At 39.9% G+C, this 144,179-nt stretch overlaps 2 protein-coding genes across 6 annotated transcripts; both read left to right on the forward strand.

The window, feature by feature from the left end:
* Positions 1-19,821: 19,821 nt before the first annotated feature.
* Positions 19,822-53,783, forward strand: TIMD4 (T cell immunoglobulin and mucin domain containing 4). 5 transcript variants are annotated; one of them, XM_081280400.1, is made up of 10 exons: positions 19,865-19,921; positions 22,990-23,427; positions 25,204-25,545; positions 28,770-29,024; positions 30,427-30,510; positions 31,029-31,124; positions 49,379-49,419; positions 50,964-51,048; positions 52,512-52,551; positions 53,456-53,781. In XM_081280400.1, exons 3-10 carry the CDS (start codon positions 25,299-25,301, stop codon positions 53,538-53,540), a joined length of 933 nt encoding a protein of 310 aa, XP_081136526.1. In that variant the 5' UTR covers positions 19,865-19,921; positions 22,990-23,427; positions 25,204-25,298; the 3' UTR covers positions 53,541-53,781. The 5 variants fall into 5 exon arrangements, with proteins under 5 accessions (XP_081136524.1, XP_081136525.1, XP_081136528.1 ...); XM_081280401.1 differs by lacking the exon at positions 19,865-19,921 and adding an exon at positions 22,813-22,900; XM_081280398.1 differs by lacking the exon at positions 22,990-23,427 and having other exon boundaries at positions 19,822-19,921; positions 53,456-53,782.
* A 39,126-nt stretch (positions 53,784-92,909) lies between these two features.
* Positions 92,910-93,485, forward strand: LOC308650750 (double homeobox protein A-like; the record flags this gene model as incomplete). The annotated part of the gene is made up of 1 exon (XM_081297045.1): positions 92,910-93,485. The coding sequence occupies one exon, from the start codon at positions 92,910-92,912 to the stop codon at positions 93,483-93,485; it is 576 nt and encodes a 191-aa protein (XP_081153171.1).
* Between the last annotated feature and the right edge of the window lie 50,694 nt (positions 93,486-144,179).

Here is a 144,179-nt window from a genome sequence, read left to right on the forward strand (position 1 = left end):
CCATTTCAACCCAGAGATGCAGGGAGCCCCCATCACGGGCATTCCCTGTCCCATGACTGAGGCACACTGGGCAGTCACCCTAGACACAGTCCAGATCGTGTCACGTGGTCACTCCTTCCCGGTGCCATGAAAAGGGGCACCAGAGGCCAGCCAGGCCACAGCTGTGGAAGGAGGACCTAACTTCTGGCATCTTGCCACTTAGGGTTCCTTCCTGTGTGCCCGCCCTACCTTGACCACTTCTTATTTCCAAGGGACTTCCTTTTTTTCTGGATGGCTTACCATTCCGTCATTGATTCTCAGAGGACACTTGGTTGGCCGGGGGGTTCTATTTGAGGCAGGTTAGGGTGGTGACAAGATGTTCAGGCTCCACTGGACTCAGGGTCTGACTCTACCCCTTGTTATCAAGCATCCTCAGGTGAGGAATCAACAATTCTCAGATGCAGTGTTTGTAAAGTGTCATTGGAAACACAAGATGTGAACTTGAGGCCGGGTGTGGTGGTGCACGCCTGTAATCCCAGTGGCTCAGGAGGCTGAGGCAGGAGGATCATGAGTTCCAAGGCAGCCTCAGCAAAAGCAAGGTGCTAAACAACTTAGTGAGACCCTGTCTCTAAATAAAATACAAAATAGGGCTGGGGATGTGATGCAGTGATTGAGTGCCCCTGAGTTCAATCCCCAGTAGCCCCCTTGTCCCCCCACCCTCCAAAATGATGTGAACTTGAAGATTTTCCAAATATTGGCCATATAATGGAAATTTTGCAAAGTTTCCAATGGTGAGATTTGGGGCTTAAGCAAAATAAGTTTTTTCTCCTCTAGTTTCCAACTAAGTATTTAACAGAAAACAGTATTAAAATAACTTGGGATACTAAACATCAAATTTAATGCAGCTGAAAGAAATAGAGGGAACAGATAACAATTATTCCTTTTTCTCCTTGCTTACACCCACTCACCCTTTTATTAGAGGAAAAAAATGTCTTTAGCTGAATATATTCTAAAGCTGTTTCTTTGTACTTTATTCTGTTTTATAAGAAATGCACTGGAGAAAAAAATCTTGTATTTCTATTGAGCTTTACATTTTACAATATATTTTCACACACTTTGATAGTTTTTTTGTTAATTTTCTTAGGTTTTGCTGTATGTTTTCAAAAATAGTCACATGGTATATAATTTGCAGACAATAGAATTCATCCATTTTAAGTGTACATCATATTGGCTAATGCATACAATTGTGTAACCTCTACCACATTCAAGTTACAGAACATTTCCATCACTCCAACAAGTTTCTATGTACCTCATGCAGCAGTTACATAGGATGACTATGCAAAGAAAAAGGGTAACTTCATCATCTCTTTCCCTCTCCCCAGACTTAGGCAAACACTAATCTACTTTCTGTCACTCTGGTTTTGCTTTCTTTTAGAATAACATATAAATGGAATAATATACTATATAGTGTTTCTTGTCTAGATTTTTCATTTGGCATGATGGTTGTTCAAATTAGAACATTCTAGTTATACATAGTAACTGAGCTCATCCCTACAAAATCATGGATGGAATCTGGCCCACTCCACTTCAGTCCCTGTTTCTCCTCCTTCCCTCCTCCCCAACCCCTCCCTCCATTCCCCTGAACCTCCCCTGGCTCACCCATTTGTCCACCCTTGATCCTTACTTTCCACACACACATAAAGGTAAAATTCCCTGTTATATATTTGTATATGCACATAAAGTGATTTCATTACATTTTTTTTCCTGCTTTCCTTCTCCTTCCCTCTTGATTTCCTTTTTCTGCTCCGCTGGTCTTCCCTACATCTTTATGTTACCCAACCCCCTCTCTTCTTCCCCTTATTTTGATTTAGTTCGCACATACGAATGAAAACTTTTAAACCTTGATTTTCTAAGTCTGGCTTATTTTTCTTAGCATGATGTTCTCCATTTCCATCTATTTACTGGCAAATGCCAAAAATTTCTTTATGGCTGAGCAAAAACTCCATTATTTATAAATACCATAATTTCTTAGTCCACTCAGAGAAAATATTATTTTTGATTGGTATGTATAAATATTTGTTCACATTTGTGAGGTACTTTGCTGTTATTGCATGGATCAGTAGTTGTTTTTGTTTGTTTGTTTTGTTTTGTTTTGCTAAGTAGGACATCGTGTGGACATTTTCAGTGTTGGGCTAGTTAAATAATGCTGCAATGAACATGTATGTACAAGTCTTTGTGTGGACATGTGTTCATTTCTGTGGGTAAATACTGGAGAGTGAAATTGCTGGGCCTCATGGTGAGCACCTAACTTATTATTCAGCTATTTGTGGAAGGGTATTTTGACTCATCACAAAAACTCTATGCCATAGAAAGACAACTATTTCTATTTTCCAGGTCAACTGAGGCATAAGGAAAATTTAGTGATTTGGTCAGATTTTTTTTATTATTATTTTTTAATTTTTATTATTTTTTAGTTCTCGGCGGACACAACATCTTTGTTAGTATGTGGTGCTGAGGATCGAACCCGGGCCGCACGCATGCCAGGCGAGCACGCTACCGCTTGAGCCACATCCCCAGCCTCCATATTTTTTTTTTTTAACTATTAAACGTTGGACAACTAGGGATGTGACTCTCCAGTGCTCGCTTGGCTTTTAGTTTGTTCTCTGTTTTCTCTCCTTTTGGTTTAACACAAGAAACTAAGTTAATTGTTACACAAAATCAGAAATATAGGTTTACAAAGGAAGAAGAAGTGAAAAATCCTGTTTTCTCTACCCAGAAGATACCATTGCTAACATTTTTAAAACTAACATTTCGGGCTTGTGTCTGCATGCTACTTCTAACAAGAATGAACTGGGATTGTTTATCATTTCTCGCATCTGATTGTCACACTCTATCACGATGACCAATTTCCTCACTTCTATCCTAAAGATATTTTTACATTAGCAAATGTGTACCTACAACATGCTTTTTTTTTTTTTTTGGTGTGTGTGTGTTGGGGTGGGGGGGGCATAGGGATTGAATCCAGAGATTTGTGCATGCTAGGCAAGACTCTACCACTGAGCTATATCCCCAGTCCTATAACATTCTTTCAAATGGTTGCTGAATCTTTCTTTGATGACTCAGTATGAATCTTCATATTGATGCACATGACTTTTATGTTATTTTCAATTTTATGGTATTATTAGTGTTGGTCATATTTGTTTTTAAGAATTTATTTATACTTCCACCTAATTTTAGATTATAGTTTTGCATTTTGAGGCAATAATTTGATCTTAATATCTACCAGTCATCAAAAGAATAACCCTGGTTTCTTACCCAGGTACCCAAGTATGGTGTGGGGATTGGACTTGGTGTGAAGATGGAAAAATGAAATTTATCCAAATGAGAAAATGTGTGTGCTATATTAAACACCTGGGTAAATGATTTGAATTTCAACCCAAATATAATTCTTTAAAATTTGACTATGGAACAAAACTCTTCTACTTACAAAAGAGCAACTTTGAATAACAATTTGGACATGAAGTGTCTGAAAGGACCAGCTTCCTTTAGCAATGCAACTCTGGAAGTTTCACTTCTCTCACTTCCTCTTCTCTTCCCCAACTAGACAACATTTGAAAAACATGGACTTATTTGAAAGAGGCTTTTGTATGAGAGTAGAGGTTAGTGCTGATGTCAAGGAAAGAATCAGTTCAGCATCCTGCCAAAATGACAATGGTAAACACATTTGTTCTCCCAACGTGTGCATTCCCAAATTGTCTCTGTGTCTTGGTATGAACTTAACTTACTGCCCTCGGGATGGTCAATTTTCTGGCACAATGATAAAATACCTAGAAAAAAATTTTCACCCCCTTGTCTTCCTTTTCTAAAAGAGTATATTTTCAGAGATTGAAGGAGAAGGAAAGTTAGCTATCATTTAGCACAGCCTCTTCGTTTTATAGATGAGGAAGTAGGTGGAGAACATATTGTTTAGATTCCATTCTACATTTTCTTTTTGCTGTGAAGGTTTAGTTCCTCAATTCTTGGCTTATGTAAGTGTTTTTGAAAGGGTTGTTCCCTTAGCAACTCCTGGATTCATTTTCTGGATTTTATAACAGAAAAAAAGTCTTGGATGAGGTTTAATCCACTCAGTACTATTTCAATTTGAGGAGTGAACTATTCAACTTCCTTCACTTAATCTGCTGTATTTTCTGTATTTTTAGCCTTTCTTACTTCACTCCTTCCTGTTTTAGAGGAAGAAATAGGCTGGTTCCTTTGCAAAGGCAAACTTGTCATCTGCATTCTCCTTTTTCTTTTATTTCACAATATTTTTTTTTGAAAAGTAATTCATGTTCATTGAACACAAAGTGGAAGAATCATGAAGAAGTCACCAGCATTTCTCCATGTCAGCGATCATAAGGTATAAATCAATTGGCAATGAAAAACACAAACTAAGCAGTATCCTGATCGAGAATGCACAAAACCTTTATGATGAAAAAATCTAAAACTTTATTAAGGACAGCAAGAAAACCTGAAGGAACAAGTTCATGCCTAAACTAACTTAAAATCTGTAAAGATATCAATTCTTTCGGAGCTGATCAGGTCATTCAAGGAAATTCCAATAAGATAATCTAGTGTGATCTTTTTAGGCATGCAACAACTGAATGTACGATTTTCATGGAAGCATGGAGTATAAAATAGGTTAAAATTTAAAAATAACAAAAGCAGTCAGAGTGGTTGGACTCCGTGTAATGTCAAAATCAGTTATGAAACCTCATAATGAATAATGTGATACTGGCACAAGAACAAAAAACCCATTCCAACAAAAAGCATAGAACATACACCTTTACATACAATTACCTACCCATTTAATACCTACATGTGGGAGAGAGGGCATTACCTATGAATGAAGAAAGGAGGTATATTCAGCAGATTCTAGTGGGAAAGATTATGATAGGAAAAAAAATGAGTTGGATTCCCTAACTTCATACCACATATAAAACTGAGCTTCAGAGGAATTAAAGACCAACTGTGAAAGCAAAACTAGAATATTTACAGGAAAAAATGGGCAAATATTATGGCATTTTTTTCTTTCTTTTTTATTATTATTATTTTTATTTGTTCTACTTAGTTGTACATGACAGCAGAATGCATTTCCATTTATTGTACACAAATTGAGTGCAACATTTCAATTCTGTGGTTGAACACAATGTAGAGATGTGCCATTTGTACAATCAAGCATGTACCTAGGGTAATGATGTCCATTGCATTCCACCATCTTTCTTTATTGTGGCAATTTTGAATGGAAAGAACCTTTAAACAAGAGCCCCAAAGCAAAAGCCATAGAATAATTTTTTTTTTCTTTTGGTAGCAGGGATTGAACCCAGGGGCTCTTAACCACTGAGCCACATACCCAGACCTTTTAATTTTTTTATTTAGAGACAGGGTCTTGCTAAGTTGTTTAGGATCTCACTAGTTGCTGAGGCTGGCTTTGAACTCATAATCCTCCTATTTTAGCCACCCAAGTTGCTGAGATTACAGGTGTGTGTTACCACACCTGGCCCATAGGATAAATCTTGATGAATTTTCTTTTTCTTTCTTTCTTTGTTCTACTTAGTTTTTCTTTCTTTTTATTTTATTTATATATATATTTTTGGAAGTGATGGGGATTGAACTCAGGGCCTCATGTATGCTAGGGAGGTGCTCTGCCACTGATCTACATCCTCAGTACTTGATGGATTTTAATGTCAGAATTTTAAGAATTTTAGCTCAATGAAGTATCCAGTGGACAGAATTGGGATAGAAATAAATGATGCATCATAAGAAATTACTTTTATGTTCAGAGAAGACATGCAGAGAGAAAGAGAAAGAGAAAGGAGGAGGAAGGAGGAGGAGGAGGAGGAGGGGAGGAGGAGGAGGAGGAGGAGGAGGAGGGGAGGAAGAGGAGGAGGAGGAGGGAGGACTCACAGAAAACGGGCAGAGAAGTGAGAAGTCAATTCACTGAAGGGGAATCAGTTACCAAGTATGTGAAGACATGATGAAACTGACAGGTGATCAAAGAAATCCAAAAGAACGAGCAGAAAGTCGCACATCACATCCTTCTTCTTGGCAAGAATTATGAGATAAGGAAATACTGTTAGCAAGAATGTGGGTGGGTACACAGAGCTCTCATGCATGAATGGCAGGAGTAAAACTGGTCAATTGGTTTTGGAGAGAGATTTGGCAGTACTCAGTGACAGTAAGTGTGCAACTTGCCTATGATTGAATAATTATTCCCTTTTTGGACTCTTATTCCTAATAAGGTCTGCCTTAGGCCCGTGTAGGGAAATGTATGAGGTTGTTCAATGAAAGGCTACTTTAACCATTTCTCTTAGTGGGGAGTTGGAGGCAACCTAGCTAGTCATCATTAATGAAATGGGTGAATATAACAGGCCATATGCCCACAGTGGTATATTATGCAGCAATTAAAAGCTGTAAGGAAAATATACATATGGTAACAGACCTTAAGGTCATCGGGTGCAGTGAAAAAGGAAGAAGAATGAGATCTATAATAAAATATTTTGCAATTTAAAACATAGTATACAAGCAATATTATGTGTCTTTCAAGGATTCTTACTTATTCAATGACATATATTCAATACATTAAAGAAAAACTGGTGTAGACATTGAGATATCAGAGAAAAATATGAGGAAGCTTAACAGACCCATCCTGATGCTGTGCCATAAACCGTATGATGAACTCAAGTCTGTACCTGTGAACACACACACACACATTCCCTCACACAAAGAAAATATATTCATTCAATAAATCATTACCAAGCACCTGCTGGGGTGAAAGCCACACGTCACCCAAACCCAACTGCCTAGAAACAACCACATTTGACATTTTGTACACCTGTGTTCTTTTCCCCCCTTTCTCTCATTCCTAAATGGTTGACTAACAAACATCATACTTCTCGGCTGAAACACATTTCCCCTTTTGAATGATGTCTTTCCTAATGCTACAAAACCTGTTTTCCTATTCTAAAAATAACCCCAAACATTTTATGACCATCCTCATCTGCCTTCTCTTTCTCATCTCAAGACCAGGTCTTCAAATTGTTGAGCAAACCAACTTTCTTACCCACTTCTGAATCTAGAATAACATCATTTGTTTCACTCTTTACTTAAAACTGCTTTCTCACAGGTAGAGGTTTCTTAATCAAGATTTCTTAATTTTAATTTGATCTCTTCTCCCTGTTTAGACCAGTAAGTATTTATGGGTATCGACCTCGATGGACTGCAGAATGATCGTCGTACAGTCCCTGTATTCAGGAGGTCACACTGTGGTGACAAAATAGATATGGAAATGGATCAGATTTTTAAATGCTTTTTATGATTATATTGGAACTACTCTATTGTTCCCACACTGCTACATTTGCTGTGTTCTATGTGGTTTTTTTTAAATTTACACATAAAATTGTACATATTATTAGAGAGCTTAATATGTATCAAGTAGTTTACAACAGAACTTCTTTTAAAACTGTAAAAAAAAAAAAGAGGAAATGCTGAAGGGAGTCCTTCAAACTGAAATAAAGAAACAATCAGTAGGAAGAGAACATTGGAAGGTGTAAAGCTCACTGGTAAGAGGGTGCAGACAAATTCAGAATGCTCTAATCTTGTAAACATGATACGTAAACCATTGATAGCTGTAGAATGAAGACTGAAAACTATTAAAAGTAATAATAATGACTACACTGGCAATGTGGAAAGATATAAAATAGGATATTGAAAAATTTAACATGTGGGAAGGAATGTAGTGCAAGCCTAGAATTTTTATTAGTATATTTTCTGTGTTTCTTTTTTTTCTTATTTTTACAATCATGTTAAGTTACTATAATTTCAAAATAGCTTATTATAATCAAAAGATGCCTGAATTCAGCCGTACAAAAGAATGAAATCCTGTCATTGCAACAACCCAAAATCAAACTGGAGATCATTATGTTAAGTGAAGTTAGGCACAAAAAGAAAAGTACTGTATCATCTTCCTCATATGTAGGAGGTAAAAAAGTTGGAATCTCCTAATCTTACTTAGTTCATTTATCCTTCAACATCAGACTGAATATTCTCCAAATAACTTCCTGGATCCTGGAAATTTTCCTAGAAAGGCTGTTACAAGAGGCTGGAGGGAGGGAGAAAGTCTGAGAAATGGATACTAAATTGCAATTAGAGGGAAATAAGAAAATCTAATGTAATATTTTACAGTTGGGTGACTACAGATAACAAATGTGTCTTATCTAAATATGTTGCATTTATATTTATATAAATGCTTTTGAATATTTTCATCATAAAGAAGTAATAAATGTTCAAAGTGGCAGACATGTTTAACCCAATTAAGCAACGTACATATATGAAAACATCACACTATACCCCATTAATATGTAGAATTTTTGTGTTTTTATGTATCACTTAAAATTTTAAAAATTGTACATATTATTATGGTGCCATGTGACATTTTAACATGTACACATGTGCAATGTTCAAATCAGGGTGAGTATATCTGGAAACATTTATCATTTTTTGTGGCAAAAAAATTCAAAATTCTTTCTTCTGCCTGTTTTGAAATATACAATATAATTCATTTATTGTTAGAAATAGATAATCTTAATGTGATGTTCTAATTATAAGGATAAAGTTATGCTCAAGTTGCTTCTGGAGCTCAAGAGGGAACTTTGGATCCAGGAAGTTTTTTGGAGAACATTCAGTCTGATGTTGAAGGACAAATGCCTAGGAGATTCTAGGCGATAACTCACACCTGAAATCCTAGCAGCTCGGGAGGCTGAGACAGGAGGATCTTGAGTTAAAAGCCAGCTTTCTGAAAAAGCAAGTGGTAAGCAACTCAGTGAGACCCTGTGTCTAAATAAAATTCAAAATAGGTCTGGGGATGTGGCTCAGTGGTGGAGTGCCTGAGTTCAATCCCTGGTATCTCCCTGCAAAAAAAAAAAAGACCTTCTAGACAAGTGGGTAGATGTACATGTGAGCTTTAAATAGTGTAATACTTAGGCCCTACAACAGACTGATAAAATCACAATGTCTTGAAGTTCTTTTTGTGATTTTTAAGGTGCAGACATATCTGAGAACTAGAGCTCCATACTGAGAGAGGAATAGGAATAGGCATTGAATGTCTAATAAGGACAGAATGTCTAATCTTAGACTGTCTCACTCCGAAAATATTCTTAACTCCTTATTGCTGTTTCCACATAACTGAGATGGTTATTAGTCAGGATAAGTTAGGTTATGCTGCAGTTAAGCGCACACAATTTAGTGGATTCAGACAACAAAATTTTGTTTTCTTCTATTGGGGTCATGGGGGTGGGAGATATGGTTCTAACTGATGTCTTTCCCACCCAGATTGGAGCTAATTGTTCTTCTAGGGAAAGGGAAAATAAAGAATTATACACAATTCTCTTATAGGCTTCCATCTGTGAGTAACTAATGGCACTTCTGTACACATGTAGTAGCCAAATCAATTCATGTGATCAGCTCTAATATCATGGAGACAGGCCTAATATCCCTCAAGTGCTTCAAAGATAACTTTTATGTTGTAAAAAATGACTATCTTTGGTATTCAGCTTTCTGTTGCTGTGACTAAAATACCTGACAAAAACAACTTAGAGGAGGATATGCTTACTTGAAGCTCAAGGTTTCAGAGATTCAGTCCATGGTTGACCCACTCCATGCTCTGGGCCTGAGGTAAAATAGAATATCATGGTGGAAGGGCATGGTGAAGGAAAGTGGCTGAGCTATGGCAGCCAGGAATAGGGAGAAACAGGGACGATCCAGGGATAAAATATAAAATCCCCAAGGGCACATCCAAGTGACCTACTTCCTCCAGCCTGGCCCCACCTGCCTATAGTTACCTCCCAGTGATCCATTAAAATTATTAATCCACCAAATAGAGTAATCCACCAATTGGCTCAGTCTAGAATCTAATCACTTCACCTCTGAACAATCCTGATTTAACTAACATGAGTTTTTTGGAAGATACCACATTAATATGTGTCATTGAATAACATTAGCACTAAGCTATATGAAATCAAATTAAACTCAATGACCATAGGGAACTAGTTACATTCCTCTGAGTTTTCACACCATCATGTAACCTGGAAGTAGTGATTTCACTGGATTTATGCCAGCTAGGACCCTCCCAGGAGAACTGAATGTTATACTTTTTCATTTTTATATCTATTCTCCCACTTTCAATTACTTTTTCCCCCATTCATTAATACTTTTATTTCACACACCGATCATGATGCTACATTTATCATTCACACATTCATTTTATTATTATTTTTTATTTATATATGACAGCAGAATACATTACAATTCTTATTACACAAATAGAGTACAATTTTTCATATCTCTGGTTGTATACAAAGTATATTCACACCATTTGTGTCTTCATACATGTACTTAGGGTAATAATGTCCATCACATTCCAACATCATTTCTAACCCCATAACCCCATGCCCCCTCCCTTCCCCTCCAACCCCTCTGTCCTATCTAGAGTTCTTCTATTCCTCTCACACTCCCCCTCCCTATCCCACTATGAATCAGCCTCCTTATATCAGAGAAAACATTAGGCATTTTTTTTTGGTGGGGGATTGGCTAACTTCACTTAGCATTATCTTCTCCAACACCCTATGTTTACCTGCAAATGCCATGATTTTATTCTCTTTTATTGCTGAATAACATTCTATTGTGTATATATGCCACATTTTTTTATCCATTCATCTATTGAAGGGCATCTAGGTTGGTTCTACAGTTTTTGGCTATTGTGAATTGCGCTGCTATAAACATTGATGTGGCTATGTCCCTGTAGTATGCTGTTCTTAAGTAGGTAGTATGTTTGTAAGTACATAGTATGTTTTAAAGTATGTTTTTAAGTATGTAGTATGCTGTTTAAAAATAGGCCCTAATTTCCATCATGTGGGATTAGGCCCCAACTTCCTTAATTAGACTCCTTTGGTGCAAGAATTAAAATCAAGAATCAATAAATAGGATGGACTCATACTAAAAAGTTTCTTCTCAGCAAAAGAAACAATCTATGAGGTGATTAGAGAGCCTACATCTTGGGAGCAAATCTTTACCCCTTACACATCAGATAGAGCACTAATCTCTAGGGTATTTAAAGAACTCAAAAAGCTAATCACCAAAAAACCAAATAACCCAATCAATAAATGGGTCAAGGAACTGAACAGACACTTCTCAGAAGATGATATACAATCAATCAATAAATATATGAAAAAATATTTATTATCGCTAGCAATTAGAGAAATGCAAATCAAAGATTTCATCTCACTCCAGTCAGAATGTCAGCTACTATGAAGACAAACAACAATAAGTGTTGGCGAGGATGTGGGGGAAAATGTACACTCATACTCTGCTGGTGGGACTGCAAATTGGTGCAGCCAATACGGAAAGCAGTATGGAGATTGCTTGGAAAACTGGGAATGGAACCACCATTTGACCCAGCTATCCCACTCCTTGGTCCATACCCAAATTCAATTTCTTAACCCAATCTGGCCTTATCAGGAGAATTGGAAGTTGAATTTTTAAGATTTCAACACTTTATGAGTTTCTTCAAATGGAAACTCTTTCACATTTAGAATATTAAGGGAAAAAAAGTAACTAAGACTTCTTGAACTAACAAGAGCATGTATACACCCAGGTTCCATTTCTCCTTTTTGACTTGTGGCTCCTCCCTTTGGAAGAGTGATTTCTAAAACCAAGTGACTCATCTCGACTTCCTCCAATCTTTGTTTCCTTTGCTTATAAATCAAAACGTTTCCCTAATACTTTATGATGTCAAAGAGCTTACCCATAATTAGTTTCCTTTGATTCCCAGATGAACTCTGTGGTGAAAGGATCATCCAGTCCAATTTTATGAATGCAGAGATTCAAAGTTCAGAGAGGACCTCACAGAGATTTCTAAAGTATTTACATCTCCTAATAGCCACCCTTGTCTTCTTTCTGGTTTGTATCATTTTCTCCATTTAGTAAGTCAAAATATTCATTCATTCATTCATTCATTCAACAAGACTCTGTCATTCTTGGAAGCTTAGCATTGGGCCAGCTGCATGGGGTGTATGCAACATGGTCTCTTAACATTTCTCTGTTAATGAAAATACTGCTCATTGCTTAACCAACAGCCTTTACTTCATCTAATAGGACTCTAGTAGTTTTTAGGAAACCAGCATGTTCCATTCCTTGATCTGAGGAATCCTAGATTCCTACCCCAGGCTTAGAGGGTGGCCCTGATTGGTCTGAACCAGGCACAGCCACCTCACAGGATAGATTTGAGGATAGGCTACGGATAAAGTCATCTGATAAAAAGGTTTCTTAGATAAAGATTAAAAAAAATCAAGGACTAATCATATCAAAGCCTCTCTGCCTAACCTTTCCTCTTTCCAAATATGAACTTGATGACCAGAAATAGACCAGCCCTCCTGTGACCATGCAAGGATACACCAACAGGGAGGAGCAGAAGGAGAAGAATCCAAGTCCTTGATATTTTCTAATTCCTGGGCTTCTTGTTATGAGAGAAAAAACAAACCCCTTATATAGTCAGGCTTCTATGAACTGTATTTTCTGTTGTTTCTGGGTAAATAGACTCCAAAATGACTTAATTGACTGTTTTGGTAACAGATTCATAAAAGTCTTCCAATTTGGGATTGTATTAAGGTTGTTAGTCACTGCCTGTCAATCCCTGCCACTTTCGAGAGACCATACCCCATTCCCAATCCCCATTGTTAAGGTTTCAAATGTACTGGTCAGACCCTGCACAGTGGGGTTTTCCCCTGATGAGTAGGGCTGATCTGAGGATAGCCAAGCACAGAATGACCTGGAACCCCAACCTGAGGACTTCCATGGAAAATGAGAAGCAGAAGGACTCAAGTTCTCTTGGAGAAATATGGACTTTCAAGTCAATAGACTAGGTCAATGAGCTGAGACAGCTATCAGAGCTGTGGTCACTGGGAGGATTTGGGGCTGGAATATATAACATAAGCCATAAGAAAGATGACATGCCAATCAGGGAAGTGTTTCAGAGAGACCCAAAGAGGTACCCCAGAGAGGTACAGAGCAAATGATGCCTTGAGTTTCCTAATGAAGGGCCAGCTCCAGATCATGTGTACCTGGGTCATGAATCACCTCCTCCAAAGGGCAATACAAATGAACCTCTGTCCCTGTCCTTAAATAAACTGTTATTAATATAGTAATCACTATTAACTATATTTTGAATTATGAAAAAATAATGTCTTCCAATCCCTTTCCCTGTATATTTAGTACAGATGATCCTTTACATGTTTTTTTTTGGGGGGGGTGGGATTACATATGAATAAGACTAGAACTGTGCTTAGCACATAGCCACAGTTCACTGAATATGAATTCCCTTCCCATTTCCCTAACAGCTGAGTTGGAATAGACAACCTTGGAAGAAAGTATAGAAGCAGAGGTTTGATCCCATGTATCAAGCTTTGGATGCATGCTTAAATTAATGATCCTATAGCAGCTTTTATTTTTCAAGACTCATAATAATCCATGCTGCTGAAGGAATCAGCTTCTCCAAGTGAACAGGTATACTTCCTTTTCCTTGTACCAATCCCCACAAGGAAGGAGGTTACAATGATCAATTATGCCTAGGTATGCTCACCCTACTTATATGACAGGGTGGATCCATATACAGAACCAGGAGAGGATGCTGAGTAGGCCATGACAAGAAAGTTGCACTATGATGGGCCATTTGGTCCTCTGGGCATCTCTAACACTACCTGGATAACAACCACTAGAGTAATAACTAACATGTGTTGGGTGTTCATTATTGGCTGGGTAATCTGCTAAACGCTCTTCATGGACCATCTCATTTAGTGTTCATCCAAGATACTGGTATTACTATCCCCATGGAGGGGAAAGTAGAGCACAAGAAGGTTGAGTGATTTGCTCACACCATGTAGCTGGTTCTTGTAGCTGGAACCCAGGCTGTCTGATCTCCCACCCCACAGGAAATCATAGGAAATAAAGAAGCCTATGTAGAAGTCATAGAGTGAAAAGTAGCTTGCTGAGTAGACCCAGGTAAAGATTGAGATATGAGGTGCCCTCTAATAGCTCATGTGTAGGATGATGCAAGGAAGTTTAGAGAGAAATGATTGGGTTATAAGAGATTTAACCAAGTCTGTATCAGTTTATTAATCCACTGATGTAGATTAACTGGGTAATAACTGTAGGCAGGTATGGTGTGGCTGGAGGAGGTAGGTCATGGCGGTACTCCTTTGGGGCTTGTATTTTGTTCCTGGTGAGCTGAGCTCTCTCTCTCCTTCCTGGTTGCCCTTTGCCATGATTTTCTGCCTCATCTTGGGCTAAGAGCAATGCACTAAGTCATCTAAGGACTGGAACCAGGAGCACCAAATGAACTTTCCTCTCCTGTTATCCTTGTCAGGTCTTTTGGTCTTAGTGATGAATCAGCTGACTAAAACAGCATCCCTGGTTGATAATAAGCAGAAGAGGCAACTCTCCTTCCCCCTCCCTGAAATAACATATAGTAGGGTCCCTTTTCCAGGAATAAGTAATGTCTTTTCCTCAGGAGACTATACAGTCACACCCTGCCCAAGCTGGAGGAGATATAGAGATTTTACCAACTTGTTAGTTCTGGACACCATTTTAATAAAAATAGTCCCAACTGTTGGAATGTATCAGTCCTATGTTTACTCTCTCAGGCTCAATAATCCCCCACAAAAGGTGGGCTGCTTTTGTCCTGAGGACAGTGCCCATATTCCTTCCTGAGGTTTACCAGGCTCTTTGTGATCTGCTTGCTGTTCCAGCCCCCATCTCTCTGCACTTGCCCTTCTTCCTTGCCTTTGAGGGTTTGCAAACATTTTCTGTTAGAACCAGAGAGTAATTATTTTTGGTTTTGTGGCACATATGATATCTGTTACAATTACTCAACTCTGCCATCATTGCTGGAAAGCCGTCACAGACATTGTGTTAAAAGTGGACATGGCTCTGTGGCAATAAAACTTTATTTACAAAAATGGGTGTGGGGCTGAATTTTGTTCATGGGTTACAGTTTGCCTCCCATTGCTATAGCTGATGAAGAAATGAATGAATAAAAATGAATGCATGGGATTTCATGTAATGCTATTTATCAGAAAGGGAGTACTAGCTGCTACCAGGATCTCTCCATGATAAAGACCTGCATTCTATTTTCATGCCATTATGTAACAGCCTTTTATCCTTTCTGGTCTCCAGATGTTTTATCTGGAAAATGGGGATTGAAAATTCTTCTGCTTGAAAATATCAAGTCCTTAAAAATAGTATCTATGGTTTATTGGTTTTTATTCACAGAGCCTAATGACTTTCTCACATGCCTGGAGCATAATACTTTAAAAAGCCCTTGCTGAAAGATTGAAAAGTTGAGGTAAATCAGGCATTTGGTGAAGTGGGTGATTGGACCAGATAATAGGGCTGCTACCTCTTAAGGTTAGAAGAACTTTAAAATCATCCACTCAAGTTACCACTGTGCAAAAGTCTTTCTAGGTTTAAAATTCCAAATGACTGAAAACCTGACACAAATTAGCTTAAGCCCAGAAGAGAATGCTGGTCACGGATGAGCCTTGCTTCAGGAGTTCACACCGTGTCATGGGCTTGGGTGAACCTTTCTCTGTTTCTCCACTGGCCTTCTGCTTGATTGGTTTCTTCATCAGGCAGGGTTCACTCATTGGTATTGGTGATACAGTGGCTAACACCAGCTTCAGGTCACATTCTCACACCTCAAAGATCAGTTAGAAATAAAGAGGGTCCCTATCTCTCAAAGACCCAGTACACATCTCCAGTGTGTAATCTTGACTTTCTTTGGGTCACCTGCCAATCATTATGGTCATGAATGAAATCAACGCTGTGTTGATTTGATTCTCCCAAGGCTTGTCTCCACATGTAGAGAAGGTGGCAAAGACACAAAATACCCAGGAATGCAATGGACTGTCCATTTAGTAACACATTTAATATAAACCAAGCATCCAATTTTGGTTATTTGTACATTCCTGAAAGTCTGTCCATGGATCCCTCTGGATACCAAATTGTTATTAGCATTTCTCTATCTAAAATAAAGGAATATGTGCAATAAACACGTATTAAATAAACTTACTTGATAACAGCTTCAGATTTACAGAAAGATCACAGATAGTTCAAGAGAGTTCTCATATGACTCCAAAGATGCTTCCCCAACAAACACCACTGAACCACCCTTCCTATTGTTCAGAACATTTGTCTACCTCCACCTTGAATCTGTGATGCCTTCTAATTTGATCTTTGACTAGTAGAGTATCATAGAAAATATACTGAACAACATCTGAGACTAGGTCGTAGGAAGGAAATCTTTGTGGATTATTCCTGAGCCTGCTGGAATGCTGATTTTTGAGAAAGCCAGATAGTATGTAAAAAAATCCATACTGTCATACTGTAAGGAAGCTTAGGATGCCAAGTAAAAAGACCATGTGGATAGTGAAAGGTGCCAGTCCAGCCCCTAGCTCAGTTCACTAGACCTCTGAGGAACAGTCAAACAGCCCAGTTAGTCTTGAGATGACTCCAACTCCAGCCATCGAACTTGAATGAGAACTGCCCAACTGAGCACAGTCAACCCAGGGAGGTGAAAAGTAAATTGTTTAGGCACTCAGTTTTGGGGTGGTTTGTGATTCAGTGACAGAGAACTGAAACAGATGTTCTCTAGATTTGCCCTGCAGCTGTCTTTCTGGAATTTTCCATCCCTTGAATTGATATCCTATTTTTTTGGATCCTGTGATTTTGTTTCCTGGTTAATTCTAGGGTTTTGCTACAGATTTCTCTCCCAAAGCTCCCTAAGAAATGGGCATGAGAGGTAAATTTTGTATTAATCTATGTCCAAAAAAGGTCTTTATTATATTTTTACATTTGAGTAATAAGTTGGTAGGAAATAAGATTCTAGGTTGAAAATCATTTTCCCTTCAGAATTTTGAAAAAAACATTTCTCCTGCATTCTTCTCTAGCTTTGTTCTTTAGAAGATCAACACCATCTGTTTCCAAATCCTTTCAATGCAATATGTTTTTATGTTCTCTCTGAACTTTTATAATGTCTATACTCATGTCTGATGTTCTCACATTGCATGGTAGTGCAGTATTCATTTTTTGTGGACATCTTTTCATTCATGGATTAGCATTTAGTTGTCCTCCCAATCTGAAGACTCAGATCTCTTATATAATGCAAGTTTGGGAATCTTTTTTTTATTTTTAAATATTGCTTTAATAATTCCTTTCCTTCTGTTTTCCATTTTTGAAAATGTACTAGAACAACCTTAGTCATATGGCATTTTAGTTATTATACTTTCTAGCAAATTTCCTTCACTTTATATTTCAAATATTACCTCTATCCCAAAACTTTTCATGAAATATTAGCATAGAGACATATTCTTAATTTCCAACAGGGCTTTCTCAATGTCTGATTTTTTTTCCTTTTTATACTTTCTCTGTTCTTCTTCATTGATGTAAAATATTTTTTTGGGGGGATACCATCTTCTAAAAATATTTTTAAAATTTCCCCCCTGCTCTCCTCATTGCCTTTGTTTCTAGTTCAAGTTGTAGGCTTTCCTCACTCTTGGCTGAGCTTCATGTGTCTATTCACATTTAGGAGTGACACACTGAAAGCTAGTACACGTTCTGTATCCATGGCAGAGGTCAGGCACTGCTGGCTGTATTGAGGGGGCATTGGGTGTCATTGTTGGGGTACACCTGAATATCAACATCTGTAAATGTTTTATAGGTCAATTCAGTTTATCCAGAGATTAACTCTTCCAGTTTCCTGGGGATAGGGTGGGAAAGGATCCCACAGTCCACACACTATCAGTGGTAAGAATTTATGTTTATATTTTCTCTGTGTAAGCAATATTGAATGTTTGCAGCTCACTTAGCTTGACATAATTAAATGAATCTTTTTAAAAATCTAGAACATTGGTGCATCTTTAAATTTCCTCTCTAGTGCTAGATAGGATAGGTTTGGTCTTATGGAAGCACTATCCTAGGGTCACAGGTCAAAAGGGAATGTGATTAGAGATCAAAGGTGTGGACTTTGAGATCAGGAAGTCTGAGTTTGAGTCCTATTTCTACAACTTTTTAGCTGTGGATAATGACTACTGTTTTTAAATACTCTTAAGCCTCATTTCCCTTGCCTGTTAAACAGGAAAAATGATACTTATTTTCTAAGGTTGGGAATATTAAATAATATACTGTATGACTGAGATGAATACCTAGCATATAATTAAGTCCTCAATAAGCGATGAAAAAAATCCTGATTTATAGAACACGTCTGGTTGCTAAGCATCGAATTGATTCTTCATCTACCTTGTTCTTAGAGATATGATTGTACTGCTTCATCTATAAAATCCAAAGAAGTCACCAAAATCACCTGTGTCAACCCCTGTAGTCTGGTTCATGGGTTGTCTTTTGTGCTTTGCCCTATTAAGTGGCTTCTTTAACAAGTGGTGGGTGGGCCTAGATCTCTGTCTGTTGTACAACAGTATGCTCCTCTATTGAACCTCTTTTCTTTTTTTTTCTTTTTTTTTGTACCAGGGATTGAACTCAGGGGTACTTGACCACTGAGCAACATCCCCAGCCCTATTTTGTATTTTATTTAGAGACAGGGTCTCACTGAGTTGCTCAGGGCCTCGCTTTTGCTGAGGCTGGTTTTGATCTCCCGATCCTCCTGCCTCAGCCTCCTGAGCTGCTGGGATTACAGGTGTGCACCATACCTGGCTCTCTTTTCTTTCTTTTTTTTTTAAAAAAAATTATTTTTAATTATTTTATTTGTTCTTTTTAGATAAACATGATAGTAGAAGGTATTTTGGCATATTAATATACATGGATTATAACTTATTCTAATTAGGATCCCAATCTTGTGGTTGAACATGATGTGGAGTTCTACTGGTCGTATATTCACATATGGACATAGGAAAGTTATGTCGGATTTATTCTACTGTCTTTCTTATTCCCATACCTGCTCCCTTCCCTTCATTTCCCTTTGTGTAATCCAGTGAACTTCTGTTCTTCTCTCCCTTTTCCTTGTTGTGTGTTAGTATCCACACATCAGAGAACATTCAACCTTTGTTGGTCTTTTGGGACTGGCTTATTTCACTTATCATGATAGTCTCCAGTTCTATCTATTTACCAGCAAATTCTATAATTTCATTCTTCTTTATGACTAATATTCCATTGTATAGATGTACCATATTTTCTTTATCTGTTCTTCTGTTGAAGGGCACCTAGGTTGGGAACCTCTTCTCTTTTCCAGTAAATTGTAATGGTGTTTTTGATGATTGGTTGCAGCTCTGCTTTTCCTGCATTATCAGAGGAAGGTGACCAGGGTAGAGGGTGAAGGAGAACCCAGAATAGAAGTGGAGCCAAATCCATCTAACTTATCCTTGGCTACACTGGGGAACCCACAGGAAAACAATTGCTAGTGGGAAGATTAAACTGCACTTTGTCACAAAAACTACAGGAGTCGGGGTGACCATGGCCATGCCCAAGTAACACATGCACATAGCAGGTGAGCAAACACATGGATGTTCATGCACACATTGGAGATTCCCTGACGAGCATGAACAGAGGCACATGTACACCCCCACCGTCACTCCACACATTTGTGCACACACACTTATCACCAGGACAAAAGTGCTCAGCACATTTTATCGCAGATCCCAAATTGAGGGAGGCTATTCAGGATGGGGGAAAGGGAAGATAATGAGACAAAGAGAGAACTGAAACTGAAATGTCCCACCCTGTCAGCAGTAAGCATGGTATAAGAAATGGGTCTTGAACAGACAGACAGACAGACAGACTCCTGTCAAAATGTCCCAAGGGCCTCTCCTTCTCTGGCTGGTGATGCAGTTCGGGTGGATTTATCTGGGTAAGTGTTCTGGAACCTTCCCCTATAAGGGCTCGTGTTACCCAGGTGTTCACCATGAGATTGATCTGGGAGCTTTTGGGTTAGGGTAACTTGTGCTTATGTTGAAAATAACAATTTAAGAGAAGACAGAGGTAAATGGGGATAAGAACTGTCACCTGCAGGAGCTATGTATCACAGTTAGAGTCAGAGCAATTTGTTCTAGTAAGAACCCTTGCTATAATTCTTATTATTCTCTTTATTATGGGAGTGTTGTTTGCTTTTTGTTTTGTTTTGATTTGCTGGGGAAGGGCTTCAAGGTTTCTTTCCTGCACATTGTTTCCAGGTTTTGAATGATGTAATGCACCACTAAGCTTTGGCCAGTGACACCCTTTGCACCCAGGGGTTTTCTGCAGACACTTGCCTGAGCTAAGGTTGCTTCCCAGTCACTAGCATTGACACTGAATTTGCTCTGCCTCTTCCATGTGTGAAGTGAGGAACCCAAGTGAGACCTCTGACTATCTATGATTCCAGGATTAGACAATATCTAATGGCCCTGCTGTTTTGAAAGTCTGTGTTTATTCGAGTATAAATTTTAAATACGTCCTGTAGGAGAGAACACCTTTGTTCCAAGGAAAATCATTGTGTTCCCTCTCTCCCTCAAGACCACATTGTGCTATTCTTTCTGTCTCTTTCTTTCCTCTCCAAGCAACCTCTGGTCTCCACTAATCAGCCTTTTCCTGTCCACCCTGTAGACTGAGTTCTGGTCTAGGTGCTTCTGCTGAGTTCTCCTCCACCTGCAGGAGTTCCTGCATCAGAGAACTTGTCACCCAAAGTAACTGCTCTCTTCACTGCCTCTGGTGCAGATGCTTTGTAGGCTCAGAGAGGGCAGGACAAGTTGATTTATTTCTTGTATCCCAGGACCTGGTTCCATGCTTGATGCATAACAGACTGTCAAAGAATAGTCTAATGAAGTCTCTGTCACTTTGACATGTCATTTTGGGTTCGGTGTGAGCATTCCCTTTTTTAATGTAAGAAAATGATGGTCTGACTATCACTATTTTTTACTTGTCTTTATGTTGCCCTGGTAGCTTGAAGTTTGGAGAGTTTTGTTATGTTGAAATTTGCTGGAGTGATATCCACGTGTCCTGCTTCAGATAGGTCAAGAATGGGCTTCTCCCATCTTGTTTGAAGGAAATAGCACCTGATAAACTGCATTTTTTTTAACATGCCTTTTCTAAAATGGTCAGCTTAGAGGAGAGTAACTCCACAGAATTACCAAGGATCAAAACTGGATGTGCACCTAAGGGGTACCTAATGAAACCCTGCACTCTGTAAACGGTGAAACCAAGCCCTGGATTGGGAAAGGGACATCAGCTGGAGAAGAAACCTAGCTGGCCCCAGAAACTTGGTTATACCCAACCTGGTAATTCCACAGAGGGGAAACTGATTCGATTCCAGTATTTCCTTATCAGGATACTTTTACAGCTGAAGGAAAAATTCTTGTCCCATTTCCAAATCCCAATGTGCTTGGTTACTTCTACTTGTACTTAATTAATTTCACATGGCATTTGATACTTCATGTCATGTGAACCTTAGACATCTTCCTGAGGTGAGTGCCTCCTCTTTGTCCTTTTTTTTTTTTTTTTTTAGTTGTAGTTGGACACAGTACCTTTATTTTACTTATTTATTTTTATGTGGAGCTGAGGCTCGAACCCTGCGCCTCGCACGTGCTAAGTGAGTGCTCTACCACTGAGCCCCAGCCCCAGCCCCTCCTCTTTGTCTTATGATGATGACCACTGTGGCTTTTCTGCAAGAAGGCAAAAGCAGTAAGTGGCAGATGAGGTTACAGTGTGACGCTGAAGGGTGTTTTCTACCACACCTCGCAGAATGCTTCCTTTTTTCAAATATTGATTTTTAATCAGATGAGTAATATAGAAACTCCCTTACTGGAAAACTAAAAATATTGTAGAGCTAAAATCCCTTCTGATCAGTACACCCGGTTCCAGTCCCTTCCCTGTCACTGTGGAGGTAATTGATGTCATGAATTTGGTCTGTCCCACCACAGACTTCTCTATATCTCAGCCCATAAGAAATGCAAACTGTTCCATTTATTTATTGAAAATGTTTTATATTTTATGTCTTCTTTTGAAATTGGCCCTCTCCATACATTAAAATAGCTTGAAATTTTCATGCAATTCATATAGGACTTTCTAACACTATTAATCTACTTAGACTTCCTGCAACCTAAGAATTCTGCCATTCAGCCATTCCACACACAGACACTTTCCATCGCATTCACAGACTGCAAAAAAAAAAAAAAATGATTTGTCAATAAGCATCTTTATGCATACATGTTTCTGTAGGGTGGATAACAAATATGAAACTGTCTAGCATAGTTAGGACTTGTGTGTATTGAATGTTAATAGAAACTACCAGTGTGTCCCACCGTATAGCTCCACAGGTTCACACCCTCATTTTATTCCAGTTTGCTGCAGAAGGCTGAGTCCTTCCCTTCATTCCCCCAGTGTCTGGGAGCCCCGTTTACTCAAATGCTGGCCAAGAGTTGATTTTATATGTTCTAAATTTTTGCAAGTATAATGGGTAAAATTAATTGGTTGCTCCAATTTTCTCCCATCTTTGCCAGTTTTTCTATTGGGTCTTTTGTTATTATGTAATAGGATGCCTCCTTTAATATCATAATGTTTAAGAAAATAAAAGAATCGCCAGTAGACTATATATATATATATATATATATATATATACATATATATATATATGTATATATATATATATATATATATATATATATATATATATATATATGGTACTGAGGATTGAACCTAGGGGTGCTTAACCACTGAGCCACATTCCTTTCTCTTTTTTATATTTTATTTAGAGACAGGGTCTCCCTGAGTTGCTAAGTACCTCGCTAAGTTGCTGATGTTGGCTTTGAATTTGTGATCCTCCTGCCTCAGCCTCCCAAGCTGCTGGGATTTACAGGTGTGCACCAGGGTGCCCAGCGTATTTTTTAATTCATTTACCAAATAGTCATAGGAACAAATTCATAATTCAGTGGTTATTCATTTCAGGTGTGTGTGTTCTACATTGCTAACACTGTGGGGAGTGAAGACAATGTACTTCTTAGTTTTTTCCTGGCTTTATGGGGATAAATGGACTTCCCAGTATATCTCCATAATCTGCAAAGCCTTTCCACTGTGGAAAAGTGAAGAGACTGAATCAAGGAAGATTGAAAGCTGGTCCAAACTTGGAATGCGCTTCCATTGTTAAGAGCCAACTGTGGAAAGTTCAGGAACACATAGTTTTACTTACCACCTGGGGGACTCTTGGGCTTCAGGATCACCATCTCCTAAGGAGGAAGACCTGGATGTTCCTGAGACGGGAGGAACATGACTCTATTTACCATATTACACAACTCAGCCAATCAGCTCCTTGAGTTAGTGAATAGAGAGTCCCATGGGAGGGTACCTTGGAGAAAATAATTAGCAGAAATCCAGATACTGGAAAAGGTACAAGATGTTATTTTATGGTTTTGAGAGATATATCCTCCTGAGCTATCACTTCAACAGCATCTAGCAAGGGTGTGAGTTTTAGAAAAATTGATCATGGTCAATTGAACCAATGGGTTTGACATGTGCAGTAGTGAAAATGTTTCATGGATTCCCAGAGATGGAGGTAATCATAGAAGAATTTGCCTGGTGGTTCTCAAACACTGGCTGAACAGCCAACTGCGGCAGAACAACCCGCAGAACCTGATTAATATACCCATCCATAGGCCTTGGCCTCAGGGAGGCTGACTCTGATTTCAGCAATAAATTTATGTATTTTTAACAAGGTCCCCAGGTCATGCCCATGAGAATCAAGGTTAGGAAATACTGATGCTTCATTTTAGAAACAGTGTACCATTCCATCTTACATAGCTTCCACGGTAAACGCAAACCTCCAGAATTTTTATATGTCACAGCTGCCATTTTATTTTCTTTTCACATTTTTATTGGTGCATTTATTGTACACAATGATGGGATTTGTTGTTACAGACTCCTACATGCACACAATATAACAATATAATTTGGCCAATATCACTTCCCAGCAGACAGCTGCCCTTTTAGATAATTCTGTGGCCCTTTCTAGCTCTAATATTTAAAAAGCACTAAGTGAGATAAGTTTGGCATGAGAAGCCAAATACTCTATGATCTCACTTACAGGTGAAATCTAGCAACAGAATAGAAGGGAAGATGGGGAAAGGAGAGATGTTGATTAAAAGGTCTAAAATTTAGTTAGACTGGGACAATAAGTTTTAGTGATTTATATCACTGCATGTTTTTCCCAGTTAAAAATAATAATGTATATTTCAAACTTGCTGAAGGACTTAATGTTCTCACCACAAAAAAAGATACATTGGCGAAGTGATGAACATGTTAATTAGCTTGAAACTTTCTACAGTATATACATAGATCAAAACATCATATATACCCCCTAAATGAACACACTTATTATTTATCTATTAAAAATGAGTAAGTAAATATCTATGAATTCCTCTTAACTTCATATTCTGTAACATTAAAGAAATGGTCTAGAGAAGCAATTTCCATTTCCAATACTGAGAGGCGAGAAGGATAATGGAATACAGTTTAACAGCTCATCTTCCTGTCATGGTGCAGTCTGGGTTGGGAGACTCATTTGAGGCATTTGAATCAGTAGTACATGATATTGGCTTATTGAGGTTTTTGGATTAGTTTTCATAAGACAGTGGAATTGGATTATATAGGGTCTGAGCTTTGATTTGAGAATTTATTGGTTTACTGAATGGTAGTCAAGATCAGAGTGTTTAAATGGGTAGAAAGCTCTCACTGCCAAGATTAGTTTATAGACTCAGGTGGTCGACCATCTCTACTGGGGGTGAACTTGTGTGGAGTTAGGAGCTCCCGGGTGCTGAAGGGCACATCAAAATTTTATGCTAAAGAAACCTGCTGGGCACACTAGTGCAGGCCTGTAATTACAGCTGCTTGCAAGGTCGGGGTAGGAAGATGGCAAGTTCAAGGCCAACCTTAGTGATTTAGCAAGACCCTCTCTCGAAATAAAAAATAAAAATAAAAATGGCTGGCAGTGGTAGAGTACACTGTGTTGAATCCCCAGAACTGCAAAAACAAAACAAAACAATAAACAAAAACACAGACTATAATTCTTTGCATCTTCCTGGAAGCATCTATTTGCAGGAAAGCTGTGTTGCATGTCTGAGAGATTTGAGTCATGTGCAGCTTAATGTTTTCATTTTTCCCTTGCAGTACCAACTGCATCAGAGGATACCGTGACATCGTTTTTGGGTCAGTCAGTGACTTTGCCCTGTTTATATTTGTCCTGGTCTCAGGACAGAAACAGCATGTGCTGGGGCAAAGGCCACTGTCCCAATTCTAAATGCAGCCAGGCGCTTCTCCTCACGGACGGATCTAGAGTGCTCTCTAGTGCATCTGAAAAATATAGGCTTCTGGGGAACATCCAGAGAGGTCATGTTTCCTTGACCATCTCCAACACCAATGAAGAGGACAGCGGGGTGTACTGCTGCCGCATAGAGGTGCCAGGCTGGTTCAATGACGTGAAGAAGCACATTCGCTTGGTGCTGAGTAGAGGTGAGCACATGCAGACGGGCTTGTTTCTGGGGAAGGGGAAATTCAGTGACTAATGGGTGTATGGTCAGATTGGTATACCTGTGACCAATATATCCACAAGAACAACTTAGAGGAGGAAAAGTTAATTTGGGTTCATGGTTTCAGAGGTTCAGTCCATGTTCAGCTGACTCGTTGCTCTGGGCCTGAGGTTAGCAGAACATCGTGGCAGAAAGGCCTGGTGGAGGGAAGCAGTCAGGACATGGCACCAGGAAGCAGAGAGAAAAGGGTAGAGGGGAGAGTGCTCAGCTCAGCAGGGACAAAACACCAACCCTAAAGGAACACCCTCAGTGACCTAGTTCCTCCATCCATATCCTACCTGACCACCATTACCATCCAGTTAATCCGAATCAATGGAGAAATCCACATAATATAATAATTTCACCTCTGAACATTCTTGCATCCTACACATGAGCTTTTGGGGACACCTCATATCTAAGACATAACCATGGGTGATAGATTCACTGGTGGTAGTGAAGAGGCTGTATTTGCCTAGATGATAATTGGAAAGATTAGACTTGAAGTGCTAAGCCATGATATGAAGCAGGAAAGGAAACTCAAACACCTGGGGCCAAGACAGCCTCAGAAATGAATGAGGTTGAAGGTGGGGAAATGGAAGAGAAAGAATTAATTGCGGAGTCGAACTGAAGAGGGCAGCTGCTGCTTACTTAGGGGGTTGTCTGTTAACAGAAATTTGGGCACAGTGTTTTCAGATCTCCCAATTTTTATATGGACTGTATTGATTTTTGCATATTGGCTGATCTCCAAATAATAATTAAATACATACCATGTGAACTAAATAAAATGTGTTCACGAGTAAGCTTTAGCCTATTAGCAAGTGGTTTGTGACTTCGGACAGAGAGAAAAGGGCTGGGGTTCTGGAGACAGAGTAGTTTTTAGGCATATATTTTTTCTGTTGCCATCAGTGGCTTCTGATAAAATTTGGAAAGCAGGGGACTTCTAAAGATCTGAGCTGTGTAGAACAGGCTGTTTAGAGCCTCTGGTTAAATTATGCTATCAATAACCCACTTCAGTGCTTGTCCACCATGTAGACTCTCAAAATGAGATGTGTATTATGCCTGCATCCACATCAACTGGAAGATTCTTGGGCTCTATTCGTAACAGATCTGTGCCTTGGAAGGCAGGATCTGGATATCTATATTATTTTCCCCCCACATTTTTAACTGGTACATTATAGCTATACACAATGATGGTATTTGTTGTTGCATATTCCTACATGCACACAATATAACAATGCAGTTTGGCCAATACCACTCCCCAGCACTTTCCCCTTCTTTCCCCTTTTCCCACTCACTGGTCCTTTTTGTCTACTGATCTTCCTTTTATTTTAATGAGACCTCCCCCCCACACTTTTTCCCCCCTTTTTCCTCTCTAGCCTCCACATTTGAGAGAAAATATATGACTCTCTAACCTTCTTTGACTCATTTGACTTAACATAATGGTCTCAAGTTCCATTCATTTTCTTGCAAATAACATAATTTCATTCATCTTTATGGCTGAATAAAATTCCATTGTGTATATATGCTATGTTTTCTTTATCCAGTCATCCATTAATAGATACTTAGGCTGGTTCCACAGTTTGGCCATTGTAAATTATGCTGCTATAAACATGAGTACGCATGGATCACCATAGTATGATGGCTATAATTCTTTAGGTTAGATACAGAGGAGTGGTATGGCTGAATCATATGGTGGTTCCATGCCTAGACTTTTGAGGAACCTTCACACTGTGGATATCTCTATTCTTGAATATCTCCATTAACTATGAAACACTCTAAAATTTGAGAACAACTAAAAAGAATGCTTTAAATTAGAAAATTATATTTTTGTTTTATGAGATTGAGGGTATTCTAATTTTGCAGAAGAAAATGACTTTTGTTGAAGTTAAATGACTCTGACCCAAGTCTTCTCTTGTCTTGTCTGGTATAACTAGCTATTATTTTATAAAATAGTAATTGACTTTCATACTCTCCAGGGTCACTTCCAAGTTCATTTGGAACAAATAGTGTCTTTTTGCCTCATTAAAGTCTAGGGAAATTTGACATATTCTAGAGAAGATGAGATGCATAGAATAAACTATAGATAATGAATTTAGATGCTTATGGAATGCATAATGTAGGCATGAACCAATCTTTAATATCGGAAGTAAACTACATTCTCATCAAAAATTGCACACTTTGGGTGCATTTTGGATGCATTAGTTCATTTATGCATTCATGGAATGCTATTGGAGTACCTATGATGTGCCAGGCACTGTGAGGGGTATTAAATTCACAGAGAACAAGACAAATGCTGGGATTTCCTCCGATGCTTACAGTCTAGTAGAAGTAGACCTTGAACAATAATAATCAAACAAACAATAATAATCAAGTAATTAAATTTATAGCATTTCTGAAATGCCACAAATGCTGTGGAGGTGAAGTAGGAGAGCACAATACAGAGAGTCCTAGAGTAGTTATTGCAGAATCTGGATATCATATCCACAGAAGGGACCTTTTAGTTGAGCCCTCCTTTTATTTGGGTTGGGGGGCTGGGGATTGAACTCAGGGGCACTTGACCACTGAGCCACATCCCCTGCCCTATTTTGTATTTTAGTTGGAGACAGGGTCTCACTGAGTTGCTTAGGACATTGCTAAGTTGCTGACGCTGGCTTTGAACTCACAATCCTCCTGCCTCAGCCTCCCCTGAGCCCTCCTTTGAAGGAGGAGTCAGCCTAGTGCATAGATAGTGACAAGGAGAGAACAGGATGCAGCACACACAAAAGTTCCTATGGCTTGAAGGTCAGTGATGTGTTCAAAGAACTGAAGAAAGTCCCGTTGGCTGAAAAAAGTGAGAAGAGGAGGCTGGAGCCATGCAATTGGAGCCTGGGCAGACCAAAGCGTGGGGCTGGGTTTTTGGTCCCGAAGGACCCTACCTGCGTTCTAAGCAGGGAAAGGCATGATCAGATCTGTCATTTAAAAAGATGACTGTAGACAGTATGTGAAGAACAGATTGGAAGGGAAAGGAATGAAGAAACCCAACATTAGTGAGCATTCCAGTGGCCCAGGCCCGGTGGACCTGGTGAGGGTGATAGAAGTGGAGAGAAATGGACAGGCCCCCAGTACATTTGTGTCATTTCCTTTCCTCCATCTCTGCTTGGTGCCAGACACGTCTTGTATTGGTTACAGCCCCAACAACCACCAGGAAAATGACCACCTTGCCCCCAAACACCACCCCTCACATGACGACAACCACAGTGGTGCCTCTAACAACAGCCGTGACGACCCCTGACCTCACAACCAGAACACCGCTTCAGACAAGGGCCACCTCGGGCTTCACAACATCCACCACGTGCCCCCTGACAGCAATGACCTCCCTCCCGGAGGTGGCCACGAGTCTTCTGACCACCGGGCCTTCTACGGAAGGGCCTGTCCTCACCACAGGTAGATGGCAGAACTGGGCCCCTGTTCCCTTCCGCTGGTGAGAGGTGCCCTGATTTCCTTAGAATTAGGTGATCACTGAGGCAGCCCAAGAACCTTCTCTTGGGTCTTTGTGGGGGTGTGTATGCACGTGTTTGTATTCGTGTTCAGGGCCTGTCATCACAGATACCGCGTGCCAGTGGCTTAAACAGGAGAACACATTTACTCACAGCTCTGTGATCTCGGAATCCAAGGCTCAGGTGTCAGCCAGGCTGGTTTCCTGTCAGTCCTCTTTGGTTTGTAGATGCTTGTCTTTTCCCTGGGTCCTCACATGGTCTTTCCTCTGTCTGTTCTTCTGTGAGACCAATCATAGTGGATCAGGTTCCATCCATATGATCTCCTTTGGCCTTAATTACCACTTCAAGGGCTTAACTCAAAATGCAGTCATAATCTGCAGTACTGAGGGTTGTCATGTCAACATGAATATGAATGGAGGGGGGGCGAGATGCAGCCATCAAGCATAGAGCACTTGTGTGTGTGGATATTGTTTCACTAAACTGTTCCTTTATTGTTTCATGTTTTCTTTTTCTGTTTCTTTTCCTTTGTGTTTTTTGACAAGTCAGCTTCCTGGGTTCTCCCTTTGACCTACCAGGAGTCTTGCTTCCTAAAGAACTAGGAAAGTTTATTTGGGGTCAGACTCCAGTGCTATCCTTTTAGGGCGAAGTCTCTGCCTGGTCTTTAGAGATTGGTTGAGGAAATGTTTTTGAAATAGGTCAACTAGTTCTATCCTGGTTTCTCTATATTTCCCCTGAATTTTTCTTGACCCTGCCCCTTGTACCTCTCAAAGTGACTAGCTCCATTGCTTGGTGGGGTTTGTTTAAGCTTCCTCCACATTTCAACCCTGATTCTGAGGTGAGTGTACCGGAAAACAACCACGAGGCAGCATTTAGCAGCCTCAGTCAGGCTCAGATAATTCCAGTGGCTTTCCAATATTGAATTGGCTGATTCTATGATTCTCTGGGTCATCATCAAAATCCATAAACTCTAAATTATTAATCAATTTTGCATTTTTTTTCAAATTCCTTTAAGCTTTAAAATAATCATCTTAAAACATCTTAGTTTCTTTTCCTTGAGTCTCAAAATTACCTTCCATCTTTCAGGAAAGCTGGACATATAGAGAAACCACAAAGCTGACTGTTTTTAAAAAAAAAAAGGGAGGGCTTGTAGGTCTTGGCCCCTCCTAACCCCCCTCCCAGGCCCCTCCCTTACCCCACCAGGGCCCTCCCAGACCCCTCCCACCTCTCCCCAACTCCCTCTCCAGGCACTTCCCTGGCCCCTCCCCATCTCTGAATACTACCACCTACCACAAGAACCGTTCACACTGTTATTTTTTAACTGCGTTTTATCAAACTTTTTTCTCTCCCAGAATCAGCAACTTTTCGTGGTTCCAGCGCGTCTTGGAGAAGCATCAAGGCAACTTCTGCAGACACTGCGTCGTCTATGGCCAAAGGTGAGCGGACCCTTACTGTATCTTTCCTCACCTCTTGGATTAGGGAGAAACACTGAGTAAAGGTGATGCGGAGGTGGGGCATGGTGGCCTAGGCCTGTAATCCCAGCAACTCTGAAGGTTGAGGCAGGAGGATCGCAAGTTCGAGGCCAGTCTCAGCATCTTGTGAGGTCCTAAGCAACTTAGTGAGACCCTGTTGCAAAACAAAAAAATAAAAAGGCCTGGGAATGTGAATCAGTGATTAAGCAGCCCTGGGTTAATCCCTGGTACTAAAAAAAAAAAAAAAAAAAAGTGTTGAAACAGAAGACTACAGATGACCTTGAGGCCCTGAGGCATTTGTGCCCTGAAGTCCACCTGGGACAAGTTGGCATCAGAGCAGCCTTTGTGGTTCGCTAAAGGTAGCAGGTGGCCTCTCTAGCATGTGGTACTCTTCTTTCTCATCCTCATTCCAAGGACTTTAGTTTTCTTTGTTGAAACTCAGTGGGATGCTTGTTTAGTCTTCTCCCTTTGTTCTTCCAAAGGGTCTGAAACTCAGGTTCTTAGGACTATATCCCAGGGGACACAGAAAGAGAGTGACTCAGGGGAAACTGGTGATTCCGTGACTCCTCTTCAACCAGGTGAGGGAGCAGTGTGCTTGTGATTGGTTTGTCTTTGGCCATGGGAACAATCTGCCACATGACTGCATGTCTTAGGATTCTGCTGATTCTGATCCACTGGGGCCTATTCCATATCCTCCTGTGAACTGGGATCAAAGTGAAACCCTTCACAAGCCTCACGGCGGGTGGGGTGGCTTCTGCCCTCCCCTGCTCATTTCCAAAGCCCCTCTGTTGAACTCCACATCTTCTTTAGCAACTTCAGACTTGAAGCCAGGAATAGTGGTAGGAAAATCACAGCTCATTTGTCAAACCGTTACTTATTTATTTTAAATCACACAAACGTTACACTAATGCACATAAAGACAGAAATGAAATTCTCCTTGATTCATTGTCCTCAATCCCAGCCTCTCCACCCCCCAAGATAATCACTGTTAATTGAAGATGGTCATTCCAGATGTTTTTTTTCATTCCCTTATATGTGTGTGATATGTGTGTGTGTGTGTGTGTGTGTGTGTGTGTGTGTGTTTTAAGCCATCATATCATATACAATAAGGTACTGCATGTTATATGATGCATATGATATTTGAGTAAATATCATTATTTACTTAATGATGTATATTGGACCACTTGTTTTTTTCAGTTCATGTAGAGACCAGTATCATTATGTTGAATTGTACTAAAATAGGTCATACCATGGGTACTCATAATATCTATTGCCTATTGAATGGTATTTCAGTTGCTCCAAAGTTTTTCTATTATAAATGATGCTGCTGTGAACATCCTTGAATATGCATGCTTCCTTCAGCAATTATGCAAGCATTTCTCTAGGTAGGTTTGGTGACCAAGCAGTAAAAAGGCTAGATTGAAAAAAAAAATGTGCCCTTTTCAATTTAACAGCTATTACAAAATTGTCCTTGAGAAAGGCTGTGCTGATTTATTTTCCCACCCACAGAATATCTGCTTTCCCATTTCCTCCTTATGCTTGATATGACCATTTTATTTTTTTCAATCTCCTGAGAACATGTCATCTTGTTCTTTTCCTGTTTTGATTAACAGAGAGTTTGAGCATCTATGTCAATCAGAAAACAGCCATCCCTTACCTCAAAGGAGGCAATGTAATAGCACTCACAGGGCTCAGAAGATGGGAGTGGGGGAAGGGGTAGACAGGAGTGCGTGGAAGCAGGGGGAAGTTTTGCAATTAGACTACAAATTAAGATGCAGTGTGAGTGTGATCTGATGTTGAGAAGTTTTGGCTTACATCAACTCATACAGTGTGAAGATCTGGAATGGAAGTTGATAGCTAGAGGGAAACTGGGAGACAAGATCCAAACCCTCTTTGTTTAGGGTTGAAGTAAAGTTAGGGAACTACTATTAGCAAAGGTAGTGGAGGGTCAGGATAGTGTCCCCAAACTACTATTCTCTATTCCATTTTAAACATTAGACTATTTTACACAGAATTACAAGGGAATAATCTCTTTTCTTATTTTCTATACTATCCTGATAATATTAATTTCACTCCTTATGGACCAAATCCTAGGACAGAGGGAGCCCTTGCTGCAATGTCCATAGGTTAAAGCTGAAGAGGAGCTTGCCACAAGGCCGGTAGGGGCTGTTTCATTTAATAGCTCTTAGCAGATGCCCAGAGAGCTGTTTTATCTAAATTTCCCAAGGTCAATAGTTTTCAGGTACAGAACCAGGAAGTCTAGCTCTGATTGCTTTTTTTTGGGGGGGAGGGTGAGGAAGAGTACTAGGGATTGAACTCAGGGGCACTCAACCACTGAGCCACATCCTCAGCCCTATTTTGTGTTTTATTTAGAGACAGGGTCTCACTGAGTTGCTTAGTGTCTCGCTTTTGCTGAGACTGGCTTTGAACTCATGATCCTCCTGCCTCAGCCTCACAAACCTCTGGGATTACAGGCGTGTGCCACTGAGCCCAGCTGATTACATGTTCTTAAATATGACTTGACTTACCTGGGCTTCCAGTCTGAAATAAAAGGTCATGATTTTTTTTTCATTTATCACCCTATTCTTCCCATTTTTTTATTACAATGAAACACAGTATATCTGCAGTCACCACCTATTGAGGACTTAACTGTATATTAGGCGATGATTGAAAAGTTTTTATGTCCATGTTTGTACTTAAATTTCACAGTGATCATCCAGCAGGTACAGCTATGATCCTCATTTTACAGGTAAAGAAATGAAAGATAATAGAATTTATTAAAGAAGCCAATACTTTCTTTTATTAAAGAAGCCAATACTTTTTTCCCCACTGTACATTTTATTTGTATTATCTCTTATTTTTCATGAATTCCTATGAGGTAAGTAGAGTTATCCCCTCTGTTTTAGAGTCCACGAAGATGAATAACTTGTCCAGTTGATGGCAAGCCTCGATTTAACCCATGTCTTTCCGACTCTAAGGCTACTCTGACAATCCCATGCTGCTTCCTTCTGATCTCCCCTTTGGAGCCTCTTATAGAATAAGGGTTCTTCTTTGTTTTATCGAAAATGCTTTAACCCAATTTAGAGGGCCTGCACGTCTCTGGGTCCTCCCCAACTCCGATTCTGGCTAATTGTCTCTAATTCCCTCCCCATTTCTTCACATTTTTTTTTTTTTTTTTTTTTTTGGATAGTAAGGCTTCTGTGGTTGAGGGCTAGTTTAAATCCTTAGCATTCCTCAGAGTAGCAATTCTTCCCTCCACTCTATGGATGCTTAGAAATGGAGCTCGAAATGTGGAGCCACTTGCCCCAGATCACACAGCTGGAGAGAGAGAGAGAGAGAGAGAGAGAGAGAGAGAGAGAGTCAGTCACACCCCAGATTCAGGGATTTTTTAACTATGTCCATTTTTTAAAAATAACTTTATTTATTTATTTATTTTTTTAATGTGGTGCTGAGGATCTATCCCAGTGCCTCACACATGCTAGGCAAGCACTCTACCACTGAGCCCCAGCCCCAGCCCACTATGTCCAATTTTAAACTATGTCCTTAAATGAGGATTGTCTATGGATAAACTTTGGGTGGAGATGGGGAGCATAAATCCCTTGAAATTATATGTAGACTTTTCTGTGTTTGTGTGTACACAGTTTTCTGTGGAAAAGCTCAGAACTTTCATGGGATTCTCCAAAATTTCTGCAATTTCCCAAATGGTTAGGAACCATAATTCAATTACAAACACAAAACACCCACGAATGAAAACTCTGATGAAGATCTTACGAAGATTGTTTTTCTCCCTCTTAGAAGTCTAACAGGAGCATGCAAACTCTTAACCCTCTAAGAGGATTCATTTCATTTATTTCTGGGAAGCAAAAGTACGTGCAGTGATCCCAAATTGTTCCCTAAAGCCTCGATCACCATTATTTATGGACTCCTAAAGCCAGAGCAAATAGAGTGGTCTGGGATTAAGTCCCCTGCTGATTGTATCTCAGGCTCACTTTAATGGCTTCAATATCTCCAGTTCTTTCTTTCTAGTCCTCCTCCTGGTCTCTGGGTGGCCTTGGCTGGGGTTTAAGAGGACCCGAATGCTCATGAGTACATCACCATTTTGTGGTGATTTTTGTTTGTTCCCCTTCTTGCTCTGTCCTTTCTGAAATCTCAGTTTCCTCAAACTGTACAATGAGGATAATAATAAAGGACTTTTAAGAGACAGTTAGGTGGGGAAATGCATGCGTGTATAACCATTAGCTGGTAAATGACTGTCCTCATGAAGGATTCCTGTGTCCTTTCTTTACATTTCTGCTGCTAGTCCCCCTCACACGCCTTCCTTGTTAGGTTGATCCAGAAGGATAATAAGAGGCCATTAGTATCCGATGTCCACTGACTTGCTATTCCTGATACATTCATAGACACTTTGTCATTTTTATTATTTTTTAAATTACTAATTACACTGGGGAAATAGCCCCTGAGTGACAAAATTATGAACTTGAGGAAGTTATAAAATCTTTAAAAATCTTATAGTAGTGATTCTCCAAGAACAGAGTAAATGTGAGATTCTGAACGCTTTCCACTGACTCCTTTTTAGGATGCTCTGCGGAACTGGCAATTACTGGCTTTATTACTACAGATAGACGTCTTCATTCTCCCTTCATTGTTTTGTCTTTCTTAATCTATGCTCAGTTTTGTTCCACTTTGTAATTTAGACTTGAAAAATCAAGTTCTATCTGAAAAGGAGCCGTGATCTAGCTTGCCATTCAAGGCTTCCAGATTCATGTTTTTCATGTTATAAGGCCACTCTGTGTCCACATCTTCTAGCTTAATGGCCCCCTCCTCCAGTTATAGAGTCTTTGGTCTGCATCAAGAGAAACTCTACCCAGGATTGACATCCTCACCTCCACTCTTTAACTGTATAGAAATGGAGCTCAGAGATGCAGTGACTTATCCAAGATCACACAGCTAGACAGAAGCAAAGCTAGGACTCATAGCCAGGATCCAGGTATACTGATCATGAGTCTATGAACTCCTAGAGTGAAAGGTGGGTGTAGAGGGAAGTGTTGTGTGGAATACTGGGGAAACTGAGGCACTGAGAAGACCAGTGATTTGAGAGAGGCCTTTCAATGAGTTGGGAAGAGATCTGCCACCAGAGCCAACTCTCCTGATCTTGTGCATGGACGGCCTCTGTCCCAGGACTGGCAGGCATTATCTCTCAACAGAGCTCCGTTGAGGCAGGGTTTCATATTCACTCCTAAAGTATTAGGATTCACTTTTTTCTCAGCTCCTCAATGGATCATTATACCAATCACCAACATGAAGTCAAAATAGTAGACTAATTCAAATTTAATGCACCTGAAAAATGCAAGTCAAATCTACAACAAGATTCCATCTTGCTCTAGTCAGAGCGGCAAGGAACAAGAAAACAAACAACAATAAGTGCTGGCGAGGTTATGGGGAGAAAGGAACACTTGTACATTGTTGGTGGGATGTACACTAGTACAGTCACTCTGGAATTCGGTTTGGAGATTCCTTAAAAAACTAGGGATGGAACCCCCATATGACCCAGCTATCTCACTCCTGGGTACTTTCCCCAAAGATATAAAATAAGCCAACTACAGTGACACAGCCATATCAATGTTTTTTTAAAAATATTTTTTAAGTTATCAATGGACCTTTTTTGTTGTTGTTGTTTATTTATATGCAGTGCTGAGAATCAAAGCCAGTACCTCACACATGCTAGGCAAGCGCTCTACCACTGAGCCACTACCCCAGTCCCCACATCAAGTTTACAGCAGCACAATTCACAATAGCTAAATTATGGAATCAGTCCAGATGCCCATTGAAAGATGAATGGATTAAGAAATTGTGATACACACACACACACGCACACACACACACACACAGACACCATGGAGTTCTACTCAGCCATTAAAAAGAATGAATTTATGGCATTTTCTGGTAAATGGATGGAAATGGAGAATATTATTCTAAGTGAAATTAGCCAGACTCAGAAACTCAAAGGTCAAATTTTTTTTTCTCATATGCAGAAGCTAAGAGTACAGGAAAAGAAAAGGTGAAGGAAGGATAAGATTACATAAAGAACCGATTAAACACTAATTAATAGATGAATGAAAGAAAGTCTAGTTGAGTAGAGGAAGGAGAAGCGGGAGGAGGAAGGGAAAAGGGGAAGGGAAAGGCGGGGTCATGAACTTAAATCTATTTCCGTGCATGTATGAATTTGTCAGGATGAACCCAGCTACTCTGTATAATAACCATTAAGGTCTTAAAAAAACATTAATGCACCCAAATGTACATGAGAACTTTAGTGTAAATCTAGTAAAATTGGAAGCAATAGTGTAGCTCTGATAATGTAACATTTTTCTTTTTCTTTGCTTGTGATTTTTGGCAGTAGCTTCTTGTGGTTGTTTGTTTATTTATCATTTTTAGTTCCAGGGACAGGAATGATTGCAGAGTGGGGTAAGGATGCTTTGGGGAACATTTTTTCCTACTACTGTGTGTTCTTTGAAAGCCAGCACAAGCTTCACTGTGCTGCTGGCCTCTCCATGGAGTCAAAGGATCGTCAGAGGAAAACCGTAGCTGGAGATGGAACTTTCTTATCTTTCTCTTGTAGTCTGGCGTTTGGTTTAGACACATGGAAAAAGGTAACATGATCTTTACTTGCTACTCTGTATGTGGCACAGAACATAAAAACCAGGAGCTTCTGGACTGTGGGAAGGGGTGGGAAAGGGCTCCACATTTTACTGGCACAGACAGGTGTGTGGGTGGCAAGCCGTCATGGGGCTTCATGTTTTTAGATAGAGACGTGAAAAGTTCACTGGGGCCTGAAGAAGTGAGAGATGGATTCTATCTTGGAAAAGAGAGCCAAGGTCAGGGATGGTTTTACTCAATGTTCTTCGCATTGGTTCTTCCAAGATGAGATCATTTCATTGATGGGGGATGAGGGAAGCTCCTGCAGGGTCACCTAAGGGCAGGGAGACCAGCTTGAGCAAACACAGGGAAGACTGACAAGAGCGTGAACTCTCTAGAGATGGTTTCACAGTCCAATTTGAGCTAATGGAGACAGGAAGCTGTGGCTAGATTCTTAGAGACTTGAATGGCGGATTGAAGAATTTAGATTTCATTCATTCCAGATTCCTTCGGAGGAACCGTTCATGACTTCTGAGTAGGGAATGCCATTTCCAGCTCTGTCTTGGGGACAAATGCTCTGGCAGGAGTGTGGCAGATGTGTTAGAGGAGCAAGCCTGGAGGCAGGCAGGCTACCCAGTGGGCTCCTAGAGTATTTCAAGTAAGAGAGGAATGTCTGGACCCGAATGCTGGTAGCAGCAATGGTAGAGAAGGATGCGCCAATCACTTAGGACTCTGGAGTCAGAGGACTTGGTCACAAAAGAAAGAAGGAAGCCACTTGGGAGACTGGGTTGGTGGGATGGGTTAACTGGTAAGGGAAGTGCAGAGGAAGAGCAGACTTTGTGTGGAAGATCTTGCGATTGATTGACATGCCTCTGAGAAATGGCTAGCAGGCAGTTAGAAGTGTGGGTCTGGGATGACTCCTGATGCCAGGGTGGAGGGGGGTGCCTTTCATCATTGGCACTTACCTTATCAAAATACTTACTGTGATGATGCACAGAGTAAATGCTAAGAACTCGCCAGTCTTCCCTGATTTCTTGTGTGTGACCTCAAGAGGGATGGTTCAAAGATATAATTATTGCTAATTGCACTTAATTGAGTGCTTATTATGTTCCAGGGCTGGGCTCAGTGCTCTGGATACAGTGTGTCCTTCTGAGGCATTGTCTAGATCTGTGAGGAAGAGTCTAGTATTCTGTCCAAGAAGAAGAAACAGGTTTGGAGAAACTAAGGAATGTACCAGAGTTTGAGCTACGGGTCTCTTGGGCTCTTGAACCTGGCCCCTTAAACACTTCATTGTGTCATCAGCAAAGGGGGAATGAGGGAAGCTCCTGCAGGGTCACCTAAAGATATTGGGAGGTGAAGGGAGAGATGAAGAGGTGCAGAGGAGGGTCCCCTCTCCCCCTGCCCTGTTGAAGGAACATTAGGGAGAAAGTGGTGGGATAAGAAAAGCCAGTAAGGAGGTAGAAAGGAAGATATCAAAAGCAGGATGGGATCCAGAGGGCACAGGGTCAGAGGAAGCTGTCAAGGGTTAGGAAGGATGTAGCTGTCTGTGAGGAAATCCTCAATGCTGTGCACTGTGGCAGGGGGGCCTCAAAGAAGAAGTGCAAGAGAAGTTAGAGTTAAGAGGAGGCTGAGGAGCTTGCGCTTAGAGTCCATGCAATCTATAAATATCAGACCAGGCCTTGGGTGGGGTCATGGGAGCTTTGTGAAAAATATAGATCACTCTGCTGAAGCCAAGACTTGCCACATAAGAACCCCATTCGATTGGCCAAGAAACTGTATGTGTAGAAATTTCCTCATGAGATTCTTTCTTAGCCATCCCAGCTGCAGTTCTGAGAAGGAAGTACAGTACAGTCTGCTTATTTTACAGAGGAGGAAACTGAGGCATCAATGTATTTGAAAAGCTCAAAGAGGAGGAGCGACCAGCCCCTTGGTGAGACTCTTTGGGTTCCCAAATGAGAGCTGATTCCCCCATTCTGCATTGTTTCATTAGATAAAAGGGAGCCCTGTTGGAACTGGATACTTTTCTTGGTCCTTAGTTGATCAAGGGCATAAAGAAGTTATAAGAGGAATTGTCATTTCTCAGTCCAAGCTCAGCATAAGGAACAGAGGGGAGCAGAGAACAAGGTAGAGCTCAGGTTTGCTCACGAATGCCATCGTTAGAAGCGAGAAATTGGATGCTGTTGATTTCAAAGTCCACATCTTCTGCGAGGCATTAGCAGATCTGTTTTATCTCTTATTCCTGGTGCTGCTCACAGACTTGAATCGGTTGGTAGGCTGACATTCCGGGGGATAAAGCAGAAGGACAGACAGTGGATGCTCACGATTCTTCTCACAGTCGCATTATATCCTATCTGCCGCACAAATGGTATTTTTTATTAATAAAGTTGGAATTGAATCCATGTAATTCTAGCATCTAGCAGCTCACCTTCAGAAAGGTCAGCCAAATAAGATCAAAGACAGTTGTCAAGCTTCAAGAGTTATGTCTGGCAAGTCAAACACAGAGGGGAAAAGAAGTTAAGTGTGAGGCATTGAAATAGAACACAGAGCCGGACCAATGCTAGAGTGTGACCTCTCTGCAGGGACAAATGTCCTCCTATTATTGATCCAGGGAGGGGCTTCCAGGCTCTTAGAGAAAGTTCTGATTTCACAGGGGTGCAGGGTCCATGGGTCCTCAGTGATAAGATCTCTGTTCTCCTCACTGGGAATAATTCTATTAATAAAGACAAAAATGCCCTTGGCAAGAGCATGCTACATGCAGTTGGTAGGTGTGATGAGCCCTGCATGCTCAGAAAGAAGGGAAGTGGAATCTGTAATCAGATGTCATTGCTATATCACTTACTAGCAATCATTATTAGCTGTGCAACCTTGGGCATGGCCTGGGACCTCTCAGAATTTCAGTTTCTTCCTCTTTCAATCATTCTTTCCAAGTTTACTTAACTCATAGAATCATTTTGAAGCTCAGTGGAAACAACATACGCTTCATGTCCTTCTGATGCTTCCGTTGTGCTCATAATAATCATTGATGTCAATGTGCATTAGGATCTCCTTCCCTAAAACTGTACCCATATAGGTGGCAGCTGACTGGGGTTTCATTCTAAATGGATTGCTTATTATTGCATTCAGTTTCCAGAGCAAATCTTTGCAGAGCAAGAGTTCTGTGAGCTCTTCCCACATTTTACAAAGTCCATCAAACCCAGAGGATAAGAGCTTGAGCTCTGCAGGTAGATAATCTTGGCTCTGAGATTTGCTCTGCCCCTTCCTAGCCACGTGACCTTAGCAAGTTGCCTAACCTCTCAGTGCTGCAAAAGTTTCCCACTGAAAGACAAGGACAATAACCATGCCCACTGCACAGCATTTTCTGAGGATTAACTAATGTCAAACATGGAAAATACCTTGAGCTGTTATTTGGCTTGTAGTCAATTCTTAGCTGCATTATTGTTGTTGGTACTATCAATAATTCCAAGGCTGCTTGGTAGAACACGAGCCTTCCCACAGCCCTGAGTCTGGAGTTACTGATCAGCTGGTCTGGTTATAACAGAATGCCAGATATTGCCCTCAGAGGGGCGTCAGAGGGAACAGGTGAGAGTGGGAGGTCTTATGTTTGCTTCGCTGACACCCTTAGATTGGCACCCAAGAGAGGAGCCTGAGCCGGGACCTCTAGTGATTAGATTTTGCTGCTGAGCTATCTCAGGAGCTTGGAGGGTGGAAGCAGTTTTCCAACCTGGGTGCCCCTTTTTCTAGGGTTTCTGTTTCTCTCCTGTTTACCTCTCTTGTGTGAAATGTGACAGCATCTCAGCATTCCTTCCTCTCTATGATCCTCTTCAAGTATCAACACAATTTGCTCTCTGTTCCCTTTCAAAAAAAAAAGAGGCGCACACCCACATTTGCTCTGGTAGCTAAGGAACCCCCGACTCCTGAATATTCTTCTCTTTGGTTTATTAATTAAAGTGTATATGTATTGTGTTCTTTTGGCTCATTCCTTATAGAGGCTTCCAGATTTGAAAAAATATATATGTGAGTTCAGTAAATGGGTGTTTCCACTTTTTTCAGGGGAGTTCTGAAATCCCATGTCTGTTAATGCTGACAGGCAAGGTCAGCAAATAAGAATAGTGTGTAGAAGTCAGCAAACACAGGTTCTTGTCACTTTCCTTGGAATTCACTACTGTGAAGACTTGAGCCAATAAACTTCTCTTTCTCGATTTCAATTTCTCCCTTGACTAAATAAGTAAATAAATAGATAGATACATAGATTGATAGATAGGAAGCCAAGGAGGTAATTTTGAATTCCTCCCAATTCTAAAATATTCAAATTGCCATTTTTTTGGGATACCTTTGCTTTCTCTGGATTTCTTAAAACCATACCACCAGTGATCCAGAGAGGGCAGCATAAGCCAGGGGTTCCTCACGAAAGAAAAGAAACTTCTCAGAAGGCCTGCAGTTGTCACTTTCAGAATCCTAGGACTGCGTTAAGATTGTATCATTGAATTGACTTATTTCAGAACTAATTTTGTTTGGGAAGTGGATCCACATGAGTCCTGGGGTCTATCAAGACTGTTGAAATGTACCCACTGAGAAGACGAAGTGCAGTTATTTCTCATTGATTTCTGGCTAGAATTCCTCTCATTGGAGAGTTTTTGTTTTCAAACTGGATTTTAATGCACTCTTTCTTTTCTCCCAGAGTGGCTGTAATCCAGTCTTTTTTTTTTTTTTTGAGTCATTCAGATTTGGGTTCAAATTTCCTGTTATTGTCCCTTTATTGTCTGAGTTATCTTGGGCAAGTGATTCAACAAAATAAATAAATAAATAAATAAATAGGAAGTAAAGGAGGTAATTTCTTTCAACTTTAGTTTGCATGTCTATAAAATGTTTTTTGTAAGCATTAAATGTGATGATTTACATAAAGGGATTGCCACTGTGCCAGGCACCTAGTAAGTCTTCAATAAACTGATTCTGGCAGGAGTCTAGTAATTTAAAGCAAATTGTTACTAATGAAATGGGAGCAGGGATGATATTTAAAGTGAATTCTTAAAGGACTTTTGAATGTAAAATGTCGATGGCAGCTCAGAATGGCACATAGCACTTGGTCTTTGCTGAGTGAGATTGTGGGTTCTACCACCTGAGGCAGAATCATGTGGAAGGAGAAGTCTGTTGTCACCTGAGAGTCTCATTGGAAGGCTCTTCAGATTAAAACTGTGCTCAGATAGGATGCATTTAATTTCCTGACTCCACTGGGTTGTTTCTGCACCAGTAGGCTCAGCATGCCAGGGCCAAAAGGTACATTGAGGCCTGTGGGTCACACTCTCGTCTGGGTTGCAGCCACTCAGCTCTGCCACCACAGCACAGAAGCAGTCGTAGCCAATAAGGAAACAAATGGGTGCCACTGTGCTTCCATAGAACTTAGGAGTACAGAAATCTGAATTTTGTACAGTTGTACAGTCTTTGCTTTCCTCTCAACCCTTTAACAATATGGAAACAATCCTTGGTTTGTGGACTGTACAGAAACACTCAATGAACTGGCCTTGACCCTCAGGTAGTACTTTGCAAACCCTTGGTCTACACCATGCAGACTCAGGAGGGTTCCTTGGAAGGGACAGGTGGGTGCTCAGCTCTTGCAGAACAGCCTCTGAATGAGGCTTCCTACCCTATTAAGTTTTAAGTCCTTAGATGGTAAAAGTGCAGTTCTTAGTGCCATAGTTTTCTTGCTTAAAATTTATTGACTTTGCATGTTACAGAATAAATATATTCTCTTGTGAAAAAAAAAGGTCAAAACATCATCAAATGAAAGTTCATATGTATTCCCCTCTCTATGAGCAAGAGATAATTTCTGCAACAGTTTGGGCTATATCCTTTCATATCTTTCTTTGAAAAACATAATAATATGTTTTATTATTTTTTTTAAATTTTTTCTTTCCTCTTTCTCTTCTTTCTTTTCCTCCTTTTACAAAATTATCCTATGTTCTCTTTTAAAAATTTTTTTTTGTAGTTGTAGATGGACAGTCAGCCTTCATTTTATTTGTTTATTTTTATGTGGTGGTTGAGGATCGAATCCAGTGCCTCACACATGCTAGGCAAGCCCTGGGCTGCTGAGCTACAGCCCCAGCCCACATTCTGTGCTCTTTTAAACTCACTTTAAATTTTATCCAACAGCTACTATATCCTGCATGGATTAGATTAAATGATATGAAATATTTCTTAAAACAATTAAAACTTTTGTCTTTTTTATTACCATGTATTAATTGTAAAAACGAATGGGTTTGACTGCAATGTTTCCATACATGCATATATCCTGCTTTGATCATGTCCCGCTTCCTTAAAAACTCTTTATTTTGAAATAATGTTAGATTCACAAGTAATTGCAAAAACAGCCCGGAAAGATGCCCTAGGCATATCTGCAGCATCCCCCAGTGGTAGTGTCTTATATACATAGTACAAACTAGGAAACTGACATGGGCACAGTTCAATTGACTAGTTATTAAACCTACTCAGATTCTATCAGTTTTTATAGATACTTATTTAAATTTTTTTTATCTATAAAAACAACATCAATCAATCAAATTCTATTGGGCATCATTCTTTATTGGTGCTATTAGATCCAGGGGTGTGTACTTTTCTATTGGCATCTCTCCAACCCTTGATTGGCTGTGGGCTGCTGTGTTTCAAACAGCTCTCTTCAAAATCTCACTAAGAAGGTCACCGTGGTGCTGCTTCAGAGAAATAACACACAGCCTCCGAGTTTGCTCTTGACTCAGACATCTTGGAGAATTTCCAATGATTCACACATGATATGAAGAGTGTTTTACTGCTAAATTTTTCTAACTATTTGAGAATATTTAGAAGTTATGCAAAAGTACTGAGAACAGATTTAAATTTTTTTTAGTTATAAGTGGACATAATATCTTTATTTTATTTTTATGTGGGGCTGAGGATTGAACCCAGCGCCTCACGCATGTGAGGCGAGTGCTCTCCCTCTGAGCCATAATCCCCGATAACAGATTTTTAATTGTCTATAATCTTACCATTCAAAGTCAGATGTGTTTGTTTTAGTGTTTCTTTTTAGTTTTCTTTGGGGAGCAAGAGGTATGCATGTGTTTCTGTATATACTTTTAAGTATCCACACATTCATTCCTTATGCTAACTTAGTACTATATCCTTTTAAAAGATTAGTATGCAAAGATAACTTCCTCAGGTCATTCAGATTTCATTGTAATAAGACATCCAGAATTATAAAGGTGAAAAAGACATAGGAGATCAGATGGTAAAATGTCAGCATTTTCAGATGAAGGCTGTATAGCTCAGAGAGGGGAAGTGTCCTGGCCATGGTCACACAGCTAGCAAGCATGGGATAAGCACTTACTGATGGTGGAGAGGGTCCCTGGATGCCAAAGTAAGAGAGGTTACATGGAAGGACTTGGAAGTCCTCTAAAATCGGGGTTGTTACAGGAATTCCATTTTGTCAAGTACCCTTGCCTACCAAGAAATCAAGAGACCACTTCACTAGTTTATAGCAAGAATTCTAACTACCAAGAAATCCCTAATTCAGTGTTTTTCATTTAAATAAATGCTTGCCCTAAAGGGAAATCTAATATTAATCAGAGGTTTTGGTGAATCTGTAAGCTCAGAAAAAGTTTTTCTTTAAAAGATTTTCAAAAATTTTAAATAACACCTAATAATGCTACCTATCTGTGGGGTACCTTGTGATATTTCAATACATGTATACAGTGTGTGCTGGTCAGATCAGGGTAACTGGTATGTTCATCACCTCAAACATTTATTTGGAACATCAAAAATCCTAATGGCTATTATGAAATATACAATTACTTGTTATCAACAACAGTTACCCTATTCTACTGGAGAACATCAGAAGTTATCTGTTCTACCCACTTTTCTCTGTAACCATTAACCAACTTTTCATTCTCCCTTCCCCCTGAGCTTTCCCAGTCTCGCTGGTAACCACTATTCTATGCTCAACTTCTCCAAGACCAACATATTGAGCTTCCATATATGAGTGACAGCATGCAGTGTTTTCTTGCTGTGGTTGACTCATTTCACTTAATATAATGTCATCCAGTTCTACATTGCTGCAAATGACAGGATTTTATTCTTTTTATGACTATATAATATTCCTTTGTATATTGTATACACATCCCATTTTCTTTATCTGTTCATCTGTTTGTTGATAACTTGTTGATTCCATATCTTGTATATTATGAAAGGTGCTGCATTAAACATGGGAGTGCAACTATCTCTTTGACATACTGATTTCATTTCCTTTGGATATATACTCAATAGTGAGATTTCTGGATCATATGGTTGTTCTATACTTAGTTTTTTGAGGAAACCCCATACTGTTTTCCATAATGGTTGTACTGTTACCCTTTATCCAAATCCTTACCCACCAACATTTTTTTTTTTTTTGGTCTCTCTAATTATAGCTATTCTAGCTAGAATAAGGTGATTTTGGCTTTGTGGTTTTGGTCTGTGTTTCCTTGATGATTAGTAGTAAGCATTTTTCTTATACCTGATTATCATATGTATATCTTCTTGAAGAAATGTCTCTTTAGTTCACTTGCTCGTTTTTAAATCAGTTATTTTTTTTTTTGGCATTGAGATGCTTGAGTTCAAGTTCCACATTTATTCTGAATATTAATCCCTTGTCAACTGAACAGTTGACAAATCTTTTCTCCATTCTCAAGGTTGTCTCCTAACTGTTGATCTTCTCCTGTGCTGTACAGAAGCATTTTAGTTTGCTATGACTCCAATTTTCAAGTTTTGCTTTTGTTGCCTGTGCTTTGAGGACCGTATTAAAAAAAAAATCTTTGCCTATTCCAATATCCTGGAACATTTCCTCTATTTTCTTCCGGTAGTTTCATAATTTCAGTCTTACATTTAGGTCTGTGGTTCACTTTGTGGTGATTTTGCAATAGTGAGAGAGGTAGGAGGGCAAAGGCTATTCCCCAAGAAGGTCACAGTCCGAGGTTTTAGGTGGACATGGTTTGGGGATATTGTTCAACCCACTACAATGCCCCGCTCAGAACTGCTTTCTAGAAACTTCCGGGAGTTTTCTGTCTCTGTCTGATTGTTCTGTATGAGATCCCAGAGCCTGGAGAATCTGAGGATGAGGAGACACAGCCATCAGGGAAGACAGGGTCTCAATTTGCTTAGTCCCCATCCCTGCCCACCAGCACGGCTTCTTTTCTCACTGACTGGGGTTTCGTTGCTGTTCTGCATACAATGCTGTAGCCCCTGGCGAGAGCTTTCCTTCTAGGCTTTTAGCCTGCTCCAAAGAAGAAGTGGGGAAAAAAATGTGCTCCTTGATATCCTGCAGCAGTGTCAGTGTTTGCAAAATGTCTCTCCCATTAGGCAATTGCAATTTAAAACACAGATTAGATTTGATAAAACTGACCCAGGCTGGCTTTTCCCTTTGATGGTTTCAATTTCAGGTTTATCCATTACAAGTGATTACAATGCAACAGGCTTTTGACAGAACAGGAGTAGGAGTTTTGAATTCTTACCTGCAATTTCCAGCTCCAGGGGATAATAGCAGAGAGAAAAACAACAATAACTTAGTTGTAGGATATGAAAACACTGCTGAATTTCCTCCTTGGGTTTTGATGCTCCTAGGCATTCGACAAGTCGCTTTCCCTGAACAACAAATAAGCTCTCTGGTACCAATTATGAGCCCTACACAAGCCAGCACATTTCTTCTTTAGCCTTAACTGCAAGTAAGCTTGGAACGGGGTGGTGGATTTAATGATCCATCTCAGCAACTATTAGCCTAGAGTCTACTCTATCTAGTCTCTCTCTCTCTCTGTGGTTTTTACATTCGGCTTCTGTTTCATGGTTTATTGTAGATGTGATTTTGTGTCTTCCTGGAGGTCTTTCCCCCTGCTCTGCTTTCCAACACATCTCTTTCTGATCTCTCTGACTGTTTTCTCTGTTTGTTTGTTTTCCCTCCTCCACCCGCCTCTGCCCACATTTTAATGCTGATGATTCCCACAATTCCTGCTCTTCTCTCTGGACAGGCTGCTCTTAGATTTCTTATTCACTCTGAGGATTTTAACGGCTCCTTGGATACTGATGACTCCCAGATCAGTATCTCCAAATGCACTTTTCCAAAATTTCATTCAAACATATCAATTGCTTGTTAGGCAGGTAGTGCTTGTGTGTGTGTGTCCCGGGGGTACCTTAAGCTCCGTGGCCTCTCTGAGCTCCACCCCTCTCTCTCCTAGATTTGCACTTCTGCTTTCTTGTCCCTGTTCCCCGTCTTGGCTGACCTTTATGTAGTGCCTTCGTGACTCAAGTAGGAATTGGGAGTAAATGAAGACTCTAACCTTTTTCTTACCCCACATTCGGTCTCCATATCCTGTCATCTCCCTACTGAACAGTTCTGATATCTGTCTGTTGCCCTTCATTTCTACGAGTTCTGAACTTCAAACCTGGAAAAAAAATTCTTGGCTGGATTGGTCCCTTATCCCCGCCTTGGACACTATCCTACCAAAACATTTCTGTGGTTTCTCCCTACCTTAGACTCAGGGAGACTTCCCAGCAGCACCCTTCTGGACTGGTTCCTATCCACCCTTCTTCTCCGCTGCCACTCCGGCCCCTGGTATTGCCCACAGCCACTCACCACAGACAGGGCACCATGTTGCTTCTTGCTTCTGTAACTTCCCTGTCACCATTGCGACCAGGGAGTGCCTGGGTCACTATTCCTTGCCTGGTTAATTCTTACACAGCCTTAACTGTGCTTATTCATTCAATAAGCATCTAGTGAGCACCAAAGTATGTGACAGGCAGCATTAGGGTCCCAGCATGAACAGGCAGAAGGGACTCGCGGAGCTCCATCCAAACAAGACCTTCACTGAATGCCACGTTGAGCCATGTGCCACATTACCACCTTGGTCTGGGAGGCTGAAATAATCTTTTGACCCCTCAGTATTCTTAGTGCCTGGAATGGTTCTTGGCACTAGGTAGGTTCTCAGTAAAGTTCCCTTGTCACTCAGCTATTAGTTGTTAGTTATGAGTGATTAACTCCGCGTTTCAGGAGAAGCGTGCCCTTCACATGAACGCTTTCTTGGCCCTTCAGAACAAGCCTGCCATCCTAGACACACCCTGATAGCCCATGCAGTTTCTTCACAGAATTTCACAGTTGCAATTGATTATCTTTTCAATTACTTACATAACAGCCTTGTGTCATGTGATGATGGGGACCCTTCTAAGAAATGCATCATTAGGGGGTTTTGTTGAGTGTAGCCTACATAAAACTGCAGGGTACAGCCTGGGCTAAGCGGCCCTGATGTGTGTGGCACAGCCTATTGCTTCTGACCTGTCACAAAGGAAAAACATCAAGTGGAGCACAAGAGAAAATCATGCAGTGGAGAGACATGGGGAACACGAGCTGTCACGAGGGGTCACAGGGCATGCATGCTGTTTTATAGTAGACTTTTTTTTTTTAAGCAGAAGGAATACACTCTAAAATAACAATAAAGCTCTATTATAGCAAATACACAAGCCAATAACAGGCACGGGTTGGCAGGTATCATATCCATACATAATTAAATGTCTACCCTTTCATATGATTGGCAGTGTGGAAGGTTTGTTCATACCAGTGTCACTGCAGGTATGTAACACATTGCATTGTGACATTATGACACCTAGGACATCACTAGGTTATGGAGATGTTTTGGCTCTGTTATCATCTCACGGGACCATTGTTGTATATGTGGTTTGTTGTTCTCCAAAATGTTGCTATCTGGGGCCTGGCTCCATTTTTATATAAATTTGGTTTTCTGCAGTGAGTTGTACCTATGAGTTGTAAGGTGTGGCCAGCACCGTGTGCAGCCTGTGTGTGATACATGGCCCATAAATACGGGTTAACTGAAAGACTGACAGATTTTCATGCTGGAAAAGATCCTGAAGGCACTGCAGGGGTCTATCGAAAACTTAAGAGCCGAGAGTCTCATTCCTACCTCTGCAATGGGGATGTTCCTTGGGGATGATGTTGGAGAGCAGATGAATTTCCAATTAGAACCATGTCCAAACAGATATGCCTAAGTCAATTATAGAAAAAAGGAAAGATGGTATCAAAGCATGAAACAGATCAACTGAAATTCCAGACGGCCTTGAAAGAACTATTTCAGGAGGTAGTTTGTTATTCTCCCATAGGAAACATATAACCATTTCTCTCTCCTTTCCTTCCCAGCATCCGAGGTGACAAGTCCCACGCAAAGTAAATCAAAAGAGGTAAAAGACCTGTGAAGTATGTGAAGTATCTGACTTAGATTTTAAAAACCCACAGTAGAGGTTTGCGTAGATGAACTAGGGAGAGCAGAAAATTGCTCAGGGGGAAAAAAATGCATTGCAACTATTACAGAATACTCAAATAATTTGTAGATTTGTACTCGGGGCAGATATAATATTGATTGCCACTTCTACAAGTGCAGATGTTCTGAAAGAGAAACAAAAACAATATATAAAAACACACAAAATCATTTCGAGCTCCTTCTGTGTGGCCCAGGATTATTGACATACCGCAGAGTCTACACCTGCCACCAGCGTTCCTCTTCATTTCTGAGGGTTCCCTTCATTTATTTTTATTATTATAAAAATGACTGAATTCACTCTGAGTGAAAAGTCCGGTCAGAACAGATGTCTGCGAAGGAAAGGGACGTCTCCTCAGAGACAATCTGCTGTCTTTATCGTCACTGTCCCCACAGCCTAGGGCATTCTGTGTGTTGGAGAATGGGACAGGAAGGGAGGAAGGACATAGAGAGTGTGGCTGGTCAGTGGGTGATAAATAGTGTATGTTTGCCAGGCCTCGTGGCCCACGCCTGAAATCCCCGTGACTTGGGAGGCTGAGGCAGAAGGACCACAGGATCAAGGCCAGCCTCTGCTAATTAGTGAGACCCTGTCTCAAAGTTAAAAAAGGGTTGGGAACATAGCCCATTAGTAAAGTGCTCCTGGGTTAAATCCCCAGTACTACAAAAAAACAAAACAAAACAAAACAAAAAACAAACAAACAAACAAAGAAACAGGAAAAGAAAGAAGAAAAAAGTATGTTTTATGATAACTAGCAATATTGTTACCAAGTAAAAAAATAGTGAAAAAATAGCATAATTTTTACATTTTTACAATTCCATACCTAATGGGAGACTGGAGGGAGCCTCACACCTGCATTCCACATCCTGTGTGAGGGAGAGCCTTGAATGATGTCATTGCCAGTCACATGACCTCTGGGAAACTCAGGACAGAAAGACAGTGAAAATGGCAAATAATGTCCCCAAGAATCATTCTGATCTCATGGGCTCCCTGACTCCACTTTGAGAATCACTGCAGTAGAAAATTTGAAATTGAGCTTCATTTTCTCTTAAATCCTGATTTCTCTAGAAGCCCAAGTCAGCCATGATAAGAACTGCACAGGCCCCCGGGGGCCCACAGGGTTAGGCAGTGGCTGGGAAAGAGATTTGACACGGCACCCAGCATGGCTACTTTTCATCCTCCGACCCCTGAGCCTCACGGCCCCATATGCCTCATGTCCAAGACTTAGGAAAATTCAGAGATATAAGTAAGATCTTTCAGGTTTTCACCAAAAAAAAAATTTTTTTTTTTTTTTAAAAACCTAACTTGTAAGACTGACTTTATTTGGACATCGAGACACTTTGGGTAGCTCAGGGTGGAAAGTGGTCAAATAGCTGGAGATTGGAAGGCATTATGGGGACGGATGTGACCTCTGGTGTGGACATTCTGAATGAGTGGGCCAATCGACTGCCTTGCCTGTGTCTCCCTAGAACCACGAGACCAACCTGGTGGTGATGGTCGCCTCCTGCGTGGGGTTTGTGCTGTTGGTGTTGGTGGCTACGTTTCTCCTGCGAGGTAAGCTGGGCAGGACCGGCAAGGAGGAGCCCTTCAGAGCAGGGTGACCATCTGGGGACCCCACCATGGACACTTTCTGCATCCTGTCGCTATCTTCCATCATCAAACAGGCTCATCTCTTATCACAGTCCCCATCCCAGCCAGGGAGGTTACAGGTAAACCCATCTCCATAAGGTGCTAATGGCTTTGTGGACTGTCCTGGTAGAGTTTACATTACCAAAATAAATAAATAAATAAATAAAATTTAAAAATTAAATAAATAAATAAATAAATGCACCTTCCCTGATTGGACACTTACTCTGTGTGCTTCCTGACCCAGGATTCTTTTTTTGGGGGGTGGGGGTACTGGGGATTGATCTCAGTGGCACTTGATCACTGAGCCATCCCCCAGCCCTATTTTGTATTTTATTTAGAGACAGGGTCTCACTGAGTTGCTTAGCACCTCCTTATTGCCTAGGCTGACTTAGAACTCGAGATCCTCCTACCTCAGCCTCCCAAGCTGCTGGGATGACAGGTGTTTACCTGGCTGACCCAGGACTCTTGACATGCTAGGGGTTCCATCTACCTTACTCCCTTAAGTGGTAGGTACTATTGTTGCTGTCTTAGGGCTGAAGAAACCCTTTGCTAGGGTTGCCCCAGGAAGAAAACCATAAATGATCTTGGGCTGCTGAGTTCCCTAAAAGCAGGCTTTCTTAACCTAGGAGCTACAAATGTCCTTCACAGGGAGATGCAAATACCTGGAAATCATTTGCAAAAGTGTTCATATGCCCGAACCTGCATTTTTCAGGGGACAGGGTCCATTTTTGTAATAAATCTTCAAGCTGGTCCATGACCTTGAACACAGACCCCACCCCACCAAAGAAAGACAGACACTGAAACACTGCAAAAAGCCAAGAAACAAGAGTTTGTGGTTTTCTTGAAAACTACAGACACATGGCTGTAACTGATACCCCTTATAAAATGGAGAGAAATTATTGTTTCAGGGCAGCCGGTCACCAGATGAGACTAGCAGCCATCACAGCTGGTTTGGGCAGTAGTGAAATTTGTGTATTTCAACACCTGTCCCAGGTGAGCACCACAAAAGGAAATTTAGAACTTCATGGAAGCCTATCAGCCATATTAGCTGTCACACAAAGTCATAGTTATAGTTTTGGGGAAATTCTCGGTAGATCTCATACAGAAGTGTTTGAAAACCTAAATGAATACTTTACTTCTGGGCCCGCTGATGACTCATCAATGAAGCCGCTCCCTGGGGTTGCCCTCACGTGGGAAAAGCTGAGTGACTCAGGGCTCCTCCTTAGGCTCAGGAAAAAGCAAGCCTCCACCTGGGGAAAGGTGGCTTTCTGGCCCTCCATCTGGGAGGCCTCCCTTTGGGCTCTCTGGAAGGGAGCACTGGGCTTTCTCCAACATCCCACTCCTTCTAGCACAGCCCCGCTCCTCACATAGCCGCCTTGTCTTTTCAGGGAGAGTCACGAAAACCAGTTGTTTGCAGAAACACAAGAGGTAATTCATCTTGCATGACTGATTGTTGTGATGATTATACGAGCTGTTACAAATGATTAGATACTACCCAGCGGTTTAATGACTCGTGCTTGTGTTCTGATTAAACACAGGGTTGGAGAGATGTGGCTTTAGAGGTGGAAAGGTTGTGGGGATTTAGCTCACATTAACCTCTGTCTCAGTTAATACTGTATATGTTTAAAAAAATGGAAATACAAAGGCAGGTGGCATTAATAGAAGTATAGCACGCAAAAGAAAGAAGGCAATGTGTCACTGTACTCTGCTTGGACTTTGTTCAACCCTGGGTGATTGGTTTTAAAAATATCTTGTTAAATTGGAATTCATTGAGAGGAGAGTTGGGAGGATGGACAATGAAAAAAACCACTCAGAATATTATTCTTGGGATTTCATTCCTCTGCCCAATGAATTTTATATATATCTGACTTGTTCTATAGCTTTTTGGGAAATAAAGAAAAAGGTTTGGTGTAGGTTGCTGATGAAGGTCTTGCTTTCATTAACTCATTGCATTGAGAACTCAGAGTTTATTAACTAATAAGCATCAACAAGCTGGGAAACAGAGGCTCCCCAGTGAGACTTTCCAACATCATACTTGATGATCCTTTTGGTAAATAAATGCATAGACCATGATCGTATATTTTATTTTGCTAAGAAAGTTTCAATTTTCTTGAAACAGTTAGGCAAACACCCTTCATGTCCTGCAGTCTCGGTTTTCTCATCTTTAGACCTAGAAGCTTGGACAGGAGGGACTCCAAGCACAATTTTCTCTAATGGTCAGTTGCAGGGTAATTTAGCAGCATCTGTAGTGTGTGTGTGTGTGTGTGTGTGTGTGTGTGTGTGTGTCCCTGTTCTTGGTGTTTTCCCTTACCAGATTTTCTTCTCTTCACAGATTAGACAAACTTGGAGAGAGCAAATATGCTCTCAATAACATGCACCATGGACAGGACGATGAAGATGGGCTTTTCACTCTCTAACTTGCTACTTTTTCTTAGGATTGAGCAAGGCCCTGATGCTTGAAATTTCCATTTAAGTCTTGTGGTGTTATAAATTTCGTTTTTTCACATCCACAATTTTACATAATGCCCACGTGATTCTGCAATCTGCATTTGGGGTAAAATTGGGGGTTCATAACCCACTTCATTCTAATGTATGAAATACAATATGTCAAGAGCTTTGTAATGTTGTGAACAACCAATAAAAAAATAAAATTAAAAAAAAATAAATTTCATTTTTTTAAAAATGTTTCGACTATTGTGTTGATGTTGTGGATTCGGTTTAGTTTTAATTTCACACGTGAGAGGTCTTTGGGAGACCACATCTTCTCTGCCTCGTGCTTTAACCATCTCTGTAGTGTCACTGATCAGTGATCTTCCATATGATACCTGGGTAACCTCATCACCACGCATGGCAGGAATTCAGCCAACCTGAGGGCTGCTCTGAGATTAAGAAATATTTGAAACAAAGTCCGTCTCCGATGGCATCTGCTTCTGGGTCCCTGATGAATTCCTTGCGCTGATATAGAACGTGTCCAATCTCTCCTACCTGGAACCTCTCCAGAGGGTGGCAGGAGAACTTCGAATCTCTATCCTGCCTTGCTTCTGGGACGCGATTTCTGGCCCGTCCACCACCGTCGTTGGTTTCCTGTTCTAAGTGTTTGTAATTCTCCTTTTTCTGCTCAGCTTTCTGAGTTTCGGGCCCTACTGCAGGTGTCGTCTGAGCAGCCTGGGATCTGTGCCTTATTAATAATGCAGGAAAGATGTGGAATCATACCATCATTTTGATTCAATCCTCAAACTCCCCAGTTTTCTGCACCTTTTTTCTTTTTTTTTTTTTTTTTTCATATTCTAGTATCTTTAAAGGTGACTGTAGTGTCACCTCTTAACTCTTGATTGGGAAATTTAATTTGGGAATCAGCCAGAGTCCCTCAGAGCCAAACATGGTGAATGACAGGGACGGTGCCTGGACGTGACAGCAGGGCCATCCAAGCACATAGCTCTCAGTAAATTCATGACGATTTTCTCCTCAATAAGAACACACTCATTTTAAAATGCTAATGATACCAACATGAGAAACCCTAGGATCAAACTCAACAGTCACCGAATGAGTAGATGTAAAAGTGTGTATCAGAGAGGCTCCTGGCTAGCCAGTGGGGACAGGAAACCTGATCTGAGAGTGTTTGTTCTCAGACATGCTTCCCAGCACGGGTGGGGTAACAGCTGATGGCAGGAGCACACCACCCTCCAGGTCACATTTTTTGGATTTCTACTCTACTGACATTACCTTTAGGAAAGAAAAAAATATCAGTCTTATGATTTGACTGGTGCAGCCTATAGGTTCCTTGTCCTCTTAGTTCATAGGATACTGATCCATTCAGCAATTAATAAAAATCCCTTGCTTGCCAGGCACGGTGGCACACGCCTGTGATCCCAGTGGTTCAGGAGGCTGAGGCAGGAGGATCCAAGTTCAAAGCCAGCCTCAGCAAGTTAGTGAGGCCCTAGCAACCTAGTCTCTAAATAAAATATAAAAAAGTGCCCGGACATGGCTCAGTGGTTAAGTAACCCTGAGTTCAATCTCTGGTACTGAAAAAAAAAAAATCCCCCTCTCACATATACATTAGAAGAACAATGGGCCCAGAGCAGCCTGGCCCATTTGGTTGGTATTTTAAAAAATGACGGATGTGGCCTAAGGAATAGAAGCAACTAGCAGAGGATCCATGGTTCCTTTTGTTCTGTTGTCTCCGTTAGTTTTGACATTAGCTTGAGATTCTAATGATCACTGACTAGTTTGCTGAACTCAAACATTTATTTAGAAACAGAGTGGGGTCGAGTCTAAAGTCAGGTTCAGGGTCTCAATTTCCCCATCTAGAAAATTGAGAGGGGGCTAGATGACTTGATCAAGGTAGCCAGGTTGCAATATTGTGTGAGCCAACAATATGCCCACCCTAATTTAGCTCCTGCCCCCATCCATCTTCCTGAATAACCATCAGTGTCATTACCAACTTGGGTCTGATTAGAAGAAGAAGATAGCAGACACCTCTGAAACACAATGCTTAAACTCAACGACTATTTTTCTTCTTTGCAAGAAGCCATCTTCAATCATTTCCCAAATATTTTTCTGAAACTCCTGGTTCAAAATAAGAAATTTTTCTATGTGCAATTGTAGTATTGAACTATTAACTAATATTGAACTACTAGCCTATAGTTTTCAGTCTTAGTGGAACTTTATAATCTACTGGGGAGGTTTCTCCTCCTTCTCCTCCCTCCTCTCCCTCCCCCCTCCTCTTTCTTTTTTAATTCCAATTCCGGACTTTTACCCTTTAAAACATTATTTTAGTCTGTGGCGTGACCTAGGCATTTTTTTTTAAATGTCCCAAAGCAGTTCTACTATGTAACTAGGGCTAAGAACTGCTGCTCTAGCCTGGTGATTCTCAAACCACCACGAACTCAAACCAGCACCCTTAGCATCATCAGAACTTGTTAGAAATACAAATTCTTACCCTCCCCTCTAGCAACTGAGTCAAGGCTCTGGGAGTGGATCCCAGAGGTCTGGGTTTTAACAAGCTCTCCTGGTGATTCTGATGCACGTTGGAGTTTGCAAACTCTTATACCATAATCATCCCTAACAGGTGGATTGAGATTTCAAGGAAAAATTCTGCCTCTACCATGAGCCCAGCCAGACAAAGGGTTTGGAGTTTCCAGCACCAGCAGGTAGAAGTCCTGCTGCTTCCCCTCATCGAAGCTGTCACTTTACTGCTGCTTGGACCCTTGCAGTAGCTTTCTCACTGTCACCACCACCAAACTCCTTTTGCTGTCTGTTCTGCACACTAGGACAGAACTGCCTTCCTCAATGCAGATCTGAGATCCCTGTCTCCTGGCTTCCAGCCCTTTCCATCTGCAGCCCTCAGCCCTAGATAGAATAAGCATTACCTTAGGGTAATGATGTCCATCTCATTCCACCATCTTTTTTACCCCCTGACCCCTCCCTTCGCCTGCCACCCCTTTGCCCTATCTAGAGTTCGTCTAATCCTCCCATGCTCATCATTACCCTAAGTACATCTATGAAGACACAAATGGTGTCTAATACTTTGTATACAACCAGAGATATGAAAAATTGTGCTCTATATGTGCAATATGAATTGTAATGCATTCTGCTGTCATATACGACAAATTAGAATTAAAAAGAAAAGAATAAGCAGGCTTAGGGTATGCCTTGAGACACAGTGACAAACTGGTCACAGGCCAGGTAGCTGATAACAGTTGATTAAGGCAAGGGGAGGTCTTGTGGCCTATGGCAATTGGAGTGTTTGTGTGTCCAGTTAAGGGCATGAAAATTCCAAGTTAGTTAAAACAGTGTCCTGGGCAAACACTACATGGCTGAGGGTTATAAAGGTAATCAGTTTGGGAGTAGGTGTAAGAGTTGGATTTTTGTTTTTGTTTTTCTAATTAGAACAAATTTTTTTTTAAAAAGGTGGGTTTTTAAAATTAATTTAAAAATATATCATGCTTAGACTCCTTGATCAGAGGAAGCTGTTGGTGTAGTTGCTCCTCTTGTTCTCTTCATGTACTTGGGATGAATTGGTAGCTGTCTCCAAACAAGTTCCTAGTATCTATTGTGTGCTGGGGAGGGGGAATCCAGGAGGGACAATTGCCTCCCACAAGGAGCTTAAAGTCTAAATGAGATCAAACACAAGGGAAGTGCCTTACAATGGAATCACGCTGTATCTTAGTTTCCATGAGGCAGGACTTTGAGGCAACATGTGGCTCTTATTGCTGATGGTTATGGGTAAGTCCAGAAGCAAACCTTGCAGATTCAAAGCAACCTAACTCTTCAGCCTTGACCTTGGCCTTTCTAGGCTAAACGAAACAGGTAACACACAAATTTTAATGAGAATTTTCTGTATTCTGGGTATTCTATTAAGTTTTTCAAAACCATTATCTTACTGGATCCCAGAAGAAGGTCCAATGAAGCAGATATATTCCTCCTGCTTTGGAGCTAAGAAAACAGATGCACAGGCAGGTGAAGGAGCTTGCCCAAGGTCACAAGGTCCAACTTCTGGAATTGGAACAGGCCTGAAGGACCTTGCACTCTGGACCACTACCCTGATCTTCTCAGAGAGGGCTGTAATTTATGACATCTTGCATAAGGCCCTGCGGCACTGACCTGCACTGGACCCAAGTAGATTTAGTTTGCTCAGATCTGCGGCAACCTGAGTGTAATATCAATGGTTCAATGGTTCTCCAATCCCAGCCTCTTTGTAGCGCCGTCTTCCCTTTTTCCCATATTATTGACTCAGAATCTGATTTGCATTTGCAGAGGAAACAGCAAGTGGAGAACCTGGCAGAAACCTTAATGATGCCAAGAGGGACACATTGAATGGAAATGTGTTGAACTAACTCATGAAGAGCTGAAGCCAGCTGTCAGCAGGCTTAATGAAAGGTTAACAGGAATTCAGCAACGGGCGGCTGGGGAGACTCTTCGTCTCTCTAAAGAAAACAGAAAGTTGAGAAGTGGGCTCCCTGGATGGAGACAGGAGCAGAAGGAGGAAGCCACTGGAAACCACAAGTCTGACTCTAGAAATAGAGTTTCATTTAGATTTGTAAACATGTTACAGTCTAAAAAAAAAAAAAGAAAAAAAAAGAGGTACTATGAGTTCTCAGTGTCTGAGTATCGAAGGACAGTGGAGGGAAGTGTTCGGGAATAAGATGAATGCTACTGCTCTTTTGAAAAAGGCGGGGGGGGGGTGCCTAAATGGTTGCTCACGGAAAAGGAGGTGGCTTCACTATGCCTGACCTGAAAAGGTGGTGTCCTGCAGTCATGTGCATGACCCAGGCTGCACATGGAGCAGCAGGGGTGGGGAACAGGGAAGATCCTCATGCATCCTTCAATTCAACCCCTATTTTTCTGCTGAAGAAACTGAGGCCAGGCTTCAGGCCACACAGCAAACCAGAGCTCCAATAGGGACCTACACTGTGTTCTCCAGGCTTACCTCAGTGGCTGTCATCAACTTGATACTTGGATTTTTCAAAGTTCAACTGCATCTGCCTGGTTATTGCCCTCCTGAGAGTGACAGCCGCTAATCCATGAGGTTCTCATGGAATCTCAGCATTCCACAACCACAACTGCCAAGCCATCTTTCCCAGCTTACTGCTGACCTGTGGTGCATTGCTGTTCCCCCAAAAGAGGAAATGGAATGCAGAAGAGGGGAGCTTGGCTGCTCTCTTGCTCCTGACTACCATGACACATTTGTCCTAGTTTGCCTGGGACTTTGCCACTTTTAAAACTCAAAGTTCCACATGTTGGAAACACAATCCCTCACCCCTACTCCCAGGCAAACTGTGATGGTTGATCAATCTAAGCCCATAGCTAGAGATCAAAGGCAACCACTTTCTCAGTTCTTTTACCGACAGGCCCTGCACTTGACATTGCGGTAGTAATTTTCCTGTGACTCTGTAGTTGATCCCAAGTAGAATTTAGCTTGCTCAAAACTGGTGTTAGAATAGAATACTACCAGATCTAGATTCTAGACCGTTGGCATTCAAAATATGGGGCTCAAATCAGTGGTATTTTCATCTAGGAGTTTATTAGAAATCAGAATCCCAGACCTCAGTCTAAACCCCTTGGATGGGAAAATCTACAGTATAACTTGTAAGATCTGCAAGTGACTCACATGCACATTTAATTTTTAGAAGTTCTGGTCTAAAGCATTGATTTTCAAACCTGGTGACATGTTGGAATCACCCAGAGCCTAAAAACATACTGATTCCTGGCTTTCCCCTGAGGTCCTGATTTGATTGGCTTGTGAGAAACCTGGGCATTAGGAGTTTGTAAAGCATCTCAGATGACTGTAAGCAGCAGTGTTCACAAACCACTGTTCTAAGGGCAGGATAGCTCTGTGCCAGAAAGCAATGCTGCTAATTAATCAGGATAGAGCTTGGCTTAAAGTTACAAGCTTATGTGGTTTTAGGGCTCTCACCTTATTTCACTCAAAGAAATGATCAATAAAATCGGTGAAAAAAATCTGAGAAGCCAAGATAATGACCAATTATTATGAAAGAGGCTTATCGAAGTAACTAAAAGCCAAGACGCAATGTTTGGTCTTTGGATGTGATAATGAGAAAACAGAAAAAATAAACAGGGAAGGAATGTCTGAGGGTCAGGATGGTGGTATCCATCTGTTTAGAGGACAGCCCAGGGATAATGAAGTGATGCACCATGATTATAAGAGAGACACAGGAGATTGGTTAAGTGGAAATCTTGGTTACAGAACAAGGAACATGATAAAGAGGCAACTGACAATCCTCTTGTACCTGAATACAGTGGGAGACCCCTGCCAGAAACCAGACAGGCATTCATTGCCTCATTAAAATTGTATTCAGCTGTAAGAGAAACTAAAAATAGTGACTTAATCACTAAAGACTCTATTTCATATTATTGGAGGTCTGACTTGGAGCTGTTTCCGGGCTGGTTCGGCAGCTTCCAGAATGAATTATTAGTAAGGTTTTTGCTACTTTCTTGGTTCTTCCCTCAGGATTCCAAGATGGGCTTCTACAGTCTGATATGCTTCCACACAAAAACATTTATTGCAGGAAAAAAGGAAGTGACAAGTGGGACTTTTCCTCTAATATGACTTTTTACCAAAAAGAGAAATTGCTCATAAAAGTTATTAAGTATTTTTTCATCTGTTTCATTGTCCAGAACCTGGTCACATACCCAGCCTCGGGCAAAGGGATTGAGATTGCCAGGGCTAATTTACACCAATCACAGTTCATCTGCCAGGCCGGACACATCATCACTCAAACAAATATTAGGATCAGTTAGCTCGGGGAAATAGGAGGCTGTTGGGCACACAAGCTCAATTTCTGCCATATTCACTCATCCAACAAGAGCTTGCTAGTTTCTCCTAGATGCCAAAGGGTCTTGCAGGGTGCTGGAGGCTAGTAATGGATATGACAACCCACACCTTGTTCCCAGGCAGTTTACAAAGCCATTTTTATCTTTATTGTGAATTTTATGATTCCAAATGGTCGGAGCATTTCTCATGTACCTGAAACCAAAAGAGGAACAGGAAAGAAATATCTTGTTGTTCTGTGTACACACCTTGAAACTCCGGAACTGTACCTTTGATGAAAGTATCACAATTCAACAGAGGAATAGAGCTGATATTTCCAGACCTAGGAGGGAAGGCAAATTATGGTAAGAATTTGTAGCTACAGTGAAATGTTACAAGCTTGACAGAGAGTAGTTGGCTTTAGCAAAGTTCAATACTGCGGAATTGAAAATAATCCTACCTTTTATTTCTACACCCCTTCATATTTTCTAAACATTTCAAATGCAGAGTGCTCTGTGTTTGAGGAAGGGCAAATTTTTATTTTATAGGGGGGGATAAATGGAAGCACAGAAAAGCAAAGCCATGTTCAGGTTCCCACCATTGTTAATGAGAACCAAGTGTCCTGAATCCTCCTTAATCCAATAGATTAATATCATCATTATAGGATGCTCAGGTACCTAGCTTTTTGCTCAGATCTCATAACAGGACTAATGAGCATCACTAATATTACGTGCGTACTTGGAGTAGGCCAGATATTTCCCTAAGCACTTTCAATGCATTATTCTATTTAATGGTAACAGTATCCCCCTGAAGTGGTTGCTAGTTTAATTCCTGTTTGATGAGGAAATGGAAGCTGAGGGAGAGAAATTGGCTGGTCCAAAGTTGAGGTGGCGTGTTAATCAGCTTTCCATCACTATGACCAAAATATCTCAGAGAACAACTAAGATGAGGAAAAACTTATTTGGGCTCATGATTCTAGAGGATTCAATTCAAGGTCTGCTTACTCCATTGCTCTGGGTGAGGCAGAACATCATGGAAGAAGGGCCTGACCAAGAAGATGTGCTCAGGTCATAGCAACTGGAAGTGGGTGTGGAGAGAGAGACAGACCATGGACAGATATAGACTCACCTGTGCCCCTAGTAACCTACTTCCTCCAGCCATACCCATCTTAGTGTCCACCTAGTAGTCCCTTCAAATTATTAATCCATCAAGTGGATTAATCTAACAATGAGGTTTCCTTTCATAATCTAATCATTTCACTTCTGAACAATTCTGCATTGCCTAATACAAAAAATTTGGTGTGTCGGGGGACCCTCACATCCAAGCCACATGGATATGCAATTTCAAAGCATGGAAATTTACCTGGTGCTCTGGCCCCTCCAGGTGTCTAAAACCACCCCAGTGATCTCTAAATGGGGCATGTAGAAAGGACTACTCACCTGTGAGGTTTAGGTTTCCTCCGTCTGCTGTAAAAAGATGGCTTGCTCTTCTTCATCCTTAGACTGCAGGAATATGACCAGTCTGGAGATGGGCCGGCAGCAGCAAAGGGCATGAATGTAGACAGGGATCATTTAGACTTATCTCCAAATTGATTCATATATTCAGGTAAAGCATTTGAATGATCAGGATTGAATATTTAAGCTGTACCACAGATTTGCCCTTCTCCATCTTTTTAAAGTGTACCAGGAGAACCTTAAAAAGAAGAATGAAGCAGAGGAGAGAGCAGGAGGAGGGGGAAGAGAAGGAGGAGGAGGAAGGAAAAGAAGGAAAGTAAAAGGAAATGGCTTGGGCCCCAGGCTCCTTCAGTCAGCCCTGGGCTTGCTGCCCTCCTCTCTGGCCTTGTCCTCCTCCTGCCCTTATCTCTCTGCCACCCTGTTTACCATGGCTCCTCTGTTCCATTTCTCCCCTTCTCCTCTCCTCCCCTTGGAGAGGGAGCTGGTGTCTTATCTCCCTTCAGCAGCTCCATCATCAAAATCCTATCATTTTTTCCCCTCCTGACTCAGGATGCCTCTGCATCATTATAATCGGTTCCTCTGAGCTTTGTTTTTTAATCTCTTCCCAGACTCGATCTCAGACCCTTCTTCACTGAGATGAAAAAGGCCTGGAGGAGATAACAGGAGCCCACAGCACCTTCTGGGCCGGGGATAAGACGATCAGGAAAGACAGCAAGATTGTTCTTGACCCTAATGCCCTGGGTTTGCCCTGGTGAATCGAGTTTCTTAATTAACCCAAGACTGTCCATCAACTAATGCGGCAAACTCCACCATCCTCTCTACAATTATTGTTGAAAAACTTTGTTATATGTCAGCTGATGGACAGAGCACAGGTCTTGGAGATGAACCAGCCTAAACACGAAGTTGTCATTGTCCAGCTGGGTGGACTGGGAAAAGTTGCTTGTGTTAGCTTAGTCTCAGTTTTATGATCTGTATACTGGGAGTAAGGATATCATCCTCCTCATCAGTGAACATGAAATGGACTAATGTGGGTAAAGCAGTTAGCAAGGTGGTACAGAGTAGGTGCTCTGTGATGAGCAGGGACTGCTGCTGGCCACTCTCCAGGCCCAGCAGGTTTGGAGACATGCATGCATATTTATTGATTTTGCATGATTTCCTAGTGAGGATGCACCCAATGCACTTGGAGAACTGGAAAGTCCAAACGGGGAGGCAGGATCTCTGATTCATTTTAGGAGTTGAGCATGTATGTCCTTCTCTGTGGTTCTCATACTTTGAGAGCCTAAGAATCATCTGGAAACATGTTAAAATGCATACTGAGCCTGAACCCACAAGATGCTGATTCAGTGAAACAGGACGGTCTCCCTGCAGCCCATGTTTTTATACCTTGCTCAGGGGAAGAGTGCTGAAACAGAGATCAGAAGATCAGAGTCTGAGAACACAGAGCACTCATATTAACCATGTGGATTCCTAACCATTTCCGCCTTGCCACTGTTTCCTGAATTCTCAACAGGCTTTACCCTCCAAGGACACTGCCCCCTCCAGCCCTGACTCTTACTCTTGGCTTCTGCTCCTGGTTCAGAGTTAAACATCTTTTTTTTTTGGATACCAGAGATTGAACTCAGGGGCACTTAACCACTGAGTCACATCCCCAGCCCTATTTCATATTTTATTTAGAGACAGGGTCTCACTGAGTTGCTTAGAGCCTTGCTTTTGCTGAGGCTGGCTTCGAACTTGTGATCCTCCTGCCTCAGCCTCTCAGAATACAGGCATATGTTACTGCGCCCAGCCACAGCTAAACTTTTTGAATGCTCCTAAGTGACTACGGTTGAATCTGGCTGTCTTCTGCAATATGTCCTAAATTCTCTCAAAATGACACTGAAGCTCTCATGACCTCTGTACACCTGGCATAGGAGAAGTGGTTGTTCTTTTTATGGGGTTGTTACTTTGCTGTCTTCATCAGTCAGCTGTTACTGTAACCAATAATTGAGATAATCAGCTTGTAAGAGGAAAGTTTTTTGTTTTTTTGTTTTTTTGTTTTTTGTTTTTTGTTTTTTTGTAGTGCACGATTTTGGAGGTTTTGGTCCATGACCCATTGGTAACGTAGTTTTGGACTTGTGATGGCACAGGACATCATGGTGGAAGTGTGTGGTAGAGAAGGCCTGTTCACCTCATGGTCAGATGCAAAAGAGGAAGAGATCAGGGTTTCACACCCTCTTGAGGAGTATTCCTCAGGGACTCAGGACCTCCCACTAGGCCTACCTCTTAAAGCTGCTACCAACTCCCAACAGAGCCAAGCTGGGGAAATAGCTTTTGACACATGGGCCTTGGGTGACTTTCCACATCCAAAATATAGGATCATTCTCTCTTGTCTTTCCTTTATCCTGCTGGAACCAGACATCCCACTGGGCTTCCGATGTCATGGAGGATCTTGGAAGACGGTAAATGCATCATTTTGAACTTGAGTCTTGATTGAAAACACCAGATGTATGGAATGTAGACAATGCTCATTGCTCCTAAGGTATATGCTGGAACTTATTTTTTTAAATTTTTATTTTAAAGTCATCTCCTGTATCTCGGCTCACTTTGGAATTTTCTACCTCCACTAAATGATGGGGAAAGGAATAGAAAAAATATATTCCAGTTTCCATCTGGATTTTGGTTATTTGAGGATTTGTGGCATGTTGATTTAGATATCATGCAATTATTTAAGCTTACACTTTCATGGAGACCTAAACAGCAGGAAATGGCATGTAGAATAAAGGAAATGACAAGGGTATAACCACTTCACACCCACTAGGTGGCTGCTATCAGAAAGGAAAAAGGATGTGGAGCAATCGGAACCCTCATACCTTGTTGGTGAGAATGTAAAGTGACACAGCTGCTTTGGGTAATAGTTTGGTGGTTTATAAAATGTTAGACATAGTTACTATTTGACTCAGCAGTCCAACTCCTGGGTATAAATTTAAGAAAATTGAAGATATATGATCACATAAAGGCTTGTGCTTGAATGCTCCTAGTAGCATTATTTACAATAGCCCCAAAGCAGAAATGACCCAAACGTCCATTAACCTATAAACAAATGTGGTATATCTGTACAAGAGAATTCTATTCAGCAATAAAAAAAGACATAAGGCTCTTATTCATCATATGATATGAATGGACCTCAAAACATTATGCTAAGTGAAGAAACCAGAAACAAAAGACCACAGTGTATGATTTCATTTAAATGAAAGGTCTAGCATAGGCAAATCTAGGGGGACACAAAGATTAGTGGTTATGTAGGGTTGGGAGTTCAGGAAGCGAGGAATATACTAATAGGCACTAGGTTTCTTTGGGAGGTCTTGAAAATGTACTAAAATTACATTGTAGTGATGGTTGCATAACTTTATAAATATACTGAAAACCATTAAACTCTACACTTTAAACAGGTAAATTAACAGTATGCAACTTATAATGCAATGGAGCTCTTAAAAATGGTATTACTTGAAAAGAAGGTGGGGGTCTGACCCCCTTGGGGAAAAAAAGACAGGCATCACAATTTTCTGAGACCAGAGTAATTTTTAAATTGCAAAATTTCATGCAGTTGTGGTTGATTAAAGTTTCCCTGACTTACATTTTTGACATACTGTGTGAATGTGAATGCTGTCCAAGAGGCTTCTGTCATTGCCTGGAGGAAGAGAACTTTTGTGAATGAGAAGGCGAATCTCTGTGTGTGTGTGTGTGTGTGTGAGAGAGAGAGAGAGAGAGAGAGAGAGAGAGAGAGGGGCAAAAAGGGAAAGTGGGTAGGCCAAGGGAATGCTTCAGCCATACAGGAGGTAGTTTTCAATTGCAAAACTTGTTTAGATGAGGTAGCCTGCGCCTCTGCTGCCGCTGCTGCCATTGTGCCAGCCCCTCAGGTCTCAGTGATGGTTGGGTGACGCTCCAGGATGGGAAACAGGCCAGTTTGGGAACAGATTGGATCCAGCTTCATTCAACATTACTACCAGCTATAATGACAGAACCGAACTAGGTGCAATTTATATTGACACATCATACCTATAGTGGGAAGGACAGCAGTTCCAGGGGACAGCTGCCATTGTGGAGAAGTTGTCTAGCCTTCCGTTCCAGAAACTCCAGCCCAGAATCACTGCACAGGACCATCAGCCCACACCAGATAGCTGCATCATCAGCTACTGAAATCATTTTTGTTAGTTGTTTTATTATACAAAAAGTGCACACAATTTCAATATTTACGGTCTTTCCCTTCCTCCTGACATCTCCAATTCTCTTTCCCAAGGAAAGCTACCTTTGCCTGTTTGGATTATGTATCTATTTATTCTTTTGTAAATGTTTAATTCATAAACAAGCAAAATGCATGTATTAATTTTTCTATTATTCAAAAAGGATTACACTGTACAAATTGCTTGGTACCTTATTTTTTTCCTACTTTATAGTTTATTTTGAAGATCTGTCACTACCAACACATCCAGATCTACTTAATTCATTTTTTTATTGTTGAATAATGTACCAGTATATAAGACTGAGCCTCCTAACTATCGGTAGTTTGGCTGAGACCATTCCTTTGCTATTACCAACAACACTGCAATGGCAATTCATATATATATATATCTTTGTACATTAAAAAAAGCAAAACTGAATGATATATTCCTATAAGGAAGGCATATGTTTGGAGAAATTATGGTAGATTGGTTAGTGCAACATTCTGCTCCAAAGTGTTTTCCCAGTGTGTACTTCAATTAATTATACTCCAAAATTCTGAAATGCCTATTTTTGTTTCTTTTGTGTGTGTGAACCACAATTCGTTTTCTTCTCCAGACTGGTGACCTTTACCTTTTAATTGGAGCAATTTATTTATACTTAAGTGAATTACTGAGGTAATTTAGGTTGAACTCTATGATCTTATTTTGTGACATTTTGTGCTGCCTATTTTTGTTCTGTTCTTTTTTGACTTCCTTTTAGACTTTTAAAAATTCTGTTTCTAAGTTTTCTCTATTCAGTTGAAAATGGTATAACATCTTTCTGCTCTTTGAATGTTTTCTATACAAGGCATAACTATCTTTACCTCATCATAGTCTAATGTTGATCAATACTATTATTCTTCTCTTAGACTATCCAAGACCTTAAACACTCTAGCCAGTAATGGTGGTGCCTGCCTGTAATCCCAGCAGCTTGGGAGGCTGAGGCAGGAGGACTGCAAGTTCAAAGTCAGCCTCAGCAACTTAGTAAGGCCCTAAGCAACTTAGGGAGACCCTGTCTCAAAAAAAGAGTTAAAAAGAATGGGCTGGGGATGTGGCTCAGTGGTGAAGAGCCCTTGGGTTCAGTCCCTGGTACAAATCAAAAAACAAGAAACGTTATAATTCCATTTTATCTTCCTTTGATATATTGCTATGTATTCTAAGTATATGCAAATTGATTAATCTAACATAATATTATTGTTATTTTAGACAATCACCGTTTACTTAGTTTTGCCACTTTTTGTGCTCTTTATTTCTTTCTGAATATCTGACTTTCCATCTGGTATTATTTTTCTTTTGCCTAAAATACAGTTTTTTTTTTTAGCATTTCCTTAATGCAGGTCTATTTTCAGTCAGCTCTAGAGATTTTTTTTTTTTTTTACATCTTTTGGAGACTTTATTTGGCTTTCCTTCTAGAGAGGATATTTTCCCTGGGTTTAGCATCCTTGGTTGGCAGTTACTTTCTTTCAGCATATTGAAGACAATTTAGCACCCTCTTCTGGCTTCCATGATCTCTGGAGAGAAGTCAACCGTCAGTGTAACAACTGTTCTTTTGAAGTTAATCTGTCTTTTTATCTCAGGCTGTTTGAAGAGTTTTTTTCACTGTGGGTTTGGTTTTCTGCAGTTTCACTAGGAATATGTTCAGTCCTAATTTCATTTTATTTATCCTATTCAGGTTGCTTTTGACTTTTTTCATCTATAGATGTATGCCTTTCATCCGTTGTGGAAAATTATCAGCTATTAGCTCTTCAGAATGTTCTCTCAGCTCATTCTCTCTCTCCTTTCTGTTCTCTAATTTTAAAACAACCAGTTTCTCATGATCTCCTGTTTCTTAGCCTCTCTTCTGCATTGTCTGCCTTGTCTCTCTCTCTCTCAGCAGCATTATGGATAGTGTCTTCTGATGTATCTTTAGGTTCAAAATTCAGTTTTAAGCCAGATCAAATATTTTTTATAATTTATTAGAGTATTAATTTCTAATTTCCTAATCAGCTCTTGAATTTGTATTTTTTTTTCCAAATCTGCTAGTCAGTGTGTAGTTACCAGTTCCCTGCCCAAATATTTAAGCCTCACTTTTATTTATTTATTTATTTATTTATTTATTTATTTATTTATTTATTTATTTATTTATTTTATTGTTGGTTGTTCAAAACATTACATAGTTCTTAATATACCATATTTCACAGATTGATTCAAGTGGGTTATGAACTCCCATTTTTACCCTGTATACAGATTGCTGTGTCACATCAGTTACATTTCCATTGATTTACAAATTGCCTTTCTAGTGACTGATGTATTCTGCTGTCTATCCCATGCTCCACTGTCCCCTCACCCCTCCCCTCCCCTCCCCTTCTCTCTCTCCATCCCCTCTACTATAAATCGTTTCTTCCACTTATATAATTTTTCTCCTACTCCTCCTTTCCTCTTATATGTAATTGTGTATAACCCTGAGGCTCACCTTCCAATTCCATGCAATTTCCCTTAACTCTCACTTTCCCTCCCGCCTATCATCCCTGTTTAATGTTATTCTTCTTCTCCAGCTCTTCGTCTCTACCCTGTCCTTGGTTACTCCCCTTATATCAAAGAAGACATTTGACATTTGTTTTTTAAGGATTGGCTAGCTTCACTTAGCATAATCTGCTCTAATGCCATCCATTTCCCTCCAAATTCTATGATTTTGTCATTTCTTATTGCAGAGTAATACTCCATTGTGTATAAATGCCACATTTTTTTTAATCCATTCATCTATTGAAGGGCTTCTAGGTTGGTTCCACAATCTTGCTATCGTGAATTGTGCTGCTATGAACATCGATATAGCAGTGTCCCTGTAGCATGCTCTTGTTAGGTCTTTAGGGAATAGACCGAGAAGGGGAATAGCTGGGTCAAATGGTGGTTCCATTCCCAGCTTTCCAAGAAATCTCCATACTGCTTTCCAAATTGGCTGCACCATTTTGCAGTCCCACCAACAATGAACAAGTGTACCCATTTCCCCGCATCCTCGCCAGCACTTGTTGTTGTTGGATTTCTTAATGGCTCCCAATCTTACTGGAGTGAGATGGTATCTTAGGGTGGTTTTGATTTGCATTTCTCTGACTGCTAGCGATGTTGAGCATTTTTTCATGTACTTGTTGATTGATTGTATGTCCTCCTCTGAGAAGTGTCTGTTCAGGTCCTTGGCCCATTTGTTGATTGGGTTATTTGTTATCTTATTATCTAATTTTTTGAGTTCTTTGTATACTCTGGATATTAGGGCTCGATAGTGAAGGCATCGATAAATTTCTTAAGTCATATGATCTGCCCAGATTGAGTCAGGAAGATATAGACAACCTAAACAGACCAATAACAATAGAGGAAATAGAAGAAACCATCAAAAGACTACCAACTAAGAAAAGCCCAGGACCGGATGGGTATACAGCAGAATTTTACAAAACTTTTAAAGAGGAACTAACACCAATATTTTTCAAGTTATTTCAGGAAATAGAAAAAGAGGGAGAACTTCCAAATATATTCTACGAGGCCAACATCACCCTGATTCCTAAACCAGACAAAGACACTTCAAAGAAAGAAAACTAAAGACCAATATCTCTAATGAACCTAGATGCAAAAATCCTCAATAAAATTCTGGCGAATCGGATTCAAAAACATATCAAAAAAATTATACACCATGATCAAGTAGGATTCATCCCTGGGATGCAAGGCTGGTTCAATATACGGAAATCAATAAATGTTATTCACCACATCAATAGACTTAAAAATAAGAACCATATGATCATCTCGATAGATGCAGAAAAGGCATTCGACAAAGTACAGCATCCCTTTATGTTCAAAACTCTAGAAAAATTAGGGATAACAGGATCATACCTCAACATTGTTAAAGCAATCTATGATAAGCCACAGGCCAGCATCATTCTGAATGGAGAAAAATTGAAGGCATTCCCTCTAAGATCTGGTACAAGACAGGGATGCCCTCTCTCACCACTTCTGTTCAACATAGTCCTCGAAACACTGGCCAGAGCAATTAGACAGACGAAAGAAATTAAAGGCATAAAAATAGGAAAAGAAGAACTTAAATTATCACTATTTGCAGACGACATGATTCTATACCTAACAGACCCAAAAGGGTCTACAAAGAAACTATTAGAGTTAATAAATGAATTCAGCAAAGTGGCAGGATATAAAATCAACACGCATAAATCAAATGCATTCCTGTATATCAGCGACAAATCCTCTGAAACGGAAATGAGGACAACTACTCCATTCACAATATCCCCCCAAAAAATAAAATACCTGGGAATCAACCTAACAAAAGAGGTGAAAGACCTATACAATGAAAACTACAGAACCCTAAAAAGAGACATAGAAGAAGACCTCAGAAGATGGAAAAATATACCCTGCTCATGGATAGGCAGAACTAACATCATCAAAATGGCGATATTACCAAAAGTTCTCTATAAGTTCAATGCTATCCCAATCAAAATCCCAACAGCATTTCTTGTAGAAATAGATAAAACAATCAGGAAATTCATATGGAATAATAAAAGACCCAGAATAGCAAAAACAATGCTAAGCAGGAAGTGTGAATCAGGCGGTATAGCGATACCAGACTTCAAACTATACTACAGAGCAATAGTAACAAAAACAGCATGGTACTGGTACCAAAACAGGCGAGTGGACCAATGGTACAGAATAGAAGACACAGTAACCAATCCGCAAAACTACAACTATCTTATATTTGATAAAGGGGCTAAAAGCATGCAATGGAGGAAGGATAGCATCTTCAACAAATGGTGCTGGGAAAACTGGAAATCCATTTGCATCAAAATGAAACTGAATCCCTTTCTCTCGCCATGCACAAAAGTTAACTCAAAATGGATCAAGGAGCTCGATATTAAATCAGAGACACGGTGTCTGATAGAAGAAAAAGTCGGCTATGATCTACATACTGTGGGGTCAGGCCCCAAATTCCTCAATAGGACACCCATAGCGCAAGAGTTAACAACCAGAATCAACAAATGGGACTTACTCAAACTAAAAAGTTTTCTCTCAACAAAAGAAACAATAAGAGAGATAAACAGGGAGCCTACATCCTGGGAACAAATCTTTAAGCCTCACTTTTAAAAAACTTTTTTCTCATAACATTTGCCATTTTAATCATTTTTATGTACAATTCAGTGACATGAATCACACTCACAATGTTGTACACTCATCATTATTTCCAAAACCTTTTTACCTCACCAAGTAGAAACTCGGTATTAAGGAATATTTCCCTTGTCCCCGCCTATCTCCCTTCACAGCTCCTGACAAACACCAACTCTGCTTTCTGTCCTTACAAATTGTCCTATTCTAGATATTTCACATAAGCAGAATCATACAACAGTTGTCTTTTTGTACAGGATTTATTTCAGATAGCATGTATTCAAGGTTCATCGGTGTATAGATTTCATTTCTTTTAAATAATATTTCTAAATAGGGCTGGCGTTGTGGCTCAGTGGCAGAGTGTTTGCCGGGCATGTATGAAGCGTTGGGTTTGATTCTCTGCACCATATATAAATAAATAAGATAAAGATCCAGCAACAACTAATACAAATATTAAAAAATAATAATGTTTCTAAATACTATTCTATTGTGTGTATGTACAGCACTTTGTCCATTCATCTGTTAGTAGATACTTTGATTGTCTCCACCTTTTGGCTGTTGTGAGTAATGCTGCAATGATCATTGACATATACATATCCGTTCAATTCCTGCTTTCAATTTTGTGGGGAGGGCTACATACTTAAGAGCAGAGCTGCTAAGTCCAATGGGAAGTGTATGTTTGGCTTTCTGAGGAATCAACATGCTGTTTTCCATAGTGGCTGAACCACTTTACAATCCCACCATCAAGGTGTGAGTATTCTGATTTGTTCACATACCAACACTTATTTTCCTTTAAAAATAATTATAGCCATCCTAGTAAGTGTGAAGTGGTATATCATGGTTTTGTTTTTCTTAATGATGTGGAGCATCTTGTTTGCTTATTGGACACTTATGTATATCCTCTGGAGAAATGTATATTCAATTCTCTGGCCCATGTTTTGCATTTTAAAAAATTGGTGCATTATAGCTGTACATAATGATGGGATTTGTTATTACATATTCATACATGCATATAATATAACAATATAATTCGGCCAATATCAGTGCAATTTCTCCCTTTGATTTTCATGAGATCTGCCCCCACCCTTCTTTTCCTGTTCCTTCTTTGACTTCTGCATATGAAAGAAAAAATACAACCCTTGACCTTCTAAGTTTGACTTATTTTGCTTAACATAATGGTCTCAAGTTCCATCTATTTTCCTGCAAATTACATAATTTAATTTTTCTTTATAGCTGAATAAAACTTCACTGTGTATAGTTTTGTGGTATAAAATGTATACCACATTTTCTTTATCCATTCACCCATTGGCGGGCACCTAGGCTGGTTCCACAGTTTGCCATTGTGAACTGTGTTGCTATAAACATGGGTATACATGTATCACTGTAGTATGATGCTTTTAGTTCTTCAGAACCAATACTGAGGAGTGTTATATGACTGAGTCATACAGTGGTTTCATGCCTAGTCTTTTGAAAAACCTCCATGTTGATTTCCATAGTGGTTGTACTAATTTACAATCCTACCAACAGTGTAAAAGTGCCCCCCTTTTTTTTTCTCCACATTTTCTCTAGCACTTTTTATTTGTATTCTTGATGACTTCCATTCTAATTGGTATGAGGTGAAATCTCAGTGCAGTTTTGATTTGCATTTCCCTAATTGCTAATGACATTGAACATTTTTTCATATTTTTTTGGCTATTCGTATTTTTTAAACAGAAGTGTCTGTTTAATTTATTTGACTGAAACATTTTTAAATTGGGTTGTTTATCTTCTTGTTATTGAATTATAGGAGCTCTTTGTATATTCTAGATATTAATGCCTTGTCAGATAGGTGATTTGCAACATTTTTTCCATCTCTAGGTTATGTTTTCATGTTTTTGATAATGTGCTTGGATGCACAGAAGTCTTTAATTTTAGTTGTTTTCATATTGATTGTGTTCTTATTGTCACATCAAAAAATCCATCACTAAATCCAAGATTATGAAGATTTACCCCTATGTTTTCTTCTAAAAGTGTTTTGGCTTAATTCTAGGTTTAAGTTACTGGTTCCTTTTTAGCTTATTTTTCTGTAAAGTATGAGGTATGGATATAGCTTCATTATTTTTCACGTGGAAATCTAATTGTCCTAGAACCATCTGTCAAAGAAACTATTCTTTCTTCCATCAAATGAACTTTCAACTAAAGCTTAGATTTACTTCTTTGAAAATAGTTTAAAAACAACAATAACAAAAAAAGTATGTGCTTATCTGATAATTCCAGTATTTGAGGGATGTTTGGATCTATTTATTGTCCTTGGTCTAGTTGGTTCTTACTCATGTGTCTTTAAAAAAAAAAAAAAAAAAAAATATATATATATATATATATATATATATATATATATATTTGTAGATGGACAAAATACCTTTATTTTATTTATTTATATGTGGTGCTGAGAATCGAACCCAGTGCCTCAAACATGCTAGGCAAGCACTGTACCACTGAGCCATAACCCCAGCCCATCCATGTGTCTTAATCTCTCATGTACCTGGTTTTATTTTCTTGTATGGAGCCTACTTAACTTGAAAAATTATTTCTATTAATAGTTGGAGGCCCAGCATTATGTGATCTTTTTCCAGCTTGGGGGTGGGGTACACCTAAGAGTGGAAATGCATTTATTTTTCCTAGAAACTTTTTTGTGCCACACCTTAATTTAAGTTCAAGACTTGCAGTTCCATGAATCACTTAGATGTCTTGCAGCCAGATTATAAACCAATGTGAGAAGAGTGTTACCATGGGTTCACCCTTATCCTGAAGGCATAGCCCTTTTTGTTCTCTTACTGGATAGTAGTTTATCAAAGCCTCTAACTTTAATGAGTCCTTGGCTTTATCTACTTTCCTCTAACTCCATGAGGCAACACAAACCACAGCTCAATTTCACAGATATGCTTTCCAGGTCGGAAAGTACTTTCAAGATAAAAAGTAACTTTGAGTTTAAGACTTACCTCTCTGGCCTATAGCATATTCTTTAGTTTTAGAATTGGTACTTTTAAATTAGTTATATGGTTCTTTGATATTTTAAAAAATGTATTGTTCAGTTTTTTTGTGTGTGTCTAATGTTAGGATGGATCGCCCAAATTTCCTAAGCAGCATTACCAGAACTGATTAAAAATGTCTATTTCCTAAATAACTTTGCCAATGCTAATTCTTATCAAATATATTAATAAAACAATTTTCTTTGAAACAAAGATAAGCAGAACAAAATGTAAAGTTATACATTCATCTTACATTATCAGTGGGGAATTTATTCCAGGAACACTTGAGGATGCTCCAGTCCTTTGTATAACATGGTGTAGTTTATATACATAACCTATGCACATCCTCCCAGCCACTTTAAATCATCTTTACATTATTTAAAATACTGAATACAATGTAAATGCTGTGTGAATACTGTTTTGTCTAGAGAATAATAGCAAGGGTTAGGGAAGTCTGTCATGTTCAGTACAGACACAATTTTTTTTTTTTTTGGAGGGGGATACTGAGAATTGAACTCAGGAGTGTTTAACCCCTGACCCCTATCCCCAGCCCTTTTTTGTATTTTATTTAGGGTCTCATTGAGTTGTTTAGCAACTTATTAAGTTGCTTTGAACTCTCGATCCTCCTGCCTCTGCCTCCCAGGCCTCTGGGATCACAAGCATGTACCACCATGCCCAGCCAAACACAATAGTTTGTTTTTAAGAATTTTGACCTGCTGTTGTTTGAATCTGCTGATGCAGAACCCACATATATTGAGAGCTGATAGCATTTAGTTTTCTCAATAAGAATCTGGTGTCTATCTAGTAGTGTGTGGTGATGTATTTCTAATTCATAAGATCTACTGCCTGGGTAGATCTTATGAATTAGAAATACATAATTAGATCTACTGCCTGGGTAGATCTTATGAATTTATCCTGTTGGGAAGTAGAAAAAGGTAGAATTGATATCTATATACAAAGAGTGGAAGGACTGTCATTGGGAAGAGGTAGTAATCATGTTCAGTGTGACTCTAGAAGGCACATCAAGGTCTGGGAATGGAATTTTCCAGAAATGAATTTCCATCTAACCAAAGAAATGCAAATTACTAGAATAACTTAGAGTGGAAAATATTGTAGTGGAATTAGGTGTTTGGTCGCCTAGCATTCATTTATTCTCCTTTCTATGCATACTGATTCCCTCGATACCTCCCTTCTGCCCTTTCATTCTTCATAGTTCCCTTGGAGTGACTTTCATTCCTATCTAACTAGGATATCAGAGCTGAGCCTGGCTTATCAGAGCACTGAATAATCCCACTCCACCCCTGCAATGGTCATCAGGGCTCCAGGTGGGCAAATCAGAACCATGAAGACAATCCTGGGACTTCTGTTTGAATTATCTAGTATGCTGATCTTCTCTATTAGTCTCAAAGGAGAGAATGGGAGGTTGCAGTTGCTTTGTGCCACCACAAGGGGAGCCCATGTGACAGGAAATGGAGCTCAGACATGGGAACAAAAGTCAGACCTCGGTGACACTGGATGAGTCATGCTCATGGCAAGACAAAAATTATGATCTTACTTGGTTCATGCTCCATGGATATGAGGAAATCAATTCCTATTTTCCTTAAACCACTTTGGATTGGATGGTTTGCTGTTTGAAATGGAAAATAGTGTAACCAAAATGAATGAATTCACTTTGGGAAATGAATTCCCCATTCCCAGTAGTATTCACCTAGAAGAAATTGACCAGGCTTCAGAATAGATGGGGAGGGGATAGCCAGATTTTCTGAAAGGCTGGCTTTGAGGACAGCCAGCTCTACATACTTGACTCCCCCAAAAGCTCTTCTTTACTGTGTTCCTCTTTGGAGCCATCTGGACTCAGTAGCTTCAGAGATTCCAAGGACACAGGACTGGCTATCCCTCCTGGTCAGGAGATGTAGAAGGTAATACAAGTCCAGGCCTAGAATGGAGAAATCCATAATGTTTAGTCACATGTATACAGAGCTCGGTTATACACTTTGCACTAAATTAAGTTGTCTTATTTAGCCTAAATAAGGCTTCCTGACAGGATTTGCGTCATATCCTTGAGTGATTAATGAGTTTCTTTGCCAGAATGAATTATTGATTAGACCTTTGTATCATCTGCCTGGAAGATGATGGAAAACTAACTTTAAAGAAATTCACATCCACACATCTATGCATAAAAGAAATTGTGGGTACTGTACTTTAACTCTCCATCAGCTAATCATTCCATGAATATTTATAGAAACACCATCTGAGTTATATCACAGCATTGGTTTATTTTTAGGATAAAATAAGTAATATTCCCCATCTGTGGATTTAAATGTCTCCTCTCCTTTTGTTGTATAATTACATATGTTTTAGGTCCAGATGTTTAATTTATTCTTAAAAATAGGAAAATTTCTTTTCAAATCAACTGAAATACCAAGTACTTAATAATGATGATGCCTTACATTTCTGTGATGTGTTTAATTTTGCAAAATGTTTTCCCTCAATTTCCTCAATGTATAATATTAATTATCACTTAGCATATATCAAGTGCTTTGCTGAGAAGGTCTTATCAATTATATTAACCAATTCTCACAAAAACCTAAAAAGCTAGCTACTCTTATTCTCTCCCCTCATGTGAATGAAGATCCTGAAATTTTGGAAGGGTAACTAGGTTTCCTAAAGCCAGAGTTTAAAAATGTGCTTTCACCTGGAGCCCTAACTTTTAACCCATATTCGAAACCAACTCTGTAAACCCTATGGTTATTAAAATTTTAATATGGTCATCTGCATGAAAATCTGGAATTCTACCCATAATTTTATGAAATCATGGCATTATTATCTCCACTTATCAGAGGAGAGAAATAAGACAGAAAGATAAAATGACATGACCGGGGTCCCATTGCTTTATATGGTGCTACAATTCTTTTCATTACATCAAAGTATTGGCTCCAGATTAGACAGCATTTTCATTGATGTAAGAAATATTTCTTTTGAGTCCTTTCACAATGTTTCACACAGTTATAATGGAAGTAAATTTTATATAATAAATGCAAGTGTAAAAAATGGAAGTATTTCTTTTTTTCCCCCTAAACCAGGCTGTAAACCTACGAACCAGGAGGCTGTAAGAAAATAACTTTTAATCAGTTTTAGAGGTCCTCTCCCAGCACCCCAGGGATCATATTCAAGTTTTGGAGACATATCTGGTGGCCATTACCAGACTCTTCCATTACCAATCCACCAGAGAAGCTTCTACTCTTGGGCCTGAGGTGGGGAACATTTCATTGAAGACAAATGTCTCAGTTGTATTTATCCAGGTACAATACCCAGTAACTGGAATCCACCTCTCTGATGTTCCAGTAAGCTGTTCTCTGCTCCAAGAACTGGTCACATCTCTTAAGTGTCATATTGGCCAAGTTCTCCGGTAGCTTGTGAATCAGCTCCATCTCCTTCCCATTTTGGGGCATATCCTCTTTTTACTCTTGCTTCAGAGGCACTCCCTTCTCTCTGCTCTTTCTATCACTACAACCCCACCCTACATTTTCTAGGAAGTAGAAGATTCTAGAAAACAAAAGCTAAGACACCGCTGATCTGAGAATAACTTGTGCCTTTGACTTTGCAGCACAGATCTCCAAAGGAATGGGACCATGAAGATTCCACTCCCTGGCTTTGGGGGCATAGTGAGACAAACAGGAAGAACAAAACACGAGTTAATATCTCAATAAACCATCCTGCCATGTGGTTCTATCTATCTATCTATCTATCTATCTATCTATCTATCTATCTATCTATCTATCTATCGTTCCTTTCTGAAGAAGACAACCAGCAAAATACCTACGATTGAGTCCTGTTCTCCTCCTGGCGTGGAATACTTATTTCAAGTCAAGATGCTGCTTTTAAAAAGGGAACCCACTAAAGAGATCTTTTTTTTGCAATATCGGAGAGAATAAGGATGCCTAATTAAGAAATAATAACCTGGATACTACTCTGAAGAAGAGCGGTGCTGTGGGATTTTGTGAAAAAGAACCAATTCCCAATGGGGGGGAAGTATCCAGAAGGCACATCTGTGATCCTAAAACTGAGGGAACTTTCTAGAGATCAGGTGGAATGGGATGGAGTGCTATGGAGGTCTTGGTTTTCCTGATAAAGGAGCTATTTAAACAGAGACCGAAAGATAATATGTCAAGGTATTATAATTTATATTTAAATATTAAATATGTGTGAGATGGTTGTTTTGTTATCATTTTGCATTGCTGAGGATTAAACCCAGGGTTTTGGTACATGGTAGGGAAACACTCGACCACTCAGTTACATCCCCAGCCAGGATATTTGATGTTTAAGGAGACTTTTCCCCCGGGAGTCTGTTAAGCATTGTCAGCTGGACTTACAGCTGATTTAGATTGTGGACAACTAAGCTGGCTGACAGATTCCAAAGAGGATGAGGTAGTCTTCTTCAAAGACTGTGCTTATGGGGATCTTAGCTTTCTTTCAGAGAGGGAGCCTGGTATGCTGATGAAATCTTAGACTGTCCCTGCCTTTAGAATTACTAAGTGGATTGCCTGAAGACAGTCCAGGAGAGACAGACCTGCTGGCCTCAAGGTAGGCAGAAGGTTTTCCAGCAGAGGGAAAGGTTGCCACATTTGAACAAGAAAGCAAAACAGAACAAAGTGGGCTCCGCAAGAGACGACTTGTCACATCCAAAAGTCAAGGAAGGGATAAACTGCAGGGTGTTTTTATCCGTGACCTGGAGACCTCAGTAGGTCCTGTTCTTCTCATTTTTAGAACTGGGGACTGTCACCACCAGGACGGTGCTTGGAAGACAGTGTTCATAGTACAAGTGGAGAAAGTGAGGCCTGAGAGGGCAGGGAACTTGCCTGCCATCAGAAGTAGCCAGTGACTCAGTGAGAACCTGAGGCTTCATTGAGTCCAGGTGAAGTGGGTGCCTGGCCTTTCTATAGGAGTATCTTGCCAAAGCATCTGGGTCACCTCCTGATTTGAGAACATGATCAGTTGTGAACACTGTGTAATGCTAGGCTGAAAAGGGAACATTACACTTTCCTGCTCATTTGTTTGTCTCATTTCTCACTCCTGCTATGCAACCATAATTCTCCTCAAATTGTACGTGCCTACAAAGCACCTGTGGATTTTTTTAAAATGAAGATTTTGGTTTTGCAGATCTGGACAGGGGTCCATGATTCTGTATCTCTAATAAAACTCCTCGATGCTGCTAGAAATTTGTTCTGAGAACGCTTACTAGTGCCAGGTCCAGTGGGGGTGTGGACAGTGCATTCAGAGGCCCCACACTGCTATAGTGTTAGTCGATCCCTCCCAGCATTTGCTATGCCGCCTCTCAATGACCTGCACCTGCTGAACTCACCTGAGGCAGGGCCTCGAAGATTCCTCGTAACCTCATCAGAGGAGATAAATGTTGGAGCAGCCATTGCTAGTCCTCTCTCTCTCTGTAGCGAGCGAGCTAGAGAGAGAGTGAGTGAGAGAGCGAGTGAGAGAATGAGCACAGAGTGAGCACAGCCCCAGTTGGAGTTTGGGGAGAAGTTTTCAGGAGGTTCTAGGTAAGTTTATTTGGCGGCGTGCACCATTGCAAATGATTTCTACTGCACTTCCTTCCAAAATCTCTCCGACCCAGATTTGACAATGTTGTTAAATGGAATTAGGGTTAATTCTGAGATGGGGCTTTCGGGGGCTTGCTCATTACTTTGTAAAATCAGATTGAGTCCATTAGATGGTCACACTATGATCACTTGCCTTCTTTTTACTCAGCTCCCTGCACTCTACCAAGAAAACTAATTTGGAGCTTACAGAACTTCATTCTGAGAATTCCATTATCATCTACCATTCATAATTCATTATTTAACCTCTGTGGAGGGTAGGGAGTGTGGTTTTGAACAGTCTCACTGGAATAAAATCACAGGGTTAATAATCTCTGCTCTTTGTGTGTAATTGGAAAAAATGGTATCCTGGTAACAAGACGTTAGCAGAAAACAAGATTTTGTCCGTTTCCATCGGATAGAAAAAGCAAAGTGGCAACTGGAATAGTTTCATTGCGAGTTTCCTCTTTTTCCTTTACTCTTTCAGGACTGGGGTAAACCTGTGGGCCCTGCAATTGAGGTTAACTTCTTATAATTTAAAAATTTAACTTCTTATAATTCCTCCAGAGCTGGTTGATTGAAAATACCTAGTTTAGATGATAGAATGCCACGGAGGTCATTTTGCATCTGGTTGTTTCCTCTAACAATGAGTGTAGAGATTTTTCCCCTTCAACATATAGAAACCTGACCTCATTAGAGGAGCTAAAGGCTGGATCAGCCATTGCTAGTCCTCTCTCTGTAGAGAGAGCGGCCCCGATTGCAGTTTGCTAACAAATCTCCTTTGGGGAGAAGTTTCCAAGAGGGTCCAGGTAACTTTATTTGGTGGCGTGCATCATTGCAAATGAATCCTACTGCACTTCTTTCCAAAATCTCTCCGACACAAGACTTGACAATGTTGTTGAATGCAATTAGGGTTAATTCTGAGATGGGGCTTTGGGGGCTTGATCATTGCTTTGTTGGTTTTAAATTTTAAATGAGGCTCAGCTGCCTGGGGAATCCACACTTTATTAACTGATTCCATGTTGATGGGTGTCCAGGATGTTTCCCAGTGTCTGTGGTAGGAGGTTTTAAGAAGCTCAGGTGGGAAAGGAAAGGAAGCCCAAACCAGATGCAGGGCAGATTGAGTGAAAGTGAGCCCAGTCTGAGCACTGGTCCCTTCTCGAGTTTTCTAGAAATCCCAACGGAGTGGAAGACATTTACCCAAAATTGGGGGTAGTGAAGAGAAGCAAAAACCAGAACAGCTGCTTAGGAAGTGTGGGAGACTGGCTGTGAGGGATGGTGCAGAGCAGCTTCTGCTGGAGCCAGGGACAGGCCCCTCCCCTCTTTAGCCCCAGCATTCCTAAGCTCCAGATGCCCTCACCTAGTGAGAGAGCCACCCACAGCAGAGCTGGTCCACTTAGCAACTGGCCAGCCACTGTTGCCGAGGAACCTAAGCTTAAGGGGAAGATTCTGCTAACAGAACAAGGCTCAGCCTCACGTGAAGCCATTGCTAGGGCAGGACCGTCCTGAGGGCCCGGTTGTCCTTCCTTGCTTTTGTTTTTATAGCAGGTTGCACAGCTTGGTTGTTTGGATGAATTTGGTGCTTCAGTGCCTCACATAGGGTTAGAGGGACCTGAGCCAGGCAGGGACTTGGTGAACTTTACCTGGTTCTCTGAATTTCTGCAACTGCCCGGTAGCCATTTCTACCCTCGTACCACAGAGGCACCTGGAAGCTGGCAAGTTTTAAACGGAGACTGTTATCATCTTGTCTGTCCTTCCAGGGCTTCCTGGTGTCCGTTTTCTCATATCCCTGCTGATTGATCTGTTTAGGTCCTCGTTATCTCCTGCACATCATGTGGCAGTAGCTGGTCCTCCTGCCTACAGTGTTTCCCCTGTGGATTTAGCAAGGACCAATGCTTCCCAGGCACCTACTATTTTTTTTTTTGTTTTTTCTTTTTACCCCAGTAATTATTTTTATATTCATGGCAGTAGAGTGTATTTTGACATATTATACATACATGGAGTATAAATTATTAGGATCCCATTCTTGTGGTTGTACAAGAGGTGGAGTTGCACTGGCCTTGAACACTGGAAAGCTGTCTACTGTCAACTACTGTCAATCAAACATCATTCTACTGTCTTTCCTAGTCCCCTCCGCCATCCCGTCCCTTCCTTCTCTGTCTAGTCCAATGAGCTTCTTCCCTCCCACCCCCTGATGTGTTAGCCTCCCACTTGGCCTTTGGTCCCAGGAACCTTCTATGTCACAACTTTATTCAAGGAGTTGGCATTCTCCAAAACCTTTTATGGCTATTTTAGTCATCTGTTCTGCTGCTGTGACTTACAGACCCAACCAACACAATTGTAGAGGAGGAAAACTTATTTGAGAGCTCACAGGTTCACAGGTCTTAATCACAGAGGGCCATCTCCATTCCTAGGGGGCTAGAGGTGAGGATGAAAATCATGGTGAGACAGAAGGAAGCAGCTCACATCAGGGAGCAGAGAGAGAGACTTCACTGTTCAGATACAAATATATACACCAAAGCCACGCCCAAATTCCCGCCTCCTCTAGCCATACCCTGCCACTTTAATTAATCCCATCTGGGATTAACTCAGTGATTCGGTTAAGGGTATAACCCAATCATTTTTCCTCCAAACCTTTTTATATTGTCTCACATGTGAGCTTTCAGGGGTCACCACATCTAAATGATAACAATGGCTTTCCTTGCCCAGAGGTTATGGTCATAGCCACCTTTCCTTAGCTGGGCTCTGTGAGCCTCCCACCGCTGCCCTGTGCCTTCCTAGGCTCCAATTCAGATCCTCTCCACTGCCCTTCCAGTTTCTTTCACTGCTCTTCGTCCTTAATACAAAACCATTTCAAAAAACATGCCGTATCCTTCTTAAACCAGTTGACACCAGGTTCATGCAAACTGTATATACGGACCAGCAGAATATTCACAAGTTCCTGGGTAAGGAACTGCTCAACCTGAGGGGAAATGCTTGAGTTGAAGATTGGTCTTATTGATTTTCTTCTGATGCAGTTACTGGATTTGCTGCCGAGTTTTGTTTTTGTTTTTATTTTTCTTGATTTATTTTATTTTATTTTATTATTTTTTTTTTACCACAACAAGGTTTTACTTTGCCAGTGTGCTTCACAGGAAAGAATTGGAAGTAAATTGGGAATGTGGGGAAGGAAGTTGTTGGTTCTCTATTACAGAACTCTACCAACGATAATGCCAGATTTATAACTCAAACATGGCTAGGCATTTCTCTTTGGGTTTTACATTTTCCCATAGGGATAACTGATATTTATATGCAAAGTAATTTAAAATAGTTATGACTAGCTTTAAGTCATGCTAGATAATTGCATTTTTTAGGGCTTTTTTCCCCCTCTTACAAATAATTTCTATTTTCACTTTTCTTGTTAACAATAAATTTCTGTATGCTATTTCCTTGTTTGCAACAAATATTTGTTGCAGAATGGATTTGGATTAGCACTTTGGATGGTTCCCAGCTTTTCAGAAGGAGGGGGATGAGGAAGACAGCCCTGTGCTTAGCTGGCAACATTTTTTACAGGGCTCAGGCAAGTTTCTCTGGTTTCCCTGGAAGAGTTTCAAAAATAGAAAATGAGCTTCCAGAACTGGAAGTCCACACTTGCCCCCTTTTGGTAGGGTGAAGAAGGCAGACTTTTATATTTTTTTGGTGAGGAGGATTTCCAGGGATTGAATTCAGAGGCACTCGACCACTGAGCCACATCCCCAATCCTGTTTTGTATTTTATTTAGAGACAGGGTCTCACTGAGTTGCTTAGTGCCTCACGGTTGCTGAGGCTGCCTTTGAATTTGTGATCCTCCTGCCTCAATCTCCTGAGCCACTGGGATTACAGGCATGTGCCACCATGCCCAGCAAGTTTTATTCACAGAAGTCTATATGATATGAAGGAACGTTTAAAAAAATTGATGTCCCTGGACAACAAAACCATAATTGGATATTTTGGAGAAATTAAATGACAATAGATTCCTAACGAGTTCCTATAACACGGCTGAAACTATGAAAAAGAAAATACTCTGACATTAGTATATTTTCTCTTTGGGGTATTCATATGTTTTTACTTTTTCAGTTTCCCCTGATTATTAGCTATAAATTGGCATCTCCAGAAAACGGTGTGTATTGCTTTAAATACTTTGGCTAAGTTATACCCAAATTCAGCATCTTAGTTTTGTTCTTTTCACATTATATTAAACTTCTGACTCAATCCATTTATCCTGTCTTTGATATTCTTATGTAGAAAAAAAGGACTCTTGGATCACTACGGAGTCTTGCTATTAAAATGCAGCTCCAGACCTGTTGTTCTATCAGAACTCTGAAAAAGTGACTGAGCATCACTTGATCATTGATCATGGGGCCTGTCTGAAGCATCTCTTAGAGGAGGCAAATGCATTAAAAGAGGTTCATGAATTGCTCTGAAGGCACCACAAGAACGCAGCGTCCTGAAGGCTCTGTCCTTTTCCACCTTCATACAATATTGATGGATCAGGTGTGTGTGTGAGCAAGAGATGGAGTCAGAACCAGGTGATGTGCAGGCAGAGTTTTTTTCTGTCCTTTCTGCCAGTGACTTTGCTGTAGCAGGACAGTGTGATCCAAATACTAACTTGAATCTAGTGTCCTTCTTTCATATCTGTTTATTACCTCCTCTGACTTTAGGAATGGGGTAAGACTTGGGGAGCTGAAACAGGCAAAGGATGAGCAGATGTATCCACAGTACTTCATTGCTGCTAAAAACTTAAACCAACCCCACTCTAAGGAGTAGGGTCACCCAATGGGAACAGCTCATGAGAAGACATCAACATGAACTAAAGGGGGCTCCAGATGTCAGAAATGCTAGGATTTCATGGGCAAAGTTGCTTCTTGGGTTGCTGAATATTTTTGACCTCTGCTTTCTGGGTGTATTCCCACTGTCTCATCCCTCCTTTCCTTGAGAATCAATGTTTGAGAATGCTGCATTTGGATTCTGTAAGGCTTTCCTTTGTCCACTAACAAACCTGGGTATGATGAGCTGCTTATGATAATGCAGACCCCAACGGATATGGAAAAATCTTGCTAACTACTATATAAGAATGTATTAAGTGCAATTGAATTACCACTGGGAAGTAATGGTGGTTATTAATATTAATAACTTGGCTCTAGTTTTATAACAGCACCAAGCTGTAGAATTGAAACCCTTAGATAGCAGAGATGGAATAACGCAGGGTAAAGTTCACAAGGCCTAAATGTCAGAACTTGTGGTTTTATTATTATTTTGGTACCAGGGATTTAGCCCAGGGGCACACAACCACTGAAGTCACATCTCCAACCTTTTTATTTTTATATTTTATTTAAAGTCAGGGTCTCACTAAGTCCTTAGAGCCTTTCTAAGTTGCTGAGGCTGGCTTTGAACTTGGGATCTTCCTGCCTCAGCCTCCTGAGCTGCTGGGATTATAGGCATGTGCCACCATGCCTGGCTGGAACATGTGGTTTTCAATCTGACGTTTAGCCCTGTTCTATTTGTGTGATGCTGGGAAAATCATGTCACACCTCTGTACCTCATTAACCTACTTGTAGACAGGATTTGATTATTAGGTAGTAGTGGACTGTTTATGGTTAATTGGAAAAAAAAATATGGGGGTATTTTTCACTGATGGTCACAGAAATGGTAGACTATGGTGCAGGCAGTTAGTGGGGGCAGTGAATGTCTTACAATACAGTGGACACTGAAGCCCAAAGAAGAATTATCTAAAATGCTAAATTAGTGCCCCAGCTAAGAAACAGTGTGATTTTTTTTTTTTTTTTTTTGCCCTGTATTGTGTCTGTGAAAGACTACAAATCACAGGGGTCATGAGAAGTAGGAAACAAACTATTGCTAGAGACATTTCTTGCTGTTTTTTTTTCTTTTTCTTTTTTTTTAAAGAGAGAAGCTCTGATTGAGTGAATAACCCCAAATCCCCCTATATACTGCTTTTATTTATTTTTATTTTTATTTTTTTAAAGAGAGAGTGAGAGAGGAGAGAGAGAGAGAGAGAGAAAGAATTTTTAATATTTATTTTTTAGTTCTCGGCGGACACAACATCTTTGTTGGTATGTGGTGCTGAGGATCGAACCCGGGTCGCATGCATGCCAGGCGAGCGAGCTACCGCTTGAGCCACATCCCCAGCCCTCTTTCTTTTTTTTAAAACTTGCTTTTATAGGAGAGAAGAAAATAACACTCAGCCAGCTTTGGCTTTCCTTATAGGCCATGCTGGCCTCTAAGACATTTGTAAATCTTCTTTTCATATTTTCTTGTTACATTTTTCAAGAAGCACCTGAGGTCTTTCATGGGGCACCCATTACCCGGTCGAAAACAAAATGTTCTCATTCCCTTAGCCCGTCGTCCCTGCCTGGTGTGCAGAGGGTGCCCAAGTGCTGGGTGGAACAAGAAGTACAAGGTAAATAGCAGACTCCTGCTTCTGCCTGTGGCTGAAGGATTAACTTTTCCAGAACAAAATCAAATAATGCTCTGTGCAAACAGTCACCCTGACCTCAAAGTGATGAGTCCCCAGATGTTCGTTTTTGTGGATGAATTGGACAGTGACCTAAACACAGGAATTGGGGAAGGGGGAAGTTTGCTCAGAAAGACCAATTTCCTTGTTTCACAGAGAGGGAAGTTGAGGGGACTCCTCTGAGATTGCACAGGAAGTGAGCAGCCAAGTCACACCACCGCCCTTGGAGGGTAAAGTGTCTTACTTTGTATCAGACCCTTCCCTGGTTTCTTCCACTGAACCACAACAAGCCCACCAGCCACGAAGCTGTAGCTGTGCCAATGATTTGAATTTCCCTGGTACAGGTGAAAGATCAATGCCAATGTCTTGGCTGGGCACAGTATCACGAGCCACCACAGCTTTGTAGATTCAAACAGCAATTCTTTATTCCCGAACTCACACCGGCCTCTACACATGTTCTGGGGAAATCCAAGTTCTGCCACCGCCCAATTCACCTACTCCACGAGGCTCTTTTCCCAAAATACTTTCTGAATCTCACGAGAACTCAACGGGAGCTCAGGAAGCAGGAATGCTCTATTTCCAGCAGCAATAATCTTCAACCTCCAACTTCCCTAAAACCCATATTGTCTTAAACCGGGAACGCCCTAAACCCAAGGACCGGGATACTTCCTCAAACCTGATCAGCTCTAAACCCGGATCCGCCCTGATCCTTGAGCAAGGTCACCTTACATGCAATGTCAACAGCGAAATTCCAAGGCAAGTCCATTTAACATGGGGTACACTGGCAAGGAAATTTCGATGCATCATTCCTACTTGGCAATGGCCCTCAGTAGATCAACTCTACGCATTCTTAGTGGGAATGGATCCCTGAAATAAAAGACAGGTTTTCAAGAGGAAAACAAACAGAAGCATCGTAACATGCAGATTTTGCCTTTGCCTGGGCAACACCCAGAGGATGAGTAGTTCTCAAAGAGGAGGCTTTGAATTTGAGTTCATATAGCATCTTTAACAGAGAACAATACATTTTTGGAAGACTGACAGAGGAAAAGAACTCTAAAAGCTGCCGTTGGGGGCAAGCAAATGACATTGGGAGGCTAGTCAGTAAAGTCTGTTAGTGTAGCTTCCTCTGGTGACATTTCCAGGTAGAGAAAGGTCCAGGATTGTCTCCAGGGGTCAGCTTTTGGTTTCGCAGGTAGTAGGGAGAGGGGATGTGTCACTCATTTGGGCAAACGGAGGGTAGAGCACTCTCCTGCATCTGCACTATTGCTTGTCTTTGGCTGATCAATCCTTCAAACTCTGGGGTGGGCTGATGTGGTCGTCCCACAAGGATGCCAGGCTAAGGGGGTGGAGTTATTAGAAGTTCTCAACTTGGTCTCCTTTGGGTGGGGATGGTGGCCCAGCTGATGAAGGCTCTTAGGTTAGTTAGGACTCTTTTTATTGTAAATATCAGAAACTCAATTACCAGAAAGAGTAAGGCTGAGAGATACTGTGGCCTGCAGGGCTCAGGGGACGCCGTTGAGATTCCTTACTGAAGGTAGTGGCATGTGATCCTGCGTAAGAGCATTAGGCAGGGGTTTGACCATCTAGATGGCTGGCCTCTTGCACTGTCCCAGTGAGACAAATAGTCTTTCTGAGTGGTTCCAGAAGAGCCCCTCTCCTCTTTCCCTCTGGAAATATTCTCCTAAGGACCTGTTCCATTTCTGAATACTCTCCTTACAGAGCTCTTTCACTGGGAAGCCTTGAGTGGCATCTCAGAGGTTGGGGAAAGCCATCTTCATAATATAGAGGAAAAGGTTTTGTTCATCCAAAACCAGCAATATGCACGGTATGATGGAGGGCATAGTGTGAGTCATAGGAAATACATCTGGATATTGAAGCAAGTTAGAAGTCGGGGAAAGACTTTGCAAAGGGGGTAAGGCTCAAACCAAGCTTGAAGTTTTAGGAGGGAATTATTGAGGCATCGGGAAACAGGATTTTGTAAGTACATGAGAGGGAGTGGATCTTTCTGGATTTAGAGTCGTGGAGGATGGAGTCTAGTCTTATATGGAATTTACAGTTATAGGGACCTGGCTTTCTCCTAAGAACAGTACGGGCTCAATAGTTCTTGTGGGATAGATGCTGATTGGCCTCCATTGTCTGGTACCTCAGCCACTGCTAGGTAGGGAGTTGACACAGCGATTTGAAAAGGGCCAGGTAGTAAATATCTTTTGATTTTTTTCAAACTAGACAGTCCCTGATGCAACTGAAAATATTCTTAATTTACTATGGGGTTACATACTGACGGACCCATCATGAGTTGAAAAATGCATCTTGGATTTATGATATTAAAACACCTACCCTACTGAACACTGCGGCTTAGTAAGCCAGTGTACTGCAGTGTTGGTTGTCTACCCTTCTGATCATGTGGCTGCTTGGGAGTTGTCACTGCTCAGTGTCACGAGAGGTGGGTATCAGACTACCTATCACTAGCCTGGGGGGAAAGATAAAAAAAACTCCAGGTTTGGTTCCCACTGAATGTGCATTGCTTTCCCACCACTGTGGAGCTGAAACACCATGAGTTGATGGGTGTAAGTTGGGGACCTTCTGTATGGAGCTCTGTTGCTGGAGTGTGAGGGTAGCCACAGCATGGAAACAGAAGACGTGTCCTGTTGCAATAAAACTTCACAATAGGCAGGGCTCCAGGCTCCGCTCACAGGCTGGGCCTGTTCTCCCTCATTTCCTTGCTGCTTCTCTGACCAATTTCCAAGCCAATTCTATATGGAGGAGCCAGGGTGATCTTCCAGATTTGTTCAGAACATGTTGCCCCTTGAACTAGAATGTCTACTGGATGCCATATTGATTTTTGGATAGAACACCAACACATTGTGTGTGCAAAGCCCTTCCTGATCTGGCCCCTGTCTGCCTCTTGGCTCTCATTCAAAATTCCTGGCTCTCCTCGATGATGGGCGTCAGCCACTCTGGCTGTCTTCTGCCCCCAGGACCTAGATAGCTCTGTCCTGTGTGAGGATACCTCCTGTGGCCTCAGCCTGGAGTGTTCATCCTTCCTTTCTTTATCCTAGACAACCAGACCTTCCTATCTGCAATCCCCTGTCTAAGCTGGACAATACCCCCTGTTACTGTTTTCTATCTGTACCATTTTTCCCCCTGTCCAGAGCATTTGCCACAATGTGTAACTATTCACTCATTTACTTATTTAGATTTTTTGTCTTTTCATTAGACTAAAAACTCAAGGAAGGCAGGGATCATGTTGCTTGACTCGCCCTTCTGTCCTGAAGGCCTGCAAAAATACTAGGTATTTGGGGCTGGGGATGTGGCTCAAGCGGTAGCGCGCTCGCCTGGCATGCGTGCGGCCCGGGTTCGATCCTCAGCACCACATACCAACAAAGATGTTTTGTCTGCCGAGAACTAAAAAATAAATATTAAAAAATTCTCTCTCTCTCTCTCTCTCTCTCTCTCCCTCTATCACTCTCTCTTAAAAAAAAAATACTAGGTATACAGTGGTGCTCTAAATGTCTGAATGAACAAAATGAAGACTTGAAATTAAGAGTTTTATTCCTTAGTCTTGCTTAACTTCAGATTCAAAACATGGGCTGTTTACATGACAGAAATCAGGGGCCACTCCGGCCCTGGAGGGCTTCTAATTCTCATGCCAGCTGGTCAAATCCTCTGAGCAATTCAGGTTTGCTTTCAAAGCTGTGATGTATTTCAAGTGTACAGAAAGGGACAGCTGTGTGCCCACCACCCAGACGGTAGTTCCGTGTTTGCTGCAGATTCTTTCTATATTATGGAACATTTTAAGTTCACTTAAAAACTTTAAACACTTATCAATGAAACATTTCAGGTTGAGAAAGGACCACGTCACTTTTAGTACCCGCCCTCCAGGAGGTGAATATTCTCCTCCGTCAATTAGTTATGCTCTGTCCACTTCCCCAAAAGAATAGGAGGCCAATCAAAACAGGGCCCAGGCAGCTCATTTTGGACAGATTTCAATTTTATTTTAAGGGAGAGGGTCGTTACCAGAAACCAAAGCTAAGGAGATAGACAAAAATCCAAAGGAAAAACAGAGTTTTCTTACAGGTGAGGTGGAAAAAACTCACCTGTCTTTCACGGTCCCCTAAAAGCAGCTTGTGATTCTTGAGGGGACGAACTGTTTCCTCCTTTCATATAAAAGGTACCATTCATCTGGGCCTCAGGTTTCCTTGGCATCTGCCCACCCTCTCCCTAGAGGCCCTCCGTCACCCCATTGGCTACTCTCCTTCCCCCCTGCCCCCCCCCCGCTTGGATGCTGAGCCTCCTGGTGTGTGTCTGGGCAAAGCTCTCAGGTGGGCCTTGCTCTTCATTAGCCCTGGGTGTGCCGAATCCGCAGGATAGCTGCTGCCAGGTTCCCAGTGTCACTGTAGGAGGTGATTTTCAGACATTAAATCCTTAAAACTCTCAAAGCCTGCCTGAGCCACAAGAGGTCAATATTTAATATTCTCCTCATTTTAACAGATGGCAGAATAAACTGCAGAGCAGCTGTGACTCTCATGACTCATGCGCTACTGTCAGAGATTTTGATAAGCCCTAGGCTGTCAGTCTTAAGGTTGCCCTCTGTGACTGGGCCACCTTAGATAAACCCTATGCTGTGTGCTGGGAGAAAACCTTTTCATCAGAAAATCTTACAGAGGACTTCTCTATAATACCGTGGCAAAAGAGCTGACTTTTAAATCTCACTACCAATTACCTGCTGTGCGACCTCGGGCCAGTTACTTAACCTCTCTGCACTTCAGTTTCCTTGCCTGTATCCTAAGAATATTAATAGCATCACTTCACTCAATGGTTTTAAGAACTAAGGGAACGAAGGGAGAAAACAGATGTAAAACGCTTGGCATTGGTCTGGCATATTGAAAATCCCTAATAAATATTAATACAACTTGAAACCCCTGAAAGTATAACTGCTCTGTTTGGAACCCTGCCTGCTGTTTCTTTGTCTCCCCCATCTTCTCCCTGCAAACCCAAATGAATTGTGTCCCTGCAACATTTCCACAGTATCCCCAGGACTGTGCAGAGCATGATGTGGAAACGCTAGACCTGCTAGTTTTCCCTGGGGTTTTTCAGATTCCTTGCTCTACTGCAGACTTGCAGGCTTGTCTTTCCACAATGAATTGCAAGATGAAGTTAACAAAGCAGCTGCTGCTCAGTGCTCAGGAGCCACACTTTCCTCAAAGCCCCTCGTACCTCCCTCCCTCCCTCCCTCCCTTCCATCTCTGGGTGGAGTGGGATACCAGATGCATGATCCTGGCCCCTCTGCTACTGTCCGGCTTCTCTGAAGAGAGTTTCAGGAGCATCTTGACTTCTGGAGTGTCCCTGTGAGTCTTGAATTTTGCTAGAAGGTGGGAGACAAACAGCTGGCTCCCCAGACTCACAGCCCTGGCACCAGTTGAGAACCTCATGCTCTGGAAGGTGATGAGATCACCTGTTTGCAAAACTCATCGTTGTGATGTTAGATGCCCCAGATTTTCTCCCGGGTGTCCTTGGAGGCTGTTTACAGAACTCGTTCACCTCCCTCCCCCATCATTCATATATATATATATATATTTTTCCTCTCTTCACTCTTCATGCAGGTCCTATATTCTTAGAGGCATATCCCCTGGCAAGCTGACAGCATGCTCTCACTTCTCATCTCTGGCTCCTGGTTTACTGTCTGTTTTTGACAATCTGGCTTCCATCACAGGTGGCCTCAGAGGGGCCCATCCATCACAACTGTACCAAGAACTGTGCAGTGCTCTATTTCACTGGGTGGGTTAGTTTCTGTACGACCGGCTGAGTTCATCTTTTTTTTTTTTTTTGTAGTTTTTCTTCTGCCCCAGGGAAGCACCCCCTCTATCCTCTAACCTTAAGTCACCCTGGGTTGTTGACATCCCTAATGGAGCCCAGGTACTTTGTATTTATGAAAGTCGATTTGCATGAGTGGGTGGCACAGTGGGAATGCCAGACCCTCTGAGTTTCCTGGGAAGTTCTTTTTAGTTTGACAGATTCTTTCCAAAGAAGCAATCAACCTCTCCACTCCAACACACTGATGGTTGAGAGTAGATCCGAAGAATTTTGAAATTTATCATCCCTTCCTATAGAGCCTGCAGAGATGAAAACATCTAGGGGAGTTTTTGCAGCTCCTCCTGGTTTATGAATCTTTATCATTTATTTTTTTTCCTGGCACAATGAAGGCTAGAGACACAAGTCTGGATTGAAGAATAGGGCACTTGTCTGAAAATGAGCATATGGCCCCGGCTCTACCACTTATTCAGCTGGTGATTCACACAAATCTCATTACTCCTCTGGACTTGGCTTCTACTTGAAGCTGCATTGTATGGATTAATCTGAGGGTATACTGAACTTGGCACCTGGCATTTAGAAGGTGCTCAATATCAATTTTCAGTTGGTCGTATAGGTAGTCAGAGAATTGCAGATGATGATTTCCACATAGGGCATTTAAGTTTCATTTGTCAGTGAATTTTTTTCTTCATTTGGAGAAAATATCCAAATGTGTCAATAATATCAAAAATAATTTAAAAATTATTTTCCCTAGTATCTCTTGGATTCTGGACCATCAGGACTCTTTTCCAACATGGAGCAAAACAGCTCTTCAAACGGGCCTATGCTAGGGAATCATATTCGCAATCGCACTAAATTCACCAAAGAGCAGCTGACAATCCTCATCAACACCTTTAATCAAATGCCTTACCCACATTATGCTACCAGACAAAGACTTGCTTTGGAAATCAACGTTGAAGAGTCAAGAATCCAGGTTTGGTTTCAGAATCGCAGAGCTAGATCCTTCTTCCAGGAGAGACGAGAACTTAAGGAGGCCCTGCAATCCAGCCAAGGCCCTGGGCAAGATCACCTTCCAAAAGGGAGTCCCAGTGAACAGATCCGACGGCCCCGCACCACCTACAGCTCCTCTCAGCTGTGCACCCTCTTCAAGGCCTTCAAGAAAAACCCCTACCCTGGGATCCATTGCAGAGAACGGCTTGCTAAGAAAATTGGAGTTCCTGAGTCGAGAGTCCAAACTTGGTTTCAAAACAGAAGATCTAGGTTACATGTGAAGATCAACAAAGAACCTGATGAATCCTTCCAACAAGGCCAGGGACAAGATTGGGGACAGAGTTCAAGGTATGGAAAGCTCAGAAAATGGCAAACTTGAGCTTTCATCATTCAGTCACTTCTCAGAAGCCCCAACTCTGACCACTGCTGCACTGGGAACCCAGCCTTTGGGGAATCTTCTGGATCCAAAGTATAGTGGTAACATTAATGGTAACCAGCTTCCTTCACAAATTGAAGAGTACTTCCACATTCCTGGCTCTACACAACAGACACATTGCTAGTATGCTGCCTCCTCTGCCCTCTCTCTACTTCTGTTAACCATCTCTGTGGAGTTTTAAAAGGTGTTTAAGAGAAGACAGGAGCAAGATGTCTCCCTGTGAGCAAGGAAGGCAGGAAGCTTGCACTGGGAGAAATCTTTATGGTCTCATTCAGGCCAGAGGCAGAAGTCAACTCTGAACTCAGTTTGGTCCAGATGTCCTGCCACCAGCATCAGTGGCTCACTGAGAGGGTGACCAGTCATCAGTTAGGTGCCTGGAGATGCATTGGAAATGACTGTGGGGGCAGATCTGGAACATTTTCAACAGAAGTCCAATGGCACCAGCTTTGCCAGCAGCTTGAGCTAGAACATGGTGGACATAGACAAATCTAGAGTATTTGACATGACTTCAGCCTTCCTGGGGAGAGTCCCGTGCTGCAGGGACTTCAAGCCAAGCCTTCTGCAGATGAGAAAAGATGATAATCTAAGGGCTGGGGTCACAGCTCAGTTGGTAGAGTGCTTCCATCTCATGCATAAGGCCCTGCGTTTGATCCCCAGCACCACACATGAAAAAAAAAAATCAGAACTTTAGGAGGTAGACAGGCACCAAAGGCCCTGCACAGCCCTACTGAAGCAGCCTGGCATCAGAGTTCCATCGACCTTGAGATGAAGAAAATAAACTTAGTAATAACCTTTTTTTTCAGTCATCAGAGAAACAACAATTGATTCAGGAAAAGTCACCAATTGATGTTAAAACCATAAAATGAAAAATTGAAGGAAAAAATATGTATAACTTCTGGAAGAATTTCCTCCCTCAGACTTTTTTTTTTAGAAAGTTGATAAATAAAAAATGAATATATTTATAGGAAAAAAAAAATTTCCCCAGCAGAGTTGACATTGTTGTCTTAGTGGCTGACACCCCAGCCCTGCTTCTGCCTAGGATGATTTATGGAGGGCAGTTGTGGTGACCTTCCTACCTTTGCCAGCAGCTGATTTTGGAGCAAGCATACTTGGTTATTGAGGGAGTGACCCAAGCCTGGCCATGAAGACATAAGTGGAAACACATCTTGGGATTTTTAGAACGACTGCCCAACTTCTCAGAAAGAAGCGATAGGTATCGGCATCTGCTCTGTCATTACTGTGATAGAACAGAATTGCTCCACACAATCATGCCATAAAGGGACCAGCCTGAGGGGCAATCCTAAGAACCCAGGACAGAGGGATGGGTAAAACTGTTCCCTTGACCAGGCTGTGAAGTCACACCATTACCAATCCAGGAGAGAGCTCCGTTTTAAGACTTCCTGTTGAAGTCTTCTTTAATCCCTTTGAGCCCACTTTTCCCATTATTTGTAGCCCAAAGTATGTACTTGATGCCATCATTACCAACACTTAATCTGCCTACCCTGCACCAAATTGCACATTGTGTTAATGACTATGGCTTGAGATCAAGTCTTGGTTGCTGGTTGTTTGCTCCATGTAAATTTAAGATTTACCTTCTCTGTGTCCCTCCCACTCCTCAAAAAAAAAAAAAAAGTCACAAGTACAACATTAACCTGGTCAGAATAATTTGGAGGCAAACTATTTTTTTTGTAATAATAAAATACTATGATCATATAATAAATCTCTTTGGTTAGTCTTTGATGTTTTATAAAGCTTTAAATTTTATTAACAAGTTTTATACCTTTTTCACAAATACTGTGTGTTTTGCTATTACAAATGGGATTCTTCAATATTATTCCTCTTTTAATGTGAGTTGATTCAATGTCCCTTATAGAATTGTATTCACTCTTTCAGGATCCAGTCTAAGGTCAGGTACTAAATTTAGCTATCCTGTCTCCTTAGCCAACTCTTATCAACATTTTTACAGTCTGTCTTTGTCTTTAATAATATTGGCATTATTTTATTGCTACCTTATTCTCCTTTAGCTTTTTCTTAAACCTTTTATTTAAAAATTTTGGATTTACAGAGCAGATGCAAAGATAGTGCAGAGAATTCATGTATCTTTTATCCAGTTTTCTGTAATGTCAATGTCTTATGTGACTGTGGTACATTTGTTAACACTAAGAAGTTGACATGCATTCTATACTTTTAACTAGGCTACAGGTTTTATTCAGATTCACCATTATTCCACTGATGTCTTTTTTCTGTGTCAAGGTCCAATCTTGGGTACCATATTGCATATTGGACTCCCCCACTCCATACACACATCTTTAGGAGGATGCTTCTGTGTTTGGGTATGCCTGAGAGTTCTTTGGTTATATGTACTTGTACTCTCTTAGGTATGACATTGCATAAGTGACGTGTTGTCTCGGTGTCCCACGTGCCCGTCTGTCCTTATTTGGTGATTTGATTTTGGTGATCTCGTTGAGGTGCTGATATATTCCTTCATTTTTTTTTCTCCTTTCCAACTGTTAATAAGTACAAACCATGCAAATATCCTGCTTGTCATCACAATGTCCCATGGAGTCAACCTTTATGGATACTTCTCCCCTGTTCTGATCTTTACTAGAAAGGTTGCCAAATGCTTATTTTCCACATTCAGTACACCTTCCACATTCCCTAGTTAGACTCAGCATTCAATTATCGTTATTCCTCCACATTTAGCTCCTTATCTACTGCTTATGGAAGTGAACTCATGAATCCCTTCATTCTCTCCCAATGGTTTATAATTCATTATTATTCCTGATTATTTGTGACCCAAACTGGTTCTTGTGTCACCTATTTTGAATGCTTCTTTGATTTCTGGCATATTCTGAAATATTCCAGGCTTAACTTCTCCCAAGTGGGCCTAATATCTTGGAATCATGGAACTAGTCATTTCTCCAAGGAGTCCTGGTTTCTTTCAGTGGAGACCAAGGTCTGGGTGCTGGTGGTCAGGTTTTGAGTCATGATCCTTTTCTGTGGAGAGTGAACTTTGTATGTTTTACTCTGTTCTTCTAAGCTAACCATTTCTGCTTAATAAAGAATCAAAATAGTGACAAATCTCAATCCTGACTTTAAGTGTCTCTCTCCTTTGGCTACTAATCTGATTATTAATTTTATAAGTATTAAGAAATTTCTATTTTGATTATTTTTATCATTGATTTTTGTCAACTTTCTCCCATATTGAGATCATTTCTCCCATGTTCCCCTATGAAACAGTTTTTGCATTCACATAGGCATATTTGATTAATTGATACAATCACCTTGTTAATATTTCATTCCTTCATGAGGCTTCCTTTCTGCTCCCTGAAAGTGTTTCCCTTGTAAATTGTTCTTCTTGGCCTCTGCTCTGCCCTTTGGGAAATTCTCCTGTTGGAATTTTCCAAATTGGCCTCGTTGATTGTGTGCAAAGGATCATAACCTGGGACTGACTTGATTCTTTTCTTTATCAATGTCATTTGGGGACCCCAACATGGTTTTAAGTCTTAAAACTTTTTTTTTGTCCAGTCTTTTGACAATACAATGCTCTTAAAAACCCAGGAGTCTCCTTAGTGATTGTGTTTTCCTTAGTTCCATGTGCTAGCATCCACTCAAGCCTTTTAGAAATGTCCTTCAGAGGGCCATTACCAAGCATTTGTGCAAAAGATGCTTAGAAGACTAGACTCTGGAACTAGACTCACTTGTGCCTATATATATCCCATTTCTGCCCCTCCTGTCTCTGTCATCCTAGAAAAATTCACTATTTATGCTTCAATTTATTCATCTGTACAATGGGGATAATAGTCATAGTGCCTTTCACTTTTGTGGCTTATATGGAGAATTTACTGAGAAAATGAATATACAATAAGAGCTGGCGCTGGGTATGTACTTCTGTCATAGTTAGCAATGTTTAAGCTTCCTTGCGGTTGAGGCACTTTTCATTCCTGTTCCTCAACATGCCTACCAGCCCTTGCTCACACTCTGTTCCTGGCCTGCAGGCCCTTTGTCTATCAAAATTCTACTTATTCCCCGAGGTTACTAACTACTTTTGCTGTTAGACTTTCCCCTCATCTCACAGTCAGATTTCATTTTCTTTCTGTTCTGTTCCATACCAATTATTAGTCCAAACAGCTCCCCTCTTATGAATCAGGGAAACACTAGGCTACACCCCAAGATCTCTGGATGCCGGAAACCACAGATAGTATTGAACCCTATGATATCAGTTTTCCCTTATATACCTATGATAAAGGTGAATTTATATATCGGGCACAATAAGAGAATACTAATAAAATAGAAGAATTATAACAACACTGTGTCATGAAAGTTATGCAAATGTGTTTTAATTCTCTTGAAATATCTCACTGTATTCTTGCCTTTCATTTAAAGGGAGCCCTTCAAGCTTCTCTTTGGAACATCTGAATTGTCTGCATCATTTCCCTTGAGATTTGGGCTACAATTAAGTAAAATAAGTGTTTCTTAAACATGAACATTGTGGTTCCCCAACTGTCAATTTTATAACCATATGATACTCAGTGACTATGGGGTGGGCTACATATTCAGCACGGGTATCTTGGAAAAAATGATGATTCATGTGCAGGATGAGACAGTATGAGATGTCACCATGCTACACCTACACGGAATGTCATGCACTTTAAAACAAGTGGATTTTTGTTTATAGAATTTCCTATTTAATAATTTTGGTCCACCATGAGCTGCATATAACTGAAACCACAGAATGAAACCATGAATTGGAGGGGCCTATTGTATTTCTGCTTGATTTATGAACTCTGCTTCATTACAGTGGGTTATATATTATGTATCTGCGTGTTTTGCCCACAAGAGGGCAGAGCTGTCCTGATTTGGCATGAGTTCTTCCTTCCACACAATTTACAGTAGCAGATTCTCTCCCAATGCTTACCTAGAATTGAAATTATAAAATAGACTTTATGAAAGAACAGATGTTGCATCTTGTGACTATGTTCTTCTGTTCATTTCAGAAATGTGTCCAAGCTTCCGAACCAAGTGGAGGTTTATTTTCCTCACGGAAGAAGTTACAAGGGGGAGATAGCATTGTTATCCAAGGTATCCTAAAGAACATGGGCCCCTTCTCTCTTCCTGTGCTGCATCCTTCATGAGTGGCTTAAGTGTCAGGGTTGTAAGATGGCAGCTCCCAGTCGCCCATCACCTTCCAGTGAAAGAAATGAGAGCAAAGGGCCAAAGATTCCACTCTGCAGTGTCTGGGTGTTTTTAAGGAGGCTCTCAGGAAGTTCTTTCAGTGACTCATAGGCCAGGGCTAAGTCACATGACTATCTTTAGCTGCAAGAGAGATGGAGTATTTAATGTGAATACCGTCATGGCAAACAAAATCAGGGTCCTGTTTGGCAGAAAAAAAAAAAAATGGGAAATGAACGTTGGGCGTGTAACAAGCAGAACAATATTCCTCCATGTTGTTTTGTCATTGGAAACAGCAGACACTGCACCTGGGCAGCTTAAAGAGCACACTAATATTGTTCATGGAATGGGGGAAGCTTCAGGAAGGTAGGTGTTGGGAGAGTTTGGGGAACTTCAATAGCAGGAATCTGTGGACTTTAGAGCAATGCCATTTATGAGATTCAGTAATAAAACAGACTCCCAGTCACTTCAGTTCTTGAGATAAAGAATTTCATTGGCTTTGTTTGACTGGATGGGAGGTACAGAGTCAGCCTTTTGACTCTAGCCTGACCCAGGTAGTAGAGTTTGTTCCTCCAAAGAAGTAAATTGTTGAAGATAGTCAGCTCTCATTATTGGCTATGTCATAGAACAACTTAACACGGATGCTGGAGTGCAGTTGTGCCGGGTTCTAGATTTGCCAACTCTTCTGAGAGTTCTCCTTACTCTAAGGAGTCAGCAACATGTGGTAGAATGTTCATGGGCCTGGGTCTAGATAAGTAGGTTTATTTAATGCCAAGTGCTTTCAAAAAAGTTCAGGATTTATCTAATTTTTAAGCCTGTAGGGATTTAGTTAGGACCAGTAAGGCAACCACTGAATTTCAGGTAGATCAGAAGGTAAAAATTCTAGCTGATTGGTTTTTGCACCCTAAAATTCACTTAGGAGGGAAAGTTCTAAATTTCAACAAACCTGCTTGTCATTTTGGATCATCCCTGGGAAGGGAAGGCATCTATATGTTCTTCTGCCATACCAGCCTTCTCCTTTCAAGGATTTAAAGATGAATATGCCTTTCTTTTGTAAAATTCCATTAGTGTCTTTTTTTTCACCTGGTTGTCTGGGAAGTAGAAAGTAGGAAAAGTCCTGCCATTTGTTTCCTGGCTGTTCTTGTCTTTTTGGCATCCTCTCATGATATTGAGCTTCATGATTAAATGTGTCAGCTTTGGAGTCTGGCAGATCAGGGGTGAAGTCCTCATTTAGCTACTCATTGGCAATGTCGTCATGGGCTGATAAAACCAGTGAACTTTGCCCAGATTGGCTATGATACATATTTCTCAGGGTTAGTCCTGGCTAGTGTATTTTTCTTGTGTGTGGGGAATGTATATATAATATCTATAATGACTCCGACCTACTTTGATTACTTAACATTGTATCTTACAAGCTCTTATCAGACGGTATAAGTCAGCCTTAATCTTTTTAATGGCTGTACAGTGTTACAACAGAGTGGTTGTGCTGTCCTGTTAACTCATTCCTCATCACTAAATGTTTTTGTTTTTTTTTTTCCCCAGACATTTACTATTATGAATTATCCTATAGCCTTAGATATTCCTCTGGACACATGTATGAGAATGTATCTATTAGGATGAATTGGGTTTTAAGTTATATTTCTTCAATTCTGAATATGCATCTGCACTTGTGTTGAAAAGCTGTCTTTATTTCTTTTCTTGGTAAATGTCATTTGACTACTTTATAGGTTTTTTTTTTTTTTTTTTTTTTTTTTGTCTTTTGTTTTTGTGGTGCTGGGGATGGAACAACCCAGGCCCTGGCACAGGCTAGTCGAGTGCTCTACTACTGAGCTGCATCTCTGGCCCTTGCTTAATGGTTTTGAAGTTTCTATGTAGTCACAGTCATTAATCCTTTCCTTTGATTTTGGGTTATGTATCTCACTTCAGCTTTCCTTGCTCTCACATATGTTGTCATAATATACACACACACAGACACACACACACACACACAAATATCTACACATATGTATTTGGCATCTTATTAAAATAATTTTTATGATTTTATTATTATTCTTTTTAGTTATACACAACATTAGTAATAATTATTTGACATAATTATGAAAGCATGGAATATAATTTGCTCCTATTCAGTCCCGGATAGTTTCTCTATCCGTTCTCCTTTCTACTGTCTCCTTCCCTCTACTCCAACAATTTTTCTGCTACTTACTTACAGTTGATTTTTAAAAATTAGTGCCTTATAGATACACATAAAGGTGAGGTTCACTGTGGTATATTCATAGATGTACACAGGAAAGTTATGTCATTCATCCCATTGTTCTTGCCTTATCCCATCCCTCTTGATTCTCTGTCAAGTCCCTTTCATCTATCCCACTGATTTTTTTCTTTTATTTTGATGAAATTACCCCCTCCCAACTTTTCTTTTCCCTTATTTTGGACTAGCTTCTTTCTGCATATCAGAGAAAACATTCAAATTTTAACTTTCTGGGACTGGCTTATTTCACTTAGCATGATGGTCTTCAGTTTCATCCATTTATTGGAAAATGCCATAATTTCATTCTTCTTTATGGGCAAGTAATACTCCATTGTGTATATATGCATCACATTTTCTTTTCTTTTTATTAAATTATTTATTCTAGTTTGTTATACGGGATGACAGAATGCAATTCATTTCATATTGTACATATAAAGCACAAATTTTCACAAGACACTGGTAGACGAAGTATTTTCACATCATACGTGTCTCCATACCTGTACTTAGGGTAATGATGTGTAACTCATTCCATCATCATTCCTATCCCCTTGCCCTGCCTCCTTTTCCCTCCGTCCCCTATGCCCTATCTAAAGTTCCTCCATTCCTCCCATGCTCCCCCAACAATCGCCATTATGAGTCAACATCCTCATACCAAAGAAAACATTAAGCCTTTGGTTTTGGGGATTTGCTTACTTCACTTAGCATTATATCCTCCAACTCTACCTATTTACCTGCAAATGCCATGATTTTATTCTCTTTTAATTATGAGTAATGTTACATTGTATATATATATATATATATATATATATATATATATATATATATATATATATATATACCAAAGTATCCCTATCCATTCATCTACTGAGGGCATCTGAGTTGGTTCCACAATTTAGCTATTGTGAATTGGATTGCTATAAACATTGACATGACTGTGTCCCTGTAGTGTGCTGTTTTTAAGTCCTTTGGGTATAAACCAAGGAGAGGGATAGCTGAGTCGAATGGTGGTTCCATTCCAAGTTTTCCAATGAATCTCCATACTGCTTTCCAGATTGGCTGCTCCAGTTTGCAGTCCCACCAGCAATGTATGAGTGTGCCTTTTCCCCACATCCTCACCAATACTTATTGTTGTTTGTATTCTTAACAGCTGCCATTCTGACTGGAGTGAGATGAAATCTTTAGAGTAGTTTTGATTTGCATTTCTCTGATTGCTAGAGATGTTGAAATTTTTTTCATATATTTGTTGATTGATTGTATATCCTCTTCTGAGAAGTGTCTGTTCAGTTCCTTGGCCCATTTATTGATTGGGTTTTTTGTTTTTTTGGTGTTAAGGATTTTGAGTGCTGTATATATCCTACAGATTAGTGCTCTATCTGTTCTGGTGGTAAAGATTTGCTCCCAGACTGCAGGCTCTATTTTCACCTCACAGATTGTTTTTCTTGCTGAGAAGAAACATTTTAGTTTGAATCCATCCCATTTATTGATTCTTGGCTTTAATTCTTATGCTATAGGAGTCTTATTAAGGAAGTAGGGGCCTATTCCGATAAGATAGAGACTTGGTTCTACTTTTTCTTCCATTAGGTGCAGGGTTTCTGGTTTAATTCCTAGGTTCTTGATCCATTTTGAATTTTGTGCATGGTGAGGGAGGCTCAATTTCATTTTGTTACATGTGGATTTCCAGTTTTCCCAGCATCATTTGTTGAAAATGCTATCTTTTTTCCAATGTATATCTTGGGTGCCTTTGTCTAAATATAAAATAACTGTAGTTATGTGCGTTACATTTTCTTTATCCATTTTGTCTGTTGAAGAGCACCTAGGCTGGTTCCGTAGCTTAGCAATTGTGAATTGTGCTGCTGTAAACATTGATGTGGCTAGATTCTTATATGATGCTGATTTTAGAATTTTTGGATAGATACTGAGGAGTGAAATAGCCAAGTCATGTGGTGTTTCCATTCTTAGTTTTTTGAGGAATCTTCATACTGATTTCCAGAGTGGTTGCACTAATTTGCAGTCCCACCAATGTCTGAGTGTACCTTTTCCCCAACATCCTTGCCAACACTTATTTGTATTCTTGATGATCACCATTCTGACTAGAGTGCGATGAAATAACATTTTGATTTTCATTTCATTGATTGTTAGAGATATTGAACATTTTTTCAGATATTTATTAACCATTTGTATTTCTTCTTTTGAGATATGTCTGTTAATTATTTTGCCTGTTAATTGCATTGTTTGTTTTTGATATTAAGTTTTTTGAGTTCTGTATATAGTCTGAATATTAATGCCGTGAGGAGCCGATGGCAAGGAATTCTCCCATTATGTAGGTTCTCTTCACATTCTTAATTGTTTCCTTTGCTGTGCGGAAGCTTTTTAATTTGATGCAATCCCACTTATTGATTTTCAGTTTTATTTCTTGTATTTTAGGAGTCTTGTTAAGGAAGTGGAAGCCTGTGTCAATGTGTTGGAGTACTGGGTCTGCATTTTCTTATAGTAGTTGCTGAGTTTCTGATCTAATTTACAGATCTTTGATTTACTTAGAGTTGACATTTTTGCACGGTGAAGGCTAGGAGGCAAGATTCATTCTTCTATATATAGATATCCAGTTTTCTCAACACCATTTGCTGAAGAGGCTATCTTTTCTAATTTTATATATATATATATATATATATATATATATATATATATAAAACTATTTTTTAGTTATAAATGGATGCAATATCTTTATTTTTATGTGGTACTGAGGATCGAACTCAGTACCTCATTCATGGTAGGTGAGCGCTCTACCTCTGAGTCCCAACCCCAGTCTTCCAACGTATATTTTTGGCACCTTTGTCTAGTGTCAGATGACTATCTATGTGGTTTGTCTCTGTGTCTTCTATTTCATTGGTCTTCATGACTGTTTTGTGCTAATACCATGCTCTTTGTTTTACTGTAGGTCTCTATTGTATTCTGAGGTTTGGCATTGTGACATCTGCAGCATCCATCTTTTTGCTCAGAATTGCTTTAGCTATTCTGGGTCTCTTGGGTCTCCAAATAACTTTTAGAACTGCTTTTTCTAGTTCTGTGAAGAATGTCACTGGTATTTTGAGGGGGATTTTATTGATTCTCTATAATGCTTTTGGTTGTGTGGCCATTTTACAATATTAATTTTGCCCACCTAAAAAATGAACATGGGAGGTCTTTCCATCTCCTAAGTTCTTCCTTGATTTCTTTCTTCAATGTTCTATAGTTTTCATTGTAGAGGTCCTTCACCTCCTTCATTGGGTTGATTGCCAAGTATTATTATTATTTTTTTTTTTGAAGTTGTGAATGGGATGGTTTTCCTAACTTCTTTTTCAATAGGTTTATTATTGGAGTTTAGGAAAGCAGTTGATTTATTTATGTCAATCTTGTATCTTGCTACTTTACTAAATTTGTTTGAGCTGTAGAAGTTGTCTCGTAGAGTTTTTGGGGGTCTTCTAAATATAAGATCATGTCATCAGCAAAATTTATAGTGCTAATACTTTTTATTTGATTTAGATTATTTTATTATGTTTTGCTAGCCATTTGGTGATTATATATCACATCAGAAAGTGCTTATGTGACAACTTTAATGTTGGACCAGGCAGATGAAAGAGGGTTGGGTAAAATGGGAAAAGAGCATTTTACTTCCAATAACCATTAACTATTTTTTAATAATAAATTACCCTGGAACTTTGAAAAAATGCAGAGGCACATAGATGCTGAGGGGATTTATGAAGACCATTGAAATTAAGGACCCCAGGCAGAGCATCATCCACTCTGCTCATTCACATCAAGGCCAGGTTTCACTCTCTGCAGGATATCACCTCTGTTCTTAGAGACTGCTTTATTGTCAGGGGTATTCCTCAGGACCTTTGCACATTACAGTTTACCTCTACCTGTGACACTCTTTCCTGAGCTAGCGGCTGCCTCATACTCTCCAATATTTTGCCCCAACATCCCTTGTCAGAGATTTTTCCCTGTCTACCCTACCTCAAGTGCACTTTGACCTCATGTTCATTTTCTTTAAAGAGCTCACTATACTTTCTATCATGTTGGTTCTGATATTCCCCATGAGCTGAGCGCCTAGTGCTGAGCCTGCCATAAAGACACTTAGCTGGGAGGAGCAGAGCAAGGGAGTCACATGACATGACATGTCAAGGGGGTATGCATTGCACAAAAATTGAAGGGTTCAGAGTATCAAGGCCCTGGTCCCTGGTGACTTTCTACGTAGCAGAAGTTTTTCTGAGATATCAGAGCCTCCAATGGTATCTCTTCTGGTCTCCTGAATTGCACTTTGCAGATTTGTCTGCAATAATTATCTTAGTTATAGCTCTTCAGGCTGCAAGAGGAATTTTTCAGACTGGATGAAGACGATAAGAAATTCTCTGGACAACTTCAGGGTTGTTTCATGGAATCCAGGGGCGATGGCCGGTGAATGTGGTTTACAAGATACTGGAGACAGACGTGAAAAGCATGAATGGGAATCAGGTAGCTACTCTCAATATTTCTCTGGGGGGTCTTGTTAACTCTTCACTTCTCTCTGCAGAACTCCTAGGTCTTTCTCTCTTTTGGTACTCCAGCTTTCTTTGCTTCTCACTTGCATTTTGATTAAAAAAAATAATAATAACCTCTCCGTAGTTCCCAAGCTTGCATGTTCTCTCTAGTCCAGTAGTAACAAAAATTAATGACGGGGCATTAGTTTAATTCTGAACTCATGGGAAAGGGAATTTGATTGAACTGTCTTGGTTAAGTCGTTCATCCTAGTGCAATTAACCATGACTAGAGGTCTGGGGTCAAGTGGAAGAAGTGTGGTCCTGGGATTAGACCCCTGTGGCAAACTTCCATCTACTGAGCAGGTGTCCCAAAGCGCCTCGTTACAACCAGTGCTGCAAATCACTCTCACACATCTGGGTGTCTGAATTTTCACTCTTTTGGGAGTGCTATGGGAAAGAGACCAAGTTGTTTTCATTATTACCCCAGCACCTAGCAGAGCATTCATTTTAATGCAAACAATTAGTCATATTTTTTCACTGTCATCACAGTTGGCTGCACAGAGACAGGATCAAGGCAAGTGCCCCATGTTTCTGTTGGAGCTGTAAAGGCCAGAGCAGCCGTATGCGCTGGCTTTGCATTTTGACACACACACATCATTACATACAACACTGACCCTGCTTTTGGCTGTTTGGGGTCATTACTTTGTCTGCTTCTGTGAAGTTATTTTTGACAGTGTCACCATTTCTAATCTTCCTCCCTCCCCCGCTGTATGAAAGTGAAAGCCTCCTTGTCTCTACTTCCAACATCTTTCCTATTTCTCAGAGTTAATAGCCTCTAAGTTCTTATCGGCCCAGAAATCTAACATATGGATAAGTGGGTGTATCTGTAACTTGTTTCTTATCACACAAAGATATTGTTTATGATTTTTTTTAAGATTTTTTTTTTTAGAAAAATTTTTAGTTGTCGATGGACACAATACCTTTATTTTATGTGTTGCTGAGGGTTGAACCCAGTGCCTCACACGTGCTAGGCAAGCGCACTACCACTGAGCTACAGACGCAGCCCCTGCTGGTGATTTCTTTTCCATGTCAAAATACATCTATCTCACTTTCTCCAACAATTTAATATGAAAAAATTTAAATGAACAGAAAGGTGAAGGAATTTTTTTCCCACCTACATAGTCTATCATTAGTATTTTACTATGTTTGCATTATCACATATACCTATGTCTGGATCCACCCCTCTACCCAGCTCTTACCATGTTATTTTTTCCTGATGCATTCAAAGTAAGTTGCAGATACTATTGATGCACCTTCCCCTAAAATAATTCTATGCATTGTATATTGTTCCCTAGAGGTCAATATTTAAATACCTTTCCCCTTTGTGGAGCTACATTTTACATACAGTGAAATTTAAAGATCATAAGAACACCATTTGAGAAGTTTTTTATTTTGTTTTGTTTTTTGGGGTGGGGTTGGGTACTAGGGACTGAACTCGGGGACACTCAACCACTGAGACACATCCCCAGCCCTATTTTGTATTTTATCTAGAGACAGGGTCTGACTAAGTTGTTTAGCACGGCGCTGTTGCGGAGGCTGACTTTGAACTCTTCTACATCAGCCTCCTGAGCTGCTGGGATTACAGGTGTACATCACCACTCTTGGCCATTTGAGAGGTTTTGATGACTATATCTACCTGCATAACTCCTTTCTTTGTCAAGGAATACACAATTACCACAACTCCAGAAAGTGTATTGTTTTGGGCAGTCTTTTTTTCACTAAGTCTAATCCTCTTGAGACTCATCTATGTGGTGAGGATTACAGCAGTGTGTTCCCTTTTATTGCTGACTGGTAATACATTTTATGACCATATTACAGTTAGTTTATCCACTTCCCTATTGAGAGGCACATGGACTGTTACTAGTTTTTGGAAATCATAAGTAAAGCTGCTATGGACATATCTGTAGAGGTCTTTGTATAGGCCTATTTCATTTCTCTTGTGAAAATAACTAGAATTGGGCTTGCTGGGTCATAGGACAAGTATATACTGTGGCTTTTAAAAAGAGATATGTGTTGCCTTATATAAATCATAATTTATCTGACTATTCTCTTATTGATAGACATTTAGATTGTTTCCTTTCTTCTGTGATTGCAAGTTTGTGTAGCAAACCTCTTTATAGGTACATTTTTGCCTCCTTGGGCAAGTGGATCCAGAGGTCATTTACCAGATCTGCAATGACTAAGGAGTTTTAACTGCACTTTAACTGACAGCCTGCTGGGAAGTTGCTCTAAGGCTTTGGAGGTAGAAATGTGATTCTGGTACCAGCAGCATCAGCATCAGCTGGGAGATGATTAGAAATGCAAACTCAGAAGCACCATTCTAGACCCAGTGCATCAGGATCTGCATTTTAACACAAATCCTAGGTAATTCCAATGCACTATACAGGAAATGGAGCTTTGTTCTAACTCAAAACATCTACTTGGCTCTCTAGTAACTTTCTGAAAGGTGTCAGGTCTGAAATAATTGAAGCTAATCTTTATGTAAAGGCTAAAAATTGCCTCACGTTCAGGTTTTACAATAAATTAAGGAGCATAAAGCTGCAGATGCTCAGGAAATGCATCTATTTTTGTGGTTGCCTAACCATGGTCCTTACCACACTCAATCCCACAGAATCAGGTGGCTGCTGTGGGGGTTGAAGAGCCTCGTGGGCAGGGCTGTGCGATTTCACTCCAAAACCCTCCCACCTCTGATTTTTAAAATGTAAACTTTTAGGTTGAGGAATTAAAATCTACAGAATTTTTGGTAATTTAAAAATGTGATTGTATAAATTAAAATTATGTCACATATATAGACTAATACAATGAACATTCATAAGCCTTTTCGGGTACATTTACAAATTACTAGCATTTTGCTACTCTTTGTACACACCCACACTGCATTTAAACAATATACCATATACACCCTGCCAAACAAAGTTTTTGTTTTACTGTGTTTGTTTTTGTGCACCGAACTGCTTGAAAGTGAGTTGCTATCTTAAGTACTTGAGTAGGATCTTCGAAGAGCGGAATCGTTCTCTTATGTAGTCCTGATAATATTACATCCAAGAAAGTTTTCATTGGTACTACATAATCCAGGACAAAACTCATATTCAAATTTCTCCAATTGTCCTAGTAATATCTTTTGTTATCTTTTTTTCCCTCAGATCTAATGAGGAATCACCCTGACATTTATTGCTATGTAACACATTAGTCTAAAATACAGTGGCCTAAGTCAATGTTGATTATCTCAGGGTCTCTGTGAATGAGGAAGTCTAGGTGTGGCTTAGCAGGTTTTCTCTTCAGGGTCTCTTGCAGGACAGTGGGGGAATATCGTCACCTGGCCTCTAGCCAGCCCAAGGCTTGTTTCACTCATGCTGTTAGCAGGCTTCTGCTGCTTGCTGGCTGGTGGCAGGAGGCTACCTTGGTTGGCAAAACGAGCGAACACTCCACAGACTGCCGTGCCCTGTACTGCCTTGTGTAATAATCCTCCCTCTTCAGTGCGGGTGGAACCTATGGCTTACCTCTAGCCAAAAGAGCAAGGAAGACATGGTGGGAGAGAGACACAGCCCCCATAAAGGTATGTTATCAAAGAGTCTTCCCAGACTGGACCCTGAGATCTTCGTGCTGGCTTTGGAGAAGTAAGCAGCATTTTGAGATAGCCTTTGAAACTGTCAAAGGACTGCCATGACACCTAGGAAATAAGAGCGACTCAGCTTAAAGTCTGGCAAGAAAGTGGGGATACACAGGGAAACAGTCCCCATCACAAACCACTGCCTTACAAATGGGAAATATTAGTGGCCATCTTGGTAAAATTAGGAAAGAGCAAGAATGTTCTCTATCTCCACTATCAGTCAGTTGGAGGCATTAGTCAATATAATAAGAAAAAAAATGTTGGAAGGTATACACTTTGGTGCTATTGACCATCTTTATTGTAATATCTTTTGTTACCCCCTTGTTGAAATGGTTTGGATGTGAGGAGTCTCTGAAAAGCTCCTGTATTAATGTAGGAATGTCTGGAGGTAAAATGATTGGCCTGTGAGAGCAGTAATCTAGTCTATCCTGGTTTGAATGGACCAACTGGGAGGTAACTGTGTACAGGTGGGATGTGCCTGGAGGAGGTGGGATTCTGGGAACAGGCCATGGAAGGGTGCATCTACTGCATGGCCCCTTTCCCTCATCCCTATCTCTAATTTCTGGCTGCTGTGAATGGAGCAGTGCCCCCTCCTCCATGTCCTTCCACCATGGCACTCTGCCTCATTTGGACCCAGAGCAATTGGGTCAACCTGGACCAACCCTTTGGAACTCTGAGGTAAAATAAACTTTTCTTCTTCTAAGTTGTTCTTGGAAGGTATTTGGTCACAGCAACCAAAAGCTGAAAATAACTCCACCTCTTCTCTATGACACGGTATTATTTTTTTCTCCTTTTCCCCATTTTTCAGTTGTGATATTCCTACTTTGGAAGAACATTTATCTTTTCTTCTTTGTTTTGGCCTCAGACCTATAATTAAACATATTTTCATATATAAATAAAAGGAACACATCCTTTTGCCAGTTTCTGTTGAAATCTTGATGGGGTGAAGCTTGTCTTATAGTATAGAGCTTGCGGGATATTCCTGTGCATATTAATTCTTTGGGGGAAGCGTGTAATATGCAGATTCTGACTCAGAAGATCCTAAGGTAGGACCTGAGTTTTGCACATCTAACAGTCTCCTGAGTGACATTGCTGTTGGCTGCAGACCACATTTTGAAGAGATAGACTCTTGTAAATTCCTTGGAACATCTTGTGAGTTTAATATTCCCCAGTTCTTCAAGGTTTGAAATTGTTATCTTATGGTCTTCATATTCAAAGTGTAGTTCAACTAGATATAAAGTTGATGGCTCACATTTTCTTTCCTTGAATTTCTTAAAAAACGTTGATGCTCTCTTGTTTCACACGCTTCAGTTGATTCTTTTTTTAAACTGGAAAGTAACAATTGTACATTATTATGGGATGCAGTATATAATTTGATATAGGTATACAATGTGTCATGATCATTTCAGGGTAATAGCAATTCCTCATCCTTAAACATTTATCATCTCCTTGTATTGGCAACCTTTAAACTCCTCCCTTTCTTCTAGTTCTTTAAGAAGTGCATAATAAATTGCTCTAATCTATAGTTACCCTACTAGGGTAGTAGGACTAGTTCTCCTACCTAACTATATCTTGGTACTCATTTTCCACCCTCCCACCCATCTATTCTGCCCTCTACTCATTGTAGCCCCAAGAGACCACTAATCTATTCTCTAGTTCTAGGACTTCCATCCTTTTAGTTTCCATGTATGAGTGAGAACATACATTATTTTTCTGTGCCTGTTTTATTTCACTTGACATATGTCCTTCAATCCCATCCATGTTGCTGCAGATGACAGGATTTCTTTATGGTTGAAGACATTCCATTGTGTCAATGTTGATGGACATGTAAACTGATCCTGTATCTTAGCTCTTGTGTAAAGTGCTACAAGAAACATGGAGTACAGGTATCTCTCTGATATTCTGATTTCATCTCCTTTGGATATATACCCAGTCATGGGCTATCTAGGTCACATGGTAGTTCTGTTTTTAGCATTTTGAGGAGTCTCCATACTGTTTTCAATAGTGTTTATGCTAATTTATTTTCCCAACAAGAATATACAAGAGCTTTCCTTTCTTTGCATCCTCACCAGCATTAATTTCTTTTTTTCTCCCCTTTTGATTGTGCCACTCTAACTAGGGTGAAATGGTATTTCAATGTGGTTTTGATTTGCATTTCCTTAATGATTAGTGATGTTGAGAATTTTCTCATACTTGGCTATTTTTTTGTCTTCTTTTGGAAGGGTCCATTCAGATTATTTTTTTCATTTTTAATGGGATTGTTTGACATTTTTTTTTTTGCTGTTGAGTTTTTGAGTTCCTTATATATTCTGAACATTAATCTTGTTATGTTAGATAAATAGTTTGCAAATATTTTCTTAGTCTGTTAATTTATGTTTCCTTATTTGTGTGATCCCATCTATTTTTTTCATTGCTGCGCTTCTAGGTCTTCCCTAAGAAATCATTGCCTTGACCAATGTATTTTGCCTTTGATTTTTTTCTAGTAGTTTGATAGTTTCAGACATTACATTTAGGTCTTTGATTCATTTTTTTAATATAGTGATATATAGGGGTCTAGTTCCATTCTTTTGCATGTGGACATCCAAGTTTCCAAGGATCTTTAATAAAGAGGCTGATTTTTTCCAGCTTATGTTTTTGGCACCTGTGCAAAAAATCGATTGGCTGGATTTGTTTCAGGTTCTCTGTTCTGTTGGGCTACACATTGGTTTTTATGCCAGTCTGATGCTGTATTGGCCCTATAGCTTTAAAGAATGTTTTGTGGTCGGGGTGATGATGACTAGCTTTGTTCTCTTGGCTCAAGATTGCTTTGTCTATCTGGCATCTTTTGTGATTAAATACAAATTTTAGGATTTTTTTCCTAATTCTGTAAAGCATGCCATTGGTATTTCAAGGAGGATTACACTGAATCTGTAAACTGCTTTAGGGAGTGTAGACATTTTAACAGTATTAATTCCTCCAGCTTATGAACATGGCAGGTCTTTTCATTTGTTTGTGTGTGTGTGTGCGTGTGTGTGTGTGTGTGTGTGTCCGTATCCCCTCTTCAATTTCTTCTTCAGTGTTTTATAATTTTTCATTACAGAGATCATCCATTTCCATGGTAAAAATTATTATTAAATGTTTTATTTTTTGTAGCTTTTGTGAATGGAATTACCTTTAAAATTTTTCTTTCATCAAATGTTGTACTGGTTTATAAGACTGATACTAGTTTTTACATGTTGATTTTTGTATCTTGCAAGCTTTTTGAATTTGTTTGTACGTTCTAACTGTTTTATTTTTTGGCATTTCAGTTTTGTTATGAGTTTCAATGCCAACTAACGGCTCCTGGAGAGTCAATGGAATTTTTTATCTTTAGAACATTTTACAATGTCATGGAGTTGAACCTTTTCTCTAATTTTTCCATTGCAGAATGAATCATTTTCATATATGAATTCAAGTCTAATGTGATATCTATAAAGGTTTTTGGAAGTTGCTTTAAACATTAGTTCTGTTTCCACACTTAAAATTGGTAGTTGTTTTGTCTCGGGGGAGGGGGGGTGCTCCAATTATGTTTGATGGGTCTTTTCTTCTCTGCCTATCACGTTGTCTCTGATTCAGCTTACCCCTATTTTACTATTTGTTTTGGGGGCTTTATTGATCAAGCGACCTTCCATCCTGCACATGTACACACATGCACACGTGTTGGCCTCCACATTTACCACCTGTGGATCTGAGCATCCTCAGATCATTCCATTTCTATTCTTCAGTGAAATGCAGTATCGGGCCTGTTTTAAGAACTGTCCCCTGAAGGTGAGACCCTGTTTCTCTAGAAGCAATTTTCCTGGGTTCCATCAATGTTAGTCTCCCACTGTCCAGTCTTGTTTTCTGCTTGGTCAATGTGTGACTCTGCTCTGACATGACCTCTGAAAGGTCACTGTTGGTTTAAGAAAATCCATTTCCTTATATAAATGTAATTTGAAGTTTGAAGTATCTGTTTCCTCTATTTAAAAAAACAACAACTGAGTTTTTATTTGTGTTCTGTTTATTAGTATGGTTTTTGAAGGGTATTACAGTGAGATTTTGATGTTTGAAATTGCTCTTATTTTTATGGGAACCCAGAAATTAAGATTCTGTTTTCAATATAGGCTTCTAGTGCTAAATACATACAAAGATCGGTAATTTCAAGATTTTTTTCTTTGTGAGTGTGTGTGTGTGTGTGTGTGTGTGTGTGTGTATGTGACACACACTGATGATACACCTAGGGCCTTGCCCATACTTAAGCACATGCTCTACCACTGAGCTATATTCCTAGCCCCATGTTTTAGGGAACATTGAAATACCCTAGTGTCTCATGTTTGAAGGTGACAAGGACCTCAGTCTTGTTATAACCAATTCCAAAATTGGATAGTTTTTTTCTTATTTAGTAATAATATTCTCAATTGTATTTACCCATAATATTTCTTCCTGTGGCTTTTAAAAAAAATCTTGGCAGTTTCTGAATTCTGACTTTGGGTTTTACCAAGGAAGTAAACTCTTTCCTCCATGTAATAATTTTGCAATATTTGATGATTAAAAATCATGATCTCAAGTTTCCTTTTTCAGAATGAATGGCTCTCATTACTTCAATCTTATTGCATCTAAATATAGAAATGCAGTTTAATACAAAAGTACATTCGGAATTGAAATAAGACTTGCACTTATTTCATTGGTTATATTTACTTTTAACTAGTTGATTATCTTCTGAAAAGGCTTTTGATATCCATAGCTATTTAAAGATGCCCAGTTCCTTTATTGAACAAAATTTAGACAAATATTTTATAAAGTCAAAGTTTTTTTTTAAAGGACTCTCATTGTTTATGTGTATGGCATAATCCCAAGTGAACCCTGAAAAACTTATAACTTTATAAGTTTAAAATCTGAGTGCTGTAGTGCCTCTTTATCTTTAAAAATGCCTCCATTCCAGTATTTTACTGGAAGGTTCCAACTAGGAAGGAACTAGTAGATGTGAAAACTGTGTAATAATAATGACATATAATCAAAAGAAGGCCAATAAACATGTTAGGTTTTTATATTTACTGTGCAGATCAGTGGAGACCTGTGTTGAAATTTGTTTTCACTTTATCCAGCTTTCTTTTTCTGGCTTTTTATGGGTTTCTCAATCACTTTACTTGTCTTCTGTGGGAGGCTTTTAGTTGCTGATAAGGGCTGTTAACCAGTTTCAAAGTTGGAGAAAGTGAGATGCCTTTCTACAAAGGCTATTTGCTTCCACACTGGACTAAACTGGTTCTGTATTTAGCAAAACCAGTGCAAGAAGAACAAAAGAAAGCATCCCAAAGGCAAGGCTTGCAAAGGAGGAGTGCCATAAACTAAGAACAGGCTAATTTTTTTTTTAAAAGAAATTAAAGACTTTACCTTTCTACATCATTTCCTGATTTCAGAGAAAAGCCTCTAAAACCACAACTGAAAATAATTTGTATGAAACACAAATGTGAAAACTTAGCCCAAATGATTGCTTTTAGCCTGATGATCCTAGAACTACCAAGGAAGTTAATAGCTTGTATGTGACATGATCTACTTGTTTCATTGATTAAAAACTAATTCTCCTGAAAGGGCCTTTGTATTTTTCTATATTTACCCAAAAGTAAATCTTCAGGTTCTGCCAAGATGATCTTGTCTCCCAATGGCCTCCTCTGCTGCAGGTGACCCTGAAGGTCAGGCTACTTCTGGCTGCTTTACTCTCCTCTGCCAGGGGACACTGCTGATGTTGCTCTTCAGTCTTAGAAGGGGGCTGAGTGCTCTGCCCTAATCACAGGCTTAGACTCTAACCCTAACTTCCCCTTACTGCAGTTCAGATGAGCTTCTACAGGTTGTTTAGCAGCAGTTAGAGAGATTTATAAAATGCTCAGAGACAAACCATTGTATCTGTCTAGCATCAGCCTGCACGGCTCCCTGATTCATTCCTTGTTCAAATCTGTCTCTCCAAACCAATTTGTTTCCCGTGATCAAAAAGTCTGAAACTCTTATGCTTCACAGGCGAGGCCCAAATCACACCTTACTGATACCTTTTTCTTTTTTCTTTACACTCCAGAGAGAAAAACAAGAATTGACAGAACATGACCTGCCAGGTCATGCCCTTTCTCACAGGGTTCTTAAGAGTGTCCTATGGGCCCTAGGAAGGACTGTGCCTACTTGATCCAATTTTTTTGCAACCTTGTTACTGGGGTCCTAGGTGAAGGTCCTGCTCTGGCGTCCCAACAGACTAGGCTTAGTACCAGTCCCAAGATGCCAAATGAAGAGATGAACATTGGTGAAAGACAAAAAAAAAAATGAGCTTTAATCAATGTGATCATGCCAGGAAAAATGGGTATAACAGTTCAGTGACTGAAGGTCTGTATTCAAGGGGCTGACAAAAACTTTGGGGCCTAATAGAAAGGAAGGAGAGCAAAGGCCAGGGCTGGGGATTTGCATAGCTGGCAGAGTGGGTCATCTTGGTCCTTATCTGGTTGATCATTATCTCAGAACTGGTCCCTATGAAGATCTGGAAGGAAGGTCATCATCACTTGAGGGGACGACTCAATTCTCATAGTGAGATGGGACATGCTTAGGGTCCTAGCCTCCGCCATAGCTCGACAATGGGGCAACTGCTTTAATTTAGTGGGCAGTCTCATCATGGGGTGATCAGTTCTGGGAGGTTTCCTGTCACTTGGGAGTAGCTTTGTCCGCTAGTCACACAGATGCTTCTCAATCAGACCTGTTGTTCCTGGACTCCAAGGTGACATTAGAACAGAGTGGGCTAGAGGGAAAATGTTAGAGGCAGGTGGAGTCAGAGAGGCCCAAGATGGAGGTGCTCAGGCCAGCACCTGAGCCCTCCACCACCTCATCAAGGAGTCAACCCTGACCCTGCTAGCCTAAGAACATTGCTGGGACAAGGAGGAGGAGGTGAGGGCAGAGGCCCATCAAAGGGCAATGACAGGATTCATTCACAGATGGGAGTCCTAACATGTGTCTTAGTAATCTCTCAATCTTTCTTCACGTTGAGCTCTCATTTCAGATTTATCTCTTTTTTTTAATCCACTCATATCTCCTTTTTCTTTTGTCTATAAATTATAGTCAGTTTTTTTTCTCCTATCACATTTTATTTTAGACACAAAGGTAATACTAGTGATTTGTTTGTATATTCCTTGCTATGGGCTATACTATCTGAAATTGCACAACAAAAAAGGCCTCTATTCCTTTTGTTTTTATTTTGGCATCATCTGAAACCAAGGTTCTCTCTTGGATCTATAACTCCTTCAAGTCATGCTCTAACTCTTGGATGAATTCTTGGCCATTGGGACTCTCTTCCACCATGGCACAAAACAGCTCTTCAAACGGGCCTATGCTAGGGAATCGTATGTGCAATCGCACTAAATTCACCAAAGAGCAGCTGACAATCCTCATCAACACCTTGAACCAAACGCCATACTCACATTATGCTACCAGACAAAGATTTGCTTTGGAAATCAACGTTGAAGAGTCAAGAATCCAGGTTTGTTTTCAGAATTGCAGAGCTAGATCCTTCTTTCTGGAAGGACGAAAACTTAAGGAGGCCCTGCAATCCAGGCAAGGCCCAGGGAAAGATTTCCTTCTAGAAGGGACTCTGAATAAAAAGATTCGAGGGCCCCACACCACCTACAGCCCCTCTCAGCTGTGCACCCACTTCAAGGCCTTCAGGAAAAACCCCTACCCTGGGATCCATTGCAGAGAACGGCTTGCTAAGAAAATTGGAGTTCCTGAGTCGAGAGTCCAAACTTGGTTTCAAAACAGAAGATCTAAGTTACATGTGAAGATCAAAAAAGAACCTGATGAATCCTTCCAACAAGGCCAGGGACAAGATTGGGGACAGAGTTCAAGGTATGGAAAGCCCAGAAAATGGCAAACTTGAGCTCTCATCATTCAGTCACTTCTCAGAAGCCCCAACTCTGACCACTGCTGCACTGGGAACCCAGCCTTTGGGGAACCTTCTAGATCCAAAGTATAGTGGTAACATTAATGGTAACCAGCTTCCTTCACAAATTGAAGAGTACTTCCACATTCCTGGCTCTATACAACAGACACATTGCTAGTATGCTGCCTCCTCTGCCCTCTCTCTACTTCTGTTAACCATCTCTGAGGAGTTTTAAAAGGTGTTTAAGAGAAGACAGGAGCAAGATGTCTCCCTGTGAGCAAGGAAGGCAGGAAGCTTGCACTGGGAGAAATCTTTATGGTCTCATTCAGGCCAGAGGCAGAAGTCAACTCTGAACTCAGTTTGGCCCAGATGTCCTGCCACCAGCATCAGTGGCTCACTGAGAGGGTGACCAGTCATCAGTTAGGTGCCTGGAGATGCATTGGAAATGACTGTGGGGGCAGATCTGGAACATTTTCAACAGAAGTCCAATGGCACCAGCTTTGCCAGCAGCTTGAGCTAGAACATGGTGGACACAGACAAATCCAGAGGATTGGTATCACCAGTCTGGACCCTAGTGCTTTTCAGTCTTTCTGGGGAGAGTCCCCTGCTGCTGGGCCTTCAAGCCAAACCTTCTGAAGATGATAAAACAGATGATAATCATCAGACCTTCAGGAAGCAGATAGGCACCAAAGTCCCTGCACAGCCCTACTGATGCAGCCTGGAATCAGGGTTCAGCAGACCTTCTGAAGAAGAAAGTGAAGTTAGTAAGGATCATTTTTTAGTAATGATAATTGATTCAGGCAAAAATCAGGAACTGATGTTAAAACCAAAAAATGAAAATTTAAAGAACAAAATATGTACACATTCAGGAAAAATTTCCTCATATTATTTTTTTAAGTTGATAAATAAAAAGCGAATATAAAAAGGTCATGCTTCTAAATATCATCATCTATTTTAAAATATGTAAGTGAACAATCTATAAGCCACTTAATTTGTATCCCAATGGAATTAGAAATAATATAGAAACAGCTATTTTAAGGATATTAGCAAAGTAAAATAAAAAACATTCTCTCTCTCTCTCTCTCTCTTTCTCTCTTTGTCTCTCTCTCTCTCACACACACACACACACACACACAAAGATCAAGAAATGAAACAAAGACAAAGCCTGAGGTTTTTTTTTCTGTTTATATATTTGTAGTCAAGGCTTATGAAAGTCCTGAGGAGTGAACAATTTTTTTTTCTTTTAAAAAAATTTTTTTACCCCGTATACAGATTGCAGAATCACATCAGTTACACTTCCATTGATTTACATATTGCCATACTCGTGACTGTTGTATTCTGCTGCCTTTCCTATCCTCTACTATCCCCCCTCCCCTCCCCTCTTTTCTCTCTACCCCCTCTACTGTAATTCATTTCTCCCCCTTGTATTATATTTCCCTTTCCCCTCACTTCCTCTTATATGTAATTTTGTATAACCCTGAGGGTCTCCTTCCATTTCCATGCAATTTCCCTTCTCTCTCCCTTTCCCTCCCACCTCTCATCCCTGTTTAATGTTTATCTTCTTCTCATGCTCTTCCTCCCTACTCTGTTCTTAGTTACTCTCCTTATATCAAAGAAGACATTTGGCATTTGTTTTTCAGGGATTGGCTAGCTTCACTTAGCATAATCTGTTCTAATGCCATCCATTTCCCTCCAAATTCTATGATTTTGTCATTTTTTAATGCAGAGTAATACTCCATTGTGTATAAATGCCACATTTTTTAATCCATTCGTCTATTGAAGGGCATCTAGGTTGTTTCCACAGTCTTGCTATTGTGAATTGTGCTGCTATGAACATCGATGTAGCAGTGTCCCTGTGGCATGCTCTTTTTAGGTCTTTAGGTAATAGACCGAGAAGGGGAATAGCTTTGTCAAATGGTGTTTCCATTCCCAGCTTTCCAAGAAATCTCCATACTGCTTTCCAAATTGGCTGCACCAATTTGCAGTCCCACCAACAATGTACAAGTGTACCCTTTTCCCCACATCCTTGCCAGCACTTGTTGTTGTTTGACTTCATAATGGCTGCCAATCTTACTGGAGTGAGATGGTATCTTAGGGTGGTTTTGATTTGCATTTCTTTGACTGCTAGAGATGGTGAGCATTTTTTCATGTACTTGTTGATTGATTGTATGTCCTCCTCTGAGAAGTGTCTGTTCAGGTCCTTGGCCCATTTGTTGATTGGGTTATTTGTTATCTTATTGTCTAATTTTTTGAGTTCTTTGTATACTCTGGATATTAGGGCTCTATCTGAAGTGTGAGGAGTAAAGATTTGTTCCCAGGATGTAGGCTCCCTATTTACCTCTCTTGTTGTTTCTTTTGCTGAGAAAAAACTTTTTAGTTTAAGTCCCATTTGTTGATTCTTGTTATTAACTCTTGTGCTATGGGTGTCCTATTGAGGAATTTGGAGCCCGACCCCACAGTATGTAGACCATAGCCAACTTTTTCTTCTATCAGGCTCTATCCTTCCTCCATTGCATGCTTTTAGCCCCTTTATCAAACATAAGATAGTTGTAGTTTTGTGGATTGGTTTCTGTGTCCTCTATTCTGTACCATTGGTCCACCCGCCTGTTTTGGTACCAGTACCATGCTGTTTTTGTTACTATTGCTCTGTAGTATAGTTTGAAGTCTGGTATCGCTATACCACCTGATTCACACTTCCTGCTTAGCATTGTTTTTGCTATTCTGGGTCTTTTATTTTTCCATTTGAATTTCATGATTGCTTTCTCTATTTCTAGAAGAAATGCCATTACCCCTAAATGTAATCTGCTTCCTTTCTCTTGTAGCTTTTAAAATTCTCTCCTTATTCTGTATGTTGGGCATCTTCATTATAATGTATCTAGGTGTGGATCTCTTAAGATTGTGCACATTCGGCGTCCTGTAGGCTTCTAGGATTTGGGATTCTGTCTCATTCTTCAAGTCTGGGAAGTTTTCTCGTATTATTTCATTGAATAGATTGCTCATTCCTTTGGTTTGGACCTCTATACCTTCCTGTATCCCAATGACTCTTAAGTTTGGTCTCTTTATGTTATCCCATATTTCTTGGATGTTCTGCTCATGGTTTCTTAACAGTCTTGCTGAGCTGTCTATGTTCTTTTCAAGTTGAAATACTTTGTCTTCATTGTCTGATGTTCTATCTTCTAAATGTTCTACTCTGCTGGTAGTATTCTCAATTGAGTTTTTAAGTTGGTTTATTGCTTCTTGCATTTCTAGGATTTCTGTTTGTTTTTTATAACCTCTATCTCCCTGTACAGTTGATCTTTTGCTTCTTGGATTTGTTTATGTAATTCATTGTTGAAGTGATCTTTCATTGCCTGATTTTGCTGTCTAATGTCTTCCTTGAGACTCCAGATCATCTGAAGCATGTATATCCTGAATTCTTTATCTGACATTCCATCTGCTGCAGCTATTACCTCTTCTAAAGTTGAGTTGACCTGCATTGCTTGTGGTCCTTTCTTTCCTTGTCTTTTCATACTGCTCGCGTTTTTTTCTGCTTGGTGAAACTGTTTTTTTTTTTTTAAATTTTCCCCCTATATATTTATATTGCTCTTGTATAGTTGAAAAGTCTCCCTTGCAGGGGCAGACGGCGGCTGTGCTCCTCCTCCAGTTGGGGTGATCTGTCTACCACGCCCGCGGACTCCTGGGCCTGTTCTGCCGGTCGGTCGCAGGTCTGCCTACCTTGCAGGCGCGGGAGGCGGCTCTGCTCTACCCCTACTCCAATTGGGGTGACGTGACTACCACATCGGCAGGCCGCTGGGCCTGTTCCGGGCGCGGGCCGTGACTCTGCTCTGCCCCTACTCCAATTGGGGTGACTTGTCTACCATGCCAGCAGGCCGCTGGGTCTGTTCTGCCGGTCGGTCGCAGGTCTGCCTACCTTGCAGGCTCGGGCGGCGGCTCTGCTCTGCCCCTACTCCAATTGGTGTGACGTGATTACCACGCCGGGGGGTCGCTGGGCCTTTTCTAGGCGCAGGCGGCGGCTCTGCTCTGCCCCTCTCAGGAGTGAACAATTTGAAAGCATTTGGAATCACCATACCTATAAAAAGACAAAAACAGTGAAATTGATATAAATAGTTCTAGGGAAATACAGATTTATTTTAAGGCAGAAATTTAGTACTTTGGTCTGTTTGGAATTTTTTATTTTTTTGATAAACCACAGTAACACCCTTAGTGGTCTCACAGTAATATTAAGATGTATTCTGTAAAGTTTGACACTGATGCTGATAGTGCAAAAGCAACAGTGGATAAAATTTCTCATGCTTTAGAAGAAATCAAAGCATTATCACTAGTCTTATTAGTAATCAGTGGGTTCTTTACCACACACAATTATTTGTACATGTACATATAATTGTACATATATGCATATATAATTGCTCATTATTCTCAGTAGATATATTCTATGAAGTCATCATGAACCCTGAATTAACAAATACTGGAATACTGCTCATGGGGAGATATAAGAGTAGATTTTTGGGGCCCTCCAGTCCAAGTATTTTCAGCAACCAATTAACATATGACCTTGCTTGATGTGTTTACATTCAAAGATACCTTGTTTAATATATACTGTTGATCTGTTAACATTGAATGATGGCCAACAGCATTTTAACTCCTAAGCCTGAAAGAAGCTTATCAAATGCACATTTTCTCTGGAAGACTCATCCTAACCTTTTTATGTTTGGAAATACTACATAGCACTTCAGCACAGTATTTAGAGGCCATTTTACACAGAAAAACCATTTACAAAAATCATAAAAATGAGAAAACACGGCACTAAAGAGGCTGCAAAATGGGAACTTGCTTATATCATAAGATTTGAAACAAGTGTCAGAGCATCATTGCCTTATTTGATCTTATCTGAGGATGTGTACATCTGATGGATAGGGTCATTTACTACTCTAGCCAGTCCAAGATGTCTGCCAAAGACTGGAAAGTATTGATTTTATGGTTACAAATAAACTTTCGCAAACTAGAAAATTTGCAAATGAGAATTTTTCAATAATGAGGATTATGATATGAGTATGAACATATGAATACCAAATCACTTAATGTTTATGATAGAGCATAAAAAGTATTAGATCTTGATCCTTGAGAATGCATGTGTGTGTGTGTGTGTGTGTGTGTGTGTGTGTGTGTGTGTGTATATATATAGAGAGAGAGAGAGAGAGATACTGACAGATATTCTGGATGACAAAATGGAATACCACAGAAATCATTTCTGTTGGATATAGAAACATCTTGAGGGAATTTTGCAAGCTGAGCTGACCACTGTTTTCATTGAACATCATATTTTACTAGAAAGGGTGTATCGGACAACTATTGCCTTTTAGACATAATTGTTTGGTAGACATTGTCTTGAAAATGAAAAAAGGTGCTCCTTTTACTTAAAAACTTTAAAAAAGTTAAAACTGCCATTTGTTGTGAATGATAAAGTTCAAGTTTCGAGAAACCTGTTTCTGCCATGTCAAGTTTGATTGCTCTTCAATCCTTTTAATGATTATGATGGTGATAATGACCAATGTGTTTTCTAGGATTTTTTTTAAAGAGAGAGGAGAGAGAATTTTAATATTTATTTTTTTTAGTTTTTGGTGGACACAACATCTTTATTAGTATGTGGTGCTGAGGATCGAACCCAGGCCGCACACATGCCAGACGAGTGCGCTACCGCTTGAGCCACATCCCCAGCCCGTTTTCTAGGATTTTATAATGAAAAATTTTAATATTTAAAATATCTAAACAACTTGGTGCATCAGTATTTTCCACATGATCAATATATGATGTCATAATAACTTGATGGAAAAAAATCCACTTGAAAAGCAAGATAGACCTCTAGATTTAAATGTCAGAGTGAAAATGTTTATTGATATGGCTTCAGATACGTCGCTGCAATTATACTTGAGGAAACCTAAGTTTTGTATCAGACAAGAAAATCCATAATCATCTGAAAAGACTTAAAAACACTTCCATTTTTTAAACTATGTATCTGTGAGAATGGGTTTTCTTCCATACACTATAACCAAAACACTCTGTGGAAACGAATTAAATACTGAAACAGGTAACAGAATCCAGCCTTCTTCTATTAAACTAAATATTGAAGAGATTTACAAAAATGTAAAGCAGTGCCACTTCTCACAATTTTTTCCATGCAGTTAGGTGTTAAAATTACATGTCCATATATAATAGGTTCATTTATAATAAATAATTTTAGATATTAAAATTGTTATTTTAAATGCTAATATGGTGAATTTTAATAGACTTAATCCATCTAAACAGAAGCTCAATGAAGCCTTTTACAATTCAGGTAAAGGAGTACTAATACTAAAGTGACTAAGGCTCACTGCTGTATGTCTCTGCATGACTATATCCAAACGTGAAACAGTTAATGTCTAGACTGGGTAGATGAGCTTATAGCAAACAAATTCTTATTCCTAGAATAATTAGAAAAACTCAATGAAATAAAAGAACAATGATCTGTTTGAAAGGATCAAGAAGCTACTAAGGAACTACCATCCCAGCCAGGATGAAGGGTCCAAGAGAAAAAAGAAATAGAGTGAGTGAGGTCTTCTACTTTGTTCCTCAGAACATTTACTGACTTATAATTACCATGGACCAAGAGATTAAGAAACTGATTAGCAATTTTTAGTCATTTTTTGGGCTTGAGGAGACAAGAATTGGAGAATGAGTCTAATAAATCAGGACTTAACAGGGTTCAATGTCATAGAAAAGGAAAACTGTTCTCATCCGTCTAGGCTTCTGCCTCGGTTCCTTCTTGAAGCATTTTCCAATTCATAAAGTACAGGCAGATGAGATAAGCTACCCCAGAACAGCCGTGATGAAGCTGGAAAGCAAACAGTATGTTAGTATTCTTGTTAATAGAGAAGACTGTGGTTGAGTTTGTGCTAAGGTTGAAGGGCTTTGCTGTAACTCAAGCCTTTCATTGTAGGCCCCTAAAGAACCATGCCCCAGGAAGGAAGGTGGAAGAGTAAACTATCAGGTTCTTCAAAGACTGAACTCCAATCTTGATTGGCTGAGTCTTTTATTAGGTTAAATTGGGCAGTTTCTATTTTAATTGCCTGCCAGAATGTAAAGAAAATCACTGGAGAATTAAGATATTGTCTAGTGTTTCTAGTAAAACTATAGATAATAAAAATACCCATTGGTGACCCTTATATTGGTGCTATTAAGTATAGACTTTAAAATAATGGAAAATTTTAGCAGATACTTGGAATTTGTTTTTTAAAATTATAAATGCTAAATTTGAAAAATTAGAATAATTGGAATTAAGAACACAACTGATAAGCTGTGTTGAATCTGGTTCTAAACCTATCTGCATAGTAGATCAGAAAGAAAAAAAATCTATATTTAGACAGGGAAAATATTTGGTAAGAATTTCCTAAAATTAACTGAAGATATTAAACTACAGATTCAAGAACAATCAGGATAAAGGAAAAGAAAACTAAGATGGGAAATACAGTAAAAGTGCAGAAAGACAAAGAAAAAAAATGATAAAAGCATCCAGAGGCAAAAAAGAAAAGACATAAAGACAAGACAAATGACTTTTTCAAAGTACTAAAATGTTAACTATAGCCATTGAAGATATCCTTCTTATATTAATTAAGAAATTATTTTAAATAAACAAAACATGGAAAAATTCATCAGGAGATTTCATAAAATTTTTTTTCTGGATGCATGATCTTAGAAAAGAGCCTTGAAACACAGGGGAAAATGAAGAGCAATTGAAATAGCAGGTGTGTAGGTAGATCTAGAGGAATATTGACTACATAAAGTGAAATTGCCATATGGGAATTTATATTTGAAATATAAGTGAAATAAAACATATGGCAATGTTAATACAAAATGTAGGAGAGATGTAAACTGTTTAAAGGTTCTCATTGGGAAGTGACAAAATGAATTAATGATACATGTTATAATCTCTAAGGTAGCTACAAAAGAAACAGTGAATGCTAACAAACCAGCACAAGATAAAAATTGGAATAATGAAACTATATTTGATCCAAAAGAAGGCACAAAAGGAAAAAAATGGGAACATAGGTGTGATATAAATAACACAGAAGAATTTGTATTAAAATTTTTCCTATATCAGTAAAAATAAAAATAGCTTAAAAACTCTAATCAAAATTTGAAGTTTCTCTGTGGATAAGAAACAAATCCCAATTATATGCTATGACAAAAGACACTTCTTAGCTACAAGGGCACAGAAAGATTGAGCAAAACCTTGGAAAAAGATAATGTTTTATGTTTGTAGGATATGCACAGTAAATGTTCTGTGGCCTTTGAGAATAAGGCTTTTTCTAATTGCTTTGAAGTTTAGTGAATTATGTAAAATTAGGCATGTCTTATTTTTAAAATGTTTTCTCTGAGATTTCTTGTTGCATTTCTATTTTAAGTTTTTCATTATGGAAAATTCAAAATATATGCAAGAATAGAAATAATGTAATGATTATGACTTACTCTTTATTGAGTTTTGATAATTATTAGTACTTGGCTATTCTTGCTTTATTTCTCCATTTCTTTAGCTATTTCTCCATTGTAGAAATATAAAGAACTTTAAAGGCCCTTGAAAAGTAAATCAAAGTCAGGAATGCTATTCATGCTATTTATTGGTATGGTATAATCAACTGTAGCAATTCTTAGGTATCATATGATTTCATCAATAACTATTTTAGCTTATAGAATTTAAAAACTCTTTAAAAATAGTTATATTCTTGTAATGACTTAAAGAAATGAAAATGGGCTGGAGGTTGGGTATGGAGAAAGATTTCTGATGTGTATGGACTTTCTTAGTAGAGTGAAAAAAAAAAGTTCCAGAATTATATACTGATAGTGGTTGTACAATCTTGTGAATATACTAAAAACTACTGAATTATGCCCTAATAAAAGTTAAGTTTCAGGTTGGGTGCAGTGGCACATGCCTATTATTCCAGTGTCTCCGGAAGCTGAGGCAGGAGGATTGTGAGTTCAAAGCCAGCCTCAGCAAAAGCAAGGCGCTAAGCAACTCAGTGAGACCCCATCTCTAAATAAAACACAAAATAGGGCTGGTGATATGGCTCAGTTGTCAGGTCCTCCCCTGTTCAATCTCCTGAGTTCAATCTCCTGTACCCGCCCCCCAAAATAAAGTTGAGTTTCAAGGTATGTGAATTATATTTCAGTTTACATAAGTAAAACAATAATTCCTTAATATCCATATGTGGTATTTTAAGTAAGATTGTTCACTTGCCATTTTATGAGTTGTACCCCTGTATCTACAATGGAGAGTATATTTCAAGAATACCTAGGTTCTATTGATGTGATTATTTCTGACAGGCAATATTTTATTGAAAAATAGTTTTTAATGGAAATTCTAGGGAAGGGTGGTATTTTTATTACAAATTATAATAATTTTATGTAGTATAAATAGTTTATAACTATAAAATACTATAACTATACTATTAGGTATATAGTCTATATATATATATGATTTCATAAACTATTTTTATTAAATCAACATAAAGATAAATACCTCTAAACTGTCTTGTAAATCTACCTTTTAGAAATTCCATGACCCATTATGTATTAAATCTTTTATTCTCCAGTATATCAAATAACACTGGCTGTGGATTTTTTAATGACTCGGCTATAATGCAAATTAAGGTATCAATAATTGACCTGGGCTTCCAGGACTCAGTGATTCTGTATTCTGTAGTTTTTACAACATAGTGGCCATGATAACTGCTACTCTGCCTAGCTAACGTATGCAGAGAACCTATTATGCATCAGGTACTGTTGAAGTGTTATAAATGCTCCATTGCTCTGAATTCTTAGACCTGTTCTATGGAGAGAGAATCGGGAATATGAAGTAACCTGAACACCCTGCTAGACTCTAGACTCAACTGACAGTCTAGGGTTCAGGCTTCGGTGTCCTGATGGTAACTACTATACCACGAGACCCTCTCTACCGTAAATCCAGCCTTCTGGTTTTTCGACTTTAGTTAGCTAGAAAATCTTCTGGCCTTTTATCAGGAGTTAATGCAGAGAATAACAAAATATGTTTCGTGTGAGGGCTGGTTTCTATTGTGTTATAGCCAGTGCTGGGGTAGAAGCATTGAAGTATGTGAAGTGGTATTCAAGTTTTATTTATTTTTTTAGTGTTTCAATATGTGGTACATAAACACATTTTTTATGAAGTGCTTTTATGTCCTTGCCCAACTTGTGACAAAAGCCTATTTCTATGTATTTCATCCAATAAAGCACAAAGTATCATTCAGTGGCTTCTAGCCACTTTTTTACTATTTTGCTAATCCATTGCTTTAAGTTTTTAAAACCACTAGGAATGTAGAATAAAATAAAACCCTATTTTTAAATGAGTGTATTCTGTGAGAACTTTTTAGTTTCCCTCTTAGGCTTGTTGTCCCTGCTTTGCTGTGAGTATTTTGGATTTAGTACTGGCCGTAGCATTAGCAGGAACATGAAAATCCAGTGAAAGCCCAACCCAGTCTTGTGCCCAAGGTGAAATCTCTGCCCAGAGGGAAATTAAAGCGTCCACTTTAGGATTGACTATTACATTTCACAATGCAAGTGATTATTCCTATCTGCCCTCCTATACCCAAATTCTTCCCTTAAGTTTTTGAGAAAATTGAAGTAGTCTCTTTTTTTTTTAAAGAAAAATACAATTTTGCTTATTGACAACTTACATTGAATCAGTCCATTTTGAATGGTTGCCTACGCTAGAATTCTTCATAGTTTTTCTGTAAAGGGCCAGGAGTTAATGTTTTAGGATTTACATGCTAAATGGTCTCTGTCACAACTACTCTACTCCATAATTGTAAATGGGAAGCAGCCATACAAGAAACCTTAACAAAGGATCATGTTCCAATAAAACTTTATTTGAAAAAAGCAGGTAGCAGGTTACTAAGCCCAGGGGCAGCAGTTCTCCAATCCCTTACATATGCTCTCTAATTTAGTTCTCATGATAATCTAACCAGGATTTATTGTTACCCCCATTTTACCAATTTATACACGGGGGCACAAAATAGCTACAAAATTTGGTCAAGATCAATTTTTATTAAAATAGTGGAACTGAAATTTGAACCTGAGAGTCAGGCTCAATGGTGTGTCATACTGCCTCTGAAGGAGAGAAGATGGCAAAAAGGAAATTCTATCAGCGCCAGGCATTTGAAGTTTCAGGCACAGTGCCATGCTTTTACCATAAAAAAGTCTAATTTAATCCTTAACCCTATGGGGTGGGTGATTTTTATCTTTGCTTTAACAAAAAGGAAATTAAAGCGCAGCTTAAGGAATTTGCTTGAGGTCACATGGCTAGTAAGTACTAGAGTCTAACCTATATTTAGGTCAGATTGACCTGGGTCTATGTCTCTTTCTTGAATGTCCAGAAAGAGGCCATAGAGAATACTTCTAATAACAAAAACAAAACCCTCTGTGGACTTAACTTCTCTTGCCTAAACCAGGAACTGGCCAGTTGAGCTGTGCTCAGGATGAGTGGCTGAGTGTCTTCGTCACTTTGGGCCTCTCTAATAAAGTGCCAAAGACTGGGCAGATTAAGTGGCTAGACATCCAACATCAAGATTCCATTCTGGTCAGTTCCTGGTGAGGAAGCTCCTCCTGGCTTGTAGATGGCTGTCTTCTCACTGTCTTCTCAGAGAAAGGTCAAGTTCTCTGGCATCTCTTTTACAGGTACAAATAAAATACCATTACAAGGGCTTAGTCCTCATGGTCTTATCTAAGAGTAACTCCAAATTCCATTACATTTGGGTGTCAGGGTTTCAACATATGCTTTTTTTTTGGGGGGGGGGAGGGCAGAAGGGGCATCATTTAGACCATTAGGACCATAGCACTGAATTAATGAAGTGGCTATAGTGGTTTTTGTTTTCCTTTCTGTACTGGAAATTGAACCCAGAGGTACTTTACTACTGAGCCATATCCCCAGCCAGTTTTATTTATTATTTTGAATCAGGGTTTCAGTAAGTTGTTTAAGTTATCACTAGTTTGCTAAGGATTGCCTCAAACTTGGGATCCCAAGGCACTGGGATTATAGACATGTACTGTCACACTGGTAATGGAATGACTCTAAGTGGATGGGGTTAGATGAAGGAAATTGAGGGAGTAGTATTGGACAATTCATTCTCTTTTAAGATTTTAAAAACTAAGTAATAGTATGGGAGAAAATGACTAAGGCAGACACTGAATGTGTTAGAGAACTTAGGGGAGTGATGCAGGGGTCATTTTTTTTTTTTATGACAGTAACGAGGAGGGATAATGTGTGATACAAAAACAATGATATGGGGCTCAGAACTTTTATAAACAAAAGAGAAAATGCAAGTTGTTTGGAAACCACAATGAGAAAAACATAACCTCTGCATACCCAGTGGGTAAAAGATGTGTGAGAAAAATGATCCACACTTTGAGAGGTTATAAGGGAACAGTGTCTTCAGGTGAGAGCCAGCGTTATACAGAGATTATAAGATGAACACGAGAGAAGAGGTTGAGGATGTAAGAGTTACCCTAGATGGACTGTGAACTTAAATAGGTTTAGTTTTCAAATTGGAGACAGTAGGGAGATAGAGGGCAAAAAGGGTGTTCAGAGCTGTGTGAAGATTAGAGTATAGGAGATGAATGGTGATCTGGGAGCCTGGTGAGATGCTCCTTGGAGTGGTTTTCCAATAAACAAAATAGTGAGATTCAAAATGGTGGATTCTACACATAAAATATTGATTGGCAAAACTATGGGGTGATGGAGGTTGTGGAGGTTTATCCTTCAAATGAAGCAGAGGATCTAGGGGACAGGATGTATCAGTCTTTATATACTTGTTCCTTCTTAATGCCTTCCAAGCAAAACACACTTTGTATGTGCTCATCTTGACCTTGTTGATTGACATGTTGACTTCTAAGAAAGTTACCTATTATTCCAAGCAAAGAGTATCTCCTTAATGACCTAGGAGAGGCATTGTCTTTGTCCTTGTAAACAAGCTTCCTTCTTAAGTTTGGCATGACCTAATTCCAGATGGTGACTTTACATATGGCGACACCTCTTCCATAATCCTAATTTCCTAATCTACTCTGTGATCAATATTCCCATATTTAGCTTCTTACCTCTATCTTTCAACTGGTGTCTTTCAAACCCAAGTGGACATTCAATTAAATTATTAATTTATTAGCCCTACTTCTATTTCATTGGACCTCACCACCATAATAACCTCACTTTCCTTCTTAATTTCCCAAATCAGTCATTATGATCAGTAGATTTCATATACCCTTGACTTATTTTCACTTCTTTGTGCCTGATCTTTGCAGTTAAAATGGCTGGAATGAACCATGTAATTGCTCAATTTGGTCTTACTTTAAATCCATCATTCTATTTTCAAGGAGGTTCAATCAAAATTTTTATCAACATATATTAATTATACATATGTGTGAGTTTCAGTATAATATTTCCACACATACATATAGCAGGCTCTGAATAAATCCAGCCTCCATTTTTTCACTTCTCCACTCCTCACCTTGCCCAGCAAGCACACCTTTCCTAAATCTCTAGTAACCACTATTTTTTTCAGGTCCACTTTTTTAGTTTGACACACGAGTGAAAACCAACAGCATTTGTCTTTCTGTGCCTTGCTTGTTTAATTTAATTTAACTTAATGTTCTATAATTCTATCTATTTTGTTGCAAATTTAATTCTCCTACATGGTTAAATAATACTTCATTTTGCCTATGTACCCCATTTTCTTTGTCCATTAATCTGTTGATAGACATCTAGACCAATTCCATATCTTAGCTGTTGTGAATTGTGCCACAGTACATATGTGTGTGTAGGTATCTCTTTGGTATAGTGACTTCAGTTCCTTTCTATATATACCGTCACATGAGATGATAGCTGGATCATATGGTAGATCTACTTTTTATTTTTTGAAGACTCTCCATTCTGTTTTCTATGATGGCTGTACTCATTTACATTTGCACCAACAGTGATAAGAGCAACTGTCCCCACATACTTGTCATCATTTTTTAGTTTTTCATCTCTTTTATTATAGCCAATCTCACTGGAGTGAGATGGTGTCTCATTGTACTTTTTGCTTTGCATCCAGCCCCCTGATGGTTAATGATATTGAGCATTTTTTATGTATTTGTTGGGTATTTGCATTTGTTCTTTGAAGAAGTGTCTATTCAGGTCATTTTCTCCTTTTTAAAGTGGATTACTTGCTATTTCTGGTATGTTTGCTAAGTTCCTGATATATTCTGGTTATTAATCCTTTGTCAGATGGATAGTTGGCAAACATTTTCTCCTGTTCTGTAGGTCGCCTCTTCCCTATTTCCTTTGTCAAAAAGAAGTCGGATGAAAGCCCATGTGTTAATTTTTACTTTTGTTACCTGTGCTTTTGGGGTCCTGTTGAAGTTTGGTATTATGATGCCTGTCTCTTTGTTCTTTTTGCTCAAGATTGCTTTCCTTATTTATAGTCTTTTGTGCTTCAATATGAATTTTAAGGTGTTTTCTTTTCTAGTTTTGTGATATATGTCATTGGCATTTTGATGGGCATTGAATTGAATCTGTAGATTGCTTTAGTTACTATGGATATTTTTGATATTTTTTACAATCCATGAACTTGGGAGAACTTTCCATCTTTTTAGTATCTTCTCTAATTTCTTTCATTAGTTTTTAAAATAATTTTCATTGTAAATATCTTGCTTTCTTGGTTAAGATTATTTCCAGTTATTTCATTATTTTTTAGGTATTTTGAATATGATGGCTTTTATGATTTATCAGCAAAATTGGTATTGGTATATAGAAAAGTTTGTATGTTGATTTTGTATCCTGCTACTTAATTCAGGTAGTAATTCTAAGACTCTTTTGGTGGAATCTTTAGGTTTTCCTATATATAGAATCATACCTGCAAACAGGAGTAGTTTGTCTTCCTCCTTTTCTCTGTGTGTGTGTGTGTGTGTGTGTGTGTGTGCACGCGTGCGCAACACATATAGCTTTTATTATATTGAGGTACAATACTTCTATATCTAAGTTATTTAGAGCTTTTATTATGAAGCAATGTTGAAATTTATTAAGTGATTTTTCTCTGTTGATGTGATCATAAAATTTTATCTTTTAGTCCGTTGATGGATGTTTTACATTTATTGATTTGTATGTGTTGAAACTTCCTTGGGATGAAACCAACTTGATCATGGAGAATGATATTTTTAATGTGCTATTGAATTAGATCTGTGATTCTATTGAAGATTTTGCATCTGTAGTTGCACCAGGAATATTGGTTTGTAGTTTTCTTTTTCGGTTATGTTCTTGTCTGTTTTTGACAACCAGGCAATGCTGGCTTAATCAGATGAGTTTGAAAAATTTTCCTCCCTTCAATTCTGATAGAGTATGAGCAAATCTGTCTTTAGTGCTGCTTTAAAGTTTGATAAAAGTTAGCAGTGAAGCTCTCCAGGGCTTTTCTTTGTTGGGATACTTTATATATTGAGTCAATCTCATTACTTGTGATTGGTCTACTCAGATTATTTTCATTTTTCTTGCTATTCAAATTTGGTAGATCATATGTGCCCCAATTTTTTCATTTCTTCTAGGTCCACCCATTTGTTGCTATATGGTTTTTCATAATGATCTCTTTAATAATCCTTTGTTTTTATATGGTACTGATTGTTGTGTTAGTCAGCTTTTTCACTGCTGTGACTAAAAGATCTGACCAGAACAATTTTAGGGGAGGAAAAGTTTATTTAGGGACTCATAGTTTCAGAGGTCTCAAACCATAGACAGAAGCCTCCATTCCTCAGGGCTCAAAGTGAGGCTGAACATCATGGAGGAAAAGTATGGCGGAGGGAATCAGATCCCATGATGGTCAGAAAGCAGAGAAAAAGTACACTCCACTTGCCAGACACAAATATATACCCCAAACCACACCCTCAATGCCTATCTCCTCCAGCCATACCCTACCCACCATCAGTTGCTACTCAGTTAATCCCATCAGGTGGTTAATTCACTGCTTGAGTTAAGGCTCTCATAACCCAATCATTTCTTCTTTAAACCTTTTTGCATTGTCTCACATATGAGCTTTTGGGGGGCAACTTACAACCAAACCATAACAATTGTAAAGTCTTCTTTTTAATCTCTGACTTTATTTATCTGTTTCTCTCTCTCTCTCTCTCAATATATATATAGTTTAGCTAAAACTTTGTTAATTTTATTTATCTTTTCAACAATCAACCCTTTGTTGATTTTTAGTATTTTTTTAAGTCTGTATTTTGTATTTTGTGCTCAATCTTTGTTCTTTCCTTCTAATTTGGGTTGGATTTGCCCTTATTATTCTGCATCCTTGAGATGCATTTTTAGGTTTTTTTATTTGATAATTTAAAAAAAAATTAAAAAATTTTTTATGTAGACACTTATTTAGCTGTAAACTACCTTCTTAATTCTATTTTTTTTATGGTTTCCCATAAGTTTTGGTATGTTGTGTTTCCATTCTCATTTTTAAAAAATTACTTCCTTTTTAATTTTTTGATGACCTATTATCCATTCAAAATTGTGTTGTTTTGTCTCCATGCACCCGCATAATTTTTTATTTTCGTGTTCCTAAAATTCATTATAGTCATACATAATAGTGAAGTAAATTTTTTGAAATATAAAATGATTTATCACATATCCCAAGAATGTTTGAATGCATTTATGATTTTTTATAACCTTATGCCTATCTTATACACAGAATTCTGAATCTTTCTTTACTTATCATTAAACAGGGTTCTACATTGGTCATGCCTGTCATTTCTCTATTTTTATTCTTTTTAGCAATACATGACAGTAGACTGTATTTTGGCTAATTATACATACATAGAGTGTAACTTATTCTACTCAGGATCCCATTCTTGTGGTTGTACATGATGCAGAGTTACCCTGTTTGTGTATTCAAATTCAAGGCTAGGAAAGTTATATTTGATTAATTCTACTGTCCTTCTTATGCCCCTTCCCCATCTCTTCCCTTCATTCCCCTTTGTCTAATTCAATGCAATTCTATTATTCCCCTCTCCACCCTCCCTTCTTTTGGGTTAACACCCACATATCAGAGAGAACATTTGGCCTTTTTTGGGGGTAGGGGTGATTGGCTTATTTCACTTAGCATGATATTCCCAGTCTATCCATTTACTGGCAAATGCCATTATATAATTCTTTTTTTAAGGCTGAGCACTATTCCATTGTTTGTAAATAGCACATTTTCTTCATCCATTCCTTTGTTGAAGGACATGTAGGTTGTTTCCATACTTGGCTATTGTGAGTTGGGCTTCTATAAACATTGATGTGGCTGCGTCACTGTAGTATACTGTTTTTAAGTCCTTTGGGTATAAACTGTGGAGTGGGATAGCTTGGTCAAATGGTTGTTCCATTCCAAGTTTTCTAAGGGATCATAAAGTTCATTTTGACACAATCAAACATACATGAAATGGAATTGGCTCCCTTTAGTCCCCAGTATTTACTCTATACCTCCGCTGCTCCTTCTTCTGTTCTTCCTTTCTTTATTTCCCTGGTCTTTATTTATTTTCTAAAAATGGGTGCTTTTTTAGATATACATATAGGTGGAATTCACTGAGTATTCATATGCCTACATAGCATAATTTGGTCAGTTTCATTTATCTGTTCCTTCCTTTTCCCATCCCTCCTTCTTTCCTTTCAAACCTCTTCCTCCACTCCATTGATCTCTCTCCTATTTTCATGAGTCCCCATTTCTCCTTTTTTCCCTTTAACTTCTGCCTATGAGAGAATGCATTCAACTCTTGACTCTCTGAGTCTTGCTTATTTTACTTAGTAGGATGGTCTCCAGTGCAACCATTCACCAGTGAAAGAGTGCATGCACTCATACGTTGTTGGTGGGACTGAAGATTACTGCAACCACTTTGGAAAATAGCATAGATATTTCTCAAAAGACTAGGACTGGAACTACCATAAGACCTAACTATTGCCCCCTTGGTGTTTTTCCAAATGAACTAAAATCAGCATACAATAGTGATCAGACCCATTAATATTTAAAGCAACACAGTTCATAGCAGTCAAGTTATTGAACAAGTCCAGGTCTGTGTCAACAGGTGAATGGATAAAGAAAATGCAGTAGATGTACACAACATGGATATACTCAGCCATAAAGAAAAATGAAGAATGATTAAAAAATCTTTTTGTACCAGGGATTGAACTCAGGGGTGCTTAACCATTGAGCCACATCCTCATCCTTTTTTATTTTTTTATTTTGAGACACGGTCTTGCTAAGTTGCTTAGGGCCTTGCTAAATTGCTGAGGATGGCATCGAACTTGTGATTCTCCTGTCTGATTCTTCTGAGCCGCTGGGATTATAGGAATTCACCACCATGTTGAGCTTGTTTTTGACTACTAGGTTTATTCCATGTGATCAGAAAAAATGCAGGATATGATTTAAGTTTTTTGAATTTGTTAAAATTTGTTTTGACACCTATGGCCTATTATAGAGAATATTTCATGTGCTGATGAAAGAATGCGTATTTTTTAAGCAGTTGTGTGGAATGTTCTGTAAATGTCTTTTAAGTTCTTTGATCCGTCGTATTGTTTGACTCTGTTTTTTTTGTTGTTGTTGTTATTTTCTCTAGATGAACTGTCTATTGTTGAGAATGGAGCAGTGAAGTCTCCCACTGTTATTGTAATGGATCCTGTCACTCTTTTGAAGTCAAACAGTGTTTATTTTGTAGGTAGGGACTCCAGAATTAGGTGCATATAGATACAATAGTTATAGCTGATTTTTGAGTTGCCACCTTGGTCTTTATTGTAGTGATCTTTGTCTATTCTTGTAGTTTTTGTCTTTTTTTTTTTTTCAGAGACAAATGTAGTTTCTTTAGCTTGTTTTGGGTTTCCATCAGCTTAGAATATAATTTTCCATCCTTGTACTTTCAGTCTGTGTGTGTCTTCACTGGTGAAATGTATTTCTTGAAGGCAACATATTGTTGGTTTTCATTTATTTGTTTTTGTCTATTATTTCTTTTGATCTGTTTCTCAATTGTGCATCTTGCCTTCTAGAGGAATATATTCTTTCATATGCTTTCATGATACTAGTTTTTTCTTTCACTTCTGAATGTAAGCCTGCCTTAAATTTCTTTTTTTGGCCAGGTAGTCATGAATCCCCTAAGCTTTTTTTTTTTTTTTTTTTTTTTTAAGAATTTGATGTCGCCTTCATTTTTGTGGGTTACTGTTTGCTATTTTTGTAGGTTATTGTCTAACTATTTTTTGTTGCATCTATTTTGTTTCAGGACTTGGAATATGCCATTCCATTTTCAGCTGGCCTGTGGGATTTCTGCTGAGAAATTTGCTGTTAGTCTACAGGGCACAAACTTAATGGTGACTTGACACTTTCCTCTTGCAGACTTTAGAATTTTTTTGTTTGTCTTGTACTTTTGAAAGTTTGACCATAATACACCATGTTATAGATTTTTTTCTGGTAATTTCTATTTAGGGTCTTTATTAGCCCTCTGTGCATGGAGGCTCGTAGCTTTCCCAGGATTAGGGAAGTTTTCTGCTGCTATTTCATTGAACAGTTTTTCAATATGGTTAACATTTTTGCCTTCACTTTGAGCATTCTGAAAATGTGGATATTTTCACATTTAATAATGTGACGGTGTTCTAAAAGTATTGAATTTTCTCTTTCTTTCTCCCTCCTCCCTCTCCCTCCTCCTTTTTCATCTTCCCCTCCTCCTCCTCCTTCTTTTCCTTCTCTTTTCCAAAAATACCTGTCTTCAAGTTCAGATATTCTTTCTTCTACTTGATCTATTCTCTTTTGAGACTTTCAACTGTATTTTTTGACTCTTAAAGCTTTTCATTTCCAGCATTTGTGTTTTTTTTTTCATAGACACTCTTAGCTGAATATCTTATTCATATCCCACATTTTCTTCCTAATTTTATTTATTTATGTGTACTCTCTTTGATCTCATTAAGCTGTTTCACAATCATTCTTTTGAATTGTTTATCAGACATTTCATCCATATTGATTTCTTTGCGATCTGTTGCTATGGAGTTATTCTGTTGTCTTGGAGGTGTCTTAGTACCTTGTTTTTTTCACACTTCTTGTGCTTTTACATTGAGACTTGAGCATCTGGTGGATATCTACCACTTTTTCAGGTTGGACTTTTTAGTAAGTGGCAGGTGAAGATATGTCTTGGGAAGTTTGGTTTATTACACAGTATTGGCTTTATTTTTATGTTATGAAACATTGGCACCATATTGCAGTATCTTTATATTTTCTTTGGTTGTGATTTATGACTTTGGTCAGTGTGTACCATGGCAGAGTTAGAGAGATCCACAGTCTCTATGGGCCATACAAGAATAGGGACACTCTAGCAGTTCAGGCATGTGAGATGCAGATGACAGTGGGTGTGGGGTGCTCCCTGTGTGGCTAATCCTACGGGGAGTGGTTGTCTTTATGAGGTAATGGGAGTTTCTTCAGGTACTGCTGATGCTAGCTCTGCTACTAGTAAGGGCTTATGACTCTTAAAGTCCCAAAGTTAGTTGAGGGGTCTGAAGCATTTGTCCTTCAACCAGTCAGTGGTGTGGGTTGTGATGCTGTAAGGGAGAGGCTTGACAGAAACCACAACATCCCCTCTGTGGTGCTCAAACTCTATCCTGACAGCAGTGTGTGGTCAGACAAGGTGCATGGATAGGGTGGTGGCAGAAGCCTCATAGGTGGGGTGGCAACAGAAACTATGATGTCTCTCTCTTTCTGTGATGGTTTAAGCTCAGAGCAGACTGCAGCTGGTCCATGCAGTGTTCCTCTAGGCCCACTTCATGCATACCTGGGGGTTGGAGGATAGCTGGAGATGGGGCTTTTCTGCCCTTATCCTCTCCTTCAGCTGTAGCATGTGTCCAGGAGCAGAGTGACAACTAAAGCTTCAGAGTTGCTACAGGTCCCTCAGTATGCCCCTTTGGGTGGGAGTGCAGCAGGAAGCACAGTGTTTCCTCCCCATACTGTCAACACCAGGTGCCTGACTGTGGTACAAGGACAGCAGGAACCATGTGGGTGCTGCCTTCAATCCTGGCATTGGCACACATCTTCATGTGCTTGGTCACCCCCTTGGTCTCAGGACAAATGACTTGATCTGGTTTTGAGGGCACTGCCCTCTAGTCCCCTGCCTGTGGCAGCACATGTCTCCTACAGTGCAGGGCACCCAACTGTAAGGAAATAATAATAAAGGGTGAAACAGAGACAAGGTATAGAGGCAGGGAAGGTGGCAGAGTGGCTCTTTGTCCAAGCAGCCACATTTATTTATACCAGTAGGTTACATTAAGTCATTAGTACCATAACCACATTATTGTTTAGAGTATCAGTAAGGTTGCTTATTCTGCAGTTACATTCTACAGTTACAATATGTAATGTCAGGAGCTTTGTGCAGCTCTTAAGAAAGTCCATTGTCTGTAGTTACTGTTAGGTGGGCAGCTGCAGGAGCACCAGAGCTTGGTGAAACATTTCAGTTACCTAGCAAACAATTTCTTTTATTCCCAGAAGCTATGTACCTGCAATCAAGGTCGAAGCTTGATAAGGCTCTAACACAGAAGCTTTTCAGGGCATTGCCATACCAGCTAGATATTGAACATATATTAGCTATATTATTAGATCCTAAGAGAGATTACAAGGCATTCTAAGGGTGGGAAATAGGGTGCCTGTTATCCCCCGGGAGTTTGCTCACCAGCGGAACACTTCCCTGTACATTTTCACAGTTAGAATCCCTATACTCAACAGGCTTAGGTGACAGTTGTTCTTCAAGGCAGCTGGCTACCCACAGCCTCAGAGAGGTGGAATATCATGGAGTTCCAGAAGAGGGAATATGCAGGGTTTTTTGACCCCTGGAGCAGACCAAACGCAGACAGTAGGTGACTTCACATGATGGCTCCTAGCTAGAGCACCTTGAGTATTTGCTGGCAGATGATGTGAATTCCTTTTCCAAAGCAAAGCTACTAAGCAGATTTCATGTTACTTTAAAACTAAGTCAGTTACAAGTCTGTGAGGATTGTGAAACTTTCCAGCAGCTAGGATTGCCAGCATCTTCACTGAGTTTGCTAGGATTGTTTATTTCCCACTTACCTTGGCAAAGGGGAGATGCCCTCTCCCTGGACTGTGGAGCTGGGGTGGCAGATGCCAAGGGTATTTTGTTTCTCTTTCCATGCTATTTTCCCAGGTCTTTGGATCTTATAATGTTTCATCTTTCTTTTTTCTTTTTTTTTTTTAAAGAGAGAGTGAGAGAGGGAAGAGAGAGAGAGAGAGAGAGAGAGAGAGAGAGAGAGAGAGAGAGAGAGAATTTTTTTTTAATATTTATTTTTTTAGTTCTCGGTGGACACAACATCTTTGTTGGTATGTGGTGCTGAGGATCGAACCCGGGCCGCACGCATGCCAGGCGAGCGCGCTACCGCTTGAGCCACATCCCCAGCCCAATGTTTCATCTTTCTTTTGCTGATTTCTACTTTCTCTCAAAGCCCCTCTCCTCAAAGTGCAGCTATATAGCTATTACTCTGGTTCTTCTTTATGGAGGAGGAAGTGAGTACTGGGTGCCTCTATTCTGCTATGTTGGTCTTCTCAAGGGGGCTTTACTGCTCCCAGGCAAGCATCCCATACACTCTTAATCTTTTCATTCTCCCATTTTCTACATAACCATTGACATTTTCTTTACAAACTCCCATCCTCCTCCCCATCCTCACTCTCAATGATAATCCAGTTCCTATTCTATTGAAAAAAGTTATGTAGGAGAGATCTTCAACTGATTCCTCCTTCACATTCACTTAGCAGCTTTGTTACCCATAAATCTTGCCTTCCAATGGTGAACGAGGATGAACTGTCCACTCTCCTATCAAACTCCATCCTTTCACTTCTCTATTAGATCCAATTTCTTCCCACCTACTCAAGAAATAGGCTGCAATTCTTTCCTCTCACCGACATCTTTCAATTTTCTCTCTAATGGATCATTCCTATTAGCCATGGAACAGGCTATTTCTCACATGTATGTGACCATGGATTGAACCCAAGGCCTTGCACGTGCTAGGTAAGCATCTGTCACCAAACTGTATCTCCAGCTGCCTTTGCTAAAATTTCATTTTTGAGAACAGGTCTCGCTAAGTTGCCCAGACAGGCTTCAAACTTGTGCCCCTAGTGCTTTAGCTTTCTAAGTAGCTGGGATTACAGGTGTACACCACTGTGCCCAGCTTGTTTCTCAGACCTCAGTTCTTTTGAGCCTTTGTCTCCCATTTTCCTGTCCACTGCATTCCATTTTTATTTCCCTTTACACCAAAATTTCTCATAAGGGTCATCAATATTTGCTGTCTCCAATTCTTTTCCTTTTATTTATTCTCAAATGTGTTCCAAACAGGCTTTGCTTTCCCCGTTCTATTCGAACACTGACAAGTATTGATGACCTCCCTTGGCTAATTGAATGCTCACTTCTGATTCCTTATTTTCTACCTATTAGCAACATTTGACACTTCATAATTACTTTCTCCTTCTCTTGTTATCTGAAATATCCTTCCCCCTCCTACCTGAAGGGCCGCTAATTCTAATTTTCTCATCTCTTCAACATCTAGATGCTGGATGCAGCCCCAAACCCAGTTCCTGGACCTCTTTCTCAATCTACCTCTGTCTTCCTAGAGTCTCCTCCAAGGCTGAAGATATGTCCCACCTCTTGATTACTCCCAGTACCCATTGCCCATCATGTCTTTCCCATGGCACTACTTGCTAGACTATACTACACCTGCTTTGGATGCCTAATCAGCTTTTCAAGCTACACATGTCCCAAACAGAATCTCTGTCAACCTCCTTTTCTCACTCCTAAGCTTTTCTTACTTGATGGATCTCACCTCACCATAAATGAGTATTGAGCAGTTACCTGCACAGATTTGCATAGGACTAGCACTGTGTAGGCTATATAGAAGCTATTTCCTTGTCTTTGCCCCAGTATTTAAAATTTAATAATAATAAAAAGTTGTGTGGGCTGGGGATGTGGCTCAAGCGGTAGCGCGCTCGCCTGGCATGCGTGCGGCCCGGGTTCGATCCTCAGCACCACATACCAACAAAGATGTTGTGTCCGCCGAGAACTAAAAAATAAATATTAAAAAAAAAATTCTCTCTCTCTCTCTCTCTCTCTCTAAAAAAAAAAAAAAAAAAAAAAAAAAAAAAAAAAAAAAAAGTTGTGGCCTGAACCAATAGCTCTCTTCCACTGGCCATTCTCCCTTCCCTGTTTAGGAATCCTGAGTTTTATCTGGGCTCATGAGTACCTAGTGGCAGGTTGAAGATGACAGGGCAAGGCAGGAGGAACATTGTTCCCAGACATCAGAGAACTGCAACATCGTCCCCAGGCTGCTTAGACATAAACCTTTATGAAAATGAACTCTCTTGGTTAAGCTTCTGTTATATTTTGTGGCAGTGAAATTGACATTTTAATTATGGAGATAAGAACTTAAGCAAGTGAATCATAGAATTTCTCCAAAGCATGAAGGATGGCAAGTGGGGGTGATCTGGAGTCAGCCAGGGTACTTGGCTGAGTAAAGTGGGCTGGTAGAAGACAAAAGGAAGCAGTGGGGACCTGGGGCCTTGCAAAGCTGTAACCTGCTGGAAGACATTAGCATTTGGACCAGGTTCTGGCTCCAAACTCAGCCAACTTCTGGGATTTGGCCAAGCCAGTTTGTCAACTCTCATAAACCAAGAGTTTCTTTAAAGTATTTTTTTTTGTTGTTAGCAGCTTGAGCCGCCTTTTCCTACTGATCTTATGGAATATAGTGTCCTAAAGGCAAATTTGCTCTGAATGAATAGAAGTCAGATTCTGTTTTTCCCTAACCCTGTGTGTTGGCTCTGTTGTAAAATAGTTTTTAAATGATCTATCTGTGCTAAGCCCTTTATTTGGAGAAACTTTGATGCAGAGATTTCCTGTGAAACCAAAGTGTGTCGTTTTACACCCTGCACCCACGCTGGGCCTTTTTTCCCTCTGATTTAAAACAGTAAGCGTGAACTAAATGACCCCTGGCATCTTTTCCAGCAGGCTCAAGCAAGCATATGCAGGAAGGTGAGTATCTGCTGATGACCTACTATGAGCTAGTGTGAAAGAACATAGGCTTTGTGCTGCTTGGTATGAAGTCTGCGGACACATTTAATTTCTGCTGTTCCAGTAATTACGTGGTAAAATATTTCAGAACAACATGGAGTTTGTTATGTGCCTGGCTTCATATATCCTGATAACAGAAATGAATGGCAGTTGATTTTACGTGTCCTGATTTCATTTATTTTGTTCATCTTCCCAGTGAAGTAGCTAGAGTGGGCATCCTGGTGCCCCCCTTTACAGAAGAAGAAACCTGATGCTGATTGCTTTGCCCAAGGTCACACAACTAGCAAATATAAGAGCTGGAACTAAAATCTAGGTCCAATGTTCTTTATGACCACTCTTCTTAAATTAGAAGACCTAATAATGTGAATAAATTCAGTTGAGGCTTTATAAGTATTTATAAATGTGGCCCAACCCCATTGTAGGGTGACTTCCTACCCCCTTCCATGCACTATTATTAGCAAATACACATAGTATCCGTGTGCACACAAAGGTGAGGGGGTATCAGAAGTGACAGTGTTTTTGCCTGGGCATTGATATTTGGCTTCTGCAAATGGCTTCAGGATGCCCTAGTTAGATGGCTACTAAGGAACAAACAATTATTTAATTGGAGAAAATAAATTTTCTGGTTTCAGGAGAGTTTGGTAGAAGATAGTTTTACCCTATATTGTATCCAACATTCATCCCAGTACTTGTATCGAGCATCCCATCTTCTCAAATGTCTTCATAACTCTGATATATTGAGGATGACCGGAAAAATTAATCTGTGGCCATTTTGTCAGTCTCCTTTTAAAAAGAAAGGCCATTGAACCTTAAACTATATTAAGCATTAAAATTTTATGGTCAAATTGAGATTCTGCACAAATACAGTTAATTAAATTTGTAGATGATCTACTGTCTGGATTTATATGGGAGCCCTTGATTGAAAATGAGCTATAAAGCACATGTTGAGTGAACACCACCCAATCTCCACCTGGCAGGCTGCTGCTTCTGAAACAAATGGACTTTGTGCTCTGTTTTATTGCATGAGTGCACGCTGGCTACCAAGGCTTTGAGCATAGTCTCTCCTGACTCCTTCTCCTCTGCCTGACCTCTAAATGCTTTCCCTCTTCAGCCAGGGTGAAGGCATTCAACCTTCTTCTCCCATCTTTTCCCACTCTGTCCCTCTGTGATTGTCCATATATCGTCCAGCAGACACTTCAAATTGATGTGTTTGAAATAAAACTTGATTTTCTAAACTTGTAAAGACATCCCTCTCCACTCTTACCTATTTCAAGAAATAGACCACCCACAATGATGCTCCATACAGAAACCTGGGGGGAACTTAGTTCCCCTTTTCCCATTGATACCCCACCCATCCATCAGGAAATCCTGTTCTGATTGATTTCTATGATATTTTCTCTATCAAATCTCTTCTCTACAGCCCACTGGGGCTATTGTGGTCCAACCAGCTCTCCAAGCAGATAAGTTGCCTCCATGCAGAGGACAAGATGTGTTCCCTTGGGGTAGACACGTTGTCCAAAGACTCCCCTTGTAATCTGAATCAGCCTCTTGCCAAGTTGGGTCACGGGGCTGGGCATGTACAGACGGGGCTGCCCCAAACCACAGCCTGCTCATCCCCTCCCCAGTCCCCTCTCCTCTGGTACACTCCCTCTGTTCTTCCAAGCCATTTCCCCATCTCCAATCTTGCTCCTTTGTGTTCCTTTCAGCACACCCTAATAATATGGATCTTTTCAAAGCATAAATCAGATAACTCTGCTTTCTGAATAATTATGCTTCCATGTTCCTGAAGCACAAAACCCAGAATATTTACTGTGCTTGCAGGGCCCTCCAGGACCTAGCTCCTGACACCACTTTTTCTTATCCTTCCTCTGTTCTGGCCACTGGCCTCCTTTCCACTCATGGACATGCAGGTTTCTTCTGCTGGAGAGTCTCCCCACATCTCTAGATGGTTTGCTCCTTCTCAGCATCTACGTCAGTTTGATGTCCCCTTTTTACAGAGGCCTTCCATGACCACCTATCT

Source organism: Spermophilus citellus, assembly GCF_964194105.1.
Source record: "Spermophilus citellus genome assembly, chromosome: 1".
Lineage (NCBI taxonomy): Eukaryota > Metazoa > Chordata > Mammalia > Rodentia > Sciuridae > Spermophilus > Spermophilus citellus.

Coding starts and splice junctions, on each gene's coding strand:
- TIMD4 (XM_081280398.1), top strand. CDS start 19,864: ATGTCCCAAGGGCCTCTCCTTCTCTGGCTGGTGATGCAGTTCGGGTGG. Junction 25,546..28,769: donor TCGCTTGGTGCTGAGTAGAG/GTGAGCACATGC, acceptor TATTGGTTACAG/CCCCAACAACCACCAGGAAA. Junction 49,420..50,963: donor CGCAAAGTAAATCAAAAGAG/GTAAAAGACCTG, acceptor GTGTCTCCCTAG/AACCACGAGACCAACCTGGT.